Source organism: Pimephales promelas, chromosome 21, assembly GCF_988280905.1.
Source record: "Pimephales promelas chromosome 21, fPimPro1.hap1.1, whole genome shotgun sequence".
Classification (NCBI taxonomy): domain Eukaryota; kingdom Metazoa; phylum Chordata; class Actinopteri; order Cypriniformes; family Leuciscidae; genus Pimephales; species Pimephales promelas.
Genome location: NC_142789.1, coordinates 18,771,026 through 18,892,921, shown reverse-complemented (window position 1 = coordinate 18,892,921; position 121,896 = coordinate 18,771,026). Strand labels below are relative to the sequence as shown.

At 38.0% G+C, this 121,896-nt stretch overlaps 2 protein-coding genes across 6 annotated transcripts; one reads left to right on the top strand and one right to left on the bottom strand.

Moving 5' to 3' along the window:
• Positions 1–571: 571 nt before the first annotated feature.
• mdm4 (MDM4 regulator of p53) lies at positions 572–9,968 on the top strand. Of its 5 annotated transcripts, none has more exons than XM_089124842.1 (11): positions 572–727; positions 1,281–1,378; positions 2,378–2,452; positions 2,564–2,697; positions 3,899–3,948; positions 4,417–4,481; positions 6,503–6,608; positions 6,721–6,881; positions 7,039–7,212; positions 7,294–7,380; positions 7,904–9,968. In XM_089124842.1, exons 2-11 carry the CDS (start codon positions 1,295–1,297, stop codon positions 8,465–8,467), a joined length of 1,500 nt encoding a protein of 499 aa, XP_088980968.1. In that variant the 5' UTR covers positions 572–727; positions 1,281–1,294; the 3' UTR covers positions 8,468–9,968. The 5 variants fall into 5 exon arrangements, with proteins under 5 accessions (XP_088980968.1, XP_088980966.1, XP_039550673.2 ...); XM_089124840.1 differs by having other exon boundaries at positions 7,024–7,212; XM_039694739.2 differs by having other exon boundaries at positions 573–727; positions 7,312–7,380.
• Positions 9,969–15,988: 6,020 nt separating this feature from the next.
• lrrn2 (leucine rich repeat neuronal 2) lies at positions 15,989–68,781 on the bottom strand. The gene is made up of 2 exons (XM_039694810.2): positions 68,499–68,781; positions 15,989–20,156 (listed from the first exon to the last, which is right to left on the bottom strand). Exon 2 carries the CDS (start codon positions 19,834–19,836, stop codon positions 17,674–17,676), a length of 2,163 nt encoding a protein of 720 aa, XP_039550744.2. The 5' UTR covers positions 19,837–20,156; positions 68,499–68,781; the 3' UTR covers positions 15,989–17,673.
• Between the last annotated feature and the right edge of the window lie 53,115 nt (positions 68,782–121,896).

The following is a 121,896-nucleotide window of genomic DNA, read 5'->3' as shown; positions in this document are numbered from 1 at the left end:
GCTCATTACAGGTCGCAAGGTTTTTCTCAGAGGAGGGCTATGTTAGAAATGTGTCTGTCTTGCACATAATCAGAATTATCAGCTAATAAGGGTAATATTCTTGCATATTCTGCTACACTGGAGGGAGCATCTAAGTTGGGTTTCCACCACTTTACCTTGACAGGCTGTTGAGATTTCTGATTAAGTCACGTCCTCGTGTTCTGATATCAAAGATACGCAAAGTTCAACTTGTAGAGTTCAATTGCCTTTGCAATATTTCACATTTATATATTTTTTTGTATATATTTTATACTTTTTATATGATTTTATTGATTAGTTTGTTAAATACACACAATATTGCAGTTATTACTGTATTATATATGCTTAATACATTTAAGCCATAAATGCATGCTGTCCACTCAAGTGGACATCTGAAAATATTTTTGAAAATATGTGTAAAAATATTTATTTATTTATTTGAAGATGAGCCTCGGTGAGGGCTATTATGCTGTAAAATATACACAAGGGTCTTTATAGCGCCGCCATTGGGCAAAACGTATAACTTTTTGAATTTAGAAACGGGGAACTGCTTTTGGCACTGGCAACCGTGCTGACGACACGCACTACGTCAACTTCAACTGACTGCAACTGTACTTAAAAAAAAAAAAACCCTCACATCTCTCCCTTCTTTGCACAAACTCTTATTCTTTAAAATCCAGAAACCATGTAATCGTTCACAGATAACACGGTGAGTGTGAGTACAATACCAGCACTATCACGCGGGGTCTCATGCTTCTGAATGTCGCGGGCTAAGTTAATAGCTTGCGCGCTTTAGCTTAGCATTATTGTTTCAGCCACGGAATAGATAATTGAATTTTATCCAACCAACTATCACAATTGATCTTATTATCCACATGCCCGAACTAGGATAATGGTAAGTTACGTCATTTCAATCTTAAGCGTGTTTCTATGCGCGTGAAATGACAGAAATGTTAGTGTTAAGTCGTTAGCTGACAGCTAACGTTACATTGTGACGCCCTCATGGAAAACAGTAGTTTTGCATTTTCATTTTTAAACATTGTTTACAGGTGCTTGGGTGCACTGGATGTATTGTATTTCTATTGAGCTGTCATCCTTGTTTTGAACAAAGATGCACCTATGCTACTTATCTATGATACCCAAAATGTTGTTTAGATAGACAGCTCCCTAGGTTTTGATACACAACCCTGTGTTGGTATATTTAATGTTAATACATTAGACATTGGCGTTGTTTGGTTTAAATCTAATGTTTTTCCTCACAGTTATTGATTAAATCATGACCTCGCTGTCATCTTCGTCAATATCTCAGTTGACGGGGTCAAGCTCTTCATGCAGGACTCTTCCCGGGGAAGGGACTCAGGTGAGCAACAAATATGCATATTCACTCTATATTAACTCTCATACTTCTTTTTCAAATGGAACAGTTTAGTGAACAATTTGAAGTGATGGAAAAAAAAAAGATTGAAAAAATATATATTTTTTTGGTTTTACGTTTTGTGTCATATTTGCTGCATCATGCTGTTTCATAGTATGATAAAGCAAGAATATGACCCAAACTGTGCAAAAATATACAATTTTCTGCAATTGCTGATATTTCTATGGCCTAAAGTTGAAATTCTGATAACTTATGTAAATCAATGACACTTTTATAACAGACTACATCCACAAAATCCAATTAAATAAGCAGTTGTCTTATAAAGATTGTATTTAAATGGTTTCAATTTCTTTGATGCAAAATATATAATGTAATACATTGATTGTACAAGTACAAGAGATGTACAAATATGTTTTTCTTACAAGCCTATTGTGTCATATTTTATATGTAAATACAATTACATTTTAACAAGCAATATATTTTTACAACATTTATTAACCTTTGTTAACGTCAGTTAATACAGATGTTCATATTATTTTACAGTGCATTCATTTTAACAGATACAACTTTTGATCATAAAAATGTATTAGTAAATGCTGAGTCTAACATTGATTAAGATTAATAAATGCTGTAAAATTATTGCTCATTCTTAATTCATGCTAACTAATGTGGTTAAATAATATTAACAAATGAAACTTTATTGTTAAGTGTTATCAGTAAACCTAAATCGCTTCGGTCCAGTACTTCAAATATTACTGACAACATAAAAGTTAACTTTATGAAGCTTATTAAAGATTTCACAGCAAAATTGACATGTGTACCATAACCACATTTTTACAATTATACTATACTTTTACTTACTTAAAAGCCTGAACTCTCAATCAGAGGGCATGTAGTAGATTGTATGCAACAGGTCTTTCAGCAAAGATTTGATCAAGTTGATAATTTAGAGACCTTAGAAATTCATGTATTTGAACCCCCCAGGTACACCCCAGAGCTCCTCTACTGCAGATCCTGAGAGTAGCAGGTGCTCAAGAGGAGGTGTTTACTCTGAAGGAGGTGAGGAGTGTGTACAAAGTGACCTTTACAGATTGACGAATGCTGTAGATATTAAGAGTTTTTGAACTTGCCTGGAAAGGTATGTTTAAAAATGGCTGTGTTTTTTATTAGGTCATGCACTACCTGGGTCAGTACATCATGATGAAGCAGCTGTATGACAAACAGAGACAACACATCGTCCACTGTCAAGATGACCCACTCGGTGAACTACTGGAAGTGGGGAGCTTTTCCGTTAAGAACCCCAGGTGAGCTCATAGCTACCAATCAGAAGAGATTTAAATGGAAGAGAAAATAGTCGGCTCTCGCTCATTCAAGTCAGCTGGTGACATCAATGGCTGACAATATCTAGATGTAAATTTGTTGTATTGTTTGGTGCCCGGCCCTATCCACTTCACTAGTGTTTCTCAGAAATTGCTCACTCCTCCTTTTAGTGATGGGATTACTGGTTTCACTATAAACCACGATAAAATGTACTGACGGTTAGTATTTTCACTTAAAATTTAAGTATCATTAAAACCGTGTTTGATTGTCACTATTTTTATAACTCACTATAATTCATGTCCACTGTCTGACGCAGGCCCACAAAGTTGGGTGTTTTTTATTCAAGAAGGAATAGTGGAAGGCAGTGACCATTTTTCAGCCTTTTAAGTGGTTCAAAACTAAGGAGTGGTCATATTTAGGTTTTTACAAAAGTCCTGTGGGAAACTTGCTGAACATGCACAAAAAGTCACTGCAATAAGGGGAAACACTTCAAATCTGCCGATTATCTTGTGTGACCATCACCCACTGTTGTAACTTATAGCGAACGCAAGGCAAGTTAACTTGACCCCAATACCAAAACTACGTCTGGCAAATAATTGGCCTCAAATTATTATTTTGAGTTGAAATATTTTCTCACTCACTTAAAATAAATGTGAAGCTTCCACGAAGAAAAGTTATCAGCAAGTAGCTTTGAGCCAAAGGCGAACGAACAAGTTAAGTATTAAGTGACATTTAATTGATAATAATGTAACGTTATATATTTATTTTACACTTTTTATATAGATTTGTTTGAACACATAATTACGGTGACATATTGAATTGAGATTAATGTGTTAAATCTTACCTGTTAAATCCATTTTGTACAGTGTACAAAACTCATCCAGACAAGATGATCACAACAATAGTATAAAACTCTGTAAATAATAAATCATCTCTGATTTCATTTTCAATACAATCAAAACCTTAGACTCAAAATGGCAAGTTGTATTTGAATGACATGTTTTGAGAAATATCTGGGGTTTTTTTTTCCCCTGTGTGGGTGAACTTTAACAACCAACTCTGAAAACTTGGATATACCACATACACTGGCTGATGAATTGCTTTCACTGATGCATTAACTTTTGTGTTATTTAGAGAAATCAACATATTTTAGGTATTTACGTCTTTCTTTTCTGCCTTTCGTAGCCCTGTGTATGAGATGTTGAAGAGGAATTTGTTTATTTTGAATAATGCGGGTAAGTCCATCCTTCTTGTTGTTGAATTTATTTTGAATGATCTGGAGTATAAAAATGTCTCACAGACTTGTCACTCTGTCTTTTAGCACTTTCATTGTCTTGCTTTCTCTCATTTTGATTACCCCCACCTTTCATTTTGAGGTGTGCGTGTGTGTTTGTATGTCTGAATGTGATGTGTATCCTACAGTAGGTATGTAAAAACTTGTTTATATATGGTTTCAGCTTTTTAATTTTTATTATCAGGTTAGTGTACTGTGCAATCCTCATACAGGAACTTAAGAAACTTGATTTAAAAAAAAAAAAAAGTTAAATAAAATAATAATAAAAACGTTCTGCAACAATATTGCATTTTCCACCACTGATTACGGCATTAAGTCGGGGCCAAGTGTGATTGACGTGTGCTTGGTGAATAAAGGGCGTTTTTTTTCTTTTGTTTTGTTTTGTTACTATGTCTTATTTGAAATACAGATGCAGCAAAGAATCTTTCTGTCGGCAAGGATTCTAATGAGTCTCCAAGTGAAGATCCTGGTCAGGTAAAACTACAGCATGGTGCACAGGAGAAACAGTGTTCGTAACTCCTCTTCATGGCAAACAATTGGTCAGAAAATCAAATGGAATCTTTTTGTGATAAATTGTTAAAGGATTAGTTCACTTTTGAAAAAACTTTTGCTGATAATTTACTCACCCCCATGTCATCCAAGATGTCCATGTCTTTCTTTCCTCAGTCGAAAAGAAATTAAGGTTTTTGATGAAAACATTCCAGGATTTTTCTCCATATAATGGACTTACATGGGAACCAAACGGTCTGAGGTCCAAACGACAGTTATAACAGTTTCAGCTTCAAATGTCTTTAAACGACACCAGACGATGAATAAGGGTCTTATCATGCGAAACGATCGGTTATTTCAAAGCTTATTCCAAAAATGTAACTTTTCTAAGGACAAATGCTAGCCTTGCTCTATTCTGTGAGGCGCGTTTGCAACGCCACGTATTACGTAATTACGTTCAAAAGGTCACGGGCGACGTAGCCAGAAGTACAGAGTCAGAGTGTTTACAAGTTGAACGAATAGTTGAACGTGCAAACTAACTCAAACGCCGTTTACAAAAAAGGAATTAAAAGGTAAAACAACGATGTCGGACGATTTTGATTCTGTATTTCCGGCTACGTTGCCCGTGACCTTTTGAACGTAATTACGTATTACGTGACGTTGCAAACGCGCCTCACAGAATAGAGCAAGGCTAGCATTTGTCCTTAGAAAAGTTACATTTTTGGAATAAGTTTTGAAATAACCGATCGTTTTGCATGATAAGACCCTTATTCATCGTCTGGTGTCGTTTAAAGACATTTGAAGCTGCATCTGAAACTGTTATTAACTGTTGTTTGGAGCTCGTACCGTCTGGTTCCCATTGAAGTCCATTATATGGAGAAAAATCCTGGAATGTTTTCATCAAAAACCTTAATTTCTTTTCGACTGAGGAAAGAAAGACATGGACATCTTGGATGAGATGGGGGTGAGTAAATTATCAGCAAAAGTTTTTTCAAAAGTGAACTAATCCTTTAAGGCTGATAAAAGTGCATTGTACAGGGCATTTTTGGTTTTCTTTTGCTTTTAAAAAATGATTTAGGTTATCAAGTGATTGCTTTATTTCAACATGCAGTACTCACAGTGACCATTTTAAACAGCTTTCCCCTTTTTTATTTACTCTCTATGTAGTGATTGTCTCCCCAACCTTTCACATCCTTTCTTTCCACTGTAGTTGCTCAAAGTTTTGCTGCAATGCATTTTTGTGTGGAGAATTGCATCGTGATCAATAGACTGTTTGCCATGAAGGGGAGGGTGGCAGCTGTCTCCACCAGCCGTTTCTGTACAGAGTGGCACCGTCTCTGTACTTCCCCACTGCCGGCCTGGCCTGGTGGTCCTTCTGGAGAAGCCACCAGCATGGGCCTGGCTGCTGGGGGACAGAGTACCTGTCTCTGTTTGTCGCTCAGAGTTTCCTTCTCTGCGTCGCTGCTTCTTTCGGAAGGACTGCAGCTTCCTTCTCAGTTCACTGGCCCTCTTCACCCCTCATACACCCTTCCACATTTAACACCTTACGGTTGTGTGCTGGCTGAATGAAGTTAGGTGGGGTTGGGAACAGCAGTCTGGGATGATGTCATTGGTACCGTCATGCATTCGTGCTATTCATAGGACTTTAAATAGAAATGTGCTTTGTGATTTATGCTATTAATATGAACTTGAAAAGGTGTTATGATTTTGGATTGGCTTTTTTCCATCCAATATTACGCATTAGTGGTGTGATATTATTATTTGGGTACCAGATGTGTCTTTGTTTGCTGCCACTCCATTTGCAATTCACTTTACAAAACAATACAGCAGCAATGGTGTTTAAAAACTTTTTTTTTGAAAATTCCTATTATTTTCCCCTTCCCTCTACTTGTGAGGACGTGGCCTTTTATCACCCCACCCACGGGCACCTGCTGTGAAGGAACTGCCGTCCTACCGAGTGTCACGTCATTACTATGTGCTTATTCTGCTTTTTCCTTACTGTGTAGGTGTCCAGTGGGTCGATTAGCTCTGGACAGGCTCTCATTGCTGGCAGCACCAGCACTGGCGCAACACAGAGCGGCTCACAGCGCAGGCCACGCGATCCTGATGAAGGTCAGCATGAACCAACAAACACTGCATCCACATTAGACAGATAAAGTAAAGACTAACATGACTTGCAATTGTAATATGTATTTAAAGATCAGACACCTCTCTATCCTGACAGACTCCTCAGACGGCTTACCCAGGTCTGCTTGCAAACGGCCAAAGCTGGATGTGACTCTGGATGAGTGGGACCTTTCTGGGTTGCCCTGGTGGTTTCTGGGTAACCTGCGAAGTAATTACACTCGCCGAAGCAATGGCTCAACTGATATTCACACCAATCAAGTAAGAGGGCAAGCTCGCCAGAATGTAATTCAAATGGCTATTTTCTTATTCATGAAGAAGAACTTTGAGTTCTAAGTACTATAGTCTTATTGTAGTCAAGTAAATGTAGTGAGACTGTCACACAACTAGACTGAGGGAACAGCTCTCTCCTGTACAGGATGAGGACACGGCCATCGTTTCTGACACCACAGATGATCTTTGGTTCCTAAATGAGGCAGAAAGCGAGCAAGTGAGTGTGGAGATGAAGGAGGCGGTGCTTGAGCAGGGAAGTGATGCAGAGTCTCCACGTGAAGAAGAGGAGACCAGGAAAGACAATAACGATGACAGGAAGGTAACGTTACTTGCTTCTTTTTTTTCTTCTTCTTCTTCACTGACTATCGTTTTAAGATGATGGACTCATCATAACCAGCAGCTTAAAATGCACTTTCAGATGCAAGACGAACAGGATGATGACTCTCAGTGTTTAAGTGATGACACCGATACTGAAATCTCCACACAGGTAGACATATCATCAGGAAATCCTTTTGGAAAATTGTATATTAAGTTTTTTTTTTTTTTTTTATGAATATTTTACTCTCACCAAGGCTTCATTTATGTGATAAAATACAGTAATATTGTGAAAGTTATTTAATATTTATTTTTGTGATTGCAAAGGAACATTTTCAGCATCATTACTCTTATTCTTAAATGCTGATTTGGGGCTCAAGAAACATTTCTTTTTATTATCAATGTTGAAAATACAGTTGTGCTGGTTAATATTTTTTGTGAATACAGTGATATATTTTATTTCAGGATTTATTTAAAATTCCAATTTTTGGTGAATTTAATGTCTTGTTCAATAAAATCTTGTAGACCCCAAAAGTAAGAATGAAAAAAAATAATCTTAGGGTGTATTATAAATATTGTTTGATTACATATAAGTTGATCATGTTTCTATTTTTTTTATTATTATTATTATTTTTAAAAATAGTTATACATGGATAAAAGGCACAACTTATTCAAATGACCTTATCTTCTGGCAGGATGCATGGCAGTGCTCAGAGTGTCGCAAATTTAACACCCCTCTTCAACGGTACTGCATGCGCTGCTGGGCTCTGCGGAAAGACTGGTACAAGGATTGTCCTCGTCTCGTACACTCCATCTCTGTTCCAGACATCCCCGCATGCATTTCACGTCCTGAGAGGGAGGAAGACGAAGAGGATGATGGAATCGACATGCCTGACTGCCTTAGGACTGTGTCTGACCCTGTCGTCCTCCCCTCGCACCTCATCTCTAGAAACATCCCCCCATCATCCGCTTCGTCGTCAAAAGGAAAGGGTCCTTCCCAGCTTCACCCCCACTTACAGGAGAGCTCAGAGGGTGACAGCCAGGACACGCTGGACATGGAGACGGAATGCCAACCCGAGGCCTTGCTAGAACCCTGCAAGCTGTGCCGAGTGCGGCCGCGAAACGGCAATATCATCCATGGCCGCACAGCTCATCTGATCACCTGTTTTCCCTGTGCCCGCAAGCTGCACAAATTTCACGCTCCTTGCCCGGGCTGTGGCCAGGTTATACAGAAGGTCATCAAAACCTTCATAGCATGACCGAAACATCTTAAAGGCGCACACATGTATTGAACGCACTCGCTTGCTACTTTAACATGTTTGTATACACAATATATACGCAAGGAGGCAGGGAAATTGACAAACGGTTGCTGGGCTGAAATGAAAATAGTACAATGTATCTATAATAATTTTATTGTAAAGTACAAATCGAGTATAAATAATGTACAGAATCTAATTTAAAGAAACTGCCCTCGTATTGATCGTTCGCCATTGTTTTGTTATCGTAACTTGGCTGAAGACAGTTTGCTACTGCCTTATTGTGAAGATATGCATAATTAAGATCCTAACGTCTGTACAGTCCGCTCAGTTTGTAGTAGCACATTTAAAATGCCTTTCAATGTACTTGACAAACTTTGGTTTTACTTTTATTTTAAAAGATTTTTCCCCTTGTGGGTTTCTGGCACTTAACCAAAGCATCACTTAAGTTGACCTGGTGAAAGGTTTTTCTTTAGACAGGTGCTGCTTGAAACTGATTAAATGGGAATATTTATTTATTTATAAACTTTATTTTTTTTTGTAGATGGCATCTAATAGAGTGACCAGTCAACAGTTCCAAGTCATTCCTGTGCTATGAGAAGAACCAATTATATTACAGATTGTGAAGTATTAAAACACCTTTGGATGTAGAGGCGGTACAATACAAAAGTGGAATTAGACCAATATCCACGGTTTTTCCTTCCAAACCCTTCGGTTGCTTATGATGCTTGGCTACTTGTTCCTTTGTTTTGTTTGTTTATTCTATAGCTGAATAGATATGATGTATGATTGAGGAGTGTTTCCTTCTAATTCAGATTTCCTGTCAACCAAACACACAAGTGTTCTTCTTTAATGAAGGTAAAGGAACATGTTCTTCTTTTATGAAGGTTAAGATGATGTTTATGGGACAAAAAAGTGTTTTGAAAGCAATGTCTGCCATACTTTTTTAAATATTGCTTTATTTTGCAGAAAGTTAATCTGTATTGTTTGCCTTGAAATTTACCAGAGCGCTTCTGTTATGTGGGAATTTATGGTTATTGTCCTCTAGGGTTATTGCTTTTCTTAATAACGAGTTGTTTCCCATAACAAAGTGGATTCAGTCTCTGTTGTGTATTATGTAAGTGCAGCCATAAAGGAATTCTGTTGTTCTCAGCCACCAGAGGGCGAAATAGCTTTTCACATGCAGTAAACGCATGGGACTTGCTTTGCTCGTTTCTAATTAATGCTGTGTTATTTACCTTTTGAGGATGCGGAGGATTTATTACAATCCCATCCAAATTTACCTGAACTTTCTTGTGTGGTATAAATACTGCTATTTCACTGCCATTATGCCTCATATTATGGAACCTAAATGAAATTCATTCTAAGCCAATGACGTTATAATGAAGTTTTTGTTTGTTTTCCAAACATTGTTTCTTTTTAGATTTAGTCTGAGCAGTACTTTTGTTTTGTTTTTTCTTTCGTTTTTAAAATGTAAAATAAACAATCTATCCAATGGAAAGGATGCTCTGGTCATTGTAGTCATCATCATTCCTGAATTTTTATTTTGACTCCAACCATGCATTTCAGAGCATAAATCTATTTGTTATGCAACCTGTAACAAAAATACAACTTTTTTCTACCACAAGGAGGCAGTAACAGTCTTTTAGTTTCTTGAGAATCATTTTGAAAATCTTTGGGAGGCTAACATAATTCTATGCTGCCTTTTGAGGTTGGCCTGGCTTTGGAGCTTTTGCATAACCCAACAATTTAAATTTGTTTAGTTTTATAAACATAAAAGCCAGTTTGTTCATCTGGCTTTTATGTTTCTTGGCCTCAAACTCCCAGTGGCTCGGATTACAGGTGCGCGCCATGTCACTCAGAATATGATGCATATTCTGGACATCGAAATGTTGGTCAAATTCTTGGTGTGTCTGAAGACTGTGAACATGTACTTAACATGAAATTCTGCTTGTTTCTGTCCGTCAGGCCTGTCCAATAGAAGCAGTGATGTAACTGGAAATCAATAACGAAAGTGTCTCGAGGGGTGAGTCTCCATGCTGAAGGGTAATTAGGTTCTTCCTCTAATCACACCTCTAATCTCTCACCATCTCAGGTCTTTGTCTTAATGGGCCTACCATCAGGTTGGATCTGTTAAACTGGCAGTGGCTGGCTGCTGAGAGGTTCACACATAATCAGCTCAATGTCCTTTGCCATATCACTAGTCACAAGTAGAAGGACGAGACAGTTAGGAGCCCTTAGCGTTTCAAGCTTCAATTTGACATTTTCTTTGCATTTGTCATGCTTTGTGATCTCATAATGAAGAAGAAACTCATTGTTTGTAATTATTTTTCCCCTTTTTGTGGTTTATTAATTCTATCTCCTTGTTTATGCAGGAGCCAGGCTGACATGTTAATGAGCTTTGTCTTTAGGTATTTTTCTCCAAGATGTCTTATACACTCTTAAAATATGCTGGGTTGTTTTAACCTCATTTTGGGTCAAATATGGACAAACCCAGCCATTGGGTTACATTTTTAAATGACATTTGTAACCCAATGTTTGAGTTTGTCCATATTTGACCCAAAATTGGGTTAAAACAACCCAGCATTTGTGCATTATTTGCCTTTAAGGTGTTGTTTGAGAAATTGGTGTTGACAATTCATGAAGGAACTATTCGATCACATATTCCCAAGTTGCTCGGTAGCATTTTCAGGCTGTTGAATATTTTTGGTACTGTCTGGCTCAAAAATTCATCAATTGCTGTCATGAATGCAGAGGCAATAACGTGAATTGATATTAGAAATATTAGAAATCCTGAAATAGCTTGATTCATTGGCTGCTAATGACACAGCTTAGATCTGCCTGTACAATGAGTCATACGCCACAGCCACACAGGAGGAATGATGTCTCATTGTTTTCACTTATACATCATGGTAAGACTTTTTAAATAACTGCAAATGATTTCAAATAGATTTCAAAAATGATGTCATTATTTACTCACCCTGATGTCTTTCCAAACCCCTAAGACTTTCATCTTCATAAAAAAAAACACAAAAGAAGATCTATTTGATGAAATCTGAGAGATTCCCATCCCTCCATTACGCATCTACCACTTTGATGCTTCAAAAAGTTCATAAAGAGATTGTTAAACTAATCCATAATTGAGTGGTTTAGTCCAAATTTTCTGAAGAGACACGGTTGCTTGATATGACGAGCAGATTAAATTTAGGCTTTTAAAATTCATCAACTCTTAAATTAGTCGTGGTAAACGAAAGCTCAAGCATGTTCGCTTGACGTGGGAGAACCAATGAGGTTCATTCTCATGTGTTACACATCACTTTTGAGCTTCTGCAGAAACCAATAAGGTTTGTTCTCATGTGTCAAGCAAGCTCAGTTGAGCTTCAGTTTATGTTCACTGATTAACGTTTATACATTTACATTTATTCATTTAGCTGACGTTTTTATCCAAAGAGACTTACAATTTCTATATATGTCAGAGGTCGCACACCTCTGGAGCAACTAGGGGTTAAGTGTCTTGCTCAGGGACACATTGGTGTCTCACAGTGGATTCGAACCCGGGTCTCACACCAAAGGCATGTGTCTTACCCACTGCGCCATCACCACCCCTAAGCCTTTATAAGTGATTAAAATCCTAAAATCTGTTCATCAAATAAAGTTATCGTGTCTCCGAAAAAATTAACTAAACCGCTCAAATCACGGATTTGTTTCACTATGCCACTTTGATGCTTCAAAAAGTTCATAAATGGATTGTTGTGTCAAAAGTGTCAAAAGTGTGACAGAAATCTCTCAGATTTCATCAGAAAAATCTCAATTTGTGTTCGGAAGATTAATGAAACTCTTACCGGTTTTGAATGAAACAAGGGTGAGTAATTAATGACAGAATTTGTTTTGGGGGGGTGAACTAACCATTTAAGGTACAAGGCTGCGGCTGCACCTTTCACTTAAAGTTTAGGGCCTTTTTTCCTTTTATTTTTTTAAGAAAGGTCTCATGTTCACCAAGGCTGCATTTATTTGATCAAAAATACAGTAAGACAGTAATATTGTGAAATAAGATTTCTATTTAAAATAAGTTTTCTATTTGAACATTTTAAAATGAAACTTATGAATGCAAAGCTGAATTTTCAGCGTCATTACTCCAGTCTAGTTTACGTGGTTTAAAAGAACAGCGTTTATTTGAAACCGAAATATAAATTATCACCAAAATTGTATTTATTCTTTCAATATAGATGAGTTGAAATGCAGAGCTGAATGTGGAGTGTTATAGTAGACGTGGAGACCTCTCACATGGATATATGTGCACACGCTCTCATGCCCTACCTAAAACAGCCCAGTTCTACTCCATTAACCAGTGTCACTTCCCATTTCTGGGCCCTTGCTCCCCCGTTCCATATTCCATTATCCTACTCACACGGTCTGCCTTCCTTCCCCTTATGGGGAAATCGATAGCCACACTAAATAGATTTCACAATCAATTTTTCTATCATCGTTCCACAAAACTGCTTCCTGGCTTTGAAAATGGGAATGCTTTAAAGGAAAGGAAAAAGAGAGAAACAGGACGTTTAAAGCGTTCACTGCTGGCCTGGTCTTGAACGTATGTTGCCTGAAAAGTTTTGTATGACATTGCAAAAAGTGTTGCTATAAGCCGGTTAGCAGTCATGGTGACGATTGTATACATTGTCTACATAAGTTTGAGTTTAGGATGCTTTTTTTAAGAAATTAATAGTTTTATACATCAATAATGGATTCAATTAATCAAGTCACTGTAAAAAAATGTTGTTTAAAAAATTATTTAAAATAAATGCTGTTCTTTTTACTATCTAGAATCAACACTGATAGTAATAAGAAAGAATGATTTCTGAAGGATCAAGTGACACTGAATACTTGAATAATGATGCTAAAAATTCACAGGAATAAATTACATTTTAAAATATATTACAATATAAAATGGTTATTTTAAGCATAATATTTTGTATTACTGTATTTTTGATCAAATGAATACAGCCTTGGTGAGCATAAGAGAACACAAATCTCTTCTTTCAAAAGCATTTAAAACCAACTCAAAGTGGTATACCGAAAGCAAAGTCTATTAACTGGATGTGTTATTTAGTTGGGTTAGTATTAAAATGTTTAGATGTAAGATTGTTCTGTTCAAACTGTTGTTCTGTCCTTGACAGCACGGAAGTAGGCTGTTTGTGCTATTATCTGCTAATCTGCCCTTTAGAATGTATAGCTTTGTTACAGCATGGAACAATGTAGAATATCTGTGGTCTGACATGAAAATTACCTTCAATAAAATGTGTAACTTTGAGGACTTTTAAAATAGCAATATTTGAATCTTTTCTTTAAAAAGGAAAAAATATCAAAACCTGATGTTTAATACTTGTTCTGGAGTACCTCTATTGTTAATATGATTGGTGTAATTGTCTTGTTGAGAGAACGTGTGTTTTTTTTTCTCATTGTTTGTGCAGAGAGTATTGATGGAGAATCATTTTCAGGCAGTGCTTTGATGGTGCTTCCTCTTCATGATAATTTAACCAGCAGTGCCCGCTGTGACATCCAAACATTCATTTGTCAATACGTGAGTAATGGTTCCTCAACAGTTTTTATATAGAGTGGCAAGCAGTTCCCTCATTAAAGATGATTTTTTTCATCAATGGAAACTTGTGACCTCTTGCATCACGGGGATTGCATGTTTTTTATTTTGCCTTTTTGTCATTGTGGAATTTTCGGTAACGCTTCCTTTTACAGTCCTGTTACCCATGTACTTATTATAGTTATTATAATTACTGGGTAATAACTAGGTACTAACCCTGAACCTAATCCTAAACCTACCCCTAACCCATGTACTAACCTTATATTAGCCAGTACTTTCTAGGTAAGTACATTGTAAGTACACGTAATTATTGTGCTGTAAAAGGAAGCGTTACCGAATTTTCAATTTCCAAAAAATCGAGTCTGGCTAAAATGTTTTTGCAAGGCACTTATATGTAAATGTGCTTGAGTATGTGTGTGTATATATATATATAAATACACATATATATATATATATATGAAGAGTTCAGATGCAAAAGCCTCTAAGTGCCATTTGACATTTTCTTCTAAAATGATCATTTTTATAAAGTTTGTATATTTAAGTTCAGTAATTTCACTTAAATGGCAATGAAGATTACCTATTAATTGTCATTTAAGTGAAATTACTGAACTTAAATATACAAGCTTGATAAAAATGATCATTTTAGAAGAAAATTTCAAATGGCATTTAGAGGCTTTTGCATCTGAACTCTTCATATATACACACACACACACACACACAATAATAATACCTGAGCCAGTAATAGACCAAATGTCACATTATTTCACTTGACTAGTGTAGCATTTATTTGTGAATTATATTTTTTGATTTGGGCTAAAACCAAATAAACGTTTCTCAAGCTTGAGGCGATGAAATCCAATGTATTTCTATCTCTTATTGATCAGAAAATTGAATCGAGAAGGTCATTTATTAAATCACAATTCAGCAAACCTTCCATTTATGTACTTTGTTGTAGTCGAGTTCACTTATAGTTTGGCATTTCAAGCCTTGCTAGATTGGAGAGGGTCCACTTGAGTGTGAAGGATGCAGTAGGAATGCATCCTGAAAAGAATCCTGCAGTCCCACTTTCAATCTTCCCTTAAATAATGGTAATGTGCAATTATAGTCATCCACAATTATGTATCATTTCTGCAAAGCATAACGCTAATATGTTGCCTATAAACCACTGCCCCCTGCCAAACATATGTGTCACTATTTTTTTCCTCTTCAGGCAGTAATCAATCTCTCAAAGTTTTTGTTTTTTAGACAGCCAGCTCTTTGTGGTACTGTAATTCTGAGGTATATAAGAGCACTGGAGGGGGGAGTACTGAAGATGGATGTGCTATTTGCTGCTGAGAAGAAGAGCATCACCAGCCCGAGGCTCTTTTCTCAGTGAATTTAAGAAGCCGAGGGCAGTTTTGCAAATCTCTATAAACTGGGGTAACTTCTTGTGGTGATTCCATTTCAAAAGGCTGAATATTTGTTCCTATTATAAGTGGAGGATATTTTTTCTCCAGTTAACTCTGAGGTGGTTCTGTGAAATGATGCCCCTTTTAGACCAATAGCATAAGGACTCCATGAAACATAATAACAGATGGAAACATAGCCCAAAATCCTGATTAAGACAGAGCATGATTCAAAGGTTATATGCATTGAGGTGATATATGATGTCCATACTACTAAGCTTGGTTTAAAACTTTCTTATGAAGTATAATTGACAAGGAGATTAAATGCGCAATGCACACTGTATTTTGGATTAAGTGCAAAAGGCCAATTGTAGTTTGATTAAGGCATAATACATGCTCGATGAAGCCAAGCTAAAAAGAAATCACATTTTCAAGTTCTGTTTATGAGACTTATATGACATATTATTATTACTTTAGTCTGACTGAAATCAAACTTTTAAAGTGCACGTAAACACACTAGGTGACCTGATATTGACGAAACCTTGATATCAGTCCAAAATGTTTTAATAATAGCTCAAAATAGAATTTAACACAGTCATCTAAATTATTTCAGAAAGTGGTATGTTGAATAGGAAATTCAGATAGACTTATGTACAGCTTTGGGGTTGGGAAAAGACCAATGATCAACAAAAAATGAAAGGAAACCAATTTTAGGACAAGAGAGTCAAGTTAGAGAGAGTGTCACTGAAACAGGAGGGCACATCAACCACAAATTGACAAAAACATAAAATAAAAATAATCAAAGCAAAGCAAACAAAGTTACTGTAAAATCACAGCCTGTAAAAATGGATTTCCCCATATTTGAGAATATAACAGAACCGTTCACAATCCCAAATGCTGCTTTATTTTCTTTCCCGGATAAAAGAGGGGCTCACTGGTGCCCTCTGACCCTTCTTTCACTGGATATGTCTCTCGTTATTGTAGCTGTCCAGCAGTCAGAGCGGCGTTCATGTTCTGTGCATTAAATAGTCACCTGACAAACGGGTAAAGAAAAAGCCCATTTTGAATTCAATTTTCTCTTTTTACAGAAAGAGTTGGCACTACATTTCCATGAAGTGTGTCCCATTAGCAGCCTGACAGGACCCGTTCCTTTCATCAGTTCTGAAAGAGATCTCTGACGTGCTTGCTTTGTACAAAACAGTGTGCATGTATACGTGGATCTCTTCTGTCACTAAATGTTTACTTTCATTGCTGGAAGAAATGGCGTCATGTGGCTTTTCCTCGCGGTTTCTCCATGACCCTCTCTTCTTGTTTGACATATTTGAACAAAGAGGCTGACCCATATGTCTAGGCTGTGTCCATCACTGGAACATCTGTTGACTTGGGTTGGTTTTCTACTTCATTTCAGGAATGAAGAAACCAACATGGGCAAACATCCCACAGAGCAGATTAGGTCATAAACGTGTGGCCCTTGTTGATGTATAGATCAGTCTATATTTAGGGGAGAGCAAGATTTTTCTTTTATGCGCAAAAAACGTTCCCTTTCTCTGGGAGGGCCTTTAACTTTGGAGTGTTATTTTGGGGTCCTTGTACAGAGCACAATTTAACACACTGTTAAAGAGAGAGTACATACAAACATTAGTTATACAACATTTAAGACATCTCCCTTTATATCAGCATTTTTCATAATGCCTGCTTTGAGATAGTCAGTTTAGTTTTTCACCACAAAAAGAAAATTAAATTGTTGCCCCCAGCCTGAAGACCACCTTTCAGAAAACTTCAATTCTGTCTTTTTGAGCTCTTCTTTGCTTTTTCTGTGTCAAGTCATTGTCGTCTTCGGTATTAAAAATATATAAGTGCGTATCTTTCAACAACCATTTGGCCTGTTGTGAAACAGGCTCATAAAAGGTGGATGGCTGCATATAAACACTCTATATGAACAGTTTTTTTTTCTGATTGGCAGCACAGCTTTAGTGTCCTTTGATGATATATTGAATGCGAATATATGAACAAATGCTTTTAATATGCATGTTGTATCTTTTGTTTTTACAAAATAAATACAAATATCTTTTTCTTTTCTTTATTTTTGTTATTGTACTATACTTGAAACTGGGTCGCTGTTATGTGAAGCAGATCTGCTATGTAAATTTATAGTATTGTTTATTTCAGACTTTCAGTAGTTTTAACTGTCAGATCAGATCAGATTTATGTCCATCCTTCTTGAACTCTGCTCAGCATGCCTCTTTTGTTAGCCCCCGAGAATCTTGCCCCAGCAAAGTATTTGTGAATTCTTTGCCTCTGCCATCTGATAGGACTTTGTCTGTGTCTTGCTGATTCAGATGCTTAACTGGTATTGGAGAAGTCATGAAAGCCTTTGCCTCCTGGGTCAAAATGGTGGTGTGGGGTTTATCAAATTCCAGCATGTGGTCTTTCCAAGTGAATGAGGCTCCCCCATTACATGCTCTGGCCATTATTAAAAGAAGCAGAGCCGATACTGCCAACAGAACTGCTGGGGTCAGGTCAGGTAAAGGATCTTGCATGGGCAACTCTTTGGTTCTTAGATGGACACATGAGGTGTCATTTGGCCCCAAGTGTAGACAAACTTTATAGTGAGTGCCTGGTTGCAGACGGGTTAGGTTGAATCTCCTGGTACCAGCTAGGATTCGAGTGCTGTCCCTATGATGTTCTTCTAGACTACCATTGGCCACCCAAGATAGATGGGCAGTTGGGATGTTACGGCTTGCTTGCCAGGTCAGTAAGGCATACCTTTCTTTGACATCTTGAACTTCAAAGCTATCTTCTGTCTTTTGAGTATTTGTTCTAATCATGTCACCCCCCTCCACCTGTAGAGTCAAGCTTCTTGTATCAGCTCCCACTAGGTTCTGCGCAACACAAGTGTAGAAGCCGGCCTCTTCAGCAGTGACTCCAAAAATCTCCAATGTGCCTTCTGTGAGAACTTGATAACGCCCATAGCTGCTGGATGGAGTCAACCTCACGCCTTGGGGAATGACCCAGTAGATGTTTGGCTCTGGCTCTGCTAGTGCTCGACAGTGCAAAGCTACGTTGTCTCCATGTTTGACTTCAATGTAAGAAGGGAATGTGCTTGGCGCAATCAAGGGCAGGCAGCTGTCTGCCATCTCTCTGAATGAGACTTCTTTAACTCGCCGGGCTTTCAGCTCAGGAGGCTCAGAACAGAATGTGGATTGAGGCTCAATGAAACGCACTGGCTTGTCATTGTCGGCTCCCACCCAGCGGATCAGGCAGTCACAGCGAATAGGATTGGTGTGCAAGCTGATTTCTTGAAGGCTGGGCAGCGACCTTACTGTCTGGCTATGCAGGGCACTCAAGGCATTACTGTTCAGCATTAGACTTTCCATACTCAATAATTTTTGGAAGGCCTGAGGGTGGATATAGGACAGCCGGGGATTGTTTGTGATCTCCAGTTTGGTCAGTTCAGGCAAGTTTTCCATTGCCGAGCGCTCGATAGAGATCAGCTCTTCCATGTTGTTTAAGCCAAGCTCCTTCAGGTGAAGCATATCTCTAAAGTCTCCCCTCTGCACTAGCTGAATGGGGTTCTTGTTCAAGTCAAGGAACTTTAGACCTGGCAATTTTTGCAATGCTTCTTTTGGAACCTTTATTAGGTGATTATCATAAAAGCTAATGCTCTCCAGATTTTGAAGTCCCTCAAGCGCTCGCTCCGAGATCTCACGTAAGCCCATGCCTGCCAGGACCAGACTACGCAAAGAGCCCAGTGGTTTAAAATTAAGGTCCTGAATAGTGTCCACAGGGTTTCCACCAATCATGAGCACCTCCAGTTGTGGCATGGCATGGAACCAGCGTCGGTCAATTACAACCAGTCGGTTAGAGTTGAGATGAAGCCTTATAAGTTTATCCAGACCCTTAAAGGCCCCAGGGGAGATGCTTCGAAGCCTGTTGTGATTTAGGTACAACTCCTGCAGGCTAGGGAGTCCAAAGAAAGCTGCTTCTGGGAGGTGTCTCAGCTGGTTTTCCTCCATGTGTAGGCTAAGAAGATCTGGCAGGTCAGTTATTCTCAGGTTGCGGGTACTGGTAAAGCTGTTATGTGAGAGATCCAACTCTGTCAGATTGACAAGGCCCTGGAGTTCACTCTGGTCCACAGAACTGATGAGGTTACTTTGCAGCCGGAGGGTTTGTGTCTCTTGAGGGAGGAAAGTGGGCAGCTGGATAAGTAGCAGGTCATTGCAGTCTACTGTAGGAGCCTCTCTGTACACAGACTGGGGAGAGTACCAGGGCTTGATTTGGCAGACACACTGGTGAGGGCAGGGCACTCTCCAGGGCATGGAGTGAATGACCAGGGAGCTTGCGACTCCCAGCAGCAGATGTGTGTGCAGAAGAAGTATCGCAATATGTCCCATTTTCACAATTAATGGAAACTGATATAATTTGATGTAGATTCACTGTGAGCTAGAGCCTTCAGTCTGCTTTTAATACCAGTCTCTCACTTATCTCTCAAGTTCATGTAACAGGAGAGCCAAGGGTTTAGCTGAATTTTGCTAAGAAACTTGTCTCAAAGACGAAGCGTTTCTTCATCTCCAATCTTGTGAAGTAGTTACATGAGTATCTCAAAATTCCCTCTCCGTCTCCTTCAGATGGCTTTAATTCTCTCCAGTCTCACTCCAATGATCTTACATCCTAGCACTGTAGAGTACGTTGTAGGATTGGTTTAGGGGCACACCTGGAAAACAAAACAAAACAAACATTTAGTCAGAGGAGAGATTAAGATTTTATAATTCCATTTGCCAGAGCATGCTGTATGTTTGCAGTAGCTTCATGTTGTTTCTGTCATGTTACATGTTGTTTCACTTTGTTTGCAACGAACTTGTTCCACAGTTGTCCTTTTGCAATAATCCCCTTACACCACAGGCATTTTTGTGTAAATAAAACTAGAATATAATATAGTAGTTAAGTCATTGTTATAAATTGTTACTGTAAAGAATGGAAAATATATTGGTTGCTATCAACGCACTTTGCATGCTTCTCAGACTCTATTTTGTAAAGCGCTCCTCTGAATTAGATCAGGGACATTCCATTTAAATTTCATTGCACGTCTTGTAGATGGCAAAAAATGACTACTGTGAAAATATGAGAGAAATGCAGGCTGAAATTTATTGAGCCTAATTCGTGGCTTAGGATTTAGCTCTGCAAATAATCAGGGCCCTGGTATTACTCATATGCTGGAGGCTGGTAAGGAATGGGGAAGATATGACATGTTTTTGGCTAAATTCACAAGACTCAAACTCAGAGGGGACATAAAAATGCATTAAGAAAGGAAACTCTGACTGTGGTCTAACCTACTTTGTTTAAACTTTGTGAGATGGTGTGTAGAGGAAATCTTTCAACTTGTTTGGATTTAGAGCTTCTCTACTAGAGTAGAAATCCTTTTCATAGTTAACTTTCAGAACAGCAGCTTTGGAGTTAATGGGATTTTATTATTGCACCACACATTGCAATGCTCCTAGGTCTAGTTTAGTTCCTGTCAGCTCTCACCTCACACCCTTCAAACTAACCATACTGTATCTTTGAAACAAAAATCTTCATTTGGGTTCAGATAACATGCACATATACAACCAGGCAGATGACTTTGGCCCCTTCTCAGCATATCATGCACCACAGCAATACAATATTCATGCTTCATTTAGACACCACATCTACATGGTAGAATGGCAGAAAAACTAGCTCTGAGTATCCACCCTTTTCCTCCCTTCCTCAAAGCTCTGCCACAGCAATCCATCCTTCTCCTGAATGCCCAATTAGTCGTAATGTTCTCTCTGTCTTTCCTTTGTCCCCCAGGGATCTACTCGCCGCTTCAGAGACTATTTGTGCTTCCTCTTAGCTCTCTCTCATATATGCACACTGGCGTGGAGGGATGGAAGAGCGATCCATAGCTATCAACGGGCCCATGTGAGCAAGCCCTGATCTCTCCCCCGCCAGCCATCAGCTTGTGCACGTCAACTTCAAGCTCATTTACAAAGTGTCAACTTCTCAAGCAGAAGCTTGGCCCTCTTGATGCACCCCGTTATCTTGGCCCAGCTGGTCCTGGGACGTGTTGCGCACTGTCAATTCCCTGCCTGCGTCGTAAAAAATTGTGAGGGTGTCTTGAGTGCCCCTAATGTGAGGAGAATGGAGACGTTTGCATGTGGGCTGCTCGCTTGTGCATACTGAATAATGCATTTGCAGAGTTCGCCCACTAATCTTTCTTTTCACTGCTTTTAGCTCTCATTTTGGCCAGAAAAAAAAGCACGCTAGGCTAGACAAAGTGTGTCCAGGAGGCCTCCAGAAGGAAACAGCTGTTGTGGTGCCATGCAACAGGTGGTCCCATCTTGTAGGTACCATTTTATCGTCTCTAAATAAATGTGTTTTCACCTCTTGCTGTCATAATGTCATTAGGGTTGGATAGCAATACAGATTCAGTGTCCATTTTGCTTACATAAAGTAAATAAATATATGCAGTCCGTTCAGATCATTCTCAATGAGTCCTTAACAGGTACTGGCTCTATGTGGTTGCGCTCTATTTTTGATTTGTTCATGAATTGCACTACTAAAGAGTGGTGAATGTGTTTCTACTGACACATTCTCTGCTCCTCAAGGTTTTCGAGCACAAATGAGAATGGATCTGACATGTTTCAATGTGGCTCTGAAAGCTTCCTGTTCATAATAATCATCTTTTGTTGTCCTTAACAATGGATTGTGTACGCTACTATTATCTCTCCTGGGAATATAATGGCAAGACATTTTGACACCAGCTTGTGATTTGACCAATCCTGTCACTACCCTGACAAATGGATCCCTGCAAAAGCTTTATTTTCTGTCAGATTTATTTTAAAACCAAAATAAAACCGTGCTTTGTTTCAGTTTAATCTCAATTTATGTTCTTGATTTGCTTTGCAGATTGCAGGGATTAACCGAATTTGCTGCCGCCAGTTTCCTTACGGCCCTGATGTTCATTCATGGCATGATTGCTGATAGGTGAGTTTATGAGCCACCTCTGGCTGCATCCTGATGCCTGGATCTCTGTGCCAAAGCTCCTCCTGTTCTCTCCTTCAACAACTCATTTCAGAGCTTAACGGTGAGTGGAAAAGAAAACAGGTCTGTTTGCACTCTAGTAGCAATGCAGATTTGCCAGACTCTATGAATAATTCTTTGTGGTTGCACACACCTAGAAACAATTGCCCGGTCCTCAAAGTTGAGTTTGTACATTGTATTAACGGCTGTTTTGGGTCGAACAGTATTTATGTTGTTGTTTTTTTTCTGTGCCAAAGTAATAACTTTACACCTGCTTTATTTATTTAATTCCTTTGCTTTTGCATGTTTTTATCTCATTAGAATTCCAGTCCATAATCCATACCATCACAAAAACAAAGCAAAGAAACGATCTTATCCTCGTGTATTATCATTGTTTTCTTCTTCGAGAAATTTTTCTTTGAAAAAAAAAAGTATTAATGTTTCATCAAGGGACTGAATTGACTGGCAGTATTCATCATTTATGAAGCATGCTTCAGGTTAAGAAATAAAAGGGAATATCTGAATCAATGTAGAATCCATAATATTGTTATGGGATGTGAATGGCCTCTCTTTCACATGAATACAGAACACACTGCAAAGAGTGTATGATGTTCACGGATACTGAATGGACCTGACAGTCTTAATTTATTTGAGAAGACTCAAAAAGAATACTTTAGAATTTGTCTTATACCACGAACTCCAATCCTGACCCCAAGATGTATTCAAACACCTATGGACACGATATTCTTACACATTATTTATTATAATCTTAAATGCAATTACATTCGATACAAAATATGAAACCAAGTGAAAAACATGCTTTTCTCAAAACTAACTTAATCTTTCTTGGCCATCTTTTTATTCCAACTTCTACTTAGACTTTAGTCAATTGATACTGAATATATTGACCATATTAAATTTGACCGTATTTCACTTAAAAAAAAAAAAAAACTTTTGCTGATTATTTACTCACCCCAATGTCATCCAAGATATCCATGTCATTCTTTCTTCAGTCAAAAAGGAATTAAGGTTTTTGATGAAAACATTCCAGGATTTTTCTCCATATAATGCACTTTACTGGTAAACAAACGGTTCAAGGTCCAAAAGACAGTTTCAGTGCAAACTGCGAACTCTTCAAAGGGCTTTAAACAATTCCAGACGATGAATAAGTGTCTTATCAAGCGAAACGATCGCTCAATTAAAAAAAAAAAACAAGTTTAATTTTATAAGCTCAAATGGTCACCTTGCTCTGTTCTGTGATGCGCGTTCGTGACTCTCCTCTTCGAAGTTCGAACTCGTTTATCAAAATGAACGAATCTTTTTTCGTGTCATTTGGTTCAGTTAACGAACAAAATGAACGAATTGTCTCGGGAAAAGATTTGTTAAGAAAAATTTTGATGAACTAGTTCGAACAGGAGAGTATCGAACGCACATCACAGAATAGAGCAAGGCGACCATTTGAGCTTTTAAAACTTTTTTAATCGTTCTTGATAAGACCCTTATTCATCGTCTGGAATCGTTTAAAGCCCTTTGAACAGTTTGCACTGAAACTGTCTTTTGGAACTTGAACCATTTGGTTACCAGTAAAGTGCATTATATGGAGAAAAATTTCTTTTCGACTGAAGACATGGACATCTTGGATGACATGGGGGTGAGTAAATTATCAGCAAAGGTTTTTTTTAAAAGTGAACCTTTAACACTGATGAAAAATAAGGCTACGAGGGATAGTCTTTACAATGGCATCCACTGTATATAAAGGTTGTAGATCACACAGTTTTCACAACCCAATACTTTTAAAATGGTTTCATGGAGTTTTTATCTACTGAAACTTTTTATTTTTCAAAAAGACATCAGCTGAACAATTGGATTGTTTTTAAACATTACAATCCATTACACTGTATTTCTATCCCTCATAGCCTCATTTTTATTCCTGTCAAAATTAAACATGGCACTACCCTGACTAAGTGTGGGGTTAAATGTCTAAAAATGTATATCTTTAAGATGGTAGTTTGTCTTGTGTGTTTTTCTGTAAGTGTATGTGTTTTTGTGTGTGTAACATTTGAATTGAAAGAACCTAACTGTCTGTCTCCTTCTGCTTTCACCTGCGCTGACCTTGCCAGCCTATTTTCCACCAACTTAATATCAAGCTCTGACAGCATACCTGACTCTACTGCCACACATACTGCGTCTCTCTGCTTCTCAGAACTTTAGTTTGACCCCTTTTGCTTCCGGTGGCCCTGACTTTTCCTGGAGTAACTTGCACGGAAAGTCTTAGCTCATGATTGTATATTGTTATATTAAATTAAATTATAAGAATTAAGATATACTGTCATCTAACATGATCTTTTATTGTTTTATTAAATAAATGAATAAGTGTGGGTGTAAATCAGAAGATAAATTATTACATCTAGCAGCGAATAAATGGTTTTAATCTTAATCTAATAAAAAAAATAAAATTGAATCTGTATGCATTTGTGGGCTTTTTTGTAGATGGAACAATGGAAAAGCAATAGTTTGGAGCGTGACAGCTGTGTGCTTGAGAGAACATATTGCCCCTGTTACTTTTCTTGTTAATAACAACAATAACAACCACACAGCATTAAAAAATAAATTCCAACACCATATTGCCACTCATTATAACGCATTGACAAAATGAAACCTCCTGCTCAACAACTGGAGATGCTTGTTCTGTATTAGTTGACTCAATCATGAATTCATAATGTAGTAGTGACAAAATTTACTATGCCAATGTCTTGTGCAATAGTGACCAGATTTCTCATATGATCCAAAACTACTGCTTTCCCAGCATCTTTTTTGTTTACTTGGTTGCAAGTAATCCTTATTTGTTCCAGTCTTTGCAAGAGTTGTTTGTTTCCGAGGCATGTGCATGCACACACACATAACTTATGCATACGCAAGCTTGGTTTAAGCCAAAAAGTGAGATCCACACCTGGTCTCTCTAACCCTTGAGACAAAGAAGAAAGCATTTGAATAATAACAAGGTGAACAACACCTGAAGCTGCAACTGCACAAGTTAATTGAATATTCCTCTTTATTCTCAGAAGAGGCAAGGAGAAGGGCCCATGAGCGTGTCAGCGTTGGATATACCCAAGGCCGTTCACAGTCAAGCGCTGCTTCGTAAACATCGACTTGGTGTCGTGGTGACTCAAAGCCAGGCTAATCCACCATCGCCACAGATGGAATCTGATGGGGATTTTCATCTTGTTATCTTTGCCTTCATCACCGTGAGTCTGTCTTACAAAGACTTTGGGCAATTCCTACAGGGGACGGAAGGGTGTGCACACTTTTATTATCATGACTTCAAAGGAACTTGACTGCCTCCAATTAAAAAAAAAAAAACCCTAAAAACTCTATTAGAGACATTATTTGGGATGGGGTCCTTGAGCCCACCAGCATTTGAAGAGAAATGAGAAGTCTGTTTATAATGGCTTTTCATCTTTGACCATGGCACATTTTGTTTATTTGGAAAAGCTTGTCCTAAGCCGCTTTCATAAGCATCATTGTGTCATTTTAATGCACACTGTATGGTCATTTAGAGAGTGAATAAAAAAATGTGTCCTTAAAAGCTGTGGGAATAGCTGCTCACGTATCACAGATTATACCGATTCTGTCCATCTTCAAATCACGGTGATGTAAATGTAAATGCAATGACATTGATCAGTAACGTAATGCCATTGGCCTTTCTTCATGTTTCATTGAAAGTTTCAAAAACTGATCCTCCATATAAAAGATTTCATACTAAAGCGACAGGTTAAAAATATATTACGGCACACTGGTCATCAATTTAAACTAACTGACAGCACTGCGTATTGACTATACCTATATGTAATATTTATAGCCCACATGTCCATCACATTGCTCTTTATAATGCAGTTTTATATCCTGGATAGATGCAAACTAGGATATGAACAAGAATTATTCCAACCTTACCTCAGCTTCCCCCCCACCTGCATCTCAGGAGAGTGTCGTATATTCTCATTCACCTTCCTGAGGAATATTGACCTTTGTAATAATTAGATGAGTGCTGCGGCAGCGTGTTGATAACAGCTTCTTTTCAGAGCGGGACAAGAAGCAGTTCACCCTACAAGAATGTGTAATCTAGACCAGCTGTTTGTGTTTAAATGTGTCTTATGTGCTTTACTAATGAAAAAGTTGTGAAATATATCTCTCTCTCTCTTTCTGTTGTAACCCTCTGCAGAGCCACCGTCATTTATTTCTTGGAAGGAGCTATTGCAGTGCTCGCTGCAGAGTTGCCATGGAGATCTGCCTGTGTTCCACAAGGTCAGTGTGAAAGTTGAAGGAGCTCTGCATAACAGGTCTGCTCCTTCACACAGACCACTAAAAATATATACAATGATATAAAAATAAATACTCGTGTTTTTTTTTTTTTAATCAATTGTTTTAAGTTTAGTTTTATAGAAGATCTTTTTGAGCATATTTAGATGTCTTGTTTTTTTTTTCACATTTCTCCAACTTGTGTACAACAGTCAATTTGTCACTTTAAAAGCAACACATTCTCATCCCAAGACGTCATCTAACTGATGCTTTTGACCATATGTCAACATCCGACGTTTTAGGGTACCCTTTAACATCAGTTAGATGATGATCCTAGGCGTCATCTAACTGATGCTTTACCTTTAGCGTCAGTTAGATGACGCGGGTAGGTTTAGGTCTGAGGTATAGGGTTAGGATTAGATAGCGTCATCATTAGGTACCCTAAAACGTCGGATGTTGACGTATGGTCAAAGCGTCAGTTAGATGACGTCTTGGGATGAGAACGGGCTCTTAAAAGGGCCATTTTACTTTCATAAATGGAATAAGGAAAAGTGTTTGTCCATCAGGACACATTTGTGACATGTTAAGTGATTAACTCCCCATTATAAAATTGCAGATTTCAAAGAATTGTTACATTTAAAGCTGCAGTCCGTAGCTTTTTTGGGGTTAAAAATTACACTACCAGCCAGTTTTCAAACTATCTGCTTGCCTTAGCTCGATTCAAAGCGGTAAGCTTGTAATAATGTTTTTAAATCTAGTGGTACTGGTGGATTTCCGCAGGAGTAACAATGTTGCTGGGTCAGATGAAATTTTTTCGGTGATACAAATTGTGAAACAGTTAATGTGTGATATTAGCCGAATAGCGCGTTGCTTGATTTTTCACCAGGCTGGTGCTGGACGTAGAGCTGGTGCTCAGTCTTATCAGATTTGAGAACCTGAACTAACTATATATTGAATATATTTTAAATGTCATTTATTCCTGTGATGGCAAAGCTGAATTTTCAGCATCATTACTCCAGTCTTCAGTCAAATGATCCTTCATAAGTCATTCTAATATGCTGATTTGGTTTTGTTTGAATTATTTTTTTCTGGATTCTTTGACTCATAGAAAGTAGATGCATTTAATTGAAATAGAAATATTTTGTCAAATTAAAATGTCCTTACTGACAATTTTGATCAATTTATCTCACTGAAAAATGTAGGTGTTTTGTAAAGGCCTCATTTTATGCTGTACTCCATAGCTTACACTGTGTGATGACAGAGAACTGACAGCCTAAAATGGCATTTTTCATCAGAGGTACCACTAGTGTCCAAGCATGAAAGAGGTTTCCTGGATGGAGATGTAGAATGACAGCAGGGCTTATCAAACGCTTTTTTTCTCCCAAACAACAGCCACTTTGACTTTTGTAGAAAGTAAAGAGATGCCTTTTGCCCCCTTAAAGTCCCTCTGTCGCTAGTCAATAATTGTATCCCTTAAAACTAATCTTTGATCTCCAAAATGACATATTTAAAAATGGTCCCTGAAAAAAGAATGTCTTCATGCATTAAAACAGCTACTGTACCTCGACACCTTTGCCTCATTTACTAGCGGTTCCATGAATATGCAAATTAGCCCACCTCCACTGACTCACACCAACTCAGAAATCCACTCAACCATCACACATTGACATGATTGGTTACAAGGTAGTTTGTGACGTCAGAAACGTAATTTAAAACACTACGTACATAGACATATAAACAACATTTAAAAACTCAGGGGGTCTTAAAACCATTTTAGAACAAAATGATTACAGTGTACATTTTATCCTAATAAAAGTGTTGTCAGTTGTAAAGTTTTTTTTTTTTTTTTTTTTTTTTGTAAAACTGAACTTTTGTTTACACTTTATTTGAAGGTGACATAGTTACATTGTACTTACTCAAATAAGTCCTTATATTAATTAACTACATGTACTTACTAATTTTCAAATAACTAATTTTTCTGCAAATATTTCGATTAATCGACTAATCTAAATGACTAATAATAGAAACATTGTTTGTCATTTTCGTTCATTGCTTCCGCAATTTTTCATATCAAAGCAGTGAAGGTGGGGGAGGGGGAAGGAAGAGGATAGAATATTAACCAGCAGGGCGCGCACAACGCACGGACTGGTGTGGCGCGGAGATGACAGTTAGCCGTTTGAGACGGGAGGCCAAAAATAAATAGACGGTAAATTTTAAAACGACACGTCGAATAAAGAAATTGCCGTCGATTACGTTGACTAAACGAGGCAGAACTAGTTTTGTTTAGGTTTAGTTCCTTGAAATTATACATAATTTACTGTTATTACCATAGTAAGTATGTGTAACTGCGTCACCTTAGAATAAAGTGTTACTGAAAATTTTTCTATCATTTTCTGGTTGAACTTCAAAGATATAATGCGAAGTATTTGTTTCTGTTACAAAAGAACTCTGGCCTGAGGTTTTCCATTAATGGGAAAGTCTTTCACACGTGGAGTAAACATCAGCTCTTTAAACATCTCTCCTATTTCATCTTTTATATTTCAGGAAAGCCCTGCAGTGATTCCTGAATACTCTGTGCGTTTTCTTGATCAGCATTTTTGCACTTTTTTTTGCATTTTTTTCAAAATGTGGGGGTGTGCTGATTATAGTATTTCCTCTCTTACAAAAAGTGAACAGTGGCCGCTTGATGCACTGTGTAATTCTATAAATGTGCTTATGTCTCTGACATCTCATTTTTCTTTTCATTCGGTCTGTCTGGGATGTCTGTTAAAAGCTGTTGTGTTGTTGAGAGACAGATGGCTATGCCAAAGAAAGTGAAACTTAAATATCAAGGATAAATCAGGGTTTGAATTGAACTGGAGCAAACCAGAGCTGTGTTCCATCTCTATTTAATGGGTGTACTCACTCGAAAAACCTTCATTACATTACATTAAACATTATGCTTCTAGTCAGTGCTCGTCAGTTTTCCATTCCAGTGAAATTGAAAGAAAAAAAAAATCTGTAGACGTCCACTGATATGTATAGTACTAGCAATTCTGAGATATATAAAATATATGCCGTATATGTTTTACTGTTAAACATGTGAATATTGTTTTTGAAAGAAACATTCTTCACTAAGCATCAGTAATTTGATAAACAACAGTAAAAACAGTAATATTGTGAAGTACACGATTCGTTGAGGAAACTGTGATTCTTTGATTAACAACGTTCAAAAGAACAGCATTTATTTGAAATATAAGTCTTTCAGATATGCAGATCTGAACCCAAACGCAGACCGTAAACAAAACACAGATTTTTGATGACACGATACAAAATGAACAAGCACAGAGTAACGAGGAGAACAAGACAATGGAAACACCTAGCCCAGAACACAGGCCATGTGTTTGCACACACAACATGAGAACAAATCCTGACATAAAGGAAACAGAGTCCTACCTCCTGTCATATCAGTGGTTGGCTTTATCCACCATTCTTCGTGGTCCTCTGACTGGCCTCTTGCAGTAAAAGACATATTGTCTGCTGGATTCAAAAAATGGCTTGTTCGTTCTGTCGCGATATGCAGATATGAACCCAATAACCCGGATTTATTCGAAAACACGGATTTGCTAAACAGGCGGAAAACATAGACCCAAGAGGGGGCAAACGAACATTGACAAGACTAGACTAATAAACTTGACAATAACATGACACTAGAACTAACAGGCAGGATACAAACTCTGATCACAGGAATGCACAGCTCACAGAACAGGATGACGAGATACAAAACGAACATGCATTGAATAACAAACCCAAGGATCTTAAATAACGGACCAACCCATCTCCAACTGAAAGAATTACACGCGCAAACTGATACGTTCAAATGCGCAGGTCAATAAGACAGTCATTACCGAACCTCACCAAAAGTGACGAGAACAAGAGGGATCGGCCTGTGCTGTTTGCGGATCGTGAAAGAGAGCGTATCCTTAAGGTCCTCTGAAACTAGCCCTGGTGGTTGAGTCTTCCATGCTGGTTCCCTGCTGGTGGGAGGATGACTCATGCTTAGAGTGACCTTCTGTCATACCGCCCTCAATAATATTGACAGAGGCTTGCCTGTGGTCCTTACATTCATCTTCATTAGCACTTGGCTTTAAGCATCAATGTCAGTGTCCACTCCTGGGAGGCTTTCACTGCTATCTCTGCTTCTGTCTGCCCCAGTCACCACATCTTTCATCCTCTTCCTGCCATTGCTTAGCTTAGAGGGAGCTCAATCAGACTATCATCTGAGACATGTTTGCCTGCAATCTGCCCGTTTTACTTTGGAAAACTAGGGCAAAGCAGAGGAAAACACTGAAACAGGACTGACTTACATTCTTTACCAAATAAAAAATTGTAGAGAATATGTATACTGGGTAATATTAATTAACTTCTTACTTGCTATACCGTTAGGGTTTGGTTTAGGGTTAGTTATTTGTAATTATTCATCATTTACTGTTTTTACTATAGGTAACTACGTCACCTTAAAATACATTGTTACCCAGATTTTGAACAGTACAGTAGTATACAGTATATTCCAAGTCTTCTAAAGCTGTATAAAGCATGAGGAACAAACTCAAATTTAAGTGGTTATTTACTGAAAAACCAATAGAGCGACATGAGGGTGAAAAAACGATGGCAGAAATTTTTAGGAGAATTATATCTTTAATTTTCTGTAACTTTGTGCATCCAGTTTCACAAGAATATAGTCTGCGTGGTTAATATATTTCCTGTGTTTACATTGTTGGTTGCAGTTTCTTTATCAGTATTTATGTCCAAGTCTGTGTATGGTACATGCGTATGTTATCGTTTGCTGCACAGAAAGAGTCATCCATCTATTGAGGGACCTACTGTTGAAGACCACAGCTTGCAGGGCTCTGCCACACATCACTGTATCCCTATCGGCTTCAGTGCGGGTAAGGGTTATCTTCACGGTAGTCTCTCTAGCTCTTTAATACTAAACCCTCCTGATATTAGAGTAACTATAGAAGAATAAAATAAAGCATATTTAGTTAACTTTTGGAGGTTTTAAGTGATTAGTTTGAGCAGATGTTTTATACCATCATCACTGTCTTTGTCGGAGCTTATTTCCCAGTGCATTCAGAATCTCTAAGAATTAAAAAAAAAATTAAATCTTCAAAATCAATATTTTGATCGCTGTCAGCTACTTCACCAGATCCAGCATCACGTGACAGTGACACTAGTATTTAATTTTGTTCAGTATTTGCTCTGCAGTAAATCTCTGTGGCATTTCAAGTTTGTCTGATGAAACTTTTATTCTATTGTTTTCTGCCTGCGGTAACTCTGAGTGAAACATCACTTCATTGTTTATTAGACTTTGCAATCTTGTGGAATAAAGGTGAATTGTTGTTATTCTGTCACCAAAGATTCAATTATTGTTGTGCAGAAAAATATACTTACACTATTACATACCTCGGGTTGTTAGCGACCCTATACATTTTTTTTTTTTTTTTATAAAAAAATAATTTTTTTAAAAAAAATAACTTTTATAATTTTATAATTGTTTTTCTTGTTTGTTTTTTTTATATTTAATTGATGGAGGAATACTGAGAAGGTTGATGTCTAACTTTAAAAATGAGGATGAGAGTATCGAATAAAGACCAGAGGAAAGCATTTTCATAACTAATTCAATTGTCCAAATTGATAATACACAGTGAAATAATGTGATTTATGTAAATCTGAAGGGTTGTATTGCTTTGGATTTTTTTCAAATGATTTTGTCCGTGAAACATATTCAGCTCAACATGATTCAGTGAAGAATTAACATAGTATAAATGTCATATACGTTCAAAGATTTTAGATTGGTTTTTTTAAGTTTCTCTTATGCTCATCAAGGCTGCATTTACGTTTGAACATTTATATTTAATACATTTTAAAAGTAATTTATGAAAGTAATTTAAAAGTATTTTTTATAATTTTTGATAAATTGGATGCATATTGCTTAAAACAATTCATTTATTGCAAAATAAAATAAATATATTTTAACAGCTTAAAACATACTGAAACAGTAGGCTACAATGTTTTTTTTTCTCCACCTTAAAACTAAAACTTAATCTTATGACATTACTTATTTTGGATTTATACAGTTATACGTTAGCATTGTTTTAGCAATACGTAATATTATGTCATGAAGAAAAATACATTTTAACTTTAAGCTTAAATAGTTTTGTGACAGTTAAAAGTCACTTTTAAATTCAGAAATATGAAATAGTTCACGTAACAATGGCAAATTGTTTAAAATGTGATTTCTCAAATGTAACGTTTAACAAATTATGCAGTTTGTTACATTTCGTTTTTTGGTATTATCATGTTTTGTTTGTTTTTGAGATTTGTATTCTAGAGCATTTTCAAAACACTACTGCAATGCAACCTCACAGGAACCAAAGTGAAACATAAAATACTTGAAAAGTGTTTTGTGCTTGCTGGGTCATTCCACTACAAAGCTTCAGTGCCCACATTTCTCTTTCAAACAAGCACATACCCACAAAAACACCTGACTGTTTGTAATATTTGAGTTCAGCACTTTTTGTTTGTGTTCTCCTGCTACTGCATTATGTTAGATGTTCTAGCCAGAACTCAGCGCCCCCCCTTATAGCGCATCCTGCTTCTGCTTTCCCATCTGATGTTATTCAATCTGTAAATCTAGGCTACAGAATGTCACGGCACTGGGGGCAAAACATGCATCAAATATGCAGAATAATATTAACCTGCTGGAGCTTTTTTTTTCATGAGGGTCAGCAGTGAACTAGACAGATCGATTGTTTTTTTGCAAGTTGCCGGCTAAGTATTTATTTTTTCCTTACGAGCATAGCAGCATTGTAGATTGCCTCATTTTAAGAGTGCTTCGCCCTTCTTTGTTTCACTTCTATGGTTTTTTTTTTTTTTTTTTGGCAGTCGTTTAGCGTGACGGAATCATTGCTGTGAGGTCTCCACTTCATCACCACCTACGAATTTAACTTATGTGTATGCAATGAAGCTTACATCCCCTCTGCATGCTTTCATCCACAACTTCACAAGCCCACTTTGCGCTCTTTGTTTCCGTATTTATTTTAATTTCTGCAATAAAATCAAATGGTGGTTCCAGAAGCCGCGGCCATCGATTGAGGCTGACACTGATTGATGAGCCATTTTTTTCCATTGTGCTGATGGATACACTAATGGAGTTCAGTCTCAGCCCAGTGCTGAGATGGTCTCGGTGCAGGGGTTTAAGTTTGATTAACTAAAACCTCCTTCAGGCCACAGGGAGCCAGACTCCTCCGCCGCTGCGCCATGAACCCCAGTCAGCCATTTACTGACCTACACAATCTTTCAAAACCTTCAGGATGTGTGTGAGAGAGTTTGTGTATCTGCACGTGTGTGTTTGTAGCCATGAGTGAAAACCACTCAATAGACCTTTATACTTCACCTTCGCTTTGAAATACTGCAGAACATGTCAAACGCTGAGCTTATATCACATTTGCTTTGTTTGTGTGTCTACTCGGGCCAGCTAGACAGCCTGTGCTGACATGCCAGTGTGTGTAATATCCCTGGCAGAATGTGTGGAAGCACAATGTGGGGACAAGACAAAACTGGCTTGTAGAAGACCACTTTGGATGAGGACATATGAGACGCTTGGCTCATTCTGGATATCACAGTCCATGACTGGACCATGTTCTCAAGAGCTGTAAGAGTCCTGAATGCTTCATAATTGCTTCTGTTTTGCTTTTTTCAAGATGCGTTTCTTCCAATGCATTTGAATGCCTTTATACACCACAGGCAATGAATTTAAGTTTGGTGCATTGATCTAAAACTAAATACACTGAATTTCATCATTATGCCCAGTGTGTTACAAGGGGTATCTCGCAATAGAAGGAAAACAAGCACACTTTGATTTATTCTTATTTTCATGCATCCTCTTGTGCAAAGTTAATTGCTATTGTTTTCTTGCAGTGTATTATGTATTCTTCAATACACTTGTGTTCTAATGTGCCATGTCCCGTGATGATTATTTAGTAATTAAATAGTATGTTATGCTAATAATATAGCCTAGTGTCGTCATATTTGGATTCTAGTTAGAATGTGAGTCTGATACTGCTCCATTGGGCTGTGATTATGGGGTGTGTTTCAACCGAACTAGGAAAGAAAATGCCTCTGCACTCAATTGGAAAGACCTACAACCAATCAGAGCAACGGAATAAGTGACATATGTTCTTCATTAAATTTTCCTATCGATAAATGCCTTGATAAAATAAATGTGCCGATGATATCTTCAATAGGCGCGATGGTGGAATCTCAATTCTCCGGCGGCATTCATTTTTGTTGTAAATGAATTCAACCCAAGGGCTCTTTGGTGACATGGATGATTACGTTACAGTTGATCATCTGTCCATCATCGTATAAAACCCACCCTGAAAATTTGATTGGTCCGTACAGCTTTACTTCGGGCATACTTGCTTCACATTGGATCAAGTCCAGACTGAACTTCCCATCCTCAAATGTTGTGGGCGGGGCTAAATTCGGCTGGCATCCAGGTTAATTAATACTGACCCTAAAAAAATCCCTCCCTTCCGTTTCAGGCTCATGGGACCTTATTCCGGAAAAAATATGTGTGGTAGTCAATGGCGAGAGACAACTTATCTTTTTATTCCGTCTGAACTGTGCCCTGAATTACACATATGATGTTTGTCAATTTTAAAGGTAAAGTCAAGAAAGTCGCTGTTTGTCATAAAACAGAAGAGTAACATTTAGTTTTATGTGAAAATCCCTCAATGAACTATATCTCCCGGGAAGTGAAACAACGAGCAAGATCCGTTGCTCGTATGTGTGAAGTCTGGTACAAAACACTCAGGCATGATGGCGTAACGTTACGATTATAATGTAAGACTATAGAAAAAAATGACAGACGTTAGCGTCAGTAAAGTTAGCTTCATTCATGTCGTCATATGTGCGTCTTTTGGGTTTGTAGTCTTTGTAATATGTCTTATACCTCAACAGTTTTACATCAAACTGTGACTTTCTTGACTTTAAGATGTATATTTTATATTGACAAACATCATATGTGTAATTCAGGCCACATTTAAAGCTAGATCCAAATATTTGTTGTATCTCGCCATTGACTACCATACAATATTTTTCCGAAATAAGGTCCCATGGTGGTCCACCGGAAGGGGAGGGACTTAGGCTCTACATACAGTAGTTAATTTTAGGATCTGGTTTGTTTTAAAGATGGTCATTATTCACCAATCAAGTCGCTTAAATATGTGCAATAGATATTCAAATTAACTGTTCATCTGTGTTAGTTTGTGATATTATCCTTCATTTATATTTATTTATTGTGGATCAGTAAAATTAGATTCATTCTTGTTTCTTATGTCAGCATATGTAGGCCTTTTTGAATACCCCATGTTAAGATGACGTGTTACTGGTCCTTGGAGGCTGCTGACCTATTCCTTACCCTCTGTACTTTCCCTCCAGTAAATGACGCCCTTTCCTTTTCCAATGCCCATTTTGGATTGGGCTGCGGAGTGATGTGGCAATAATCCCAGCATGCAATATGGTCCTCTCAAACCTCCAGGCATTGAGGCACAGCAGACAAGCGCTGCCACTAATAAACTTTTAATTAGCTTTAGAGGAGACAGCTTTCATTTACAACAGGGGATAGAATCTCAGAGAACTGCGACAGCATCACAAAAAAAAAAAAAAAACAGCTATTGTGAGATTTGAAATTTACATTTAATTATCATTTATTTTCTATTCATCTTTAGCACAGCTGAACATGCCTTCATAGCACTACAATGACAATCTATAGCCCACCTTATGTTGTTGTCAAATATTAAATAGTTTGCTTTGTTTCTTTTGCCCAGATTCAAGTTTTTCTCTCACATAAATCTGAAATCACTGTGAACTGAAACCAAATCTTTCTTGTGCCTTGAGAAAATCTCTTCATCGGTCCCTGTCCGTGTTTGCTTGCTGCCCTCCTGGCAGTCTCTGTATATGTCTCCTCTGAGACCAAGGGTGTGTGTTATCCCATCACCTAAGATAATTGAAACAAAGCCATTTATCAGCCTACTTTAGTAATGCTTAAAGGCTCTATTCTCTCTGGACTACCCTAAGGGGAAGATACAAGATTCTAGACTGAAGGCTCACATTTGAGACGATGCCATATTGGCAGTCGTCAGTCCGATGTTATACGTGTTCATTGGCCATAACAGAAGAATGCTGCTTATTTAAGTAGTTCTTTTTCAATTTGCTATGAGCTATTTCAACTGTCTAAGATGGCATACCATCCACCCTGCATTGTGTGTGATATTCAGATTAGTGCGTCCGTCCTAATGCTGAATGGTAAAAGTACATCAAATGCCATTTCAGATGGATATATGCATGGTTTTTATGCTAATATTTGTATGTTCATGCTATTTTCTGACATTGTAGTATAAAGCACAAAATGTACCTGATATAACATTATTAAAAAGTTTGTTGCCACAAGCAACATTTCTCATAATTTAACTTGATCTACTAAAGATCTACTAAAATCTTATCAAATGGGTAGTTCACCAGCCAAAAATAAAAATTCTGTCATTACTCACCTTCATGTCACTCTAACCATCTTCATCTTCAGAAAACAAATGAAGATCTTTTTGTTGAAATCTGAGAGATAAGCGAACATAAACAGAAGCTGCAACATGAGAACGAACCTCATTGGTTCTTGTACTGTACGTCAACAGAGGAATCAAAAAGATCTTCATTGTGATCTGGAGATGAACAGGTTTCACGGGTTTGGAAAGACATGAGGATGAGTAATTAATTAAGTTAAGTTTAAGTTTCATTTTTTGGGTTAACTAACCCTTTAAGTAAATATTTAATCAAATTATCTATGCCAAAAATGCTATAAAAAAGTTTTTGATTTTTGGAGCATGTGCCGCCTTAGTATGCAATATCTGATTCATCCATAGTTGTTGTTTTTTCTCTCTATTTAAAGGTGAAATGTTGATAGGCTATTTAAAGTAACAGAGGAAAAGTTTCAGCACAGACAAAGGAAAGAAAAAAAACCTTGACATGCAAATGTTTCCGAATGTTAATGCTTTTGGCAGTTGCATTTAGTGAAGATGTGCCTTTGTTAATTAGATTGTCTCCTGAAGCTCTCCAGTAAATAACCCTCGCTCAGCTCACACTGCAGAGTGATCTGCAGATGGGTCATCAATTGAGAAGCCTGACAAATAGCGGGCCGAACCCCCTGGTAAAAGACTGAGGGTCAGAGCGGGATCAGAAGATCTGACAACCCTTTGCCCCAGCCAAGGATGAATTAAGTTAGCTTGCTGAAGCTGCTCTTTTAATCCAGGGCTCTCCAGATTGCAGTCTGTGAGCTATAATGTTAATTAGAGTTAGCACATAAAGGCAATGTCAACCCAGGGGGGTCGATCTGTTCACGGATTGTTTGAGAAATCAATAATAATACCAGAGTGTGGGACTGGATTCCATTTACTTTTCTCTCAGCCCTTTAACAGCGTGTTTGTGTGTAGAACGGCAACATTGCACCTCGCTCAATAGTTGGAAGTTATACAGAGTGTGGCGAATTATAGCGATAGCTGGTACAAGGAAATAAGAGCTGCATTTTGTCTTTTTAATGCATTCTGCAGTAGATCCCACAATAGCAGGCTCATCATGGTAACCAGAAGTGTCACTCGCAAGTGTGTCTGCCTAGTATTCTTCCACTTATATTTAGTAGTATTTCAAGGCGCATGCGATAAGTAACTTCAGTGACTGGTGACAAAAGCCTATCCTTTGAGTGGTTGATGTCTATAACAGAGGGCATTAATTACTGATGTTGCTATGAGCTTTCATCTGCTCTAGCATACTGAGGTTTATATAATAATGGCTGATACAAAAATTTAAATGGTAACCCTTTTCAGTTAAATGTTGTTCAGTTAAGCACATAAAAACACAATAAATGCAATTGCATCAAAGCCTTAAAGCAACATTGTCAATTCATAATGCTTTTACTGTATAACTAGCTGTGATCCAATAACATAAATAAATTAAGTTGCCGAAAGGGGAATGTTTTTTTTTTTTTTTTTTAATAGGTGTACCTCAACAGCATTTTTTTAGTGTTATTTGGAAAGCTGCAATGTAGTATGGGAATATGCTATTTTGGTTTATTTCATATACATACAGTAGATTTTAGAAAGCAAATTTTCATTAATCTTTTGAGGTGAGATAATAATAGTATTAAACCACATGGTTACACTTTATTTCGCTTTATTTCCACCTCAGACATCCTACCTAAGTAACTTTACAACTACATGACAACAAACTTTCATTAGAGTATTATAATGTGAGGTTACGGTTTGTAAGTTGACATGTGCAGTACTTGCATAGTTACTTCTAGTCAATAGAATGTCTATCGGAGGAGCATTAAAATCATACTCTTGACATACACTGTATTGCAAAAAGTTACTCATGGAATGTCTAAACTATTGAAATAAAGTGTTACCCAGTTTATTGGTTGAATAGTCGCTGATGTTTAAAGATCAGTGTTCATAAACTTGGTGGAAGTAGGAGAGATACTGTTAATCATAAACAAACAGAAGTTAAATGAGGTCAAACTATGCGCTTTAGTTGTGTGTAGCCCCGCCGCTCTGCAGATCTGAAGGGTCACATTTGTTTTTTCTTTATTTTATCATAGTCTTGATCTTTTATGGAGAGTTTTCTGAACAGTTTCTAAAGCATAATTGTGCAAATCTGTCAGAATGTTTTGGAGGGTTTGCAAAGAGGCTGTTCTTGAATGATGGAGCGGTTTAAAAACTACATCAGTGTTTTTCTTAAAGGCGCAGCCTGATTAATTCTAACAGTCAGAAAGAGTTTGGAAAATTGTCATGAAAAACTAAAAGAGACACTGAGGTTGAAAAAGAGGTGCATTTTTTTGCTTCACATCGATTATTCCTTACGCTTGCCTGTCATGAGGTCTTCATTTTGATCATTTTTTGTACGTCTCCAAAAAATCTGCTGAAGCCAGCATAATTACAAGCTCCCTCTGACAGTTCTGTTGCATTTCTGTTGCTGCCGGCAGCTAGGTGATTCGGTAGATTTCAGGGGCAATTATGAATTCATGTTCTTCCCTCCACAGTATATTCTTTCTTGCTTTGTGCTGAAGTGATGCACAGTCTCCCCACTGAAATAGTGATGACTCGGCCTAAAGACACACTGGCAGGTACATTGTGGGCCGAAATTGCTTTGCTATAAATCATAGCATCAATACCATTCATCTTCAGCTATGCTCTAAACACTGACTCTTGAGACTTGTCACAGCCACAAGAAATCATGCATTTACTTCCATTCGGGGCTTTTAAATAGCTTTGGCAATTCTTGTTAATTGCGTTTCATCAATGAAATGATTTATAGCCCCCATTAGCTGTTGAATAAACACACCCTCTTTATATGTGAAACTAAAGCGATAGAACAGTAAACTAAGCAGAACTGACAGGAACATTTATTTCTAACATGTGAATGTGTACAAGACAGACATGAATTCTTCTCTCTCCCGTTTACTAGAGTTATACGCTAAACAGTTTTTAGAGATAAAACTCTTTACATTCGATTATCATGAAAACAAATCTCAGAGAACGACTGACTAGGTACCGATGTTTTATCAGACCAAAGGTTCATTTTGCGCCGGAGTTCTCCTTTAAGGCAAATGTCAAACTTTAAAGCAGCGGATAATTCTGATGAAAAGACAATACATAACATGGGACGAGCTTTAAGTTGATTGGCCATCAAGCTCTGTCTGGTAGTAATACTTTTGTCATACATGATTTGAAGATCAGGTAAATTGGAATTGTGAATTCGTAGATCGCCATCCGGGGTTGAGATAAACGGTAAGGTTATAGGTTTGACGCCAGTCAATATCGAATTATCAAGAGAGCCCCTAACATTTACGATTATTGTTAACAAAGGGGGACAAAATATTGACTGACATGGACCAAGTCTGTACACCACGATCTGACCTGATATAAACAATTGATGACTTTGGAAATGTTTGTAGATGACTGGATACGCGGTGAGGCTCAGGGCCGTTGCCCTTCAAAATACTTCAATAAGATGATGAGATTGGGCCTTTAAGTGAATATTTTGTTTCAGAGGCAGAGAAAATGTCTGGAGGAAATTTGGCTGAAGGACAGAGTTTGGGTTAGTGTTGATGGAAAATCAAATTAATTTAACTTGATGCATGAGCTGGGTCATGCATCAAAAGGAGGATGGTAACAGTTGCCAAATATGGTTTACTAAGGGGTTCCCATTTGCTGAAAGCCATCGCACAGGTGGGACAATATTCCTGTCTGTAAGTGTGCTGCACACGCTGATAACAAAATTGCAGGACTATTTCAACAGGAGACGCCAGGGCAGATGCAGAAGTGAAGGTCGAGAGAGCAAGCAAGCTTGACCTGTCCACCCCACACTTAAAATATCCGTTTTACACAATGTCAGGATGTACTGCATCAAACAGAATTAATTCTGTTCCAAATGTTATAAAGATTGTCTTGTTGACAAAAGCAAAGTGGGTGGTGTTTTTCAGGAGAAAAAAAGGACTCTGTGCTATTGACCAAGAAATTTTCCTGTGATAATATGTTTCAGGTTATTGAGTTCACAGGTCACACCAAAAGGGACGAGCGATTAGACATGCGGTCACTAACAAAATACTCAAGGTCTCCATTCACAGGTGACAGCAGGCAAGAAATTGTTCATTCCAGTGGGGGTGCGTAGGTGATTTAAGGGAAAACCTTGTAAGGATCAGAAAATGTTTGGAGAGTGTGACACCTGGGTCTAAGCCTCTCACCTTAGACAACACCAACATGCCTCAACCATCCAATTGAGCACAAAGTAAGGGCTCTTACTTTTAGGGATCAAGGTCTCATGCTTGAAACAGCCTCCCTTGCCAACAAGGGAAAAACCATTGCAATGGCTCGCAAAGACTCACCCTGACGATCATGGGATGTCCATGGGGGAACCAACTAATGGTTTAAGTTTAGCAGAATAAACTGTTAACTAGGTATTGATTTGATTGCTGCAAATGTACCAATCTATTAATTGATGTGTAACAAGCTAAAAAAAGACGGTCTGTAATAGAGATATTAGAGTTAATTTGGTTAGAGGAATGGGTAAAATTATAAAACTTCTCTGGTTAGATTTAGTTAAGTAGGGGATTCAATAGGAGATTACTAAATTGTGAACAAAAATATGGAGATCGGTGTGGATAAATGGAAAAGCTTAATGGTAGGAGTTTTGTATGTGTTATACTAATAATTTTGTTATTACGATTACAGAGACAGGCGAAAACCTGCTGTCTGTTCAATTGGGGAAAATGACAGTTTATTCCCAGGATGAACAAAATTATGCGACGATACAGGTAGCGGAAGCTTCAGTGAGATGTGTTAAATGTATGGATGTTTTGTTTGCTTCTCTTCTATTTTTTCTTTTCTGAGAATGATTAAGTGCAAAGATTTTAAAGAGGGTTAAAAACAGCGGTCATCTATGTTACGAGGTACAGGATTTGAAATTAGGGATTTTATTATACTTTTAGTATTTTTATACTCTAATTCATTATGTTTAAATTGATGGTTTTGTTTTCTTACTAATCTTTCAACTATTTCTTGTTTATCCCGAGGTTACTGAGGGTGTAATCTAGGTCAGGAGTGTACGTGCTTGTGTGTGACATTCAGGAACATATGGAACAGGACCTCTAATCGTAGGGACGGCCGGATTTGGCCAGTTTATTTCAGAACCAGTTTGATTCTCTTTAAGTAGAGACTGAACATCTGTAAGGATTTTAAAAAGAGTATAAAATAGGAACCTTGAAAATAGTTTAAAAAGGCTGTCTCATGTCTTCCTGTTGTGTGTCACTCTCATGTACAACTTCTGTGTGTCAGACTGAACCTATTCTTGAAGAATAAATTATTTTAAAAGAATGTGATACTCTGTGATGTTTGGTTAATGATTTTTATTTAATTGTTTTGCTACAACTATTTTATATTTTCAGGTTTAATTTTAATTTTTTTTTTGTAATTTTTTATGTACTTTCGTAATGTTGTTAAAAATCATTAGGTTACTATTTAGGTTTAATTTCTAGGTTAGATTCAATTAAAATTTAGTTTTTATTTATTAGTTAGTAATTTTAGTTAATTTGAGCTTAGTCAGTTATGCCCTCCCCCCGCCACCCCCGCCACTCATTTGAAAGCGATTATGTAAATGCATGAAAAGCATGCACCCAACCCACTACCCTTATTTTGGATTACTTTTTAAATACTTAAGTTTAAATGTTCTAAAATATTTTCATTTTTGTTCTGCAGACAAAAGAATGTCTTACAGGATTGGTGAGAGCGACATGACGGTGAGTAAATTTTCATTTACTTACTAAGTTAGTAACGTCACTATTTAGTTACTCCCCAAAACTGCACCAATGCTTAAACATTTAACAATTAGATGTGTTATAATACTTCTCAATTCATTTATAGGCAGATTCTCAATGGCACAAGACTTTGACTGGAGTAGAGGAGATGAAAGGTGTCATTTCCGGTCTGTGTCACTGCCAAGGACCAAGATCACTCTCGCTGTTAAGAGAAGTACTGCTGGCTGTAAGTGCTGCCCTGCCGGCCTAACTGGGCCAAAATTCAATTTGCATCAACCAGAAAAATCCAATGCTGGGCTTAGAGAGATTTCATCCCTCAAGGTGAAGTAAAGGTGAAGTGGGAAAAGAGAGAGAGGGAGGGTGGGGCAAGCAGAAAGAGATGGCAGGAAGCCACTGCTATCACCCAGTGGGGCTTTCCGAGGTGTGCTTAACGCTCTGGTGTAGACACAGGTCCTCAGTGTGTGTGTGCATGTCAGCTCACTTTGTGATCTGAATTAAATGGGCTCTGCATTCTCTGTCAGCTTAACTCTCAGTACTATGACCTGATATTTACACAGATACATGTTCAGCTTTGATGCTGATTTATAAATACATTAAAATATATTTGAGGGCGTACAACTCAGGCTCTATATTCATAAGATAATTTTTCGTGAGGAAAAGATCCCAAATGTATTACCTGTCCTATGGCTCAGTGTAAATAATAATAAACATTTTTGAAAGGTAAAGTTTAAAATAAGAAGAAAAATCACTGTGAGATGTAAAGTCACATTGCGTTTGTGAGATATACCACAAGATTACACCACAAGATATAAAGGGACAATTGGGAAAAGTTATGAAGGTTTGCTTTTGTGAAGTCTAGCCACAGCAATTACAAGAATTAAAATCATAACTGAGAGATATAAAGTTGCAATTATGGAAATTAAAATGGCATTTGTGAGATATAAAGTAAAAAGTGCCTAATGGAAAAGGGTGTCCATGCAATATCATTCAGATCCAAACAACAGATTTTCAGTGACTAATAACTCACTGTAAATATCAGCCCTTTTCGCCACACAAAGCTGTCGTATGGCTCCAGAAGTCTTGTAATATAGTGCAAGTCATATGGGCCACTTATATGGTGTTGTTTTGTCATTTTATTCTCTTGTTTTCAGCTCAACAGTCCAGATCCCCATTTTCTTTTTGGGTGAACTATCCCTTTAAGGTCAACATGTCACATTAGATATGACTGAGTGGCACAATGCGACCCTGCATCAAGACATGCTGTTTATAAGACTCAGAAACAGAAAAATGAGCAAAGGAAAAGGGATGGCCTGAAGTTGAGAAGAGATTGCAAGGATTGGAGAGAGGCCTATAAATCAGACACCACCCCCCCACTCAGAAAATGAGAAAAAAACTAAGAGTGCAGCAGTAAAACCCACTGCTCAGCTGCAGTCATCTATCTACACAAGGACAAGGCTATTAGAGAGATGACAGAGTCGCGGACTTGGGTGCAACCACTCTCTCCCTCTCTCTGAGTCCCCAGAAGTGTCTTCTGAAATGCTTATTCTTACCAGTAAACACTGTATAGGCCTTATACATTGAATTAGGATATAATTCAATGAGAACAGATGGCGACCACGGAAAGCCAGCAAGCCTATTCATTACTGGCTTGCCATCAAAATGCATCTGCTTCATCAGAAACGAGATGTCTTTGCTTATCACGTAACATCCATTAATCAGAGCTGAAACGGCAAATGAGATGACTTGCACCACTTTTGTAAGCATGACCTCGGCACGCACGGCCACAAGACCGTGGCGCATCGTCATTTGGATCTCCTCTGACAAGCGTGCAATAATCTGACATGCAGGCCAGCTATGACCACACGGGCCAATTAAGCTTGGAGAATTACCAGAGCACGAGGACCCTCTGGCCTTATACATGCATATATTACTAATGTAAAGACCAGCTGTGATTCAGGCACTCGTGAACTCTCTCGGATGCATTTCTGTAGAACGCATCGCATATATAAAGCAGCTTGTTTCGTAATTGCGTTTAATGAGGTCTAAATTGGTCTGTGACATCTTCGAATGAGATGATCCTATTAGCGACCAACGGCTTTTTAGAAGATGGAATTGGATTTTCTTGCGCAAAAAAAACCCCCAAACCTTCGGAGAGTTCTCATTTCTTGGAGCTTGTAATATTGATAAGTCTCAGAGGAACACTGGATAAGAAGCCTACAGCCAACAATTTATTAAACATATTTGAATTAATGACGATGATTGAATTAATCTTTGAGTAAAGTGTAGTAATTCACTTTCATGAGATGTTTGAGGGTTAGAGAGCATGTTGATTGGTTCTGGGAAGAGGACCAGATGTATTGCAGTGCATCGCTTGATTGTATGCTGTTGTCAGCTATGCTGTTAGCTAACTGTGGAGATAAAAGAGCGTAAGTGGTGATTAAAAGCTTTAATCCAGACTCCACAGGCCTGGGCATGAATATGAAAGGCCGATGCTGACGTACATTTTGTAATGCAGAACAAAAAGTTTCTATTGACTATAAAGATCGACCTATTTAAACCGTAAAATGACTGTGATAGGCCTACTGTATGTAATTTAAGGTTGCATTATAGTGGGTAATTGACTGAAAGATGCGTGAGAGGTACATTTTCCATCTAGGCTTTGCTTTGCTTTTTACAACAAAACACATAAATGTTTCTGCTAAGACATCACTGAAATGGGTGGTTAAAAAGAATAATGTTTTGTCAAACTTTTCATTAAAGGGTTAGTTCACCCAATAAAGAAAATTCTGTCAGTATTTACTCGCACTCATGTTGTTCCAACCCAACCCTGTAAGACCTTCGTTCATCTTCGGAACACAAACACTGAGAGCACTGAGAAATTAAGATATTTAAGATATTAAGATCACTCCTGCATACTAGTCCATAGGCTTCTTGAGGAATTGAAACTTGCCGGCCTTGAAAAGTTATTAAAGACATTATAACTTTATCAAGCGACGAGAATACTTTTTGTGCGCAAAAACAAACAAAAATAACGACTTTATTTAAACGATTCACTTCCTTCTCTATGCGCCTCTAGTCAGTTAACGTAGTGTGATAGCGTAGAGCTACGTCGCACGTAGGCTCACTATTGGCCGACGCTGGTCATGTGACGTACAACAACAGATCATACGCTGTTAAACTAGTAACCTGACTCGAGGCAGAGAGAGAAGTAAATGAATAGTTGAAATAAAGTCGTTATTTTTTGTTGTTTTTTTGCGCACAAAAAGTGTTCTCGTCGTTTATAAACTTAAGATTGAACCACTGTAGTCACTTGGACTTTTTTAACGATGTCTTTACTAACTTTTCGAGCCCAGCAAGTTTCAATTCCTCAAGAAGCCTATGGACTATGCAGGAGTGATCCAGTTCTCAGATTTCATCAAAAATATCTTAATTTGTGTTTCGAAGATGAACGAAAGTCTTACGGGGTTGGAATAACATGAAGGTGAGTAAATACTGACCGAATTTTAATTTTTGGGTGAACTAACGCTTTAACAATTTAGTCTATATGCCTTGAGTTCAGTCTGCAAAAGATCCAGGAAGAAAATTTCTGCCATTAGAGTGTGACTGTCCCCGCCCACTTTTCCAGCGACCTTGCTTCCCAAAGCATTTTTCTAATTCATTTCCCTCATATAGATTTGAATTAAGTCTTTCAGAGCTACAATCCATGAAACAAACCAACCAGCTAAGCTATGAGGTGCGTAATCATAACATTACAAAATTGGATTTCAAGCAAACCAACACTTGAAAATTTGACATAAAGATATAAGACTGTGAAAAACTACAATCCCATGAAGCATTGCAAGTGACATATTCATATTAAAAACAATGGAGCAATTTAAAACTATTGATTTAAATGTTTGTTTATTGCAAAATATTCATATTGAGTAGTTTAAGTAGTAGCAACGCTTCATCAATTTCTCTTCAAAATCATGTAGTTTTTCACCAGGAAATCCTAGTTTGAACACAATCATTTAAAAATACTTTAGCAAAAGCATATACCATTGATTATAAAATCTGTATTTAAAGGTTTATAACTATAACTATATAATCACTGTTGCACTTTACGGAATTGCTTTGGGATCATAGATGGACTCAATTCAATGGGAGGATGTAAACTAAGTTAACAAATTAGGCTAAACTCATTTACAGCATTGCAGATGTTCATTTACTTTTCATTTTGATAATTTCTGTTTTAGGTGTTTGAAACTAGCTAATGGCAGCACAGCAGCCTTCTGGCATGGTTGGAGGCCACATAGGATGTCACAACTCTATACTGTGAGTTTTTAAAATGTTATCCTAATGAAACGTGGATCATTTCAGGCGACATTTCTGAGGTGAGAGAGGCAGGTCTGCAGGATCTTTTGCCGGCTTTGCTGGCTGTAAAGATCAAACGGTAAAGGAACAGCCCTGAGATAGAGTAACTCCAGCATGAGAGAGAGAGAGAGAGAGAGAAGAGATTCACCTCGCTGTGACACTGTTGAGGCTGCCATGCACTGCAGAATGTCTCATACACACATTTCCAGCATTTTGCAGGCTCACCAGCCGTAACCTGGCTCACACATGTTCCATGAAAGATTAATGAAGAAATCTGTCTGGGCCAGAGCAAGTGTGTTTATCAACTCACCAAGATGAGGGCTAACCATCGAAGGCTAATTAAACATAATTATTAATCAATAGTGCAAATATTTTTTTATTTATTTATTGTTTTGCAGCAGGAATTTTTAACCAAGGCTGCTCTCAAAAGAATGAGTCAAATCCTTCGCACGTCATGCTGGAGTTATACAGAAGGCTGTTGGATTGCCGCACATGGCCCCTGTCTGCAGTCTCCAACATTTGACAGCACTACATTTTACCATGACTGCCCAATAATGAGCTGACATTCTCTGGAAGAAAAGAGATTAGTCTTAACTGCCACCATACACAATGGTTTAAAGATAAAACTCTTTAAGCCTAATATAACTTTTTGAATTTGAGTGGCAACACATTTTAAAATGTGAAACGCAAAATGTGCCCTGCATTTATTTCTTTAAAAAAAATAGAGTAAAACAGTAATATGTTATTAGAATTGTTATAGAACATGTTATAGAACTGTTTTCTATTTTAACATATTTGAAAAAAATACAAATCTCACTGATCTCTAACATTTGACCATTTTTTTATTTTAAAAAAGCCACATCTTGCAAAATAAATGATATTCAGAAGTAGCACGTACAAAGTTCGGGAGGAGCACGCGCAAACAATTATGCATCAATATGAGACACAGATATACCAACGCATTCTCACCCCAAGGCGTCACCTTTGACCATGCTTCAATATTTGATGTTTTAGGCGCCCTTTAGCGTCACTTACATGACGCGATCCTACGGCGTCATCTAACTGACGCTAAAGGAAAGCGTCAGTTAGAGGACGCGGTTAGGTTTAGGTGTGGGGTGGGGGTAGGGTACACGCGATCCTAGGGCGTCATCTAACTGACGCTAAAGGGCGCCTAAAGCGTCAGATATTGAAGCATGTCCAAATGCTTCCCAAGGCGTCAGTTAAGTGACGCCTTGGGGGTGAGAATGGGCTGGATATACATATGGGGCAGAAGGCGCCTCCTAGTGGTCTAACCCTAATCCTACCCCAGACCTAAATCTACCATAACCGAAGCGTGTTATATTGACGCTAAAGGGTGCCATGTGCGTTGGATGTCAACACTTTGGCAAAAGCGTCGTATATGACGCCTTGGGATGAGAATGCGCTGCTAAAACTGTCAACGTTAATATTATTTTATATTTAGAAAACAGAGACTTTTTCATTGTCAATAAAACAAAGTTGTTGTTGTTGTGTTGTTGTTGCTGAAAATAACTCAATATAATTAACCACAGGTCTCCCACAGGTGTACATTTATAGATCTGGTGTAGATCTGTGGTCTTAATGATTCATAAATAATTAGGATTTGTGAGTGTAAATTGACTTAAGTCATTAAGTCATTTTGTGAGTGTAAATTGACTTAAGTCATTAAGTCACTCTATATAAAGAAAGAAAAAATACACTCTGTTTTTATTTAGCGAGTGCATTTACTTTTAAACATAAACATTTATTACATTAAGCATTATGCTTGCATTTATTGGAATGGACTGGACATACTCTCTAGCAGCACAAGACACTGCATATCCTTAACCCAAGGGGCGTAGCGTAGGATTTAGAAGGGAGGCTAGGGACGTGTCCCTACCAATATTCACAGATGCCTCACTTAGGACTGACCTGCTGACTGTTCACAGTCATGCTGGGATCTTAATTTTAAGCTGTAGGAATATGGGTGTCTATTTCTACACTTTTAGTTCTGCAGTGGGCCTTGCCCGAGAGTGTGTATTGGCCAAGTTGATCGGACCTTGTAACAAGCCTGCCTCCAGTAAGTGAGCTTGCCTGTCCTCTCTCATCACCTTTAATCCCGTCTTTTAGAGGAAAGAAGGAAAACCCAGAGGAGAAAAATCCATACCCATCCAGAAGGTCCATCCTTATGGCTTATGTCTCAAAAGAGCCACAGGGATCGATGGCATTTGTGTAATTGGCTAGACAAGGGTCTACTCACATGTATTCTCTCTCTCTCTCTCTCTCTCTCTCTCTCTCTCTCCAAATTGATCTCAATGTCAGAAGATTCACCAAACAGAATGCAAGAGGTGAGATTCACAGAGGGGGATTTTTGGAGGATAGTGGTTTCAGAGATAAACACTATGCAAAACTCCTGCTAGAAGTAGCCATCAGACGATGGGTACATGGTGGCCATAAAGGGATGGACATGGTCAGAAACAGTTCTCAGGTAGGCCGTGGCATTAAACGATGCCCAATTGGCACTAAGGGGCCTAAAGTGTACCAAGAATACCACCACCACCACCAGCCTGCATAGTGGTAACAAGGCATGATGGATCCATGTTCTTATTTTGTTTACGCCAAATTCTGACTCTACCATCTGAATGTATCAAACAAAAATCGAGACTCATCTGACCAGGCAACATTTGTAAATTTTAGCCTCTTTTTCCTATTTGTAGTGGAGATGAGTGGTACCCAGTGGGGTCTGCTGCTTCACAAATGCTTTGCTGCATACCTTGGTTGTAACGAGTGGTTATTTCAGTCAAAGTTGCTCTTCTATCAGCTTGAATCAGTCGGCCCATTCTCCTCTGACCTCTAGCATTAAAAAGGCATTTTCGCCCAAAGGTCTGCAGCATACCGGATGTTTCCCTTTTAACACCATTCTTTGTAAACCCTAGAAATGGTTGCGCGTGAAAATCTCAGTAACTGAGCAGATTGTGACTCAAACCGGCCCATCTGGCACCGACAACCATGCCACGTTTAAATTGCTTAAATCCCCTTTTGGAGTCCCCCAGTTTGGAGTTCAGGAGATTGCCTTTACCAGGATCACACCCCTAAATGCATTGAAGCAACTGCCATGTGATTTGTTGATAAGATGATTGCATTAATGAGAAATTGAACAGTTGTTCTTAATAATCCTTTGGGTGAGTGTGTATGCACATTTATATATAGTTTACAAACACATTTTTTAATGTATCTGCTCCCTGTACCTCCTAATCGCTATTTTGCATTTACTGTCCATACTGTACCATAAGGTTTTGTGTTTGTTTCTAAGGGATCATACACAAAGCTAAAAGTAATCCCAAACTAACCAGTTAAATGAGATTTCTTATATATATACCAAACAATGTCAGCTTCTGAAACCTTCCTTTCCCTAAGTCACACTTTTGTTTGCTTTCATTTGGCAATGATAGCCAAACCCTAATCAGTGTTCATCTGTTATGCTAAGCAGCATTCATGCTAAAGGAGAACAGCCAAGCCACAGTTCTACAGACTCTTGGGCTTACAGCTCTCTATGCCACCTGCTAACGCTAACCAATGGAGATTTATGCAGTGCGATTTGAGTGGGACTCCACATGGAAATGGACATAGCAAAGAAAAAAGGGTGATGAATGTGAGTGAAACCGCTGTATGTCCGTAGCATTCAATTAAATGCAAATGGTCCTGTCTAGTGCTCAGTTGAGAGGGGTCACCTGAGGGCTTTCTCATTGACTCCATCTGCATCTCTCTCTCTCTTTCTCTCGCAACGCTCACTAGAAATGTCACAGCTGTCACTCAGATGCTTCTCCGTCCTCTGATCAGCTCTCATGCGAACGGACATTTGACTACTTTCCACTGGCCGCAGTACAAAACATACCAAAGGGAAAGTTTCGAAATGTTAGCTCACATAGGGGTTTCATGCATGATGGGAGGAGGCTGAGCATTTATATAATCACTGACTTAATAATGTTGCAAAGTAGAGTAATCTAATGGTAATATTTCCTATCTGAGCATCTCACAGCATATGCCTTTTTTTCGGTGTGCATATTGTAGTATACATAACACTGTAATATCTGTGATTTTTCTAATCTTTTTTCCCCCCATTCGATTACCCTGCTGAATAACTGCTTGGCAGAAATGACAGTCGAACTGTCTGCTGACCTATTTCTCTATATTTGAACCAATCCCATCAGCTCCTAGAACTTAAACTTTAAAAATGGATAAAACTTTAACATAAAAGCCCATGCCTCATTTTTTTTTCTCGTGCCTACTGCTTCTTCATATATTATGGATGCAGTTTCTACATTTAAAGAGGACACCAGCTTTAGTTCACAGGCAAAGAAAAACTCAGACACTGACCTAGCGCAAACTTTCTCTGACCCTGGAGAACTGTTAACAATACGTATAACAGAAGATTTATGGGAATATTTCAGCCTTTAACCGCGGCCTTTAGGTTTTGTCAGAGATGAAGTCAGGACCAAAACATTTTCATCCATTTTCATCATTTTCATCTATACAATGATAGGATGTCCTACTTGACTGTCAACCCATGTATTTATTAGGGGTGTTGAAATTAATCGTTTCTAAAGATGCATTGCGTTTCTACGATTCTGCATCGATTCAGTTATAGACCATAATCGATTATAGATGCTTCTTTCGTTGCATATGTGCTTGTCTCGGTGGAGTAAAATGGCAGAGGAAGGAAAAATTACTATTTTAACATACAGCATGTGCGTGCGTGCAAGTGTGTGCGTGTTATTGTAACTTAAGTACTACTTGACAGCTTCATGTGCCTACTAGTATTAGTTCTAAGTGTTCAGACTTAAAGGGTTTAGTTCACCCAAAAATTATATTGATGTCATAAATTGCATCAGAACTGGAAGACAATATAATACAGAATAAAGTTTTTATTATTTTTGGACCAAAATGTATTTTTGATGCTTAAAAACAATCTAACTAACCCACTGATGATGTCACATGGACTAATTTGATGATGTCTCTATTTCCTTTCTAGACAAGGACAGTATACCGTACACACATTTTCAATGGAGGGACTAAATCTAAAATACCTTAAACTGTGTTGCGAAGATGAACGGAGGTCTTGCATGCTTGGAACAACATGAGGGTGAGTCATTAATGACATCCTTTTCATTTTTGGGGGAACTAACCCTTTAAATTTTGTTTGACTACATTCAGGAATTGTTTGTCATTTATTTGTCTCTTGTTTTGTGTGCTAACAAGACCGGGCCGGTTGTTTTGGGTTATATGTTTGCATAGTTTTATGTGTTGCCTTGTTTCCTTTTAATGTTGTATTAGCATCAGAGCCCGTCTAACGGAGAGCCTTGGCACTTCCTATTAGCCCCATTGTGTATCATCTTGGTTGCAGTTCCATTAGAATTCCACTGGAGGTGATCGCGGACGAGTGCAGAATGAATGGGAGTCTATGGGGCTAAACGGCTAAATGTGTCTCTTTCACCTGCTTGTCGTTAAATCAAAATAGATTTTATTGTTGATTCCGCAAGTTCAATATAGATTATAGGCCAAAAGTCGAATGAACGAGTACTTATGTCCTTTTGATTTCTTACAGGTTAGGCTGTTGTTGGCCGGAACACGCTAGCCTTCTGCTATTGTGTGATGTCATCACAGTTTTGAACGGATTTTTAGAACAGATAAGTGAAAAATGCAATTTTCAGCTGAGTGTATTTTCTTAGCCCTCCCTTTTGAATGCAACTTTCAAATTACTTGACAAAAAATTACATCCTGAGAAAAGTGGATTTCTGGGGGTGAAACCCTATTGACTCCCATTCATTCTGCACTCGATTGCGAGCGCCCCCGCATGGACAGAGATTACTGCAGCCACTCCAGAACCCGGAAGTAACCAGCCAGTGCCAATTCTCTTCAATTAGACATTCTCTGATTAGCATTGTGATCATGTGTCCTTACCACGCCCATTGTTCCCTCGTTAATATTCATGTTCATCACCTGTACCTTTGTAATTATGTGTTCTTTGTAAGCTCCCAGTGTTTGTTTCTCAGTGCTTGTTTGTCTTTAACATTTGGTTCTGTGAGTATGATCTGTCTGTGAATGTTCCAGTTCTGTTTTATTGTCAAGTCTAGTTATTGTTTGTTTTCCCCATCGTGGGTCTTTGTTTCTGGTTGGAAATAAGACGTGTTTTGTGAAAGTTACTGTCTGTGCTTGGGTTCTATTTAGTGTAATGTAACGTGTCCTTTCTTGGAGCAGATAAAATAAAAAGGGAGTTCATTTATCTGACTGCTTGTTAGCCCTGTGCAGTAATATTGCAACACATCAAGATATCTAATCGAATCATTTACTTGATAATCGTAATCGAATTGAAATGCGAGACCATTATAGCATTTTATGCATAATGTCCCATGCCTCTTTCTCACACGACTGGGGTGCTATAAATATGAATAGGATTAGGAGTGTGCTTATTCTTTAAACCGCTTCTGTAAATATAATCCTGAGTACAGCAAAGACCAATTGAAGATGCTGGATTAGAACATGATAAAGAGGGAGAATGAAAGCATGTGATTGGATACAGGAGTTGCGGTGGTTTACAGAGCTGCGTACGTGTCAGTGTATGTGTCTTCCTCTCAGACTGCTGGTAAAGAAAGCAATAAAGAAAGCAGGCCTAAATAGCTATTAGTGTGTTAAGCTTGTATGAGCTACTTTTAAATATGCAGTGAGGAAAAGTCTCACGCAGTGCTAAAACATGAAGGAGGGAGACTGACACTATCACCAGAAGCAGCCTGATTTTGAGACTAAATCTTTTCCCCGGTCCTACATGATTGACGGGAGTGCACATTTTGTCAGTATGCCTTAAAGCTTTATTTTAAAGCTGCAGTATGGAGTTTTTCATTTTTCTCGCCATCTCTGTTCGAAATCTGCAATTGCAGTCATTCGTGGAATTATCAAATTTATGTGAGTAGTAGTTCAACAACCTTGACACAGCACTGCGTGGATGAACAACACAATGTTTGAGGAGGCTGTCGCTGGTGTGGATACTGGCATTCAGAATCACAGATTATTCTCTTTGGAAGTATGACTAACATGTCATCTGAACTGGAAAAAACATCCACCTTTGTTCTGGTTCTGACGTTGCAATCATGCTGATTAAATCTAACAATCCCTTATAAATTATCATAATACGCAAAACTGTGCAAATTATACTTTGTTCTCAAATTGTTAATGTTAACAATGTCAGCATTGCGTGACTACCTGTAATGTCCTTCTGATATGTATCCTTGTTTTCACATGGGTCCGGTTGCAGTCTCTTTTTTTCTGTAGCCACTCCGAAGTCTGAACGAAGTCTTTTGCATTTTACAACGGGTCAGTCTGTTGTCACTGTTGTCGTTTGAACCTTTCTGGATCCGCCATCCAATTGATAAGTTTAATTATATCAAGTGCTGTGAGAAAAGGCTATAAATCTCAACCTCCAACATCCTCACATGCAATATAGCCTAAGCCTACTAGCCGAGACTCTTCTTTATGTGTACAGATGTGATGTAATGACGCAAAGACATGCTCGAATCTCCCTAGGAAATCCACCAGCACAGGATTTAATAACATTATTACAAGCTTACCGCTTTGAATCGAGCTAAGGCAAGCAGATAGTTTGAACACTGGCTGGTTATGCATTTTCTCAAATAGCCTATGTATTTTGGATAATTTTTAACCCCCCAAACGGACTGAGACAAATTGGGATACAAAAACAGACAAATTGGGATACAGTTATGGCAACAGTGAAAAGCATTAAAATTAGAAAAAGGTATATCCTTTTTTTTGGACTTTAGCTTGGGCTTGTTTTTCATAGTTACTAATAAACGTGCAGCCTGCTAAAAGGGAACATCTTCCCTTATGTTCTGACAAGATTCTCTCAGCATTGTAAACAAACATTTCTCTAGTAAATGTTAATAGAACGTTTGTTCAAAGTTATCTGGTCTTTATGAATGTTCTCAAAATGTTAGCATGAAATAAATACTATGTTTTTATAATGTTATCAAAACATTCTTGGAACATTTCAGTTGCAGACTACATTGTTTTGTAGGCTACAGTTTGTTTTTTACTTCATGGGCTGTTTGTGCTAGCCTAGCATGACTGGAAATGCTAATGATAACTCTCTAGAAAGTCCTTGATTGATCTAGGGTTTGTTTTTCTCCGTTTTCCATTTGTCCGTCACATTTCAACTGAGAAACCTTTGAGTATGTCGGTCTTTATTTTACCCAACACTTGACTTTTACAAGATAGGCCATTAAAGTGCCTAGCTTCTCAATGCTTTTACATGTCTGACCATAAATAGGGCAGTAAAATACTCCGGCCATGACCCCGGTTGTATTTGTCTATACATCAATAAAAGCAGGTTAGATCTCTGCCGGCAGCCACAAGGAATGGACGAGTGTTCAGTATGATTAGTGGGTCGTGCCCCCTGCAAACGAAATGTTAACCTGCACAGCATGACGTCTGTGTAGAGTCTTCTTTCTTTCTTCCTTCAGTCTGACTGTTTTGCATCTTCAGCCTAATTGCAGAAAGGTGTTTGGGAAATTATCTTGGCACAATCCCCAAATGACAAATTAGTTTGCATTAGTGTGTGGATCCATCCAGATCCTTCCAATTACTTCCTGTATGTAATCAGACTTATTACAGTGCCTTGCTGTGTTTGAGGGGTTTCTCTATCATCGCAACATTCAAGGAGAAAATACAGGTTTTGCGAACTGTGGAAATATGCTGATCCAATTTTGGGCTTTTTATCGGCAATGAGTCTCCGTACTGTAAATCAGAGGATGTGTAAGAAGGAAACTGTCTGCTTTTAATAAATGGCCTGGCCATAACTTTTCTTCGGGAAACAAGCGTATTGAAGTACGTATTGAAGAATATAATTTAATTTCTCGTTTAAATGGCTCAATGAATCAGATAAGAGTAGTGCGCTCGGAGGCAAAGGATGGCACTTGAAACTTGAAATTAAATGGAAGCGGAGAAAGGTTGGAATGTAAAATGGGGGGGGACGTCAACATCAGGCATGTCATTTAAATCAATGCACTATCAACGCCAACATGCTTCGCAACCACAGATGTGTGACAGTATCTCTCTTTATTGCTCTACTTTCCTCTGTGGAGAACTGTTAAATCAGTACACACTTTTAGATTAAAGCTCCACAGAATTGGAGAAGTAACCATAAAATTCTAAAAGTCCATTTTTATTTGATCTGTTAATTCTTTCAACTACAAAATGGAAGGGCCCTCCCTCCCTCCCTCCCATTTGGTAGTCCATCCATCTATCTATCTATCCATCCATCCATCCATCCATTCATCCATCCATCCAACCACCCACCCACCCACTCATCCATCCATCCACCCATCCATCCATCCATCCATCCATCCATCAATCCATCCACCCACCCATCCATCCATCCATCAATCCATCCATCCATCCAACCACCCACCCACTCATTTATCCATCCATCCACCCATTCATCTATCCATCCATCCAACCACCCACCCACTCATTTATCCATCCATCCACCCATTCATCTATCCATCCATCCAACCACCCACCCACTCATCCATCCATCCATCCACCCATCCATCCCAAAACTACAGTATAAATAATAATGTAAACGATTATTACAATGTAAAATAATTGTTTCCTATTTTAATGTATTTATTAATGTATAGCTATTAAAAATGGTTGTGCTGCTTGATATTTTGTGGAAACTGTGATACATTTTTTCAGGATTATTTGATAGATAAAAAAAAGTTTAAAAGAACAGCATTTATTTGAAATGGCTTTTTTTGTATTGTACAAGATCAATTCCATGCATCCTTGGTGAATAATTAACAAATTGAATATTGCTAAGTATTGTATTATAATTCTTTTCATATGTACAATAAATTGGCATTACCCTTTGCTGCTGATCAGATAACAGTTGTAAAGGAAAGATGGCTTTAAGATTAGTGGCCACCGTATCGTCTTTTAGGGCAGACGAGGATATTAAAGAGGGTTCATTCAACTAAATATTTGATGAGAAATGAATTGCAGATGATTGCTTCTCCATTCCTTTGTAAATATCTGCATTTGTTCTATCATGCACAAACAGAGTTACGTAAGTTTGTTTACACTTTGGCCCAGAAGCTTAATGGACATGTATTTGATGGTCTGCGGGGACAAAAGCCTGCATTCGAATAACAAACAAGTGCTACTGCTCTTGCACGCAGAAGTCTCACGAATGCGCATCGACCCATCTCTTCCATTTTATCCATGCTCTTTGGCCACAATAGGCCAAGGGGTTGTGCGAGCACACGAACGAGTGCGTGCAATGACGCTGATGGTGGTGATTAAAGGCTTTCATTCCTTTGGGAGATGCAGGGAGGAGTGCCACTTAGTCTCTCACTGGGCGCAGATGGCCCGTGGCAGCCTGGATCATGTCACATGGTGCTGGGCAAAAGGGGGGCAAGGTGTCCCCTCCCTGCCCTTCTCCTCTCGCCGTGCGACCTGTCACCAGCCATCGATGTCAGGTGTTGCTGCAGGGAACGGACTGCTCATTAGGCTTGCCTCAATTTCCTCCACCTTCCTGCACCAAGAGGAACAACATTCAATTTGTGTCATTCATTAAGCGCTTTATTCCCACTGACATTCCGCAGAGGGTCACGCTGTGCCCCTGCTCGCAATAATGGCAATTACTCATCTTTATTCGAAAGATTTGTATCGTTCCAAGAAAAAAATGCCAAACTCAAAGTGAGAGGACAGCATGTGCATGAAGGTTAGAGCTTGTGGGCCCAAGTTGTTAACATTTATTCATTCTGAGAGACCTAAGTATAACTGCTTGCTTTCTAGGGAGGCGTTTAACACTGTCCACTTGCTTTTTATACTGGTGTGAACAAATTTGCAGTGGATAAATTTAGCTGACTGGCTACCTTGGGGGCTGTCGATGCAGCAAAAATCCTGTCTCGTGCTGTATTCGCACGTCTTAAGCATGTCGTCTGGCAAAACCTGTTTTATAATTACTATGCCGTTATGGTCTGATTGGTTACAGAAGGGTTATCGTTACATGTAATAACATTTATGGCATGAGAGGCTGTGTTGGGCTTTTTGTGCATTTACATACACTGTAGGATCAACTGATGTACTTTATATGTAAATGTCACATTGTAGGTAAAAATGTTATGAAAAATTAATTTGCCGTGATCATTTTCCTGCTATATGTTGCCCATGAAAGCGCTTATTATGGAAGAATTCATATTAAATCCGACAATTATGTTTCTTATCAGGAAATTAAGAGACGTGGTTCACGAGCAGGAAAAAAAATAGAGTTCTGATATCATATTGTACATGCCAACCTTGAAACGTGACTAACACTGTAATGGAAAACTCAGCCTGCCGACATGAGACCGGCCATCCAATTTATGGATATCAGTGTGACCATTATGACTTAAATGGCCTTGGCTTGTGGGAATAATTGCATTTCTATGGTTGGGCAGGGAACGTGGTTATCATCAACATGCATGTTTTCCACTTTGGCTGTAAAATAGGACGAGATGTGAATGTTACACTTGAGTAAGATGTGGACTAAAATAGCAGTTCAGAAAATTCATACACGTGGCAGGATGCCATGATATAAACAATACATTATGCAACCTGCATACTGTATAGACAGAAACTCAAATGTTTTCGTTAGGAAATATCTATCCTGGTAAATGGTGTTTAATGCTTAGACTTTTCATTGCTGAATTTTGGGGTAGAATTATTTGCCATGAAGTAATGCAAATATATGCATGTCTGTTTTCCAGCGGATGTTAAGAAATATGCTCTCCATGGAAGCCTTCACTGCCTTTTGCTCAACAAGAAGGATGGCCTGATGGTGGGTGATTGTTTCGGGCCAGTTACAAAAGGTGTTGCTTGCTGGGTTGACACTTTGTTCTTGCAGCCTACACTAATAGTGACCTTCCCAATGTACATGTATGTAGGTCACTCGAGAGGTCGTGAACTAAACCATTTTATGGACGCGAATCACAGAGCAGAACAAAGGTGAACATTTGTAGTTAAAGCTGCAGTCCGTAGCTTTTTTGGGGGGTTAAATATTATCCAAAATAAATATTTGAGAAAATACATAACCTGCCAGTGTTCAAACTATCTGCTTGCCTTAGCTTGATTCAAAGTGGTAAGCTTGTAATAATGTTTTTAATTCCAATGGTACTGCTGGATTTTGGTGGGAGATTCAAGCATGTCTTTGTGTCAAGCATGTCTTTGTCTCAGCTAGTAGGCTATATTGTGTGTGAGGATGTTGGAGGTTGAGATTTATAGCCTTTTCTCACAGAACTTGATTTAATTAAACTTGTCAATTAGATGGCGGATCCAGAAAGGTTCAAACGACAATCACCAGTGACAACAGATTCACCCGCTGTAAAATGCAAAATACTTTGTTCGGACTTTGACGACAAAGAGGACAAACACTGGACAACAGCTTTATTTTTAAAGTTGGCAAATGAAGACTCTTGGGCTCATCTGGGGCCATGTGGATTACTTTGAGCTGTCTTAAAATGGTTTTTGGAACATTAAAAATGGACTAAGGTTATCTTTATTCACTTCCATTTGATGGAGAAAAATCCTGGAATGCTTTGTCTTCATCTGAAGAACAGACTGATCTCAGGAATTGGCGTATGTATGACATGCCAATTCGTATTTCCATTTTTGGCGTGCTATCAACACGCATAATCTCTTTTCATCGTGTTTATGAATGCCGTTGACTTAACGTTACATTACAGTATATATAAATATATGACCTACCCCAACCCCGTCCCTAAACCTACCCGTCACTGAGGTTAATAGCATTTATGAGTCTTCCCCTACCATCCTAGGAAAAAAAATATCGCTCCCCATATGAAGATGTACATTTTGCTTCGTTTTGCTCAGACATTTAACGTCGTGTACATACACGCGGAATCACTCGGACATTTAACGGCGTAGACATACACGCATACATGCGGATAGCTCAGAATGCGTATAGATGACACACCACTTGACTTGAAAGTGCCGTGTATGTTTACGCAAAAGTCATGATGTCATGTTTTGAAGAAAGAAAATCCTACATTTTGGAGGGTATATATACTGTAATCAGGAAATGTTCACTTTTGGGTAAACTGTTCCTTTTATATATAAAGTACATTTTATTTTATTTTATTTGGCCAATAAATGCCAACATTTTCACCAGGGTTTGTGGATATATTGCCATGGCAAGTAGACACCTTCAAGTCTGAATTGGCCAGCAAAATACATAAATGTAGAAGAAAAACAAAATGACTGTCTTCTTGTGCTCTGCTTTGCAGAAGCCTTGATCTGCTATCATGTTGTCCTCTGTTTATGAGTTGCTTCCTTTTAATTTAATATACGGGGATATCTTATAAATAATTCAGCTGCATACCTTCTGATATTTCACGAATGCCTTGAGCCGTTGGAGCAGACAGCAGCCAGTCTGTCTCCCTCTTCCATGTTAGGCCATTCTACAAGTCCATCTGTTCATTTAAGACCTAGTTTGTTTTCTGGAACTGAATGATAATGACAAATTGTCCAAACATTTTGAAAGCTGAAAGCCGAAAAATTAAATCTCAAAACAGATTGCCATATCCACTCGAGTCCTACTTTTTTTCCTTTCTTTTGTTAATGAATTTCAAAATGATCAGTTGCTCCGACAGTGCAATCTTCTCTCTCAGCCAGTTTGATGCTGTGATTAGTATTAATTGGACTGAGTCAAAAATGCAGAGATGACCCTGGCTAAGCTGCCAGTGAGAGCAATTAATGAGAAGAGATGCCTTAGTATTCACAACTGTGCTCACTTGAGAAGACAGGAAGAGAATTTGCAGGACAAAACAGACTATTTTTGTTTTTCTAGCGGCAACCCTTTTTAATGAACTCTATTGCTATAGGCCTGCAAGGATATATTTAAGAATTTAGGGGAAAAAATGCATAATGTAGTAACTGAAGCAAGTTCTTTTGACGTCCTCATTAAGACACTATACATATAGTATATAGTATATGTTTTATCTCATGCCTGCAAGTTTTTTTTTTCTCCTTACATTTCTCTATTTATCTGAAGCACAGTTAAAGTATGTCCATACAAACAAAGTCAAAGGGATTTCGTTATTTTTATTTTTATTTTTTCTCTTGTTGGTACAGGCAAATGCATTTTTTTTTTTGTATGTCCAAATGAGTTCAGATGTAATGCTCACAAATGACACTGTGAATCAGACAATAAGCATTGTGAGTTGAAAACTGAAATCATAAAGGATTTGATTCAACCAACGGCGAGAGTAAACAATTTTCCACAAAGCAACCCAAAATCTTTGTAGCTTGCTGCAGTACAGGATAAGATTAAAAACTGATTGTCAAATCAGAGTGATGTGTCATTACGGTTTTATGTCTTTTCTTTTTGTGCTTTTTCTAAAATGGCATTCATGCCTTTTAAGTCAGCATGATGGGAAGTTTTTCAATTTGCCTAAAGAACAATTTACAGTTCTATAATAGCTGCTAATTACTTGCCTTTAATATATTGACATTTTTTGTTCACAATACATAAAATGTATATTAAAATGGTTTATTATTCAAATATCCCTTTTTAACCGAAAACTGAAAACCTTGTGTAACCCGCCTAAAAAGGGGTAAAGCAGTAAATTGTATTTAATCATTATCATTATTTACTCATACGTTATGAGAAATTGGGGTTTTATTTTGAGAAATATGTTTAATTAGCGGGAAACCGCTTGGCGCGCTAAAGAACTTCCGTTACGAAGTGAAGAGAGGTTGTTTCGATGAGGGAGGGAAGGGTAATGTATTTGATTAAAGATTATAAGGGTACATGAATTAAAAAAAAAAATAATGAAGTGCACAGATAAATCATTTATAATAAAAACTACAATATTACATAGAAGATTTGTCAAATTTGATTTCATGACGACTTTAAGTAATATTGGCAACTACTGGCCAGACAGCAGAATACAACGTCTTTAATCATTTTTGTGGATCTGTGAATGGGGATTGTTTTCACAAAAAAGGGCAAAAAAAAAAAAGTTTCTGTTTTATCAAAAATAAAATGCATATAATTAAAAGCAATAAAATGTATACTTCAAATATAAAAAAGAGCAGATTTTCTTTGCCGATTTCAGTGCAAACCATACAAAAACAAAAAAAAAACTGGTTCAAGGAAGTAGCTGAACTGACCAGAGATTTTTGCTCTTTACCAATATGTCTACACTGTACGAAAACGTTGTTCTGTTGAGCTACAAAATTAAATGTTAATGACCGTGAATCTGTTCGAGTTGTTTTACTGTCACTGTTTGCGTTCATCATCGTGCTGCAAGATGGCAGACTGATGTGTTTGCTTATTCACAGATATGCCCTTGGGGCTTGTGAGCCGTGCTCTGTCTTCACCACCTCCTTCAGACGGATCCGTACCACTCTCAGCACAAAACATATTCATTTCTGACAGCAGTGCATAATATATGCCTATGCAGATATGATGCACTATATACTCAGCCTTATTTGTCTTTTGTAGGGTGCCTGTAAGGCGACTGAAGCCTTGGAGCCATATGAGCTACAGAGAGGAGACCTCACATCCTGGTGCTATCTTTCACTTTGATTCAATTGGATTTTCTCAGCTCCTTTAGATGATTTGTTTGTATGTGTGCTTACAAAAATTCAGCGCACAGACAGAACAGTACGTCTGGGTGCGTGTGTGGTGATGGGCTGTGTTGTGACAGTGCATTTTTTTTCTTTCTCTTTCAGACAGATGTCTCTGATCTTTCCTGCCCCGAGTTCATCTGCCCTCTTCAGCGAGTACAAGAGGTGAAGTCCAACAGTCCTTTTGACCCTATTACGCATATGCTTGCTCACATTTGTGCACATCTGCACAAAAACACACACACACGAGGCTCATTTGCAATACTGATGTTAGTCATGGCCATGAGTCCTTGCCCAGGGATGACCGAGCCGAGCAATAGAGAGAGTGGTGTGTGCTTAAAGTTGACTGTCCGGTGTGCTGTACATAATTGAGTCATGTGAGATCATACACGTTAAAATAAAGCCACTAGGAATCCACATGGATGTGGACAGATTTTGAATGCATGTCTTTGGGTTGGGAATCATAACTATTCCGGTTTCTTAATTATTCCATTAATGATTCATTTAGTACTTTTCCTAAAAGTCCCCTCCCAAAAACTGGTCCAAACTAAGCAGTACTATAAATATTACAGTACAGTTTAAAAGTTTGGGGTCTGTAAGATTTTTTTAATGTCTTTTTATAATGTCTTTTTATAATTATAATGTATTTTATTCGTGTGATGGCAAAGCTAATATTCAGAAGCCATTACTCCAGCCTTCAGTGCCACAAGTCACAAGAAACATTTCTTATTATTATCAGTGTTAAAGACAATCTATACAGAAACCATGATATATATTTTATTCAGATTATTTGATGAAAAGAACAGCATTTATCTGAAACAGAAATATTTTGTATCATTGTCACTTATAGTTAATTTAATATGTGCTGAACAAAAGTATTCATAAGTTATATACAAAAGTTCTTACTGACATATATTATTTGAAATTACATTATTTTGATTTATTATATTAGATATTTTTGTATAATTTAACAGCACCAGTGAAAGACTGCAAACTCAAACTAAAATGAAATATATACTGTAATATATATTTCACTCAATGAAGTCAACGAAGATCCATTAAACTCATGTCTTAAATCATTCAGTTACAGTATAAAAACCATTTCTGAAAAAAACAAACAGTTCTCTATTCCCAACCCTATGTGTCATCATATTATATTCCACTGAATCACACATAAACTTTATATTTCTTTAGTTTTTCCCCTAAGTCTCTCCAAATCAAATCCATTAGCTTTTATTGCTGTAAATTTTTATTAAGACCAGTTTATTAGGGATTATCTTGAATTGTTCACAGGCCGATGCATGATAATAAAAGGGGATTACAGCAGCTAGATGGCAGGGACGTTCATGAAATAAGTTAAAAAAGACATCACAACCACAAGTCTTAATTTTGGTTTGAGGCTCTTGCATGTCATTGTCAACCATACGAGAGAGCCGTTTGCATGTGGTAAATAGCACAAGACTGTGTCCTTTGTGGCAGATCAATAAACATAATCGACCTTGCCGTTATAGTCAAATGGGCATGTCTTTGCGACAGCAAATATATCTGCTAAGCAGCACCTAGGCTGTCTCAACTGCTTAATCATGGAAACATCTGCCATCACTGAAGACTCATCTGTACAGGATGAAGGGATGTGCTGCATACATTTTCTCCCATCACTCACCCTTTCATTCTCTCCCTTTCTTCCAGTCTCGCCTCTGTATCTCTTTTTCGCACTCGGAGGCATCTGTTCTGTCACACCCTCCGCCTCATTAGCCATGCTAACATGAGGAGGATTTAACAGATGTTTATAACAAACCAGCTCACACTTACCTGCAGGATGAAGACATTAAAAGCTAAAAACTCCAAACAGACCGCATAAGCCTCAAAGCTAGCATCAAACAGTGGCATAGAGGACCGAGTAGCTGGTGTGTTTTATTTCTATTTGCAAGCAAGGTAACCCTTAGTAATTGTTTGCAGCTGTACAGTCAGCCCCTAGTGTTTTTTTTATTTTTAGAAAGTAGCGCTTCGCCCTTTCGGTGGGGGTTCTTGTCTCATGCTCAATGTGAAGTGGTTGTTGACAGTGCACTGTAGGCTTGGACACGCACCACTGTCACCTTTTAAAGAAAACATCCCAATGTTTTTCAAAGGCACCGAAAACACCAGTTGTCAAGCGTGTTATTCGATAGGGGAACCGGTAGGGAACATGTCAAGTAAGAGTGTTTGTGATTACAGTTTATTCTCCACATTCTTAAAAATAAAGGTTATTTTTCTATATTGATGGTCACATAAGGAACTTTTAACATTCATGGAATCGTTCCATTCCACAAAAGTTTATTTATAGTGGAAATGGGTTCTTACGATTTTTAAAATGTTATTCTTCACACTAAGGGGGAAGAAATGGTTATTTTAAGAACTGTTGACTGAAAGGTTCTTTGGGGAACTGAAAATGGTTCTTCTATGGCATTGATGCTAAAACACCCATTTTGGAAACTTAGTGCAACTGTTAACATACACTCACCTAAAGGATTATTAGGCACACCTGTTCAATTTCTCATTAATGCAATTATCTAATCAACAAATAACATGGCAGTTGCTTCAATGCATTTAGGGGTGTGGTCCTGGTCAAGACAATCTCCTGAACTCCAAACTGAATGTCATAATGAGAAAGGTGATTTAAGCAATTTTGAGCGTGGCATGGTTGTTGGTGCCAGATGGGTTTGAGTATTTCACAATCTGCTCAGTTACTGGGATTTTTTTTCGCACAACCATTTCTAGGATTTACAAAGAATGGTGTGAAAAGGGAAAAACATCTAGTATGCAGCAGTCCTGTGGGCGAAAAAGCCTTGTTGATGCTATAGGTCAGAGGAGAATGGACCGACTGATTCAAGCTGATAGAAGAGCAACTTTGACTAACATAACCATTTGTTACAACCCAGGTATGGAGCCAAGCATTTGTGAAGCCACAACACGCACAACTTTGAGGCTACGGATGGGCTACAACAGCAGAAGACCCCACTGGTTATCACTTATCTCCACTACAAATCCGTGAGTCATTATTTTGGTGGTTGAATGGGCAACTCACTTTTTTCTGCTGTTCTTAGACATCATCTTTTGAGCCCCTCTTTGGATACTTTTCTCATTGCAATGGAGACATTTAAAATAACTTTTGAGCTGAACTCCGATAAATTGGCTCTTATTTAGATTGCCTTTGGATCTACAAGTAGATTAGATGTGTGAAGCATGATAAAGGTTGATTTCAAGAACAATAGCTGTGAGCATTATGGAATCAAGGCATCTGAGAATTCAAAGTGGATTTGGGTTGAACAAATGAGTTTTCGGCACAGGCAAAATAATTTAATCCTAAAAGAGAACATTTATGGTTTATCAACTCCAGCACATTGTATAGCTAGCTACCCACTGGGACTGTCAATCCGGTTACAATCTTGTTAAATCATTAATTGGGTGTCATTTAAGGGTCATGATAGTTTTCATTGAATTAAATAAAATAAATCATGCCACTAAATGTATTGTTGTAGAGAACAATATTCCATTGGTTTGGCTAAAGTTTGCCTTGTAAAAAGGTCATCATCTTGAGTACTTATGAACTAATATAAGCCACTAAATGATGAGGAACTGTAAAGATAATAATGTTTACAGTGATGCACTGTCAGGGACTGTAGAGCTCCCTCATGCAAGATTTGCATTCAGTAATCATGCCCATACACAACACTGAGGGCTAATCAACATTGTGATAAACAAACTATGCAATTATCTTTCCAGTCTAGTTGTCAGGACAAGTCATGTGTTTAATTTCTTGGTATGACTTATTAAGAATTTATTCATTGATGTCTGGGTGCATTTTTATGAGCTGTCAGAATATTCTTCACAACAAATTGGAAGAACACATCATCATCACCATGTCCACAATGCATTTCAGGGCTAATTTTCTTTGGCATAGTCTAATTGATAATTCTATTTTTAAAATGTTATAAAGCATAGAACAAAATGTTATAACTTGATCCGCCTTTAAAACGACTATCATTTTTTATCGTGTTTTTATTTTTCAACTCCTCCTTTCCTAAAATTGGCTACATTCCGAAGTGTAGCTAACATTCCTTTTCACAGTCTAATGTTATTATACCATTTGTTATTATTAGGCTATTATTATTTTATTTATTTATTTTGATGGATTAAATATTTTTCACAAATCAATAAATATTTTGATGGACTAAATAAAGTTTTTGTTTTCTCTAAAATACTTTTGTGGAGTAAAATAAGTTGAAAACGGCTTTTCACATTGATTTTAAAATGCGGTTCCTCAAGTGTCTATTTGGTTTAGTTGAACTCTAGCCTATGCACAAACAACAAACAACCACACAGACGTCCAATACTAAATACATTTGAGCATCATCTAATGTAGGCTATTTATCACACCAAATCTGTCCTCATATTGCACACTCGTTCTCTCTCTTTCTGAGCCGCATAATGCACCGGACACCTGCCAACACTCTCACGTGTGTTGGTCCAGTCTTCCAGGATGACACCCACACGCGCACACTTCCTCCCCACACATGAAGAGGCTGAGAAGGATGATTAGCACCGTGAGCTGACACCCCTCAGAGGAGAGTGTGGAGGACAACAACAATAGGCTCGCTGCGGAGAAGCAGAGCGCTCAAGCTATAGCGTTTGCAAATTTAACTGCGACAGCGGCAGCGACGCGGACACGAATAGCAACAGCAGGGAGGAGGAAGAGGAGGACAGAGGAAGAGAGGGAGGGAGAGTTTCTGGACGCTAATCACTTCAATGAAATGACAGATGCGTCCCCACATGATCCACACAAACACGCGCGCACTGCGTTTTCCTTATTTTCGCAAAGCTGTGGAATTTCAATGCGGCATGAATCGTCTCTCTCTCTCTCTCTCTCTCTCTCTCTCTCTCTCTCTCTCTCTCTCTCTCTCTCTCTCACCCTCTCTCTCACCCTCTCTCTCCTCGGCCAACCTAACGTGTGAGTCAGTGCTACTCTATCCCGATGTGCTCTGCATGCTGACCATAACTGCCATGCAGCGTGAGCGTGGAAAAGTCTCGACTTGTTAGTGCATCGCACAACTTGAGCACCGTTTCAAACTACTGACACTTTACCGCACGAGATATTGAGACACACGAAAACACTCAAATAAATGTTGAAGAATTACGTTCTTATGATGATTTCTGCTAATGCGTCTAATGCAACGCATAAACGGTTCGACCTAGAGAGAAAATGATAAACTTCCCTACCGTGAAGTGATGGATCATTTCAGCGTACATCTTGGTCTGTTCTTCTTCTTTGCTTTTTTATTCTTTGCGTTTTTCTTCTCGTTGTCCTTCTTGACGTTAGTCAATCAACCTGTATCCTCTCTCACGACTTCGTATTAGCGCATCGCCCAGGGTTTCATACAGACGCACCTGCCTTAAACTCCGCTCTATTTCTGACACTGTGTAGGCGATCTATAGAGAACGGATCTGTGTTCTCTCTCTCTCTCTCTCTCTCTCTCTCTCTCTCTCTCTCTCTCTCTCTCTGCCCTTACCGTGTAGCTCCACCTCCTCCTTTTAAAAGTCTCCCTTTCTTGCCCCCAAACCCTTTGCTGTCTGCTCTATTTTTCCGCCTCTCGTTCATTTCTTTTCAGAGTCAGAACAGTTTATGAAACCTGTTATTGCCTCCCTCACTTGCCCCTTTGCCATGTAACTGGGCTGCTAGTCACGTGCATCTCTAAAGTGCAGCTACTATTAGTCTCCTGCCTTCTAGATCTGGCATATGAAAGACTGACTTTGATGGTATGCTTGCCTTTCATAGACATATTCTTTTAGGTTCACTTTTTCTGTGGACGAGGGATGGCAATCTAATGGATTGAGCACTAGCCTACTCTGTTAGAACTTTTTATGAGTCACTAACCCGGAAGCAAAGTTTGAGCTTTTATATTGTCCCATTTGTGTGTTTTTGCAAGATCTGCTCATGGCCCTCTAAAGCGTTTAGGGGTTCAGCAATACAAATTACACACATTTGTATGGAATAGCCAATTTGTATATAGCTAGTTATGTTTTCTTGTGAGATCAGGTTGGTTCCAACATAAGATTACCAACACTGTAAAAAATTTCTTGTCAAATTAACAGTAACTTACTGGCAACAATTATCCAGTACTTGCTGTATTTCATTTAACAGTAAAATTACCGTAACACTAACTACAGTACTGTTAAGCATACTGCAAATTAAATAACATTATTTTACTGTAATTTCTTACCATATTAAAGTACAGAATTACACTGTTAATTTTTAATAATACTGTATAGTATGAAATGTTATTGTATTTATTTTATAGTGCTACTGTGTAACCTGTAGAAAATCTGTAGAAATATTATTTTAACTGTTAATGGGAAATAGAAAAAAGAACAATTGAAGCTTTAACTGCACAAGGTTTATTGTGTATTTTCAAACACATTAGTACATTTACATAATATACATTTAAATACATTAATACAATTAAATACATTAATAATAAAAATGTAATATAATACAATAAAAATCATGCATGCCAATCATGAACAATTATGCATAAATACATGCAAAAATTATCATAAAGAGGTAAAATAGAAAAGATTAAAGGGGTGCTATCTGATCAATCTATTAGAAAGATAGTTCATAACAACTCATCCACCCACTCCCTGCTGGGGTAAAACAGCTTAAACTAGTCTAAGATTGTCTATTGGTTTGAGATAGACTGTCTAACTGGTCAGTTGCTGATTTTAAAGGGTTTTTGGCTGCTTTCTATCTAAGGGACCAGATTTGCAGGGCTGGGAGACACATATAAACTTATAAACTATAAAAGCTTTGACGAGTAAACCACCAATCCAGATGAGTATAACAAAATGACAAGTTATCCAGTGTCCTTTAAAAAAATAAAAAAATAAACACAAAACAACCTCATCATGCACATGTGCCATGAAAAACTTGCATTACGGTATCAATAATTATTTATATGCAGACTTATGTTCTAACTTTTGCAATAGGAAGTTTTCTATCCAAGCTTTTATGCAATTAAACCTTAAAATGTACTGTAACGTTTATTTTCACACAACAATTCTAAACAACTTGCAGATAGACAAAATTCACAGATGGATAAAAATCCGTTTAAAATGTTCTCAGTGGGTCAGTACTGGACCAAGGTATAGTAGTAGTAGTTAGATAAATAGAATAATTAAATTAGATTAGATTTACAATTCATCGGTCGTCAAGATGGATAGGGGTCTTCTTAACATGCACAGCTCACACCTGTGGAAAAGGAGAACAGACAAGACAGTTAAAATATAGTATGTTTTTGTTGTTGTTTTGGCTAAACAGCAAAAACAGACAAAATGATGTCTAAAGTGTAATTCACTTAATACTAAAATCTTGTTTGTTGGACTGTTGTTTAAAATCAATTCATTTACGATCACGTGAAAACGTAGGCTAAATCTTGCTTGTGTGATACTAAGTTACATGACTTAAAAAAAGATTGACAAGGCATCGTTCCCTTCAAATGAGTACATGTCAGTTTACACATAGTAAAAAAAAAAAAAATTATATTATAGCCGACAATACTGTAGTATATGCCGTGAATGGTTCCTACCGGAACACCCCCAGGCAGTTTGTGTAGTTGGTATGACCCGGGTTTTTTGTTGTTGTTGTTGATTCTAAGTTCTAGTGATGGGAAGTTCGGATCATTTTACTGATTCGGATCTTTGAGTCTCGTTCAGTAAAATGAACGAATCTTTTATCGAGTCATTTCGTTCATTTCGGTCATTTCATAATTATATAATTAAAATGTCATGTTAAATATCCCATACATCTAGTACTTACGAAAATCTTAATTACATTTGTAAAAATAACATAATAGGGTAATGCAGCCAAAGCCAAAAGCAACTGAAATAACTGTAACATTAGCTATTAATTAGTTGCTGGGTCTAAAGTCCAGGCTATGCAGTCTGACCCTGTTATAGTTCACCTCACCTCCTGATCCGAGACGTTCTTTGCTTTGCAACTTCATATTTATCAGGTTTGTTCTCCTCCTCTCATGTCTCGAGACGTTAGCTGTTGACTCGTCAGTGTCTGACTCTGATCTGTGCTGTCTGCTGGCCGTGCCATGCGATATAGCAGGACCGGAAAGATTAAAGATTAGTTCATCTCTCGAGTTCGGGTTCGGCGGGTCCGAGTCTTTCGTTCTTCCCGTCAGTCCCATTAAGTCTATGCTTTCAGTACCGGAAAGGGGATTAGTTCATTTGAGTCTTCGGGTTTGAGTCCGTCGTTCTTTTCTCACGTGGCCACGGGTCTCGCATCAAATACAACATTAGATTCGTATTATTGACTGCGTCTGAATATTGTGTTATATAGGCATTAAAATACAAATGTTCAATAAACATTAACGTCCATTATTCCTTATTCCTTATTATTGTCCCTGTCCGTCTCTTTTCTATATTATGCATCTTTGGTGTGTTTTATTATATATTGTACATTAATTAACTACTATTATATTATACATCATCTACGTGCTTGTTTGTAAAAGGTTTTTGAATTAGTTTGTAAAAAGTTTGTGAATTTGGGTATTCAATACGGTGACAATTCACGTGACTAAAGAACGAAGGACTCAAACCCGAAGACTCAAATGAACTAATCATTCCTCTTTCCGGTGGTCTGACAGCATAGGCTCAATGGGACTGACAGGAAGAACGAAAGACTCGGACCCCCCGAACCCGAACTTGAGAGATGAACTAATCATTTCTCTTTCCGGTACTGACAGCATAGACTCTATGGGACTGACAGGAAGAACGAAAGACTCGGACTCGAGACTCGAGAGATGAACTAATCATTTCTGTTTCCAGTACAGATTCAGAATCCATATGTTGCGCAATGCGCATGCGCGGGTAACACAAGATGAACGAATCACTCCCTGAGACAACTCGATAGTCCCGAGTCATATTAAAGATTCGTTCAAAATGAACGAATCGTTCATGAACGACACATCACTACTAAGTTCGCTACTAGTAAAGTGTTCAACACCAGGCTAACTCCCTCGTGTATGTGTCGTTAATGATAACCAAAGATTAACAAAGACCACAACAAATACTGTAAATGTCACACATAGCTTTGTATTTTGGACAAAAATACACCTTGGGCGCTTTCCGCGGTCCAACTTTATCACTGAGGTAACGTTATAATGGCAGAACGCCAGGTCAGGATTTACACGAAAATAAGCGTGAAAAAATCAATAAGAGGAATCGGCACTTTAATTTTATAACAATAAATCCGAATCCTAACCTTGGATGTCCGATTTCAGGATACATTTATCGATTATCAATTCCTAACCCCTGTAAGTCATAAAATAATGAACGTGCAGGCGCTTCCACCGACTTAACGTGGTAAATAACAAAATGATTAGACCATTTTGACCGTATAAGAGGTTACATATGAAATATATGTTAATAAAATCACATTTAATCAAGTAACGTTAAGGCTATCAACATAAAAGAAATCCGCGTCTGACTTATACAGACGTTATCGAACATTCCGCGGCCACTTCTTTCTAACGGTAATCTGTTAACTCATATGGTTTGCATAAAAATATGAATTACTAACCAGATGTATGGCGAAAACGTTGCCGACCGACAGCGACGCGATGCACGGCCTGCGTGTTCTTACAGAGGGAAGGGAACTGAAGAGTTCTTCATAAAATGGCAGCTTGTTGTGGTTATTTTTCGCGGTCATTTCGTACTAATGTATTTGAATTTACAGTAACATCCCAAATGGCTACATTGAAGAGTAGCCTATCATATACATATTATATTAAAATGTCTAGAATATATTAAATTGAATATAGAAATCGTGGTCAGCTATTCTAAATAACTTTAAAGTTATTATTAGCTAGAATCCGTTTGCATAGCCTACACATTATAAGAATTATTACTTACCAGATGAAGAAGTTGCAGGTCGGCAGAAAAGACAGCAGCACCACTGACACGACAGAGAAACTCTTCCAAAGTCAAATATGCTCTCATGCACACCCCACTGACATAAATTATGTCATAAATTATGACTGTTAATGGTCAACCAGTGCTACATTTTTATTTTAAATGTAAGAATAACATTAGTAGGCTAGCAATTTTACCCGTGGAAGTGTGTGTGTTGTTTTTCGCGGTCAATTGCACTGCTGTATTTAGATTAACAGTAACTGATAATTTCCCAGAATGCATTGCAATTCTACAGTAACATACTGTCAGCTGTGTGCACAGTACATAACTGTTGAAAAAACAATTTAATACTGTGAAAACAACTAAATCTACTGTAACTTACTGTACATAGATTATACAGTAAGAAACTGTTGAGAAAAACAGTATAATCCTGTGAAAACAACAGAAATCATTTACAGTGAACATAAGAATTTTCACAGGAAAATGTCATCTGAACAAGTAAGAAACATCCACTTTTGTTCTGGTTCTGACATTGCAGTAAATCGCACTGATTAAACCTAACAATCTGTACTTTAAATCTCGAATCTAAGGCTATAAGTCTATACAAGTAATGATCAAGATTCTTCTCCCAGTGCAGATTTTGATAAATCACAAAAATCCTGTAGACTTCCATTAAATGCTTTAGACTTTTTCTTTAGTTTTACTCTTAAACAAGACTTTGCCTTTTCTAGATACATTTATCAGTAAGATGTACCGTCGGACTGACTGTTTCAGATCCATGCACTGCGTTATAGTGTATATGAGCCATACAGTACATAGTCAGAACTTCTCAATATTTTCACCAGGCATATTAAATTTCAATGAGATAGCGATAGAGCGGAGCTTTTCTCAATTTAGCAGCATTTCACAAGTTTTCTTGTGATAATGAATTTTTTATTGCCATCTCTGGCATGATGCATGAATGTGTCTATGGCACGACTATAGGAATATCCATTATGCACTGCCGTGACAAGGCGCTCAGATCCGCGCTGTAGAAAGTGCTCACACGACCAGCTTTGACATCAATTAAACAGCCTTACAGCTCAGGGGCATGTGGAGAAGCCAAACGCTCTTCTCCACGAGAACACATCACCCGGGGGGGTTGGATCAGGGAGCGGGAGGGTTCACAGTTCACTAAGTCCCTTTTCTACGACCAAAATGGCATGATGATTTGTCCTGCACCAGTTTGAGCATGAGTGTTTGATTGATAACCCGTGCCTTGCCATCATTATTTCTGATGTCTATTTGAATGGATGAGAGGAGGCAGGCAAAGAAAAGAGACCGGGGTGGTGGAGGGTGTAATATGAAGTGTGAGTGTGAAGACTGATGAGTGTGGAAATTGAATGGCAGTGGAGCCAGTGCAAGGCTCTTGAAGTGGCTGAGCTTTAACCCCCAGCCATCCCTAAAATGCATAGGTCTGCTTGTTGCTCATATAGATGATGGGCAAACCAGTTATTTGACAAGTGCTACTGGCCAAAATTGACCAGCCTAGCCTTTTCACCATTACATTTTAAAAGTGGTCAAGCGGCTGATCATGACTCTATACTGGAGAAAATTATTTCTGGGGGCCAATGAGGCTAAGCTGCTGTCTGCGATCCGCAGTCTCCCATTTTTCATTGCCATCATCTCAAGCATGTAATTTCAAAACTTGTAACAACACAGTGGGCTTAGTAATCAAAGCTGTTACAGACGTAGCATGCGTGGCAGATGAGGTTTCAATCTGTGACAATTTCAGCACTTGGATATATATCACATAAAAACAATCAACAGAGTGTCTTATATCACTGGCTGAGACGTCAATGACAGGGCAGAAATCCATGGAAGATATTAAACGTGAGAGAAATGGTGTCCTCGGGAAGCAAAGCAGGCTGTTTTTCAGAGAGACAATTAAAAAGAGGAATGGGGCATGTCTTTGAAATGCTATTTTTCTTAATAGTCCAGTTGACCTTTGGTTTGCATGGGTGCATTAAAATAGCTGGCATGACGGAGAAGAGAACATAGGTCCTTTGCGCTACAATGCTAATTCTCTCAGTAAAACTATTTTACATACGGACGGGTAATAAATATGTAGGGCATAAAAAAAGACAAACTATTAAATGCCTTTAGATGACTGAATTGAAAGTCATCTGAAGCCATGTCTGAAATTTAAGTCATTTTTATGAAGGTTATGATTGTTTTTAATGGCACTTTTAAGGTGTTTTTGCATCTATTTTAATACTTGAAAGCTACAATATTCAGATTTTATCCTTTTGTTCTCCATGGAAAATGAGGGTGAATGAATACGTTTAGTGATGGGAACCATTTGTTAAATTATTAAATTTGTTGTGTACATGTTTCAATTTGGCTAAAACTTTTCCCTCATTTTTCTTTGCCTTCATAGCCATGACACTATACTGATTGTTTCTGGTTTCAAATCTGCTCCCTCTGTCGACATTTGATTTGAAATTCTTCTAGGTTGGAAGGGCAAGCGTGGTAGAGACAGAAATCATGCATCAGAGACTTTGGGTGCTGGAGAGCCCAAACCTTCTGCATGATGGATAAATCTGCTTTTTCTCCCATCATCCTCCTTGACTGAGTGCTGGGTTGAGTGATGTTGGGTTGGGGTAACGGTTTGGTTCTGTGACTAAGATAAAAGAGCCATCCCATCTTACTCATGGCCCAGTTCAGATTGCATTTCCTTTTTTTCACTGAAGATGAATCCTGGGTTACGGCTGCTGACGCTGATCGTAAAGCGAGGAAGATGCTCTTTGTTCTTAAAAGAGACTTCTCTTATTCAACTGAATGCTGCAATATTTTTGTTATATTGCAAAGATGACATTGTGATCATGGCAACGCTCATTACTGCCATTTTTTGTATGCAAACATTCAATGCAACAAAAAAACACATTCACTCCCTGTTTCTTGCTTATCTGAGTAAACAGATTGTCAAGTAGAATCATTTTTAGCTGCCATTACTCTAGAAATCTTGTATCAGGATTCTTTGATGAACAGAAAATTGAAAAGAAGATTTAATATTTTATTTTATTAACATTATAAAGCAAATAACTCTCTTTTAGTAATTGACATTCATTCTTACTGAAAAAAATCTAAAAAAAAAAAAATAATCTATAGATTCTAACTTTTGAAAAACAGCGTGTGTATGGGAGGAGACTGGGTAAGGTTTAAACCCTTTTTGCTTCAGCATCTGTAACTTAATTTTTGAGTGCTCAAACTTCCATGCAAAATATCCACATTTGTTTCCTACAAAATGCACCAATTTTAGCATAATAGTTTAAAATTAGCGGAATAAAAAATTGTCTGAGAAACAACATTTTAATCTAATATAAGTTATAATTTTATCTGCAAAAGTTTAAACAAAATATAGTTTTGGTCAAAAAATGTTTCATTCAATATGTACATGCTTACCTCATTTTTTTTTTTTTTATGAAATCTTCATGTGCTTATTTCCAGCATTTACAACCATTCATATACAGTACAGTACAGTAGGATGTTGGAGGAAGTGAGTAAAAACTGAAATGATCATAGGACTTCCCATGCTATAACCATATCCTGTCCCCCCCCCCCCCCATATCTTTTTTTAGGAATTGACAGTTGAAATGTTCAATAGCGTTTTTGTAGTCCAGACTTTAATGTATATGCCTATACACAAAGTGATTTTCAAAAAAATAAAACTACCCCCAAGGAAAACTCACTGGAGTAAGTGTGACAACAAGCTCCTCTACCACAGACTGCTCTGTTTGTCTGATTCGGCCCACAGCTCTACTGATCCTGCCACCGTCTCATGCAATATCGTTTTCAGGGCTCATGCGCTGCCCAAAGGCATGTCAGCAGGCCATGCACTCGTTCACAGCCAGCACTTTAGCATCCTTCCAAAAGTATATCCCTCCATGTATTGCATGCAAAATGGCATGCATTCTATAAGCTCTGACAAGTGAAACTGAAAAGAAAACGTACTCATTACTAACGTAACCTCGGTTCTCTCTAGAAGAGGAAACAAGTACTGCGTAATATCTTACGCTAGAGGAAAACCTATTTTCCACAAGATATTGAAGCAAAAAGCTATCCTTATTTTTGAATCAATCTAAAATGCTTCCGGCAGCATGCAGACATGGGCATGACGGCTCGCGTGCCTATTGGCTGTCCTGCGGCAACAGCAGCAGCCTATCGAGAGAGGCTCTTGGTGGCATCAGATCCAATGGGGGCCTAAGCGGGCGTGGCTTGGACCTATAAATATAGCTCGATGGGGTGACATATCATCGTCGAAGTGAACCAGAGCATGTTGCAGGCACGGCAAATATATCTTCTAGAGAGAACCAAGGTTACGTCAGTAACCGAGTACATTCTTTTACGAGAGGTTCTCTCGTACTGCGTAATATCTTACGCTAGGGGAACACAGTGTAAAACGCTCTGCGTGCTGGGATTCAAGACCAAAGACCCAAGGGCAGGTACCCGGGGCTCATATAGTGTGCATAATCACCAGGGACTTACAGAGAGTCTTAGAAGAGAGGCTAAAAGCGTCATTCCCAATAATTTAGTGTACTATGGGAGTTAATCATATTAACAGTGTTACACACAGTCAGGGCGAAAATGTTTGGCCAGAACTGTGTAACAGGTATGGGTCTCACTTCTGCCCATGGAGTAATTTTATTGATCAGCAAGCAGTGCTCAAGCGGTTGCAGTATTCTGAGCCGAAGCAACAGAGCAGACAATACTCATTTTAGACCAAAAGTAGTTTAGACTGTAAGGCGGGAACCTCTAGGTTATAAAACCTTATAAATGTAGAATGGGAGGCCCAGCTGCTATACCAAGTCCATAATGAGGCCATGCCTCTTGTGGAGTGCGCTCTGACACCAAAAGGACACTTCAAGCCTTTTGACATGTCAGCGCTATGGCATCAACTATCCATCTGGATAGTCTCTGTTTCGATGCGGCTAGTCCCTTAGCACGTTGGCTGAACGAAACGAAGAGCTGCTCAGTCTGTCTGAAAACAGACGTGCAAGACATATAAGGTCTTAATGCCCTGATTGGGCAAAGAAAGGTTGTGTCTTTTTCCTAGTTGTAAACCGGCAGGCCAGACAGGAAAATAACCTGAGCCCTGAATGGTGTGTTGAGGGATTTAGGCACATATCCGTGTCCTGTTTTGAGTATAACTATGACTCATTTGCCCCAAATTCCATACACGTTGCACTTACTGAGAGCGCTTGTAAATCCCCCATGTGCTTCACTGAAGCAAGAGCCATAAGAAACACTGTCTTGGAAACAGATGCTTCATATCCGACAAGTGGATTGACTCGAACGGGGCACCTTTCATGTCTTCCAAAACCGTGGAAAGGTCCCACATGGGGACTGAGGGGAGTCTGGGAGGATTCAGCTTCTTAGCTCCTTTAAGGAAGCGGATGACCAGATCGTTTTTCCCCAGTGACTGGCCAGTTTTGTAAACACCGCTATGGCCGCCATGTAAACTTTGAGGGTGGATGGGGTTCTGACCTTATCCAGTTGCTCTTGAAGGAAGGTGAGAACTTCTGTAACCCCACAGTCTAGGGCTTTGCACCAGCCAGAAAATACAGACCACTTTGAGGAATAGAGTCGTCTTGTAGAGGACCTCAGTCCGGGAGGTTTGCAGGTACCTGTTGATGGCCAATGCATGCAGGGACCACAGCTCTGTGTGAGGATGCAAAATTGAGCCCTTGGCCTGAGAGAGGAGGTCTTTCCTCATTGGTTTTGGCCAACGACAGTGCTCGTAAGCTGCATCAGAACTGGGAACTAAGATTGTTTTTTTCAGAGCGGAGCCACAAGCAGCACTGACCAACAATCTTCTCTGATTAGTTCCAATACCTGAGGCAGGAGCGAGACAGGGGGAAATGCATAGAGCAGGCAGCAGGACCAGATGTGGGCCAGCGCATCTCTACTCTTGGAGAAAAACTTTGGACAGTGAGCGTTTTATTGTGACGCAAACAGGTCTATCTGCACTCTGCCGAATGTCTCCCACAGCAATAGGACCGTCTGCTATGGCGGACCAGAAGGTCCAAAAATAGGAATAATGATGTCGTAGGACGTCACTATACTAGCTACTGACTACTGACTTCCACTGATAGGCCAGTGGTGGATCTGTATATGTACTCTCCTCACACAGCGGGCGAACCATTCTCGTCAGCGAGCGACTCACTCTCCTCACACAGCGGGCGAACCATTCTCCACAGCGAGCGACTCGCTCTCCTCATACAACGGGCGACTCACTTTCCTCAGCGAGCGACTCACTCTCCTCACCAGGCTTGGGAGGGATTTAAACATGTATTCCGTTACAGTTACATTTTAGGTACTAAAAAAGCTATTCTCCTAATTTCTACTGATTCCAGCATTGCAAGAAAACTTACAACTGCGATCATACAAACCACTGAATTTTAAAGCAGTAATAAACACTACATACGTAAGGAATAATTGACTATTTTTCGGATAATTCAACGGCCTGAAGTCAATTATTCCGCTTATACTACAGTTACCACACCTCAAAACATTGTTCTGATGATTCATATAAAGACGTTTGTCAAGTTTTTGACATTAAAGCGCTCTTGTATGTAGGACTAATTTCTTACGCATCTAATCCCATGCCTCCGTTGCTAATTCCAAAACGTTGTTTGAGCCACTTATAGCAGACTAATATAATGATGGGGGACACACTTACAATGCGCTGAAATATTCGAAGACCGACTGTTTCCATCGACTGTAACTTAGCAGGTCTTACTAAACACCAACTGTGTGAACACAGACTGAACGTGCATTTGGGCATGATCAGTCAGAAGTATCAAATTACATTCATAACTGCCTTACAAAGGCAAAGTGCAGTAACTACGCAAACAAAGAAATGGAGAAAAAGGCCTTTAAAGTTTTTATACCATGCCAGTCAAACATGTTATGGGTAGATTATGTGGTAATGCATCTCTCCCCATCATGCTTGCTCTTTTAGAGGACAGACAGAGAAAAAAGTGTGAGTCGCGGCGGCAAATACACACACACAATGCAGAGAAAGGATATAACGCCGGAAAGCGAAGCAGGTACGGCGACTGAAGGTGGCAAGATGAAGGTCAGCGGCTAAAACTTTAAAACTTAAACTTTGTTGTTGTTTTTTTTAAATGACTGATCGTTTCACTTGATAAGACCCTTATTCATCGTCTGGAATCATTTAAAGCCCTTTAAACAGTTTGCACTAACACAGTCTCATCCCAAAAAGTCATATAACTGACGTTTTGGGACGTATTTTGACCATACGTCAATATCCGCCTTTTTAGGGCCCCCTTAAACGTCGCTAGATGGCGATCCCGGGCCGTCATACAACTGACGCTTTACCTTTAACGTCAGGTAGGTGACGGGTTAGGTTTAGGGTTAGGTTTAGGTATGGGGTAGAGTTAGGATCCCATAACCTCATCTACCGACGTTTAAGGGGGCCCTAAAATGGCGAATATTGACGTATGGTCAAAAGACGTCCCAAAACGTCAGTTATATGACGTCTTGGGATGAGACCGGGTTGTTTGCACTGAAACCTTTAATTCAAAATTATCCTTTAATTCAAAATTAAGGATAATTTTTGGCTTCAATATCTCTTGGAAAAGAGGTTTTCCCCTAGCGCAAGATATTACGCAGCACGAGAGAACCTCTCATAAGAGAAATTCTCTAATGGCCAGCTAATGGTGACTGATCCAATTTTTTTGTTAATGTGAAAATGAGGGTATTGATGCTGTTAAAAGGATGGCTGTCTTTTTCACTTTTGACAACACATTTTTTTCTCTCACATATCTGGTAAGAATATGCATGCCGTGCACTTAGCATATGTATTAAAGCATTCTTTGTCAGCTCAGGACTTCACACATAATCATGCTGTGCAGATCAACGGTTAGATTTTGTCAACCGTTTGTACAAACTGTGAATTTAGGTGTTATAGCCTCATCTACAATTACACAAAATCGTGTCTGTTATATAATTTCTGTTAGTAATCAAAAGTTGCACAATAGCTAAAACATTAAATTTACTTTGGCATCTTTAATTCCAATGGCATTTACAATTGTTTCATTTAAATATACTAGATTGTTTAGGTCTTTTGGGCTAGATTGTGTAAGACAACACTGTTTATTTGTTGGTGCTGCATGTACATTTATGTTTAGAGTGCTTATTGTTCCACTTATGATTTTTCAGACTAGGTCATTCCTTGTTGCCATTAACTGTGTGGGCACACTTTATAGTTTCTAACCTGAACTTTTACAATTATTGTGTTTTTCTCTCAATTAGAAGAGCTCATGCAGCGTTTCGTCACTATTGTATTGCTGATCTTTTCACTATTGTATTGCTGAAATGAGGTGATATGAATAAGATATGAATAAACATTGCTAAATGTATGTTCAAGACAGTGAAAGACTCTTCAGTGTTCACAAAGAAGAACAAAGCCTATCATGAATCTCATAGGCACAAAGTACGATTGTCTCTCCATAAATGAGCCATTTTGCTTAAATTATTGACGTTTACAATAGCTTGAGTGCAGAAACTATGTACCAGACGATCTACAGTATAAAGTGTTCTCTGAGTGAGGACAAGCATACGTTTTGCCTCCCTTGAGACATGATGCTTTCTTGATGTCAAACTAATGCCTCCTTTAAAGGGTTAGATCCAAGGGCGGACTGGCCAACTTAGTTCACCTAAAAAAAGAACATTCTGTCAATAATAATCCTCATGTTGTTCTAACCCCCGTAAGTCTTCGTTCATCTTCAGAACACAAATTAAGATATTTTTTTTTATTAAATCTGAGGGCTGTCTCACTCCTCCATAGGCTTATATGTAAGACTTTCCAGCCTGAATGAACACCACTCTGAGTAGTGAGGTGAGACTGTTCTGCTTTCACCATTTCTTTGTTTGGAACTCATTGGCAGAGCAGAAGAACACATATTAACTATATTTTGTGTCTAAAATGTATCGTTGTATAAAATCAGCTTCACTTGCATTCGTGTTGTTGCTTTGGATATCAAAATGGCTGCGATCATTGTATGTATTTTACACAGTGAAAATAACATTTACTTAAAACTCCAGAATCCTCTAAATATCTTACATAAATGTTGGCTTAAATAAGATTTTCCCAAGACAGAAGCAAAAATTAACCTGGTGTCTTCCTTGATCCCTATTCTTTTTGACAAAAAAGCTCTTGAACATAAACTCGTCACTCGTCAACAAAAGAAGTGCAATTTCTCTTGAAACATGAAACGATCTGTGAATGAGTTGGTTTTTAGATGCACCTTTGTGCCTGCCTCGACTATTTCAGTAATGCGTTAACTGAATATTTGACTAATGGTGCGAACAGAAGGTGAATATAAACAATGATATCCATAAGCAATAATAATAATATGCTTCTTATTGTTATAGTAGTTTTATTTTTGAGGCAATGCAAAACATATTTAAAAATTGATGAGGCTTGTATCTGACTTTACTTTAATAAATGATACTGCGTGCTTGTTGACAATATCAGGTAAATGATTTTAAAGTGCATGTCGTTTACCTAGAAAAGCAATAAAATATGTATTTACATTGGACTAAAAACTCAGAAGAGAAGTCTGTCACATGCTGCTGCTTTAAAACTGTACAAAAACAATAACTTATTTTCTATTTATCCTTCATTTATATGATATTTCCCTGGTTTGACCTCTAGATTAAAAACTAGCCCTGACATTAAAGACTTTGAAATGTCCGACACAGCAGGTTAACAGCGTATGAACTTTCTGAGGCCTTCGGTGAGCAACTTTCCAAGGCTTTTTCAAGGCTTTATTGCCAGTTAAGGCCCAGATCCTGGTCCCCTGACCTTTTGCAATTTTTGGGAGGCCCTGTCAAGTGAATTAATTGCTTGGTGACACACATTGCAGCTGGATCAGTCCCACGCCAGCCTACCCCAGCAAGCTCCATTAATTACATTAGTCCTCTCCGAACTGCGGGTCTGTCTGCCGCTTGCCCACGCTTCAACCTCCTTCTTCCAAACAGAATGTGTGACAATTTTCCTTTTCTGCAATAGTGTGAGTGAATGAGAGAGATACCGTAAACTGTAGAAGAAAGAAAACTATCAGTTAAGCCATTTCCATGTGCACGCAAAGGATTCAATCTTTCAACACACTATCAGTCCGAGCAGCTCAACATCAAGCCCATGCAGAAACCAAATACAGCCTTGGGACCCAAATTAAGGTAACTAAGAGTAAAATATTATCATCAAAACGCATCATGAATTTGGCTGCAATTAGCTGCCTGTTGGATGTGTGAGTTGCTTCATGTCTTTCAGTTCTTCCTCTGCTGTTTAAAATCCCTTTGAAGAGGACCTTTCCCTGTTGACCCATTCACTAGACTAATGAGGGTAATTTTGTAGTCTTGACATCCCCAAACCCACCCCTTCCATCATCCTCTACTCCCACACATGCCCACCTCCTTCTGTTTACTTGGCTAAGATCTGCCTGCAACTGCTTTCATGTTATCACTTAGCTTGTATCTATTGTTTCTCTACCAAGTCCGATGTTTAAAACATTATATAATAATGCAACTTTTTGTTATTCTATATTCTTCCACTCTTAAAAATGGGCCATAGCTATGCGGCAATTCACCATGACGTCACAACAGTAAAAGACGTTCTTCCGGGTGGCAAAACCAGAAGTGTTCCTATGGCAACGCTAGTAAATTGCTTGGAAGGGAGACCCATGTAAAAATGGGTCAAATGCAATTTCAATTGTAAAAATTATTTTTCTAAATTAAATATAATGCGTTTTTATCATAAAAATAACTGTTTTTAATTACATTAGTAAAAAATATAACAAATATGTAATATAGTAGGCCTACACATAATTAGTAAAATACCCTTTAGCTCATTTTTCTTGCCAAAATAACGTGCTATATAGCCTATTATGGTCATTAAATGGCTTTCCTGAGGTAAATGTTATGTGACAGTTGTTCTCCAGCTGTTATATTAACCTGTTTGCGCGGTTGAAAAACTCTGATTGGTCGATATTATGAGGAATATACATTTCGGCAAGTTGCATGAGAAAATGGATGTGTGGCATGAGAGCGTGTGAGGTGAAGTGACAATTGCGTGTGAGTGGGCAGCCCTCTTTTAATTCAGGCAGTGACTGGCAATGAGTCTGATCTTCAAAAGAGATAAGTTTACTAATATTAGTCTCGAATGATAGTCCCAGCTGAAGATGCTCTATTATGATTTTGTAGATGGACCGTTTTGAGAATAACGTTACAAGAACCCGAGGTGAAGGGGTTGTTAGCAGAGATGTAAACATTGGATGAATCATATAATTTAGGACATCATTAAGATTTCCTACTTTTGACGACACAACGTTCACTCGCTATAATCTCCTCACCCACAAGAAATCGATACAACCCCTATACCTTTTGCTGTAAATCTGGCAGCGCAACCCCAAACACAAGATGTTTTCATCATTGTTTTAACTTTGATCAACAACAATGTGTTTAACTATGTAACTGTTACAGTAGCTGGCTGGATCTCTTCAGTTAGTCAGTAGAAGCCGCTCGTGTTCTGCCACCCGGAAGCATCGCGGTGCCTATTGTTTACAAAAATTCTGAAATGCCGTATTTATGTTAATGTTACTGGATTGTGTTACATTACAGCCCATTCTCACCCCCAAGGCGTCACCTAACTGACGCCTTAGGAAGCATTTTGGGAAGCATGCTTCAATATTTTACCCTTTAGTGTCATTTATATGACGCCCTAGGATCGCGTGTAACCCTACCCCCACCCCATACCTAAACCTAACCGCGTCATCCAATTGACGCTTTCCTTTAGCGTCAGTTAGATGACGCCGTAGGATCGCCTAAAGCCTAAAGCGTCCAATATAGAAGCATGGTCAAAAGTGACGCCTTGGGGTGAGAATGTGTTGTACATTATGTTGCAAATACTCACAATGTAACCAAACACAGAAAGATGCTGCAAATTACAATTCACATACGATATCAGGATGTTAAAATACTGGTAAGCCAAAAACTCACCTTTTAGTTCACTATTTTAAAACGTTGGTTTGTGTATATGCTGGCGGACGTTTTTGATATTGCATCATGTCTAGCTTGCAATTTACTAACAAATAGTTAACCAAGCACATGTACAACTCTACTGTTGATTGCATTTTTGTTCGATTCAACTCCAGCCCTCAATGCAGCATGAGAATATACGAACAGTTCAGAAGAAATTATGTATTGGACAATCTCCAGACCTGAGATGAGCATCCATTGCATCATGGATTAATGGCATAACTTATGGCAATGCCATGGAAGCTCAGCCTTCAGGGACCCAGATGTATAAAAGGGACAAAAAAAAAAAACTGAACAGCTGAATCTGCCATGAGTTGGCGCTCGTCACAGTTCTGCCTAAAAATAGAAACCAAATCAGAATTTCAAATGAATCTCAGTGTTTGAAGATCAGTTATGTCCACAGGATACATTCTCCTGTTAATTCTCTCACTCTCTCATCCACTTTCTCATTTAAATCAGGCAAGTGACAAATGATTGCAGTATTTTTTGTCCCTGATATGTAGTGTCTCTAAAAAAAATTAAAAAAAAAAATGTGCAGCTCCAAATAACCTGCACAATAAACACTGAAGACAAACTTATCTTGGGAAGAAGAAATACTACAAGTGGGTCATGCTAAAGTTTTAGCCTCAGTTGTCTGAGCAAAATTTCCTCTTGAAAGTTATACATACAAATATAAATTATGTGTAACTATATGGTGGATTAATAATGTATTCCATATTTTATTAAACATTATAAATGTGCATCTTTGGTATTTAGTATTATGACTACTCTTTGGCACATTACAAGCGAAATGTTGAATAGGAACCTGTGTACAATTTCACTCATAGTGGCATTGAAGCTAATGCTATGACTAGCGGTTAGACTGCAGGAAATGCCACAGGGACCCAAGAAAGGATAATGCACAAAAGTGTTGACACCAACCATTTAAATATTTAGAAGCAAAATTAATATGATGTTTTTTTGTTTTGTTTTTTAGAACAAGCGAGTTACTGTTTTCAACATTGATGATAATAATGAGAAAAGTTTCTTTAGCACCAATTAGAATGATTTCTGAATTTCTGATTTCTGTTGACTCTGAAGACTGGAGTAGTGACAGCTGAAAATTCAGCTTAAATGAATTACGCTTCAAAATATACAATCAAGACGGTGAAGGAGTTAAGAAAGAACTAAAGTTTGTTGAAGTTCGAAGATACAAGCAGATGGGCAGTAGGGGGAATTCAGCCTCAACTGACATTAAAATGTTCCTTGCAGACGAGCAGATAAAGCAGCCTTCTTTAACACTTATGGAAAGCAAGAAAATCATCAGTCCTGAAGGAATGGAAGAACAGAAGTGATAGGAGAGAGAAGATATAGACGAAATGATGAGGAAGCCACTACACTCACTGAGGATTCCAGATCACATGAATTATGCATCCCTCCATGAGAAGGTGAAATAATCCTCAGTCTCACTTTTTAAAGGTCTTACTATGATAATCCCTTCTTTTACTTCAGAAAGCCTGTCTTACTCTCTTTTTTCCCGGCTATCTCTTTCCTGCTACTACCTTTGCCCTCTAATCATCAGTGAATTTGTGGGGTTAAAAACAAATCCCTGGACCTCGGTAATGAGTGTGGTTGGACAGTTTCACAGTTGCCAAACTTTCTTGCTTTGTTCTGTTTTTGTCATTAAAGCACAAGTTTATTTTGTGGCCTTTGAACCCGTCCACATATATGCTAGATTAGAAAATTCACTTTTAGCAGATGCACAGTTAACTTTTAAAGTCTCTCTCTTCCTGGACAATTGATTCATCCTGCACTACGCAGATTTGTGTCAAAATATTGAATGAAAATGTCCCTCTTCCTAAAACCACCTGCAACCAACGAGTGAGTAACAAATAATCATGGCTATGATTCTTAAAGTCAAGTCCCCTCAAATATTACTCATTCCTAAAGCAGTACATTTGTATAGCCTAAGCATGCCTATTTATATGCAAGAAGAGATTAACATTTGTAAATAAATATTTTGTGTGTGTGTATATATATATATATATATATATATATAAATCTTGTGATCGTTATTTTAGCTGAATTTTTTTTTTTTATGTATTTATGTATTTTTTTTTATGTTTTTATGTATTTTTTATTTCTCACCTAAACCAAACATTTAATGGGTGTCATTGACTTCCACAGTATGAAAAAAAAGTTCTATTGAAGTCAATAGGACCTATCAACTGTTTGGTTACCGTGCATTGCTCAAAATATCTTCTTTTTGTGTTCAACAGAATAAAGCAATTCATACAGGTTTGAAACAACTTGAGAGTGAGTAAATGTTGACCATTTTCATTTTTGGACAAACTATCCTTTTAATAGTACAGCTTGGAGCTAGAGGGGCGTAAGTGGCATTTTGGGCGAATATGAGTTTTTTTTTTTACATAAAATATCGATGAGCTCTATCCAATGGTGCCAAAATACCTATCTGAGATCAAACTGTATTGAATAAACCAACAAAAAGGCTTTTTTTTTTTTATTTGAAAATGTTTTAGAACATGTTCATTGTGTTAATATGCCATATATTTTTTACTTAATACTCATTCATGTAAGTATGCCTGTGGTTGCAATGTTTGTGATTTAAGGTTAATAATACAGGTGATTGGAGTGTGGTCAAAATTTAGTTTTGTCTCTCCTGTAAATTTTGTTAAAAGCCACTTACACCCCTCTGGCTCCAAGCCCTCGATAATTCAAATAATTCAAAAAAGAGGAAAACTTTAAGTCAAAGTTCCCTTAAAAACATCAAGAGTGTGTGCAGAAATATCCATAATCCATTGCACTGTTGCAATATGTTTCCAGATATTAGCGAATGATGACATTTAAATATTGCAATTTGATAAATGAAACATAGAAAACAAACATGTGTGGTATTTATCAAAATCCAGAAGCTTGTAATATTGGGTGGCTTAGCGGAAAAGATTAGGAGTTGATACTTTTAACAGACGCATCTAACAGATTTGCAAATCCTCATTCTTGCTTTCTATTGTTATCTTGAGCAGTAGAGCTGAGCTCAGTGCAGATTGCAGTCATACATCTCTCTGATGCTGCCCTTTTTGATCCAACAGGAAGTTATTACAAAGCTTCCCTAGCAAAGATTGACTGACACAATGACAGCATAAACCAAAACAGAAAGGGCTTCGTATTCATGTTTGGAAAGTGCAAGGATGTGTTTGGCTAACACAATTCCCTTCAGTAGGGTGCATTTCCCAAAAGCATCTTTTGCCAACTATGGTCCCAAGTTCCGTCGTTATCCGCATTCAACGAGTCGTTGTTTCCCGAAACCATCGTTCTAACTAACATTTGCAAACAGCATCCCAAAGTTGTGTGGTTGGAACGACAGATCTCGAGCTGTGGACATGCTCTCAATGGACTTAATAAATCCTTGTCTTGAGTAAAATAATAAAGCTGACATTCATTACAATCTGTATCTTTTATTTAAAATACATACAAATGTCATTACGTCTTTTTGTTTGTAAAGAGATTTAAAGAACCGTTTTTGAAGAGTGCGCATGTTGGAACCTGCTATACCACGTAAGAACGAAAATAGAAAATAAACCTTAATTTATTGAAAAACATCTAGCATTAATTCTATCTCAAACAGATTCATTAAAGAAAGTTATTACTCCACCATCTGCGTGACATCAACCAACGTGGTTGAACAACCTATTTGACACAGTACGGTTTCGGAAAACAGTCGTGACTGAGCTAGTTGTTTTCTTCAACGATGCATCGTAGTATGGTTGTGAACTATAGGGTGTTATGTTGTTGTACAGAAACGCACCCCTGGCTGTGTGAAGACTTCCCAGGAAGCTATTTTGCATTTAAAAAGATGTTCTAATAGCTGTCCAAACATAGCCTTGACGTCTAGGCTAAAACAAGGAAACATTTGGGCCGAAGGTGAAAATGTAATAGACGTCTAACAATAGCCCAAGAACAAAACGACATGTAACTAAATTCAAGGTTATTTTGGCTAGAAGTGGGTTACTCATAGGCATGAGATTAAGGCTATTGCTTGTTGGGTTCCCTCACCATTCACACTCGGTTTGCTAAAAAAAGTGATGTAAATGTGTTGACATTTGAAGCTGCAGCTAGAATTGGTGAGGATGTCTTCACGAATTGTCACCTTTTGATGATACTATACCTGGACAGAGAATATTTTTGCATGGATAAAACTTTTCACCAGTTAGAAACCACAAGAAAACTCCCTGACTAGCAAGCAACTGTGAGCAGTTTGGAAAAAATGAGAACAATTTTTCTTAGCCACAAACCTATTTTTTATATTGATGCGGAGTGCAGTAATTAACTGCAGCAATATCGAGCCAAGCACATCTAATCTTTCAAATATTTCAACTATTTGATGGATCATAGTGGCTTACCTCCCCAGACAATCTTTGCGAACGCTTTCCATGTTTAAAAAGCTCATCTTTGTTTCATCTTTTTAGAAGTTATCTCTCAGATAACTATCTCTTCTGTTGTTACAGGATCTGGCAAACCTGAGAGAACTCCTTTTTTTTTTTTTTTTTTTTTTTTTGCGTTGGTGTGAATTATGAGGAGTCCCAGCGTACATCGCTGCCTAATTAAGATGCTTTGAGGACACTGTCAGCACATACATGTGCTTTGATCTCTGATACGTACAAATGACACACCCACGTTTGGAACCAAACGGCATTCTGAACGCCAACCCTTGACTACTAGTGCCAACCTCATTAAAGAGATCTACCTCTCTTGCACCACACAAATTGTAAACTTCAAGGAATTAGAAGAGAATTAAACCCACGAATCATCTCTGGAGGTTTAATCTAATCCTTCCCTTTTTTTCCCTTTCAGTTCTTGCCTGGAGTCAGACTGTCTTACACTTTTCCATTTCAAATAATCCGAAAGCTGGCAGCAAAACTCCAACTGACCCCTGTGTGCCTTTAAACGCACATTTCTAAACTCATGGACTGCTTTTAAATTTTGTTCTCTGTAATATTCCCTATTGTTCTCACTAATTATTTAATTTGACCATTAAGAGAACTAATTAGCCTCTTGGAAAAGTTTCTTATTTTGCTGCTTAACATTAATTAATTTCAAATCAAGCCAGAACTTTAACAGCTCTTTTGGTTTTAATTGGGGTTATACAGACACTCAAGGTGAAGTTAATATACCCTTGTGATTTAGAAGGACATACTGAGGAACAGAAAATTTCATCACTATGCATCATTCTAAGATTTAATGATTGAATTAGTGTTATATGTGACTGATTTTCCTAGTTTTTGCCAGGTCAAATTCAGCATGTGGCTGTTTTCACAAACGGCTCATCCAAGAGCACGGCTGTTGAAGATTTCTGGGATTTTTCTTTTTCCTCAGGCAATCTGAATCACTAGGTCTTGGAAGCATAAATTACACATGTGTATGTATAATTCTGTCTCTAATTAATTGTGCCTAACTCTAGGCGATAGCTTGCTTTCTGCCTCTAGCACCTGCTATAGTCGGCATGACAAACTTGCTTAAATACCGGATTGGCTTGACAAGAAAAAGAAAAACAGCACAGTTTTAGAAATCCTATTTTTTGTCGTTGACAGTTTATGGAGGAATGTTTCAGCAAATCGTCTCAAGGAGTCATTTACCCACTTGCCATCGTCACAAAAGACATTAATTCAACTCTGCCTGATTTTGAGACACTATTTGTTGGCTCAACTCAGATCATCTCATTTTGCATGAATCCAACCAATTAGTGGGCAGCTGCTCTTTCTCTCTTCTGTGCATACCTATAATCGTGTGTAGTGTTTAGGGAAGAGCAGATTCAAGAACTAGAGATAGCACAGTCAATCAATGTTCTCTGGGACAAAGATGGGCTTTTGCTCCTGCAGGACTCCAACCTGTGGCTCAAGGGAAAAGAGGCTGCCATGCACTTGCTCTAACAAAGCTGTTGTCTGTACAGTGTGGCTGGCAGCCGCTTCCATTTTGATGATTTCATTCTTCGCCTCTTTGACACAGGTCATTCCCTCGGCTTTCATAGCATTTGATTTCCTGATGAGCACAGCGGAGCACTGCAGAGAAATCGACCTATATAGCACGACTATCTTTGCCACTCGTTTAGCTCTTTAAGAACAGGAGAAAGAAAAATTACATGTATTAGGCCTCCCATTATCGACAAGAATGGAATACTAATGTTTTATCAAGGTCTGGATCAGAATGGAAAAAGAAAATGGAGTAAAGGAAATGATTTGCTTTTCTGGATTGATGCACCTCTTCTGTTTTCTAAAATATAAAATTCTGAATTTCTAAAAATAACTGTATTAAAGAAGCAGAGTGTTTTTCACAGACACTTGGAGCAGGCAGACAGAACAGCCAAACATTTATTAGTCGTTTAACATGAATGAATTTAAAGGTATAGAATTGGGAACTATACAGTTGTAGGGCCCTGTTGACTTCCATAGTAGGAAAAAAAATACTATGGAAGTCCGACTGTTTACCGACATGTTGCTTCACGATATCTTCTTTTATGTTCAGCAGAAGAAACAAATTCACACAGGTTTGAAACAACTTGAGGGTGAGTAAATTATGACAGAATTAACATTTTTAAGTGAACTCTTCCTTTCAAAATTCATGTGAATTTTATCTCACACAGACACACACGTGTTTTTTGAGTGATCAAATTCACATGAAATTCAGAATGTCTAGTATTTCAATTTGATTTGAAAGCATCTTGTGTGCCTAGTCTCGGACTCGACCGCTTTTGGTCTCGGTCTTGTCTTGGTCTCGGACATTGAGGACTCACAACTGTGAAAATATCACTAATTTGCCAGTATATTGACTAATTTTTTGTTAACATCCTTGCTTTTATTGTATGTAAAATGTACTGATTCAAATCCAAGCAATAACGTGACTCATTGGTCATTGCTAATTATTTATTTTTGTTACCGCTGCCTGTCATGTATTGTTAATAAAAGGTGGAGAAAAGTGAAGACTTGTTTTACATTCTGTATAAATGATGGAAGTCAATCAGGAGTATTGAATAAAAATGGTTTGTTTCAGCTTTAAGAGTTAAATATCTCTGTTTTTATGGGAATGTGGATCTTTCAGATCAATCTGAGAAGATTTCAGATCAATCTCTTTTGATCATGTTTCACATTTTGTGTCATGTATGGGGCGCTGGTCTTGGTCTTGACTCGGTCTTGCCCTCCCTCGTTCTTGGTCTTGTCTTGGTCTCGGACCCTAAAAGTCTTGGTCTTGGGTTAGATGGTCTTGACCACTAGTGGAGAATAGTAAAAGTACCCCCCAAATGCTAAAACTTTAGTTTCAGAACAAAATTTCGAATCCCAGATGTGGTCTCAGACTTTTGAACCCCACCATATAAAGAGTGTATTAAAATCTGTAAAGCCTCAGTGCAGAAGATTTGAGTGTTTTGCCCTGATGTGTTACCTACAGACATGGCAGGTGAAGAAGTACAGTGACTTCCCCCCGAGCTCCTCTTCTATTGGCATCCCCAGAGGCTCTGAATTATTCACACATAGTCTCCAAGAGTGCAGTACCAAATCTCAACCATTTGAGCGGTTCATGTCTGCAACCACGGCAAACATTTCTCTGTCACTTTACCTTGAATGACAGTAGTATATCCGAACCTTCTCCACATGGAGGCTGCAGCATTCACTTTGTTCCCAGAGAGTCTCACTTTCCGTGGTTCGCCTTTTTGAAGTCAAGCTATGACAACCCCTGGGATCTCCACTATGTGCTGTATGTTTATGCTCTCAGCCATTCGCATGCCATTGTTGACAGTCTTTTGAACTATGAATTGCACAAACTTTCTTTCTCCTGTTTGTCTCACATTCAGAAGTCAAGCAGTGAGCTGGATTTTAACTGGAGCACAATTTGAATACAGCCAAAAGTCACAGGGAACAATTTGCATCTAGATTGGAGAATGTTGCATGATGCTGAGTAAATATTTACATCATCATTATAATCAAATAAATAATTATGTTGTCTCTTAACTGGACACTCTTGAGTTTTTCAAATGTGATTAAAAAAATGCTCTGACTCAAACCGTGAATCAGTCCATTTTTAACTCTCAAGTCTTTAATGGGCCATTTAATGATACTGTTTTTAATCTCTCTTGTATCATGGTATTTGGTCAGATTATTTTCATGTTTTGTGTTGTTTAAATGCATAATTGTTAAAACAAATCATTAATATTGACAAAAGTACGATACATTGCTGTGGGGGGCTGGAACTAATTCAACCTGCATGACTTTCTTTATTTTCTGAAGAATATTTGAACTGTTATTGTCCATATAATGAAAGTCAACTGGTTCCAAAGCAAACCTGTTTTATAAATAGTAAATTATGTCAGAATTTAAGTGTGGTAATCCCTGTAGTTTCAGTTAATATATAAATATATTTATAGATTTTTTCACAAGGAAGTACAACACTAGAAAGGCATTGCAGACATTTTTCAACCTCAGTTTGAGCCGTGTGTCACTTGTAATGATGTGTAAATTCCTAATGTGAGTTTAGGTAAAAGTAAAGGGGTGCATTTTATTCCCAGGATGGAGCATTTAGCACAGGTACAGGGGAGATACGAGGCTATTTATTTAATGCTATGAAGCTGCAAGCCTTCCATTCCCCTTATGTTTTTTTCATCATCTTCTACTTTTTTTTCTTCCTTTTTTGTAACTACAGGGAAGCACATCAAGTGTGTCAAGAAGGAAAACAGAAGGGGAGAGAAACGGCACCAGAGGAGATAGCTTCAGTGGCATGACAAGAAAGCATATTGATTTCTCTTTAGGGTCACTGAACTCGGTGGGACATTGCAGAGCAGGAGCAAGAGACAGAAAGAATGGGAAATGCAATACATTAGCAAAGGCAGTGGAGACACTGTCTATTTAGAGTGATTTTACCCCCAGTCTCTCTCAATGCATGAGTTCACAGAGGGGAAAAAAGTGCTGGGCGTTATTTGATGTGCCTTGAAATGACAGGTTGCTTTCATGCGGCCTGTGACCTAATAAACAACAAGGAGGAAATGGATTTGCACTGCAGCCATTTCTAAGCTATATATGTAGAATTATTCAGTTTCCTTGATTATTCTGTACGGCAGCTCCATGACTCCTACGCCGCCTCAAGCTTTTGAATAAGAAAAATGACTTTGAGTTTTTTAAACGATGAGCCTGGCCCTCTGAGATTCTTTGTGGTCCTATTTCACAGGTCCTTCTCTGTTTCGCAGCGGATTGCCATGGTGACGATGCACAGGCTGTGCTTGGCCTTGGTTTGTATGGTGTGCCCTCATTTCCATCTGAAAGGTTTATTCGCTTTCACTATCTCACCACTGAATCCACTTCAGCCTGCGATACATATCTCGCACAGCTCTTTCTCTCGCTGTTTTCAACCCCTATTTTTATTTTATGCTCCCTTTGATGAACCATGGGGAGGTACTGATTCCCATTTTGGAGGTGTCTGACCCCTATTGAAAGGTCTGCGGGGCCAGTCATTCAATTTGCCCTGTAGGAAATACAGGACTAGAAGCTCTCAAAGAAAGCGAGAGAGAGAGAGAGAGGGAGAGAGAGCAATTCACTTAAAAATTAATAAAAACAAAAATTCTTCTGTGTCACTGAGCATGTTTAAAAGCATGTTGACATTTAGTCAGACAAAGGAATTTTTCTCTTTTGTCTGCTCTTTTCAACTATTTCCATCCCTGACATGAAAGAGATCTATGTTTATGACTCTTTATAAGGAGGTGTAAATGAGCCATGCTGGGTTTTTTTTTCTCTTGATCTTAAGCGTTGCAGTGTTTGTGTTCCTTCCATCCCGCCCTAATCATGTAGAAGTCTGTTAAGACCTCTTTGTGAATTTCGAACATTTCTCATTTTTTGATTTATGTTCCCTTAATTGCAGTGAATGGCATTCTCTAAACTCCAATTTTTGCGCTAATATCAATAAAATATTGGTTTATTAAGGAAAAAAAAAAAAAGACTTCATGGTTCATTTACACCTCCTTACAAAGAGCCATAGACATAATTGTTTCAGATGTCTTTCGTGTCAGGGATGAAAATAGTTGAAAGGAGCAGACAGAAAGAAATTACTTTTTGTGACTAAATGTCAACATGCTTTTAAACATGCTCAGTGACACAGAATAATTTTTGTTTTTATACATTTTTTCAGTGAATTGTTCTCTCTCTCTCTCTTTCTGAGAGCTTAGTCCTGTATGGAAAAGTGATCCAGCTTAGGTTTAATCACAAATATCTTAATTTGAGTTCCGAAGATGAACGGAAGTCTTACAGGATTGGAACAACATGAGGGTAAGTAATTACTGACAAAATTTTAATTTTGAGGTGAACAATCCCTTTAATTTCTTTTAAAACAATTGGCTCTAAAGGTTAAATGTGGACAATCAGACAGACAGTATTACAAACAGTAAAATCATACATTAATGTAAAGCTGCTTTAAAAAAAAAAAATAATTATTGTGAAAGCACTATACAAATAACTTTGACTGACTTGACGAACCAAACATTATGACCAGTCACAGTAAAATGAATGTTGTTGATCATCTTCTTTCAAGGCGATGTTAAGGTTTGGGTAGATTGGATGGTAAGAAAATAATAATTTCTTGTAATCAACATGTTGGTTGCAGGAGAAATGGGCAGAAATAAAGATCTGAGTGACTTTGACGAGTTTCATATTGTTATGGCAGGGCAAATGTGTCAAAGTATCTCTCGGCATTGCTCCTAGTCAGTAGCGGTGAGAATTTATCAACAGTGGCCCGAGGAGGTACAAACCACAATCTAATGAACTGGACCTTGAAGCACTGGAAGAAGGTTGTCTGGTCCAAAGAGTCCCATTTTCTTTTACATCACGTGTACAGCCGAGTACGTGTGCACTGTTTTCCTGGGAAATGATGGCACCAGGATGCACTGTGGGATGATGACAAGGCTGTCATATGTCCTGAGATAAGTTCTGCTGGGAGACCCTGGATCCAGAAATTCATCTGGACATAAATTTGACAAGTGCCACATACCTAAACATTGTTGCACAGCAGGTACACTTCTTTGTGACAAAGATGTTCTCTGGTGGAATTGGCATCTTTCAACAGGAAAATGCACCCTGCCAGACTGCACAAATTGCTCAGGAATGGTTTGAGGAACATGATGAAGACTCCAAGCTGTTGCCCTAGACTCCAAATTCCCCAGATTTCAATCCATTTGATTCCCATCTGTGGGATATGCTGCACCAACAAGTTCTATCCATGTCAGATCCTCTCACAACCTACATGGGACACTTTCGGGGGTCTTGAAGAGTTCATGTCTCTGCGGGTCTTGGCTACAAGCGGAGGACCAACAGCATAAGCAGGTGGTCATTATTTTTTGGCTCATCTATGTATGTCAGCATAATTACTTATTTAGTGATTACTGGAAAAAATCATGATACATACTTAAAAAAAATACAAGACCCTGTGTAATTGGTCAGTTGTGTACTAACCTTAATTGGCAATCAATTCTCTAAAGCTATAAAGATGTGCTGATCCAATAATATTAAAAAAAGATTAAGATTTAATCCAATAATCAGGCAAAGTGCCAAACTGCCAAAGGAGCATGTCTGACTGTGTTTATTTGTCCATCAGTATGTAATAATAATACAAATAAAAATAGTATGGTACTTATTTAGTACTTGCTAGTTACTTAAATGCATTTACACCAAAAAGAGGATTTATGCTAACATTATCAAAATCCTGAATGGATGGATGAAAAGATATTGGGCCCTATTTTAATTATCTAAAACGCAAGTGTCAAGTGCAAAGCGCAAGTAACTTTGTGGGCGGATCTCGGCACTGTTGCTATTTGACCGGCGGGATAAATGACTCTTGCGCTCGACGCAAATTTAAAAGGGGTTGGTCTGAAGTAGCTTCATTATTCATAGGTGTGGTTTGGGCGTAACGGGAAACAAACCAATAAGAGCGTCATATCACATTGCCTTTAAGAGAATGATGAACGAAGTGCGCTTGTTCCATGGCACAACACTATTATAACGGCTCATTTACCAGGTGCGCTTCAGAATCGGTTCACAGACGAGGAGATCGATGTTCTCGTCAGGGCCGTAAAAGAAAGAGAAGTGACATTGGGGATGGGACAAACCCACCCAAATTAGCTTTGGTTAAACATGCATATTATAATTTGGTTAAATGTGTAAGCTTTATGCCTATTTTTCCCATCGTCATGGACACACACAACAATGATTTCCCTCATGTTTTAATATTTTTCCTTATAATAATGTATCATTTGCAAAAGTAAAATGCATCTGTGTAAATGAGAGAATCATCTACAGTGTATGCTCGTTGTTCTCACTCTGTATCTTGGCCAAGCATGCACACTTAATATAGCACCTGAATGTACGCGCAACGCGCCACTGACTTTAGGCTAGTATTTTTCTGGTCGGAGTTTTCTGGAAATGCAAAATAGGACCAGGAATTGTTTGCGCCTCCTTAAGTTAATTCCCTAGTTTGCCAGTGTGCGTCTGTGGAGGGAAAAGTCCACTTTGCACGGGTGGAAAATACGAAAGATACATGTGTTGGTGTACAAAGTCAATTGCGCTGGGTGCAAGATAGGGCCCATAGTCTTAAAGCAATCGTCAATTATCTAAACCAGGTCATCTGCTGAACGCCCTTGGTCCAACTGTAGATCTGAGGATGTATGAACTACCTGGCTCCTGCTCAGGCATATACCTTGAAGTCTTTCCTTTTTGAATGTCTGTTGTTCCTGAGGCAACAAGGGCCAGCACTGACTTCTGTTGCACATTCTGTGTCTCTAATGACTTTCTCCTTCATTAGCCTGATTCATTCAGGATGGTAGTGCCCCCACCCCCACCAACACCGATCCTAGAGGCTAGAAAGCACTGAGGCCGAGAACTAGCATGTCTCTGGATCTGAGAGGACATGTAGCCATGGCAACACTAGGGGAGCATTCCTTTTTCAAATGAGAGAATGAGTTATCTCCATTTCCCTTTCGTTTCCCTTCAGCTGTTCCTCTTCTTTTCCCCGGTCTCCCTCTGCTGACGTTAAGCACTTTGTGTTCTAGACACTGCTAATTGCATTTGGTCCCTTCACTGGAAGTTCTAGAAATAGAATTCTGCGCTTCATAATTGTGGATTTCTTTATTGTGACTGTAAGGAATGTTTAGTTATCAATTTGAGTCATAAATCAACAAGTGTCTGGTTTCTTCTCCCAAAGATTTAATGGCCCTTTTAATAATGCTGTAAGATTCAATCTCTCATATCATTGTCTGTGATCAGTCCAGTTTCATAGTATGTTTGCTAATATTCAACATATCTGGCCCTTTGTCATGGTTTCTGGCAAGTTGTCATGGTTTTGCTCTCTGGTTTTAATTGAACACCTGATCATATTTCAAATAAAATCCCTTTCCAGGGTATTGCAGAGAAAATTGGATCTTTATCTTTGTTTTTGTGAAGTGAAAGGAATTAATTTATAAGGCCCGCAATAGCCTCATTGAGTAGACAGGGTCAAAACATTTGCCTGAGTGGAGAAAAGGAGTGGGGATTGAAGACTCAGGCTTCCCAGCTAACAGGGAACGTTCTCAGAACTTTGGCTAACATTCCCTAGAGGTTTGGTTAATGTTTTAAATAAAACATTTGAATGCAATGTTTAAAGAATGTTTTAAGGATGTTTTCTCATTTTAAATAATGTTCCTATAAGGTTAAATGTAAACTAAGATATAACATTTTCACTGTAACATTTTGAGGATGTTTTGGGAATGTTGCTGAGATAACAGATTAAACAATGTTCTCAATAAAACATTAGCACAATGTCTCATAATAACAGAGGAGGAACATTATCAAATCAACGTTCGCAAAATGTTTTGAGGATATTATTTAGGCCTGAGATGATGGAATGTTTTTATAAAACGTTCTTGTAATGTGACTTGTTAACAAAACTAGAACATTGTCACTGTAACATGTTGAGGATGTTTTGGGAATGTTGTTGAGATAACAGACATTACAATGTTCTCAATAAAACATTGGTACAATGTCCCATAAAAACAAAGGAGGAACATTATCAAATCAACGCTCGCAAAATGTTATGAGGATATCATTGAGGCCTGAGATGACTGAATGTTTTTTATAAAACATTCTTGTAATGAGACGTGTTAAGAAAACTAGAACGTTTTAAATTTAACATTTTGAGGATGTTGATGAGGTAAAGGTTTGTAGAATGATCTCTTATAAAACATTGAAACAATGTCCCATAAAAACATAGGAATAACATTATCAAATCAACGTTCGTAAAATGTTTTGAGGATATTATTTAGTCCTGAGATGATGGAATGTTTTTTATAAAATGTTCTTGTAATGTGACGTGTTTAACAAAACTAGAACATTTTCACTGTAACATGTTGAGGATGTTTTCGGAATGTTGTTGAGATGACAGATATTACAATGTTCTCAATAAAACATTGGTACAATGTCCCATAAAAACGAAGGAGGAACATTATCAAATCAACGTTCGCAAAATGTTATGAGGATATCATTGAGGCCTGAGTTGATGGAATGTTTTTTAATAAAATGTTTGTAATGTGACGTGTTTAAACATTAACACTGTAACATTGTTAAGGATGTTTTGGGAATGTTGTTGAGATAACAGATATTACAACGTTCTCAATAAAACACTGAAACAATGTTCCATAATAACAGAGGAGGAACATTATCAAATCAACGTTCGAAAAATGTTTTGAGGATATCATTGAGGCCTGAGATGATGGAATGTTTTTATAAAACATTCTTGTAATGTGACGTGTTAACAAAACTAGAATGTTTTAAATGTAACATTTTGAGGATGTTGATGAGGTAAAAGTTTATAGAATGATCTTTCATAAAATATTGAATGTAGGCCTACCATAATAACAGAGGAAGAACATAATCAAATTAACGTTCGCAAAATGTTTTGAGGATATTATTTAGTCCTGAGATGATAAAATGTTTTTAATAAAACATTCCTTTAAATTGACTTTTTAACAAACATTTTGCATGATACATTTTGAGGATTTTTTGTCGAAATGTTGTTATCTTTTATAAATCATTGGCACAATAACAAAGGAGGAACATTATCAAAGCAACATTCATCAAATGTTTTGTGGACATTTACCTGAGATAACAAAATCTCATAATATATGTTAACAAAAGCTCATAAACTTGAAAGGATATTTTAAGGAAGCTGTTTAGGTAACAGATTGTAGAATTATTTTAACCTATAGAATAATGGCATAATTTTCCATAATAAAAGAGGAACATTGTCAAAACAGCATACATAAAGTGTTTTGAGGATATATTAGGCTACTCTGAACTGAACTGTTGCGACAAATGCGTTTACAAGAGATGAGAAGCTGATTGGAGGTCGCTGTAGATCGACGTTTAAAACCACCAATCACAGCGCGATGTTCCCTTGACGTATAATATTTGAACTCGACAAACAGCGCAAATAAAGCAACGTTTCTGTTGAAGAAATCGGCGCAGAATGTCCGTTGTCTAAATTGGCGACACATTGGCCCAAAACAACAGAACTCCTGGTCAACGGAACTCTTTCACAACTGTAAGTTTTTGTGTGTATTTTTTCAGTTTACATAGCTTTCTCTTATCCTTGATGTCTTTCAGTATTAGACCTAACTTTCTACTTTCTTAGAATTGTATGACAGTCGCAATAATCTGAGTGTATGCTACTTTTGAATAACAGCTAGATTTGTTTTAATGCAGACTCCAAACAGACTGTTTCAAGATGATTAACTTACCGATGACACAATAAAGTCTCCATTTACAACCAAGGTAGCCTACTATAATACCGGTATTGTGTTCTATGCATACGAATACTGTATTTTTACTTAAAGGTGATCTTAATGTCTTTTGAAAGTAAAAGTTAATAATATTTCAGTAATTCATATAACGTTAGAGGTTAACGTTAATGAATTGGAAAGAGCGTTTCTCAAGGCTTCCTAGGTGTATATAACATTCTTCTTTCAGATGAATACTATCTATCTGAGTTATATTTAAAAAAAAAAGTCCTGACTCTTCTGACTTTTAGAACGGCAGTGAATGGCCGTCTATCAAGGCGCATCCATCCATGATAAAAGTAATCCACCACATGACTCTGGCGGGTTATAAAGCCCTTTTAAAGCGAAGCATTTGTGTAAGAAAAATATCCATTTTTAAAACTTTATTGGATTAAGATATTGGATACATGGATTAAGTATGTTTTAAATTACAGAAACAAAAAAGATACTCATAATTTATCATATTTATACTTTCAATAAATTAGTCTTTACATAATTTCTGATTGCTAATTAGGCTGGCTAATTTTGAAAGTTTTCAATGTCAATATTGCTTGTGATCTTAATGTATGTGTATTCTTTATGTTTACACTTTTGCATGATCTTCTTTTTTAGGCTATGAGGAAAAACTCTACCGTGCACACAGAGAACAGAGCTCAATGCTAACTGGGGGAGCAGCTGGACAACTAGAAGAGAGAACAGTAGAACACTATTAATACAGATTCCTGGATTGTTTTTCTGCAAGAACCAAAACAAGCAAAGACTGATGATGAGTGCTCTGAGCAAACACTGCAGTCAAGACGCATGAGTGACTTTACTGAGTTCTTCATGTAATGTTGGGCATTTACTGTACGCAGAACTTCTAATAATTTATGTGGATGCCATTTATAAACCTGTTAGATTTTAAAGTTTTAGTTTTGAGATTAATAAAATTTTATGCTTTAACAATGTTATAGCTAATCATTTTTGAGGGGTTTTAAGAGAACATTTTGGGAACAAAAATAAACTTCCGCTAAAAACTTTATAAGAAAGTTAGGGGATAATGTTTTAAAAATGTTATGATTAAACCTTTATAGAAGGTCATCACAAAACATTTTCAGAGTGTTCGAGAATTTTATGCCATCTTTTAAGAGAACATTCTGGGAACAAAAAGAAAACTACCCGCTGAAAATGATATAAGAACGTCAAGGAATAATGTTCTAACAATGTTAGCATTTACATATTTAGAATGTTTTTAGAGAATGTTTTTAGAACTTTTAAGAGAACATTCTGGGAACAAAAAGAAAACTACCTGCTGAAAAATGTTATAAAAACATTAGGGAATAATGTTCTAACAATGTTAGCAATAAACATATTTAAAATGTTTTTAGAGAATGTTATTAGAACTTTTAAGAGAACATTCTGGGAACAAAAAGAAAACTACCCGCTGAAAATGTTATAAGAACGTCAGGAAATAATGTTCTAACAATGTTAGCATTTAACATATTTAAAATGTTTTTAGAGAATGTTATTAGAACTTTTAAGAGAACATTCTGGGAACAAAAAGAAAACTACCCGCTGAAAACATTATTAGAACACTGCATGGTAATGTTCTCAGAACATTTTTAGAACAAAAAAATCCTAGCTGGGTTCACAGTCCTATTGTCATTGTACTAAAACTTGTCATTTGGTCTCCCTGCAGTTGACTTACCTGGGGTTTTTCACTGACCAAAAGTGCTTTCTTGGACCTCTCTCATAAAAAGTCTCTACAATTTGACACATACTGTATAATTTACTTCCAAACTGACAGTCTGTCCAGTGAGAATCTACACAGGAGCATATCTTGCAGCTATAGTGTCACTTTAGGCAGAGCGTCCCATCACCTTTCCAGCCTCACAGGTTCTCTCGTATACAAAGGCGAACTCTCGAGCTTTGAGGAATTAGGACTAGTCATCATTCTATAGCTGTCAAAGAAGTTAGATTTGAGGGGAAAGTGATGAGACACCTTTGAAGAAAGCTACCTATCTAACTTTTTGATTGAAATAGCAAGGAGAGAGTAGGAAAAAAAAAGGCAGACGACAGGAGATGCTGGCAGACTGCACCGCTGGAAGCCTGAATGGGGAAAGATCTAAGGCTCTCTCTTTTCAGGTAACATGATACCACTATACTTAATTCCCATTATCCCATAGGCTCAGAGCACTTTCACTCCAAAGGAAGTGGGGAGGGGGTGAAGAGATGTGAAGCCAACATCCTCGGTGGACCATTACTGGAAGCTTTTACTTAACAACGGTATGTAAAAACGGTAACAATATGACTGAAATACGTTTCATCTTTGCGTCGTGTCACGTGGGAATGACTGCTGCTGCCATCGACTCCCAAATGCATTTATTGGAGATGAAGGAGCTTTGTTCATCCTAAACCAGTCGTGATGTTTTCTAGTTTACAAGCTGGCCTATCTTGTATAGAACAAGCGAGCAGTTTTCTAAAACGTGACTTTGGTTCCATTTACCAGTGCTGCTGGGTTTGTTGTCCACTGTCAAGGTAAACAGAGCAACAGCTTAATCCGTTTCCGATATGATTTCAGGCAGATGAAGGCTAACACTCAGTCAGCCAAAAATGAGACTATGTTTTTGGAAAAGCAGCTAGATGTATCTGCCAAACTTGTTTTACAACAGGGAAGAGATTCCTCATGAATTATTTGTTTTCTTGACAGAGATGACAAGCAGACAACACATGTAGCTGCATTTATAAGCTAGAAAGTATCATTTTAGAAATGCAAATCTACTGCACCTTTTATTATTTTTTTATTTGTATTTTTTATTACTCATTGCTGATAACCTTTTTTTAAACAAAAAAACAAAAAAAGATTATCTTTTAGCATGTGTATTAATCTAGCTTATTCTTGGCATTGCTCATTGATGGCTCTTTTGACAAATTTCTTGTGACGTTCCTCCTTTGTAAGTCACTTTGAATAAAATCATAAATGTAAATGTACTTTTATTTTATTATTAATGTTAGTGGTGTTTGCTTATGCAAAATACTTTAGGGTTTGAACAAACATCTTACCCTAATAATTTATCACATTTGAGTGTGTAATTGTGCTATGGATATGAATGATACCTCAAAACATGCAGGTTGAGGTGTGCTATTTCTCTCTTAAACAATCAAAACATATCTACCCAGCAGACAAAAAAACATTGGAAAATTGCTTTGACTAGAAGAAGGGACCCAAGCCACATTTAGGTATTTTGATTTTGGCCAGTAAACAACCAAGATTTTGCGTGGACAGTGCCACTTGTGACAGTGTATGTTTTCTTGCCTTTACCATACAAACTGACGTTCAGAACTCAAGCTGGAAAGGAAATCTTGCTACGAGAAAGGTAGCAAGGAAATCCTTTTCCGTAAAATGGGCGAAAAAGAGACAATGTCTCTGTAATGCCTCGTTTAAGCTTGGAAAGTATCCAAACACAACCAACAAAATAGCAACAATAGTGTCTGAGAGAGGGTCTAGTGCTGTGTAATTCCTTGCTGGAAGAAAAGAAAAAGAAATAGGCAACAAAACTGCCCATCAGGGAATGTTAGCAGACTGATAGATGAGTGTACCATTGCTTAATTGTGTTCCTGTTGGAGAAGCCCAGATGTGCATTTGAGATGTAGTCAAAGGTTTGATGAGAGTGGCTAGGTGCCAGTGGAGTTGATTTCCAACACAGCACAGAGAACCAATCCAATTAGTGTGAAATTAGAGAGAAGATATGTTGAGTTTCAATTCTCCCCTGTGTCTTTCTCCGCAGTGAAAGTGCAAGAAAGAGCGGCCTCCTCAGTTGCTACACCCAGGGTTTAACTTCTAACTAATCTTTTCTCATTTAAAATCTAGATACAGCAGATAGTTTTGCCTTTGTTTGGGAGAAGTTTATACAGAGGACAAAAAATAACCAAGACTTTTAACCTATCTGTGAACCCTGTCAATCATGTGGAAGTTCAGTGCTGTGTTTCTGACCTTGACGCGGTTAGTGGCAGTCAAATCTGTCAGCAGCTGTCACTGCGGGGCTTCATTCACAAACTGTGAGGTAATAGGGAGGACAGAAATGATGTTGGCCTGCATAGGTTGGGGACAGAAGAGGACTATTGGCCGAGAAGTTGGTGTTAAACCTTCAGGGTTCCATTCGAAATCATTAAAGCTGACTCCATATCTATCCGACAGGGGGATGCCAGAGAAGAAAAACAACAGACCTCTATACCTTTTGCCCATCTGTGCTTTAGTGACCTCCATGTGGTCAAGCTGATGCTGCCAGCTAGTGGGAAAAGGGCCAGGATGTAGGATCCACACACCTGTTTGGCGTGCACTGCTGATTGTGTTAAATATAGGGAATTCAGCTTAGCGCCTGCAAATTTAAAGGGACCTAATTTACTCAAAAGGAACATTGTCTGATAGTTAACTGCAGCATATTCACACTTTTGAAGGAAAAGTTCACACCAAAATGAGAATTCTGTCATCATTTACTTACCCTCATGTCACTCCAAACCTGTGTGACTTACTTTCTTCAGTGGAACACAAAAGAAATATTTTATAAGAATTGCACTGGTCACTCTTTTAATCAACCCAGGCTCTTTGGAAAAAACATGGACATTTCTGCAAAATTATATTATGTTGCTTCTTGCAGGTTTCACAACAATTTCAACGTGAAATGCCCAGTGTGTGGCATCCAAAACAGATTCATGAATCTGACAAACTTTTATTTTATTTTTTTGTTGAATCATGGCAGTTTGGAAATGAAATGTCAAGTCAGGACAGGACAGGTTAAAAAATAGTTCATTAGTGTGTGTGTATGTATATATATATATATGTATATACATATGTATATGTGTGTGTGTGTGTGTGTGTGTGTGTTATCTGTGTTTCAGTCTCAAAGGACCTGCCTTCCAGGATTTCAGCTGCCATGAACAATAAGTGCAGAATGTTTTCTCACAGTTTCTTGTGAACGATCACTTATGCTTGTTATGCTTGTTGTAAGTGTAATTTTGGAAAGGAACAGACTAATGGATCAGGATTATACAGGTTCCATACTCACACTGCAGTATTGCTTTAGTTTGTGTGGGTGTGTGTGGAGCATCAGGGCTTCATTATACACATGCTCAATGTCTGTATTTTTACACAGAATGCCCACATGATTTCACAGAATATCCCCATTTCACACACACGCACTGTTCGTTTTTCATGTCATAGAAGAGAGAGCAAGGGTTTACAGTGCAAAGGGAAAGAAAATGAGTGAGAATCCGCTGCCATGGTGACTGGCCCAGCAGTATCTAATAGCAACGGGTTGCTAGGGAGCCGCTGCAGTTTCGTGAGGCTGAGTAGAATAGCAGCTAATGCATGTGCTCGTGGAAAATGACACAGGCGAGTATGTACTGTAGGTGTAGGTATAGGTAGGTGTAGGTATACTGTAGGTATTGACATTTGACCACAGAATCACTCACTCACAAACTGACGCATCATTTCTTTTCATTTGATTGGCATGTTCGATTGCAATGCATTTGAACATTGTGTTCGTGGGGAAGGTTTGACAAACTTACAAATTGGGAGGTTTGTTAAGGACTGAAGCCTTGGTCAGTGCTGATGGTGAAGTGCAGCCCACAAACACACACAAAACAGCCTATTGTTTGAGCACCAAATAATAACACCTTATGCTAGCAAATGCTTATGGTATAAAGCTTGAATTTTCAATTCTCAAACGAGAGAAAGGGTAAAGATTCAGTTCCATTAGCCCATGTTATCATTATACGTTTAATCTCATTTGGATAATTTGCTATGTAAAATTAAACTACTGTTTGTAAATGTAACAAGCAATGAGCTGTAATTAGATCCAAGAGCAAAGAAACCAAAGAACCGTTTTGTACCTGGTGTCTGTCAACCAAGCTCACATTGCTTTCTGTGACACTAGTTGATTTGTTTGACTGCTCATGGATGTGGGAAATGGGAAAACCTAATTAATGCAGACAAATTGATTTGTAACAGGTGGGAGAGAGGGTGATCAAGGCAGTTCTTCTTACCTGAATGGAACAGACATGTTGTCTGCCTGTCTGCACAGTATGGTGTTCTTCCTTTGACATGCCAAGCTGAAGGGAAGGTAATCTGCACACAGTGTTAGTATATTTAATTTAGTTTATTGTGTGTCTCTCTAATACTACGCTTCCAAGATGGCGTCGGCAGGCTTGTAACCGGATAACTAGCTAAACTGGCTACATGGCTACATGTCCTCTCAAGAAATTGAGGGAAGAAAGAGCTTGAAGGCTGAAAAGGCTGTGTATCATGCACATTTAATGATGAGCACAGGCAATGCGATCATCTCATACACGAGAGCTTCTCTTTCTTTGCGTCACAAACGTAGTTAACAAATAAAATATACAGAAAAAGGTTTGAGCACGTCTAGCATCTACAATGTTGATGCAACTATGTCATCACGCATTGTACACATCATGAGTGACGTATCCATCTCTCTTAAAGGGCACACTGGACTATCCTGCACTATACACAGTTATAGTGCACACTGCACTGTGTAATGTAGTTTACCCTCCAAAAGAAAACAAACCTCTCATAGAAAACAAAAACCCTGTGACAATATAGCGTTTGTGCAAAATACAATTTTCCTTTTTCTTTTGAACATAACCTGAACTTAGGAACCACCTTCAAATTTACATGTTTATATATTCTCCTTGTAATACATTTCTAAGGCTGGATTCTGAATTCTGATTTGCCACATTGTTAATGGAAATCTTACCTATAGCAATATGATCTTTTTGTTAGGACAGAAATATTGTATGATAAGCCAAATAATTAATTTTAATAATTTGTGGGGCTATTTTTACATTATACTTGGACGGGATGTGCCTATGGGTGAGCTGACTAAACTCAATTTTAACTTTAAATGACTAGATCTTCTGTAACAGAAATGTAGTTTTTCTACAAATAATGCTCAATTTCTTCTTCAGTTACCCTATAGGCTGCTGTAAATTAGATTTTGCATATAATTTAATTGAGTTTCCTCAAAGAGGTGCAACATATATATATTCATGCATGGATGTCTCTAATGGTACAGTATTCATCAGCACTCCGTGTCTGGCAGATATTGCAGAAGACATGCCTGCAATTGACGTGTTTGAGCAAATGACTCATATTTAAAATGTCTGTGTGCAGGAAAGATACCTCTCATGACTATCGAGCCCTCATTCAGCATCCATCATGCTTCTTCTCTGTAATTGTTGACATGCTCTTGGGTGCTTAAAACCCAGGCATAAGAGGTAAACTGCATATAATTAAGAGAATTAAGAGTAAACATTATGGGCATATTGTGATAATGGCTGGACCGATGTTCTGGTCTATTTGCAACCATCTTTACCAATTTTTGTCTTTGTGGTTTGTTATCATTGCTGTATTCCCACTGCCTGTGTGGTATAACTGTTTATTTTTTTTATATTTCAATCCATACCTTAACAAGAGTGATTTAAGCATCATATTAGTACAATTTGTGTTTGTTCTAAAACCCTGCCCTTGAGAACCTCATTTTCATTTGCTAGCATGAGTAGATGTTTAAGGTGTGGTCAGAATAGTGAGCAGAGTTACAGTTTTCAAAATCCCGCTCCCACAGGTCTGTCCCTGACCTGTTATAACTGAGTCATCTCAGCACTTCTATTAAACTTGATTATGGTTTTGATTGTCACCAGTATACTACCAAGTTTGAATAAAACAGAATCATGATCTTACATACTAAAGTCTAATGCTTAAATTGTTGGTTTGTAGCCAAAATATATTATGCTTATAAATATATTTACAAAACTTACAATTAATCAGATTATTTTATTACAGGGTGCTGTAATAAAATAATCTGATTAAAACTTGTGAAACTCTGAAGAAGCTAAAATATATATATTGTATTTTTTCAGTACATTATTCTCTCTATATATTGTTATTTCTTTTATTTTTTATGATTTTTACTCTTCTAAAACAATAGTGCTTTCAAATCAATTATTCACATCTAACATACAGTAAAAGTTTTTGTTTACATAATGCACTGTATACATATCCCCCCCCCCCCCCACACACACACACACACAAATGTTTATGTTTATGTTAGATGTGATTAATAGCAAATCATTTATTTTTGACAGCACTATTAATAATAATAATACAAATTAAAAGGTTTGTCTGATCTTTTGACTGTTTTTTTTTTAATTTATTTTTTTTTTCAAAATAGCTCAGAAACATATTGGTTTTAATTTCATCATAACATGCTCATTTATTGATAAGATATTGATAAGAATTTACTTTTCGGCTCAGATTTTAAAGGGAATTTTAATTCCGTTTTGAAATAACTTTTGAAAGATAAAGTCCACCAATAGTTGAATTGGTGTGTGGCTAAAGTAAAAAAGTAAAAAAAAAAAAAAAAAAACATTTATTTGCCTAAATAATTAACTGTATCCCCATCTAAGAACTTTTTGGAAACACTGAAGCTTAAAGACTTTAGAAGACTGGAATTGTTTTAAGTAACAGAGAAACTCTTCTGTACAGAAATTCTTATTTACTTTAGAAGATGAGTTTAGATCTAACCTCCTTTACCTTTTAGACAGGACAAGGACAGTTGGGTTCTTTTAAAGACATATATGCCCACAGGCTCCATGATCTGGGTTCAATTACAATTTCTATTTGGGTTATGATGGGAAGCCAGCAGGGATTTAGTAGACAGACACAAAGCAGCTTTATTGGTGATGGCTTATATAACATCAATTAACGAAATATAGCTGCACTAAAAGAGATATTCACCTCAGAATACCGAAAGACACACTAGTGTGGTAAAAACCTGAGCTGAGAGGTGACTGAACCAGCTTTATGCTGCAGAATAAAGAACAGAGAATTATCATTGATTGGATTCTTATACAAAATGGATTAAGAAATTAGCAAGATCCATTCTGTGATTTACTAAACTTAATAGCATAATGTTTATCTCAAGTGCTGTTATATGGATTTTGATATAAACCACTGAAATACTAGTTCTATCCTTCACTACATACGGTAGATTAATAAAGACAGATGATAACTCTTCTGACTTATAGGTGTTAAGTTTTGACCGTAAAAGTCTTTCATATAACTCTTGCGTTTTCTAAATGATGAAACACCATTGACCTTGATTCAATGCATGTTTAATGTGTGCGAATATGAAAAGTGCAAATTTGGTTGAATGTAAGTGGATCAGACATGGGATCACTGGCCTTACGGGCTTGATTAATTGTTTCTCTTTGCATTGAGCTGGATAGATGGTTATATTGTGGAGTGGTGGACGACTTGTCAATATGCCTTTTCATTTTTGTCTTTTTAAAGTAAACTGACAGAGAATCAGAAGAGAAATTAAACTTTTTGAGGAAACAGTGGCAACACAGGCAGCAGAACCACTTCATATTGTAGAGTTTATGAGGGGCATGAGGTTATTGTCTGAGGATAGGAAAGATTTCAAGGTACTGATGCACACAAGAGACATTGTCAGGGACAATGGCTCTGATTGACGGATTGCTGAAAGAATACCAAGATGCTGAGATTAAATTTTGAAAGTAGAGGTTGCTCTGACATTTCCTGAACTTTGTGAGATGAGGTATCTGACATGTTCTGGTCTCTCTGACAGAGACTGCTGTTTGAGAGATGTCACAGATCTTTTGTTTTTGTAGATTCTTCTGGGAATGTGTGTGGCACAACTTGCTTTAGCCAACACAAATTGTACATAACATGTATAAATGTAGAAAACACAAAACATGACGTATAAAAAATATGACAAACTGACCTGATATTTATGGAATACCTTTGTCCTGAGAACACAGTTTAGCTTTTTTATAAAAATATATCTAAATTTACGCAATATGCTCTCATTGACAAATGCGGAACAATTAGTTAATGTGTTCATGAGCTCAAGGCTAGATTATTGTAATGCTCTACTGGGTGGTTGCCCTGCATGCTTAATAAACAAACTACAGCTCTTTCAAAATGCAGCAGCTTGAGTTCTTACCAGAACCAGGAAATATGACCATATTAGCCCGGTTCTGTCAACCCTGCATTGGCTGCCTATTAAACATCCAATAAATTTTGAAATATTGCTGATTACTTACTAAGCACTAAATGGTTTAGCTCCCCAGTACTTGAGCGAGCTTTTAACGCATTAAAGTCCTTCACGCATATTGCAATCTACCTAGAATATCAAAATCGACTGCAGGCGGTAGATCATTTTCTTATTTAGCACCAAAACTCCGGAACAGTCTTCCTAACATTGTCTGGGAAGCAGACACACTCTGTCAGTTCAAATCTAGACTAAAAACACATCTCTTTGGCCTAGCATACACGTAACACACTTAATTCAAAATTAGTAAATCCTGATGTGCTTGGTAGACTGTACATCATAAGAAGGATGGCGTCTACGCTAAAATTAGTCTCTCTCTTTATCCCGAGGGATATCACTCATCACCCTATATCAGCCATCCCAACTCATCCTTAAGTGCCGGCCTCATCGACACAACAGCCATCGGCACTGATCATCAACAACTCATCTCCATACCGGCGTGATTAGATGGAAATGGATTAATACTCTAAATGTTCCGATCCAATCTAACTTATGCTGCCCGAATCATGCACTGGTCCTTCGTTGGCCAGAGGAGAACTTGCCCCTGACCGAGTCTGGATTCTCCCAAGGTATTTTTTTCCATTCTGTCACCTGATGGAGTTTTGGTTCCTTGCCACTATTGCCTTGGCTTTTGGCTTTTGTGCTAGGCTCCGCCCTTTCCCAGCTGTGTCCCGTTGATCTAATGGCTCCTGCTGAGTATAAGGGAGTGTGAAACGGGATGAGACACACAGCGGTGAATTCCGTGCATGTCATGATGCCCAACCAGCTGTTGAAGAGACGTTGTGTTCTATGTGATGTTCTTGTGTTTTGATCTATTTGTTAGTATCTGTTAAGTATATTTTAATTTTAGTATAGTTTAAGGGCCGTATCTTGCACACGTCGCAAATGACTTCGTACACTGCATACACGCGTCTTTGCACACCCGTGCAAAGCAGGCTTTTCCCTCCACTAACTTGTGCTCCCTGGGCCGGTCGGGTCGGCACAAAAAGATGGTGTTTTCGGTGCAAACATTCCCTATAGTGCTATTTTGCAGTCCCAGAAAACAATTCTGCCACTTACCAGAAAAAACCTAGTCTAAAGTCAGGCATTGTGCGTTGTTCGTTATGCTATTTTAAACGTGAAAGCTTGGCCATAATATGTTCTGAATTGGAAGACTCAGTAGGATCCATTTGCAGCTTTTAATGAAGGAACGTCAAAACAGGCAAGGGTCAGGCAACAGCAAAACAGGGTGATTAGAGAACAAACACAGAAAGTAGTCAGGTCACAGGCAGAAGTTCAGGGCAGGCATCAAGAGACAATAATCCAAGAGCAATCCAAGTCGAGACAGGCAGCAAACAGGCAGAAATGAGATAATATTCTGAGCTCAATAAACAGATCAGTAGAAAAGGTGTTAACACCAATTCTCGCCCAGGACAACTGGAAGCTGCTAGGGACTGGAAGATGCTGGCTGATCTTGATCAATGGCTTATTTTTCCACCTGAGATTGCCACCACTTACCTACGACCAGATATTGTTTTGTGGTCTGGATCAGCACGCATTGTTCAACTGATAGAGTTAAGAGTGCCATGTGAGGATGCTGTAGATGAGGCATATGAGAGGAAGAAACTGTGGTATGCTCATCTGGCTACTGAAGCAGGACAGCGAGGATGAAGAATCCAGGTGTATCCAGTGGAAGTAGGTTGTCGAGGTTTTGTGGCACACTCTACAACCCGGTTCCCCAGAGACGTCGGATTCAGTGGCCAAGAGTTGCGTCGCATAGTAAAGAACTTATCTGAAGCAGCAGAAAGGAGCAGCAACTGGCTGTGGTTGAGATGGAAAGATTCTAGCTGGCTGTGTACAGGCCGCCATGCTACGGTTTCGTAGAATTCTGGGAAAAAAATTGAAGAGTCTGTTGGTTTATTTGTATAGGTTGCATAGTATTTACAGTCATTACGTTCCTGTGTATATTGCGTGAATGACGGGTGGTTGGGCAGATATTATGTTTTGTGGTAGGTGGTATGCCATACGGAACCGTTACCACTGAAACTGCATTAATGCACCAGTGGGGCTCAACAGCCTTAGTCAAACGAGTTGGCGCGTATGGCTGGGTTGTGGAGAGTTTGTGAGACTGTGGTTAGTTCTCAGCAGCAGGAGGGATGTAAAGGTCAGTAACCTGGACTGAGTTGAGTGGGGGACGGAGGGGGGTGACTCCGGGATTGCTAGTCGACGAAACACAGAGGACAGAAGAAGCCCACTTGAAGACCCCAGAGATATCCCCTACTCAGCTCAATCCAGATGGTTATTGTGCTGGTCCACTATGGAGACCACACTGTAGTTCCCGCCGTTGTGTGTGCTGACACACCAAGTACACTGCAGCCGTTAACGCCGGACAGAAGGGGAGTCACACCATCATATGGAAAGAAGCATAAATGGATGGAGAAGCATAGTTTACTGTAAAGCTACATCTTAATTTTGCTTATCTTGGTGAAAGCCTAGTACAAATCAGCATGAAGTTTTAACATCTACTCTTGTGTAATGGAAATCAGTAGAATAGTGGAAAATGCTCAGTGATTACAGGCATTGGCAATGCAATACTTTCCCATGGTCTTCTGTTTGAGTGTGGTTAATATGGAGTGTCTGAATGAAATGCAGGTGAGTGTGTAATCAGTCCCAGGTATGAAGCATTATGGGAATTGTTGTTTTGTGAAGTGATCCGTCTGGTGTGGAGTGCCCTCTGGTGACTCTTAGGGGCACTCCAGCTGGTGATTGTTACATAATGTAGTGGGTGCACAACGCACATACACTTTGATTCTCTCATCAACACAGATGCAGCAGTTTTTATTTTTGCAAATCATACATTATAACAAGGAAAAATATTAACACATGAGGGAAATCATTGTGGTGTCCATGAAGATTTGTCCATGAAGTTTATGAAGATGGTATTCCCAAATTTTTCAGGCTAATTGTAGTAATGACGGATCAGAACTGTTTGCCCAATAGTGGCAAGACACATGTTTAATCAACGCTGATTTGGGTTGGTTTCTCCCATTCCCATACGTCACTTCTGTCTTTCACTGTCCTGACAAGAACTTCCTCCTCGTTCACAGCCGTCTCCTCGGCTGTGAACCGCACCTTGTGCGCGCCTGGTAAAGCCGCCATAATAATAACAATCTGCCATGCAACGTGCACCTGCTCTTAAAGGGTATGTTGGATGACGCTCTGATTGGTTTATTTCACGTTAAGCCCAAACCACAAACCACCCTTTTAACTTTGTGTCGGGCACAAGAGTCATTTATCCTGCTGGTAGAATAGCAACAGCGTCCAAGACCTGCACACAAAGGTCCTTGCGCTTCGCTTGATACTTGCGTTTCCGATCGTTTAAATAGGGCCAGGTGTTATTGTTACCTGTGGAGAGTGGAGAATGAGAGATTTTTTTGATAGGGGAGAATGAGAGTTTGTGCAATACTTTCTCATTGGCTATTGAGTAGCACCTTTCTTTTTTTAGATTGGCTGATAAGTGGCAGGGTCGACTGCAGAACTCCAGAGGAGACACAATTGATTCCCGCCTGTTCCATAGTGAGAGCAGAGGGGCAAGAGAAATTAAAGATATTAAATATATTATAAATAGTTTTTCTGCATGACAAATGCAATGTGTGGCGGGAGTGTGTGGCGAAAGACTGAAATGAGTGAGACTGTAAAAAACTCCACATTTAGGGAGGCCACAAGGGGGTCCAAGCTTGCTGTCACAGGGGCACTGGCAGCAATACCTTACATTATGTAGCAACTTATCTCTCTTTCCATATCATAAAGTTATTCTTATTGAAATTTTCTAGCTAGTAGATAAATGTATAAGATTCAGTAGTTCTGCTTTGACATTCCACTTCGGTTTCCAATACCCAATGTGTGTTTAAGTATAGCTCAGTTTATTACAGTGTAGATATTTGCAATGTGTGGAACACATTAAAATAATTTTATAATTATTTAAATGAGTTCATTTTGTTCATCCATCAGTTATTCATCGATATCATCATATGGTTCCTATAGCTCTTTTTGTTCCACCTTGTACATCACTTTCAACTCATGCAACCATTCAGCATTGAGGGGTCTGTTATCGGTAATAGCCACTGTCTCCAGACCGTGATGCTGCACATTACCTGAGGGACACAGACTGTAAAGCTCTTGTGAAACCCCTATACAATTATGACTTTAACTGGGTTTCATTGGTTAATGCTTTTTTTGATTGCAAAAAAATGAGGGCAAATGGAGAGAGTCTCCCTATAGGTTTCTTTAATGAGGGCATGTACAGTGATTTGTTATTTTAAGAATTATGTAAAAAATGTAATTGCTTTCTTTATATTTTTTATTGCAATATATTTGACCATATATATGACCGTATTTGACCATACGTCAACATCCGACGTTTTAGGGTACCCTTTAACGTAAGTTAGATGACGATCCTAGCGCGTCATCCAACTGACGCTTTACCTTTAGCGTCAGTTAGATGACGCGGGTAGGTTTAGGTCTGGGATAAGGTTAGGATTAGATTGCGTCATCTAACTGACATTAAAGGGTACCCTAAAACGTTGGATGTCAAAAGCGTCAGTTAGATGACCTCTTGCAGTTCCAGTACACACCAAAGCGACGTCCTGCTGTAGTAGTTGCTGCTGCTGCTCGTCTTGAATTTCAGCATCGGGATCTGATTCGGGATCAAAAATGTATGGCTGAATCTGTTAGCCATGGTTTGTTTTGGGATGTCACAGCTACCAGTCAGACCCTCTCAACGCAAAAGCTTTGCGCGCTTGTGAATATTTAGCTCCGCCCACATGGCACACCTCCACCCACTCGTTTTTTCCGTAAAGATTCGGAACAGCCTATCTTTCTTTTATAAATATAATAAAACTAAAGACTTTTTCGAGATATGAAGGATGCAATATTATTCTATATAAGTACACAAGGTTAACATGAGTGTTTCACCCCCCCCCCCCCCCAATATACGATAACTTCATTTAAAATGCATTTCATATAAATAGTATAGCAATAACAGTAATACATATTAATAATTACATTTAACACAATCTGTAATAAATATTGTATTAAATTCTATTATACAATATCGTATATCAGCAAACATTTACACTGAATTCATAATTCTGTTTGAGAAGTTTTGTTTGCTTATTTAGACCAGAAAATATTGTAGAATTGTATATTTTATATATTTTATAAAAAAAAAAACGTTTTGTGTATTTACAGATTTGCTCTTGGACCTTCAGATAAAATGTGTTCATGTGCATACAGTACACTATGCATATGCGTGCATACTTATTTTTTTTTTTTTTTTTATTTAATGCTGTAAAACCCATTCAGCATGTTGAATCTAGATGCAAATTTGTCCTTATTTGCACATCATCTGTCACCGGTGCCACATTTTCCAGTCATGCTGGTGTTCCATTATGCCTGTAGTCAGTCTGTCACCTTTCTGCAGGCTGTGTGCAAACAGAGCCCTCTGTTAGGTGGCCTTCCCTCCTTCACGCTTTAGCGTGTTTAACCCAGCTCCTCCTGTGCAGGTAGTGTTCTTCTCGCTGCCTGTGCTGCAGTAGAGACGCCTCTGCCAGCACACTGCTCTCCTGGTGCCAGCGGCCCACAGTTGCCAGGATACGCCATCATAAACAGACTTTCACAGAATACAAATGTGCGTTCCAGAGGAATAACTATACATTGCGGGGGTTGTGAAAGCCGAACTGACAAACATAGATGTATGCAACCCGGAGTAGAAAGTGTTAAACCATCCCACATAGTTCAGTGCTAATTCATCTTGACCTTCCTTGAGGAAAAAATCCTCTCTTTTATGGGCTTATAGCACAAAGAAGTTGGAATCGGTTATTACTAGGTGCTTTCCTACTTACAGTGTGTACTAAGAGACATAGAAGACTGCATCTTAGCAATTTAAAACAGGCATATAAAAATGATTAAAGTGGAAATGAAAGCTCCAGGCAAGTTGGTACACGTGATGATCCATGGGTGCCTGGTGCTAATTTCTTTCTGCCTGCCAAATCTAAAGGGAACCTGAATGTTACCACTGTGCTGGTCTGCGTTTGGACTACAGGTTGCATCCGTTGGAGCAGCATGGCTCCAAAGGCCATCCAGAAAAGCTAATGATCTTGTTTCCAGTTTGTGTAGCCATGTCTCTGGAATAGTGAATTATCTCACACTGTTTTCTGATTAATTCACTCCATCCTGCACCAGAGCATCCCTCTTTCTCGACAGCACACATAATGACAGTATTTAGTTTCACTAATTCAATGCACTTAGAGCATAAATGAATTTTTTAAGAGCATGTGAAACATCAAGCTTCAGGCAAGCATTCAAATATGGTGTAAAAAAATAACTTTTTTAAGTTACAAGATTCAACTAAATTAAGTTGAAATGACCTAAACATCCAAGTTTTAAATTATTTGTTTATAATAAATTTGTTTATAACAAAATTATTTGTTTATAATAAATATTCCCTAAATAAAAATACAAATTTATTTCACTTTAATAGTGGTGGTTAAAATCCCTGACACTAAATAAAAACAATAGCATTTAGGAAAAATGATTTTACATTGGGAAAATCTCTAATTTTATTATCCAGTGATAAAGTCCTTGCATAACACGTCTAACACATTTATTTTTTGTTTAGCTATAGATGTGTACATAGTGGAGACACAGATTACCACTTTCTTTGACCGCTAATAGCTTTCAAACCACCACCATCTGTCACATCTGAACATGTTTTATTATTAAACATGTAAAGGACATATGAACATATGGTCACACATGCTACATATTGCATGTGCATAGCTAAATCTAGAACCAAAACAGTAAAGTGGTAAGTGAATAGAACCACAGCTTAAGACACTGTTTAATTCATCATGACTTCCTCTGGGAACAAAACATTAATAAAAGAACACAAACAACATGTTACTGTATAATACTGGCATACATTATAACTTTAATAATCATTATAATTTTAGTGAACTATTTAAATTTATGATAAATTACTGTGGTGTTGTAGGGATAGTCTATTTGATAGTACACCTGCATAGCTGTGCATCAAACATTGTTTAGTCAGCACAGACAGTTTGCATTGTGGATGATTTATTGCTTCATGATCTTGTGCTGTAGTGCTATGTTAATAATTTTCATGCATCTTTTTCTCATGTTGAGGTATATATATATATTGTATAAGCAAACACATTCTGGGTCAAGAAAAAGGCTTGTTATTCATGCCTCAGGCAAGAAAATAGATTTTGCATATCTTGTTCTGATTTACCACAGAGCCTAAGCAAAGCGTTTAGAGTGTTTTTCTTATATTAGAATTGTGGGTAATTTTCATTGCCATTATGTTCACCACAAACCAGCACTTACATTGTGATTTAATGCATGAGTTGTAGTGTGACCACCATGTGAACCACTTCATTTATAATCTGAATATTTTCCTCTCAGAATTCAGGACTGAGAATTTACGCACTATGAGTACAATGTCTTGATTAAGGCTATTTTCCGGATGCATTAGGAACATTGGGCAAAATGTATAAAGATGTATCTGCTGACTTCTGGAACCATGTTTTGTATTCATATTATAACCATTCTAGATTAGAAGATATCAAAACAGCTGCACAGTGATAGTGTAAATATTGCAATATGATCTTAGTAGTAATCATAGAGGTTTGTATTTTAAATGAGGTTACAGCACACATTATAGACTTAAAAGTACTTAACATGTTGACAGCATCTGAAATGTAGACGAAACTTTTTAGGTTGTACTTAAGGTTTAAACCTTTTTAGGTTTGTACTTAAATAATTCACTTAATTAGTTCATTAGTTCATGACACATTAATATAAAAATAATATTTTGAAATCTTTTTTAAATATCAATGAATAATAATTTTTCATTTATGTCTGCTTAATTACGGCACATTTTCATGGTAAATTTGACTTATTGCAAACAGGATTTCTTTAAATATGTATGTTTAAAATGTATTTGTTGTTTGTTTCTTTCAACATGCATTGGAAAATCTGTGAGGCTCTAGTCTAAACCATCTTGTTAATTTACGATTCAATTTCCAATTGTGTCTGCTAAGATTACTGTGGTAGATGTCTCATTCTCAAATAACACATTCCCACTCTCAGGACAATTTATGTTTTTGATAGAATTCGCTATGGCTTTAGTTGGGTGATTTCAGACCTTGTTAAAAGTTCAATCACCAGCTCCTCAGTGCATAATGGAGATGACTAAACAACATCCAGGGTCACAGATACTAACAGGATAGGAAATATCCCCACAGATCCATATATATCAGTTTATTCAATAAAATAATGTTAGGTTAGAATGAACATGTTTATTTGGCAATACTGAATCACAGTTTATTTTATAACATCTAGTTAAGCATGTTGAGTACCGAAGTGTCAAGATTAATATCGCAAGTGCATCAAAGTACACCGTGATATTGAGCCTCTTATTGGATGATGATCAAATGTCAGTAGGCGTATACTATTTATTAACAACTATTCAATAATATTAAAGTAAATTTAATATTATACCGGTAAGTTTAAAATGTATGCTTATGCAGCAGATCTAGTTCAGTACATAAGGAATTCCACACAGCAGACAGCAGGATAGCCTCCAAACGACTGTATTTATTGACCCTGGAAACATATTGGACAACTTGATCACAATATTACCCCGTTGCGCCAACCTCTTTCCACGTTATACACTCGCCAGCATCCATTTGCGATCTTAAGCTGACGTAACTCAATTGTATATTTAACAATCTTCGCAAACAGGTTTCTGTAATAGCCTACGCAGATAAAGCATTAGCCTACTGTTGTTAAAGGAAAAAAAAAAGTTGTACCTTTATTTAGATATACGGGAAACCGCAATGGAAGACGATTTCGGTATATCTAAATATGTTTAGTAAAAGGTAAAACTTCCGATATCTCCTTGCAAATATTGAGTAACGTCACACGTAAGCGATCACTTCCGGCGTAACATTGAACTGATTCAGTTCGGTTCAGTTGGACATTGCAAAACTGATTCAGATCACTTGGATTACACGAGGTAAAAACTATATAAATACTGTTCGTTTTCTCACAAAAACCGCTCGTTTCGTGTCTTAGGCCATCAATGTGTACTTACATTTACGAGTCATTAAATCATGTTTAATTTTGACTTCTCTGTGCATGCTTTTTGGTGGACCCCCTAAGCATCCAGTGTATGACTGATAGACAACAACGTTTTCACTGAAAAATGTCAAAATTGAAAATACTGTGGAAACAAAGACACCTACATCTTGGATGCCCTTGAGGTAAGCTAAAACATATCAAAAATTAATTTCAAAGTGAACTATCCCTTTAAATACTACACCAGCTCAGGAGGTTTTGAGTTAGTGCAGAAATGCGCAGGAAAAACAGTTCCAATTTTTGTGAACATGTATAATTTGTGTGACTTTACCAAAGGATTTGATTTGTAGGTATATGTATTCCTTCAGTTGCGAGCCTCTGCACTTTACCTGATGTTTCAGGGTTAGGCCCGGCAGGTACACATGGATTGGGTTCAGTAATGACATTCCTTGCTCCACTCTTCTTCTTTTAAATAATAATAATACAAATAATAATAACAACATTCTTCTTCTAAATAACAATAAGCGTCATTAATAATACAAATCATAATAATGATAAGAAGAATATTACAAATTGTCATGCAATTATTAATGACATCATCATCACTATTGTACACACCAATACATGTGACGTGATACAAAATTAAATGTTTATACATTTTTAATGATGTGATACAAAATTAAAAATTAAATTCAAACCAAATGTAGTACCTACTATACATTATGCTAATTTGGAGGCTGTAATAGCATCATACCAGTAAGTTACTGGTAATGTTACAACTTCTCATTCCAGAAAATTGCTTTTTGATTTATGGTATTATTGAAAATGTCCTGTTCGCTTCTCTTAAAGGGTTAGTTCAAAATTATGTCATTAATGACTCACCCTCATGTCCAAGCCCGTAAGACCTCCGTTCATCTTCGGAACACAGTTTAAGATATTTTAGATTTAGTCCGAGAGCTTTCTGTCCCTCTATTGAAAATGTATGTACAGTATACTGTCCTTGTCCAGAAAGGAAATAGAGACATCATCAAAGTAGTCCATGTGACATCAATGGGTTATAGTTAGAATGTTTTTAAGCATTGAAAATACATTTTGGTCCAAAAATGACAAGAATTATTTTTTTAGTCTGCATTGTATTGTCTTCCAGTTCTGTTGTCAATCTGCGTTCACGTGTCCGCAGTGACAACGATGACATAAGATGCTGCTGACTTGTTATCTGGTGTGTCTATGTATTCGGGTTCCAATAAATATTGCTGGGCAAATAAATGCAGGAAGGAAAGTCTTCCCTTGTGTCGAAATCCTTAGACATGCTTGTAAAGATTGTTTTGTTTACAGCGTGCATATTCCTCAGACTGTAAACGAAGCTCGGGCACACCACGTCAGCAGTGTCTTACGTCACCAGCATCACTGAACGCAGATTGGCAACAGAACCGGAAGAGAATACAAATATTGTCTTCCGGTTCTGGTGTCAAGCCACATTCACAAGTCCACA

Excerpts from the sequence above, each read along its gene's own strand:
- mdm4 (XM_089124840.1), top strand. The coding sequence starts at position 1,295 with ATGACCTCGCTGTCATCTTCGTCAATATCTCAGTTGACGGGGTCAAGC. Across the intron at positions 2,698-3,898 it reads TTTTCCGTTAAGAACCCCAG|CCCTGTGTATGAGATGTTGA; the intron begins GTGAGCTCATAG and ends TGCCTTTCGTAG. Across the intron at positions 4,482-6,502 it reads CAAGTGAAGATCCTGGTCAG|GTGTCCAGTGGGTCGATTAG; the intron begins GTAAAACTACAG and ends CTTACTGTGTAG.
- lrrn2 (XM_039694810.2), bottom strand. The coding sequence starts at position 19,836 with ATGGGACATATTGCGATACTTCTTCTGCACACACATCTGCTGCTGGGA.